Source organism: Pseudoliparis swirei, chromosome 5 (genome assembly GCF_029220125.1).
Source record: "Pseudoliparis swirei isolate HS2019 ecotype Mariana Trench chromosome 5, NWPU_hadal_v1, whole genome shotgun sequence".
Classification (NCBI taxonomy): domain Eukaryota; kingdom Metazoa; phylum Chordata; class Actinopteri; order Perciformes; family Liparidae; genus Pseudoliparis; species Pseudoliparis swirei.
Genome location: NC_079392.1, coordinates 5,041,889 through 5,186,067, shown reverse-complemented (window position 1 = coordinate 5,186,067; position 144,179 = coordinate 5,041,889). Strand labels below are relative to the sequence as shown.

General features: G+C 40.5%; 5 protein-coding genes and 1 pseudogene across 11 annotated transcripts in view; 5 read left to right on the top strand and 1 right to left on the bottom strand.

Moving 5' to 3' along the window:
• The window catches only part of LOC130193872 (ephrin type-B receptor 1-like), a 103,501-nt gene extending 87,007 nt beyond the window's left edge, over positions 1-16,494 (top strand). Inside the window, exons 15-20 of the mRNA XM_056414673.1 lie at positions 4,287-4,354; positions 5,697-5,844; positions 6,507-6,656; positions 12,756-12,955; positions 13,722-13,880; positions 16,374-16,494. Of these exons, the coding sequence (XP_056270648.1) occupies positions 4,287-4,354; positions 5,697-5,844; positions 6,507-6,656; positions 12,756-12,955; positions 13,722-13,880; positions 16,374-16,494 (846 nt within the window). The remainder of the gene's footprint in view (positions 1-4,286; positions 4,355-5,696; positions 5,845-6,506; positions 6,657-12,755; positions 12,956-13,721; positions 13,881-16,373) is intronic.
• A 49,713-nt stretch (positions 16,495-66,207) lies between these two features.
• Positions 66,208-76,421, top strand: si:ch211-262h13.5 (uncharacterized protein LOC571127 homolog). Its single transcript, XM_056414681.1, has 7 exons — positions 66,208-66,547; positions 70,877-70,987; positions 71,446-71,533; positions 71,755-71,921; positions 72,421-72,528; positions 73,637-73,723; positions 75,524-76,421. The coding sequence occupies exons 1-7, from the start codon at positions 66,323-66,325 to the stop codon at positions 76,067-76,069; spliced, it is 1,332 nt and encodes a 443-aa protein (XP_056270656.1). The 5' UTR covers positions 66,208-66,322; the 3' UTR covers positions 76,070-76,421.
• A 2,215-nt stretch (positions 76,422-78,636) lies between these two features.
• LOC130193874 (G-protein-signaling modulator 2-like) lies at positions 78,637-95,443 on the top strand (annotated as a pseudogene).
• On the bottom strand, positions 95,327-104,485 carry mcoln3b (mucolipin TRP cation channel 3b). Of its 4 annotated transcripts, XM_056414676.1 has the most exons (14): positions 104,253-104,481; positions 102,760-103,004; positions 102,499-102,669; positions 101,804-101,945; positions 101,610-101,685; positions 101,415-101,511; positions 100,438-100,537; positions 99,635-99,747; positions 98,477-98,626; positions 98,244-98,345; positions 97,494-97,616; positions 96,728-96,934; positions 96,468-96,598; positions 95,327-95,793 (listed from the first exon to the last, which is right to left on the bottom strand). In XM_056414676.1, the coding sequence occupies exons 2-14, from the start codon at positions 103,000-103,002 to the stop codon at positions 95,754-95,756; spliced, it is 1,695 nt and encodes a 564-aa protein (XP_056270651.1). In that variant the 5' UTR covers positions 103,003-103,004; positions 104,253-104,481; the 3' UTR covers positions 95,327-95,753. The 4 variants fall into 4 exon arrangements, with proteins under 4 accessions (XP_056270651.1, XP_056270653.1, XP_056270654.1 ...); XM_056414678.1 differs by lacking the exon at positions 102,760-103,004 and having other exon boundaries at positions 104,253-104,475; XM_056414679.1 differs by lacking the exon at positions 102,760-103,004 and having other exon boundaries at positions 104,292-104,475.
• An 82-nt stretch (positions 104,486-104,567) lies between these two features.
• LOC130193879 (uncharacterized) lies at positions 104,568-109,627 on the top strand. Of its 4 annotated transcripts, none has more exons than XM_056414684.1 (9): positions 104,568-105,332; positions 106,525-106,625; positions 106,931-107,071; positions 107,207-107,361; positions 107,484-107,620; positions 108,033-108,125; positions 108,248-108,421; positions 108,561-108,685; positions 108,815-109,627. In XM_056414684.1, exons 2-7 carry the CDS (start codon positions 106,568-106,570, stop codon positions 108,297-108,299), a joined length of 636 nt encoding a protein of 211 aa, XP_056270659.1. In that variant the 5' UTR covers positions 104,568-105,332; positions 106,525-106,567; the 3' UTR covers positions 108,300-108,421; positions 108,561-108,685; positions 108,815-109,627. The 4 variants fall into 4 exon arrangements, with proteins under 4 accessions (XP_056270659.1, XP_056270657.1, XP_056270660.1 ...); XM_056414683.1 differs by having other exon boundaries at positions 104,584-104,667; positions 105,195-106,625; XM_056414682.1 differs by having other exon boundaries at positions 104,568-106,625.
• Positions 109,628-111,132: 1,505 nt separating this feature from the next.
• On the top strand, positions 111,133-136,874 carry dnai3 (dynein axonemal intermediate chain 3). The gene is made up of 22 exons (XM_056414675.1): positions 111,133-111,193; positions 111,834-111,860; positions 114,582-114,766; positions 115,315-115,419; positions 116,118-116,237; positions 116,332-116,531; positions 117,229-117,345; positions 118,410-118,600; positions 119,112-119,230; positions 120,414-120,503; positions 121,349-121,435; positions 124,143-124,262; positions 125,796-125,869; positions 126,731-126,872; positions 127,830-127,911; positions 130,308-130,432; positions 130,543-130,603; positions 131,898-132,028; positions 133,285-133,492; positions 134,585-134,676; positions 134,906-135,022; positions 136,270-136,874. The coding sequence occupies exons 1-22, from the start codon at positions 111,133-111,135 to the stop codon at positions 136,393-136,395; spliced, it is 2,580 nt and encodes an 859-aa protein (XP_056270650.1). The 3' UTR covers positions 136,396-136,874.
• Positions 136,875-144,179: the final 7,305 nt, after the last annotated feature.

Sequence of the window (144,179 nt, the reverse complement as noted above, 5' to 3'; positions counted from 1 at the left end):
AATGAGTGAACCGAGAAAAAAACATAATTTTTTCTTTAAAATTATTTTGAAAATCCGCATTTCAAGGCTGAAAGTGTCTCGAATCTTAATGAGGCCGTTTCTCTGTGATGGAGTCGACCGTCGGGGACGAGTCATGACATCATCAGACCCCCCCCCCCTCACCTCACCCCATGGCGTCTGCCTCACCGTGCGCATGCAGCACGAGCCTGTTCACTCAGCTTTAAATCCGAATGTCACAACGTATGAGGAATCAGTTTTAATAATTCATTCAGAATCAGAATCAGAATCAGAAACAGGTTTATTGCCAAAGAATGAATGTTTTCACAAACAAATGAGGAATTTTTTTTGGTGGAAGGTGCAACATTTGGACATGACAAACAACAATCAACGCAAGGAGGGAGGAGGAGTGGGAGGAAGAGGGAGGAGGAGGAAGAGGAAGGAGCGGGAAGAAGGAGGAGAGAGGAAGGTGGAAGAAGAGGTGGTAGTCCTGGGGGTGACAGTCAGTCAGTCCCGGGTCCATTGATGAGCCCGACCGCCGCCGGAAAAAGCTATTGGTGTGGCGGAGGTCGTGGTCATGATGGATCGCAGCCTCCCGAGGGGAGGGACTCGAACAGGAGTGTCCAGGGTGGGAGGGTCGGCGACAATCTTTCTGGCCCGCTTCAGTGACCTGGAAGTGAACAGGACCTGGAGGAAGGCAGATTGCAGCCGATAACCCTCTCGGCCGAGCGGATGATGCTCTGCAGCCTGCGCTTGTCTTTGGCTGTGGCTGCAGGGTGCCAGACGGTGATGGAGGAGCAGATGATGGACTCAACGATGGCCGTAGAACTGTACCATCATCTTCCTGGCAGGTTGAATTTCCTCAGCTGCCTCAGGAAGAACATCCTCTGCTGGGCCTTCTTGGAGATGGAGCCGATGTTCAGCTCCCACTTGAGGTCCTGGGAGATGATGGAGCATAGGAAGCGGTAGGACTCCACAGCCGACGGGGAGTCACACAGGATGAGGGCGGGTGGGGCTGCATTCCTCCTGAAATCCACAACCATCTCCACTGTCTTCAGAGCGTTGAGCTCCAGGTTGTTCTGGCTGCACCAGGTCACCAGGTGGTCAGTCTCCCACCTGTAGGCGGTCTCGCCCCGCCAGAGATGAGTCCAATGAGGGTGGTGTCATCCGCGAACTTTAGGAGCTTGACGGACTGGTGACTGGAGGTGCAGCTGTTGGTGTACAGGGAGAACAGCAGAGGGAGAGAACACAGCCTTGGGGAACCCGTGCTGGTGGTCCGGAGCCTGAGACGTGTTTCCCCAGCCTCACGTGCTGCTTCCTGTCGGTCAGGAAGTCTGTGATCCACCTGCAGGTGGAGTCGGGCACGTGCAGCTGGGAGAGCTTGTCCTGCAACAGGGACGGGATGATGGAATTGAAGGCAGAGCTGAAGTCCACAAACAGGATCCTGGCGAGGTTCCTCGGGAGTCCAGATGCTGGAGGATGTAGTGAAGGGCTATGTTGACTGCATCGTCTGCAGACCTGTTGGCTCTGTAGGCGAACTGCAGGGGGTCCAGGAGTGGGTCGGTGATGGTCTTGAGGTGTGACAGGACCAGCGTTCAAAGGACTTCATGACCACAGAGGTCAGGGCGACGGGCCTGTAGTCATTGAGTCCTGTGATCTTGGGTTTTTGGGGACGGGATGATGGTGGAGGCCTTGAAGCAGGCTGGAACGTGGCATGTCTCCAGGGAGGTGTTGAAGATGTCGGTGAACACGGAGACAGCTGGTCAGCACAGTGCTTCAGGGTGGAGGGGAGACGGAGTCCGGGCCCGCTGCTTTGCGGGGGTTCTGCTTTTTAAACAGCCTGTTGACAGCTCTCTCCAGGATGACGAGGGGCGTCGCTGAGTTGATGGAGGGTGCTCCAAAGGTGTGAGCCCCTGATGGGCTGGGGGAGGGTGGGCTGATGGTCTGTGGCTTGTTGGTGGGGCTGTGGGGGATGGTCTCAGGACTGCTCCATTGTCTTTCAAAGCGGCAGTAGAACTCATTCATCATCTTTCTGGCGATTATTAATCGATTTTGACGAGTTCAAGTTGCCGCGGTTACGACGGCTTGTCCTTCCTCTCCTAAGAGGGAGGAAGAAAGGAGAGAAGGAAGGGAGGGAGGGAGGAAGGAGGAGAGAAAGAAAGGAAGGGAGGGAGAGAGAGAGAGAGAGAGAGAAAGAAAGAAAGAAAGGAAGGGAGGGAGAGAGAAAGAAAGGAAGGGAGGGTGGAAGACAGAAAGGAAGGAAGAATGAAAGAAAGGAAGGAAGAAAGGGAGGGAGGGAGAAAGGAAGGAAGGTAGGAAGGGAGGGGGAGGAATAGAGTGAGCGTGAATAGGCATGAATAGGTGTGCATAGGCATGAGTAGGCGTGAATAGGCATCAGTAGATGCAAGAATAGGAATGAGTAGGCGCGAGTAGGCGTTAGTAGGTGTGAGTAGTTAGCTTTAATGTCAAGCCACATAATGGTTTCTTCTTCTTCTCCTTCTCCTTCTTCTTCAGGTGAGTACAGAGGTCGCCTGAAGCCGCCGCCAAGAAAGAAATTCCCGTGGCCATCAAGACCTACACACACACACAAGTTCATGTGGAGATATGTCAACATGCTGCACTTTATTAAATAGTATCTTCAGTTTGAATGTTGCCAGATGCAGTAGGAAGTCAAGCCAGGAACACTGTACTGCCCCTAGTGGCTGCACACGAGCTTCTTCCGGAGCTTTCCTTTTTCCCACTTTTTCTTTTTTCTTCAGACAAAATAGAACTAAACTAAAAATTGTAAATGACACAAAGAAAAAGTGAAATAAATACTTCTGGAGCTTTCTACTGCGTCACTTGATCCTCATCGGCAGGTTGAAATGTTCCACCTTCGACATTTTACAGTTGGAAACTGTTGTTTGTGTGTATTCAAGCAATACAATACAATATTATTCGATATAATATACAAAACAAAGACTGTAAAGGTATAGGTAGAAGCTAAAATGCTTATATATTCCTATCCTAAATTATTATTATCAAATAAATCAGGTAATTAACGATGTATAACACTGTATGTGTTGATGCCTCCAGCATCTATAGCGGGAGGGAGAGACAGGTGGAGAGGAGAGGAGAGGGAGAACTGACTTCCTGCTCTTCTTCTTCCTCCTCCTCCTCCTCTCTTCCCTCCTCATCCTGCGAGGACGTCTGTCGGTCAGTCTGTTCGTCTCTTTTGATCCCGCCCTCCCGAAGACAGAGAGAGAAACTCTTTGATGTTTGGTTCTCACAGCGTGACCCCTTTTGACTCATCCGCTGACTCATGCACACACACACACACACACACACACACACACACACACACACACACACAAACGTCCATGATCAATCTCACTGGTGTTGCTGTCCTGGCGAGACCATCTTGCAGGCACAAGACCCAGAGGATCAATGTGTGTGTGTGTGTGTGTGTGTGTGTGTGTGTGTGTTTGTGTGCGTGTGTGTGTGTGTGCCTCCAAGAAGGTTTTGCCTGCGGAGGATTAGGCTAGAAGAGCCTCAAAGGCACGGTTTGATGCACAAAGTGAATTAAATGGCGCGCGCACACACACACACACACACACACCGTTGACTACTTTGTCAGCAGGTTTCTAAGAGTCAAGACTTTCTGGCTCAAATGTGAAAAGGGTAAAATAGCAACAAATATGTCTCATAACGACAACAAGCCTCCAGCTGCTTTAAAATGTGAGTTTCTTTTCTGATGATTTGTAGTATTCAGCTCAGGAACGTCTGTTTTTGCTTGTGTACATTATTTACAAAGATTGATCAAATTGTTTCTCTGAATATGTCCTCTTAATTATCTGATTTTAATTGATAAAATTATAGTATTTTTCAGATATGTCTTGAGGACAATGAAAGCCAAAGTCCCTGTTTCATGTTAGGTGTATAGCTGGTGTGTAGCTGGTGTGTACATTAGACAAACAAAACAACAATCAACAGTCAACAATTTAAATATTACATTTACAGTGGTATGAAATAAAAGTGCACAGACAGATAACAGTGCCGTGGACAAGGTGCTGTAAGTGTGTTAAAGTAGATATTAAATATTAAGTATAAAGCGGTGTGCAGGGGAGTTACTCAAAGACCTTTCTATGCTCGTCTTCCACACGACAGCCTCATTTTGTAACTTGTAGGTTTCAGGAACAGGTAAAGTTTTCATCCCTCGCTTGTTCTCATTCCCGTGTGGAATACTGACATGTATAACAATAAAAGTGCGATAATGGAAAAGTCTAAATAATCCTGTCACGGTTTTGCAGCAAAATGATGGGCAGTTTCCAGTGATTCAGCTGGTTGGTATGCTGAGGGGCATCGCGTCTGGAATGAGGTACACACACACACACACACACACACACACACACACACACACACTCTCCTGCTGTGGGAATCAATTTTTTATTAAAAAGAAGAAACTTTTTCAAACATTTCAATGATTGTTGTGTGAAATGAGATTTTTTTTTTACCAATACCAAATATATATATATATATACAGGACTGTCTCAGAAAATTAGAATATTGTGATGAAGTTCTTTATTTTCTGTAATGCAATTAAAAACAAAATGTCATGCATTCTGGATTCATTACAAATCAACTGAAATATTGCAAGCCTTTTATTCTTTTAATATTGCTGATTATGGCTTACAGCTTAAGAAAACTCAAATATCCTATCTCTAAATATTAGAATATCATGAAAAAGTATACTAGTAGGGTATTAAACAAATCACTTGAATTGTCTAATTAACTCGAAACACCTGCAAGGGTTTCCTGAGCCTTGACAAACACTCAGCTGTTATAAATCTTTTTTTACTTGGTCTGAGGAAATATTAAAATTTTATGAGATAGGATTTTAGAGTTTTCTTAAGCTGTAAGCCATAATCAGCAATATTAAAAGGATAAAAGGCTTGCAATATTTCAGTTGATTTGTAATGAATCCAGAATGCATGACATTTTTGTTTTTTTAATTGCATTACAGAAAATAAAGAACTTTATCACAATATTCTAATTTTCTGAGACAGTCCTGTATATATGTATATGTATATATGTATATATATATGTAGATATATATATATGTATATATATATGTATGTATGTATATGTATATATATATATATATATGTATGTATGTATATATATATATGTATGTATATATATATATATATGTATATATATATATATGTATATATATATGTATGTATATATATATATGTATATATATATGTATGTATATATATATATATATACTATATTGAATACTCTCCGGTTAATCGGCAGATATCCCCACACACACACAGACAGACACACACACACACACACACACTCAAACACACATGAACGAACACAAGTCTATTTATTTAAATAAGTGTGTGACGGATGATTGCCTTGGCAACTTTAAACACTGCTCACACACACACACACACACACACACACACACTCACTTGATCCTATCTGTGTTTTATTGCCGGCTGCGATGGCACACAAACGTGTACAAGTACACAGACATTACATCCCATTCCATATTTCATCAAAGGTGGCTTGCAGTGATAACACACACACGCGTACACTGACACACACACACACACTGAATCCCATTAGTTTTTTTTTTGTAGCCCAGCTAGCTGGCGATGAATAACCCACACGCACACACACACACACACTTGTTTATGTCGCAGGTACCTCGCGGAGATGAGTTACGTTCACCGGGACCTCGCTGCCCGGAACATCCTGGTGAACAGCAACTTGGTGTGTAAAGTGTCTGATTTTGGATTATCACGATATCTGGAGGAGGACACCTCTGACCCCACCTACACCAGCTCACTGGTGAGGACACACACACACACTCACACACACACTCACAGGGAGCATGCTTTAAACGTACCCTCAAGAGGATTCGCCGCATCTCTATCTGGTCAAAACCTCTCTCTCTCGTTCCCATGGATACCTGTAGAGAGGCTAGATTAGATTATACAACTTTATTAATTAAACTCATTGCCACGACAAATTCATACAGACAACAATAGACACAACAGACAAGAAACACACACACACTACAAGGAACACACAAAACCAGAAGATGCCCCATAAAACATCAGAAAGACGCTAACTCTAAATATAAATATAAATTTAAAAAAACCTGAAGGTGTTCCGAGGACTGGTGTGTGTGTGTGTGTGTGTGTGTGTGTGTGTGTGTGTGTGTGTGTGTGTGTGTGTGTGTGTGTGTGTGTGTGTGTGTGTGTGTGTGTGATCTGGATATTTCTGTTTTTACAGTGTAAACCTTTTGTGCAATACATCTGCAGAATATCTCTTTATTAAAAGATACTTTAAAAAAAGAGAACTGACAATCAATGCAGAGAATTGACCTTTTCGTATATTTGCTATTAAGACTAATTCCCATGTGAAGCGTGTCCAAGATGTTGACTTCAAAGGAGCTATCATCTTCTCTCTCTGCCTCTCTTCTTCTCTCTCTCTCTCTCTTCTCCCAGGGGGGTAAGATCCCGGTGCGCTGGACGGCTCCGGAGGCCATCGCCTACAGGAAGTTCACGTCGGCGGCGGACGTCTGGAGTTACGGCATCGTCACCTGGGAGGTGATGTCCTACGGAGAGAGGCCCTACTGGGACATGAGCAACCAAGACGTGAGGCCGCTGTGTGTGTGTGTGTGCGTGTGTGTTGATGTGTGTGTACGTGTGTGTGTGTGTGTGTTGGATGTTCTTTCAAGGCTCCTTGGCCTTTTTAATATGGTTGATTGAAACATGAATTGAAACCTTCTCCATCACAGCAACGGATGGGCTGTGTGTGTGTGTGTGTGTGTCTGTGTGTGTGTGTGTGCGTGTGTGTGTGTCTGTATGCGTGTGTGTGTGTGTGTGTGTGTGTGTGTCTGTGTGTGTGTGTGTGTGTGTGTGTGTGTGTGTGTGTCTGTGTGTGTGTGTGTGTGTGTGTCTGTGTGCATGTGTCTGTGTGTGTGTGTGTGTGTGTGTGTGTGTCTGTGTGCGTCTGTGTGCGTGTGTGTGTGTCTGTGTGTGTGTGTGCGTCTGTATGCGTGTGTGTCTGTGTGTGTGTGTCTGTGTGCGTGTGCGTGTGTATGCGTGTGTGTCTGTGTGTGTGTGTGTCTGTGTGTGTGCGTGTGTGTGCGTGTGTGTCTGTGTGCGTGTGTGTCTGTGTGTCTGTGTGTGTGTGTGTCTGTGTGCATCTGTGTGCGTGTGTGTCTGTGTGCGTGTGTGTGTGTCTGTGTGTGTGTGTTGAGAAAGGGCAGTGTGCAGTAAGATGTCAGATAAACTCATATTCCGTGTGTATTGCAGGGTATGAGTTGGTGTGTGTGTATGAAGGTGTGTGTTGAAGTGCATTGCTGTGCGTTTGTGTGTGTGTGTGTGTGTGTGTGTGAGAGAGAGACTTCGTCCTGTTTTCTTTTGTTCTCAAAACTGTATAGGATTGTTTATATTTACCCTTATTTGTCACACACTGCCTTTCCAGAGTGTGTGTGTGTGTTTGTTTGGAGGGGGGGGGGCGTTTGCAGTTCTTGGGGGGAAAACGAGGCCATCAATTCAAAGTGCCACAGACGTGTTTGTTTCCCGGACCGTCAGACGTCAGGATTTTGTCTTCCACCTTTCCTTCGGGGAATAATCTCATCGCCGTGACAACTTTATTCCAATTACCTTCACAGTGGCGTCAACCTGCCGCAGCATCTCGACGCCTGTTCGTTCTCCTCGTTTCTCTGGCGTCTCCGAGTGGTTTGAGGCTTCTTGTCATTTCTAGCTGAGCTGTTCCAGGCGAGACGTGATTGGCATTTATTTTCTTTTTAAAGTTCTCATCCTCCGTTGTTCTCGCGTTTAAATGTGTTTAAAATACTTTAGAGTCTGAGATCACGGACGGTACATGAAGAGAAAGGAGGTTCCAGAAGATCGGATCGCTGACGTTTTTATTTTTAGGTTCCTATTCCGAGAAGAAATGTGATCCTCAGATTATAGTTCGCTTTGGCGCTGAAACGACTTCAGAGCGCCGAGGATCGGATTATTAATCCTTCCCTTCTGGAACGTTCTGTCTGAGAACTTTGAATAAAAAGAGATAAACTTTATTTATGGTATTACGTATAGTTTTACTTATGGTATTACTTCTAGTATTACTTCTAGTATTACTCATGGTATTACTTATAGTATCACTTATGGTATTATATGTGGTGTTACTTATAGTACTACTTATTGTATTACTTATGGTATTACTTATAGTTTTACTCATGGTATTACTCATGGTATTACTCATAGTAGTACTTATAGTAGTACTTATAGTTTTACTCATGGTATTACTTATAGTATTACTCATGGTATTACTCATGGTATTACTCATGGTATTACTTATGGTATTACTTATAGTATTACTCATGGTATTATTCATGGTATTACTCATAGTAGTACTTATAGTATTACTTATAGTATTACTCATGGTATTACTCATGGTATTACTCATAGTAGTACTTGACCCTCCTGTCGCCTTCGGGTCAATTTGACCCGATTCAATGTTTATTGTCGGTGTTCTTTCGGGAGTCAACAAACAAACATAAAGTGCCTCACACTTAAACTTGGAAAACAATATTAATTCTAATAATTTTCTGGAGATGTAAATAGCTGGGGTCATATTGACCTCAAGGGTAAAATATGTTAGTAAATATAAAGGTAACAGGAGGGTTAAACATTGAATCGGGTCAAATTGACCCGAAGGCAACAAGGGTTATAGTTTTACTCATGGTATTACTCATGGTATTACTCATGGTATTACTTATAGTTTTACTCATGGTATTACTCATGGTATTACTTATGGTATTTTTGTATTGGCTTTCTTGAAGAAAAGTTATTTCCTTGATTCTCGTTCTGAGTTTGTACTTGTGGTTAAATTCACTTATTTTAAGTCTCTTAGGATAAAAGCGTTCGCTAGATGACATGTGATGTAACTATATGAGACGTTTTCTTCGTCATCTGTCCGATTGATGAGGAGATGATCAGTTGTGGCGAAATGCATTTCTAACTTTTAGACGGACACGTTTTCAACGAATAGAAAGAAATCATTTCCCACATTTCTGTCAGTTAGCATCGACATCTTCTTCTTACCGCCTCTCACCCCGACATTTCACACTTTCAACTCCCCCCCCCCCGCCCCCCCCTGCTGTGTCCTCACCTCCTCACCTCCTCCCCTCCTCCTCTCCTCCTCCCTTGCAGCCTCACCCCTCGTTCTCTTTCGACAGCCTACGCGGCGGTAATGGCAGACAGTCGGTCTAATGACAGAGATGTTTTTTTAATGGCACACACACACACACGCACACAGACACACACACAGTGTGTATAATGATGGGGGGGAAAGTGCGCGCTACCTCTGTGTAGCTAACGAGGGTCTGCCGGCTGTATTAACTATGCATGAACCTCACACCCTGAGCTCACACATACAGCTGAACCACACACACACACACACACACACACAGACATGCAGGATTTCAAAGAACGGTGAAATTGTCAGCGGAAGCCACCACAGGTGCCGTGTTTCCACATGAATTAATCATGAAAGAGACCTGTGATGTTTTACTACACTCGCTATTTTTTTTGGGATTGACAGCGGGCGCTTAGAGCGAATGTACGCGCCGCACAAAGCCTGAGAAGTGTGTGTGTGCGTGTGTGTGTGTGTGTGTGTGCGTGCGTGCGTGCGTGCGTGTGTGTGTGTGTGTGTGTGTGTGTGTGTGTGAGTCAAGTAGAGTTCAGGCAGCCAAATCCCCCGAGAACACCGACACTCGTAACTTTACATTTACACGTGCGGGGGAAGTATTATTTTAAGGATTTTTTTAATGGCACATCTGCTTTTGTTAAAGGCAGAATCTGTGGTTTTTTTTTTTACTTTATAATAAAGAGAATGTGTGTACAGGTGATGGAGGAACACACTCGGAGGACAAGTGAGGGAATGGCAGGCGGACATTTTTTTAAAAAGAAGAAGAAAAGCCAGAATGCGTTGACCTTAAATTGAACTTTCCCGTAACTCCCGACTGTAATATAACCAAAATAATTCAAGGAAATAGTTTGACACTTTGGGAAATATGCTTATTTTTGCCGTGTACAAAGACTTCAAAGGTGTCTACCAGCACCTCTAAAGATAAAATAAATAAATAATGAACACGTTATATATCTCCTTGGTTCATAGGGTAAATATTTAATGGAGGTTTTATGGGGATTTATGAGCGTGGCAATCTTTAGTCGGGGCGCAGTGATTTCCTGGAGTCCACTAAATGGCTGCTGGTGTTTGCTCCGTATATAAATAAGCTAATTTTTCCAAATATGTCAAATATTTCCCTTGAGCCTAAATGGTTGAAATAGTACTTTAGGAACGTGGCGGTTACTGGTGGTCGCTACACAAGGTGTGCACACTTCCTGTTTCCTGATGCTACTCAGGGTTTAGTGACGTGAACACGGAGGTGAGGAAAAGATGGAAGATTGATATAAGCAGAACACGTCATAAGCGGGTTACAAACAATGTGAGTTTAATGCAACTATTATGCAAGTATTACTTATGGTATTACTCATGGTGTTACTCATGGTATTACTTATGGTATTACTCATGGTATTACTTATTTTATTACTTAAGCGATTACTAATAGTATCACTCATAGTATTACTTATGGTGTTACTCATGGTATTACTCATGCTATTACTCATAATATTACTTATGGCGTTACTCATGGTATTACTCATGGTATTACTCATGGTATTACTTATTTTATTACTTAAGGTATTACGAATAGTATCACTCATAGTATTACTTATAGAATTACTCATGGTATTACTTATAATATTACTTATAGTATTACTCATGGTATCACTCATAGTATTACTTATAGTATTACTCATGGTATTACTCATAGTATTACTTATAGTATTACTCATGGTATTACTCATAGTATTACTTATGCAACTATCATAATGTTATTTTGACATTCACACATTCCTGACTCAAGTGGTGGATTAATTTCAGATAAAGATAAATAACTTTTTTCCTTTTCTTGATTTTCTTTTCTTTTTTTGGTTGTCATGGCGACTTCTTCAGCCTCCGTCAGTCAAACAATGTTTTTCTACTCTCTGCGATTGTTCCTGATAGCTCCATCCTTCATTCCAAGGTGTGCTAGCACAGCGTCTCCGCAACGCGACGTGTTTGCCTCCAAAGTTTTCCCGGAGAAGCCTCGACAGGTAAAAACCTGAGTCGGCATAAAGGGATCAGAAGCCGCTCCGTGTGAAACCAGCTGCCTCCGTCAGAGCGATGAGATCCGGACGCACGCCGCGACGGGAGGAAGTTCTCCGATGGAAAATGAATCCTCTCGGATTTTCTTTTTTTCTTTTGTACGTTTAATTAAAGCTGAACGAGGATTGTACTGTAAAAATACACCTTGCACAATCCCAAAGGAGACAACAGAAGACTTCATGAACTCCTCTCCGCCGACAGGAAGTCACAAATCAAAATGTGAGAGTGAAATATTCTGAAGTCTCCCCCGACACTTCTTCATACCGCCTCTTTCCTTCTTCTGATATGCTCACAGACCGGCGGCACCACGCCGAGTGCGATTCACGAGTGTCGGCTCGAAACATTTCTTCCCTTCCCAGCCCTCCTTCTCTTTCCGATACGTGTCAATATAATGTCAATCCTTGTATTTTTTTCTTTCAGCAAATCTATTTTTGGGATAATACATCCAATTGTTGATGAATGTGTTAAAATACAGTTTCCTCTGTGTTAATATACAGTTTCCTATGTGTTACTATACAGTTTCCTATTCACACATTCGAAAGCTACGTAGAAACACGTTATTTATTTTGAGTCAAACATCTGACGAGCGATGAGAGCCGTGAGACTCAACCAAAAATAAACCAAAATAATAAACCAAAAATAAATAAGTTGAGAGTCAGATATTCATCCTTTATGGGTTTATCTCTTGTTTCTCATTCCTTCCTTCCTTTCTTTCTTCCTTCCTTCCTTTCTCCCTTCCTTCCTTTCTTTCTTTCTTTTTTTCTTCCTTCTTTTCTTTCTTCCTTCCTTCATTCATTTCTTCCTTCATTTCTTCCTTCCTTTCCTCCTTCCTTCCTTTCTTCCTTTCATCCTTCCTTTTGTTCTTTCTTCCTTCCTTCCATCATTGCTTTCTTCATTTCTTCCTTTCTTCCTTCTTTTCCTTCCTCCTATTCTTTCTTCCTTCCTTTCTTTCTTTTTTTCTTCCTTTTCTTCCTTCCTTCCTTCATTTCTTCCTTCCTTTCCTCCTTCCTTTCTTCCCTTCCTTCCTTTCTTCCTTTCGTCCCTTCTTTCATCCTTCCTTTTGTTCTTTCTTCCTTCCTTCATTCCTTCCTTCCATCATTTCTTTCTTAATTTCTTCCTTTCTTCCTTCTTTTCCTTCCTCCTATTCTTTCTTCCTTTCTTTCTTTTTTTCCTTCCTTTCCTCCTTCCTTCCGTCATTTCTTCCTTCCTGTCATCCTTCCTTGCTTTTTTCCTTTTTTCTTTTCTGTCTTGCTTCCTTTCCTCCTTCCTTTCGTTCTTTCTTCCTTCCTTCCTTCCTTCCATCATTTCTTTTTTCATTTCTTCGTTTCTTCCTCCTTTCTTTCTTCCTTCCTTTCCTTATTTCCTTCTTTCTTTATTCCTTATTTCCTTTCTACCTTTCTTCTTTCCTTTCTTTCTTCCTTTCCTCCTTCCTTCCCTCCTTCCTCCCCTCTCTCTTCCCTCTCTCCCAGGTGATCAATGCCATCGAGCAGGACTTCCGGCTGCCGGCCCCGATGGACTGTCCTCTCGTCCTCCACCAGCTGATGCTGGACTGCTGGCAGAAGGACCGCAACGCGCGCCCCAAGTTCCCGGACATCGTCAGCATGTTGGACAAAATGATCCGCAACCCGGCGTCGCTCAAAGCCGGCACCAACAACGTGGCCCCCGCATGGTGGGGAGAGATACAGACACACACACACACACACACACACACACACAGAATAGTGTGTTAAGGTGCGTTCACACCAAAAGCGAAGCGATTTTTTTCGCGCGACCGAATCCCATGAAAAGTCAACGTACAGACGCGTGTGGCTGTGATAGACGCGATATTTTTCCGGGCGACGCGTTTGCAGCGGCGCAATTTTCGCCCCTAGTTGAAATATCTCAACTTTGAGGTGTAATCTCGCAACTCGTGCCAATCAGCTCTCGAGTTGCTCCGCGCGTCATCGCTGTCCCGCCGCTGTTGAACCAGAACAAGACGGACAATAATGTGTGACATATATTATATATTATAATGTTATGAAGACAATAACAGCGTTTAGATGTTCCGCTCTCGTAGCGCTGGAGGCGGAAGTCTTTCAGACGTAACAGTAACTTCATCGGCGAAAGTGACCGAGCTGAGTGAGCCTACGGGTGACGTCATGTATAAATAAATAAATATATATATATATATATTAATGTCATGAACCCAAACACGAGGGCGTTAGTGTGTGGGAGGTCCACAACAAGTATAAAGCAGAACTAGTGGTTAGTTATTCCGTGGTGGATGAAGGAGATGATAACGGTCTTTACGGAGACGAGACACGGAGATAAGCCCCGCCCCTCTCGGAGCGTCTCGACGCTTATGGCGTGATCACAGCAAATGGTCGAGCGAGTAAACTCACGCCTTTTGGTGTGAACGCACCTTAACACCTGCTCCTCCTTCCTGTTTCCTGTAGTCCTTCCCATCATCCCCTGTTGGACCGCGGAGCTCCAGACCTGAGCCGGCTGAGCTCGGTGGAGGACTGGCTGGCGGCGCTGAAGATGACCCAGTACCGAGACTCCTTCCTGGGCTCGGGCTTCACTTCTCTGACGCTCGTCACGCAAATCACAGCCGAGTGAGTCCGCTCATTCACTCCGTTCGTCGTCTACCTGCCGACTTCTCACCTGCCAAGTCGGTGTCTCGTTAGTCGGACGGCCGGCAATGGCGGCCGGTCGGCCGACTTCTGATTGGCCGAACTATACGTCCACGCCCCGTCCGTCTCTCTGAATTACTTGCTTCCATCCTCTCTTCTTCTTCTTTTTTATCATTTTACTTGACGATTACAAAACAAGTCTGTCGAATAAGCCGTAATTGCTGGAAAAGGATTTGAACCAGTCAAAAATAATAAGAATGTATGTTTATTTAAAGCGTTTATGTTTCTTTAAAGCCAGACGTGCTATACCTGGTGTTTTTTTGTTTGTCTTTAACTCACCTTTTTTAAATTTAGTTTATCTAACATAACATTATGTATTTACATACAGTCACTTTCTTTGTCCATTTTTCAGTTGTATATCTTGGTACACGGTGTACACAACACACAAAGAACAACAAACAACGAATAGTGCTCACTCCAAGAAAAAAAATAAGAGGGGGAAAATAGGATAATAATGAATAAATTGCGTACAAAAAAATTATATCATACAAATTATACAAATACAATAAATAATTTAAATAATAATTGTTCACTCCTGAGTGAAGTATTTGTTGTGCTATATATGCTTTTCAGAGAGGAGTGTGTACATACCTGTTGTTTTGATCAGCATTTCACTCCTTTCACCGTCTGACAATAATAATTGTATCTTAATGTACTTAATATAATGCACAGTGGAATTAATTTGGTTGTTGGCTATTTAAAGAATGATGGATTATTGCTTTTCCTGTATAGGAGGCACATGAGCACCACTCCTGTCTGACAGCGACATTATATATATATAACCTCGGGCCTGGAGCTGCTCTCCATGTTCACTGTGGCTCAAACGTTTGGATGGTTTTCCCCACAGGGATCAATGAATTAGATTTAAGCATAAAGCCTTAGTGGAAACAGCAGAGAGAGCCACACAGAACTGGCTGTGTGACTCTAAATGGTATTTAAAAGGCTTTTAATGGATGAGGCACAGATTGTTTCCTTCTGGAAATGAACTAAACATTGAAACACAAATGTGTGTTGAGTGAATTATATAATATTTATAAATCCATGCTCCATTTTCCATCCCATAAAAATGCATCAACAGCCCATAGAAAGTAATGGCGGGCGGCTTTAGCTCAGTGGGGTAAAAGGGCCGTCCTGCAACCGCAGGGTTGTGGGTTCGATCCCCGCTCTCCCCATTAGTTGCAAGTCGAAGTGTCCTTGAGCAAGGCACTGAACCCCAGTTGCTTCCCGGGCGCTTCACCGCAGCCCACTGCTCCTTAATAACTAAGGATGGGTTAAATGCAGAGAACTAATTTCCCCTTGGGGATAAATAAAAGTGTATATTCTTATTCTTATTCTTATTCTTATATTGGCTAAATAGGTACATATTCATAGTGGTTAAAAACTAATTACCCAGATAAAATAATATAATTAATTTTTCACCCGCACTGTTTTAGGGTGCATGCAGAAAATACAGTTTATAACATTTAAATACGAACACAAATATGTGTTTTATTCCTTAAAGCACTTCATCCACACAAAAGATGTATACTTTAAAAAGATAAGAGAGAATTATGCACAATATTTCTTAATTTTCTGTGTTTCTCTCCAGAAATGATTGGTTAAACCTCCCATGTTACTACCTAGTCATTATTGTTTGTTTGTGTATTTTATTCAGTCAATCAAATCAAATACAATACAATATTATCCTATATAATATACATTAGAGAAAGACTGAAAAGGTATAGGGAGAAGCAAAAAATGCTTATAAATTCCTATCCTAAATTGAAATCAAAATAAATCAGAAAATTAATATAAAATAAAGAAGAAAATAAAACAACAACAATAAACAAAATAAAAAACAAAATATATTTATATATACTACCACATATATCTTCCATATTAATACGTTTTTAATTACTTTTATAACTCTCAAGAATTGTTTTATAAATAATTCCCTTAAAAACCAAAAAGGAGTTCACCAGTCTTACATCCATTTCAACATTATTCCATAATTGGACTCCTACAACAGAAATACGTCTTCTTTTAATCCCTTTTTTAGCCTTTTGTACCGTGAACTTACAAACATCTCTCAAATCATATTTACACTCATGTATTGAAAATAAACTTTGTACACAGTGTAGCAGTGACTTTGCTTTAGCTCTGTACATTATCTGCATTATTTAATAATAAACCAAATCATTAAATTTCATAACACGTGATCTGTAAAAGAGGGTTTGTGTGCTCATAGTAGCCGATTATGTAATCAAACCAGCCATGTCACTGCTCTGGTCACTTAAAACACACATACAGTACCTTTATTTATTTATTATTCCATTTCAAGGCCCACTTGTGATGAAATACCACTTTTTTTTAATGAAAGCAGCCGTGTTTGTGACGACGCAGCGACCTCATGACCTCCTCTCTGTGTTCTTCCAGAGACCTCCAGAGGATCGGCGTGTCTCTGGCTGGACACCAGAAGAAGATCCTGACCAGCGTTCAGTCCATGAGCCACGGCGGCGGCGACGACGACGACCGCTCTCCCACCGAATCCGTGTAGCCCCGCCGCGGAGCGCCCCCCCCACCCCCGTACGACACACGCGTGTGTCTTTTTTTTTACACGCCGGACGGACTTTCTTTCACGGCCGTCAGCAAATCGATGTGAACTGAAAAAAAAGAAGAAAAGAAAAAAGCCTCTCGGAGGGAATTCGATGCCGAGTTTTTGTGCATTAAAAATAACAACACGGCAGATCTGATCCGCGACCGCAAGACGACATGAAAAAAAGCAAAAAGCGTCCGGTCTCACGAAGCCGACGATTTGATTCGACGGTTTCTTTAAGGATGAATCGCACAAGAGGAAACGTGACTGAACGGACATTTTTTTTAATGAAGGGAAACCAAACTGGACGACAAGCCTGACGGAAGGTGATTAAAAAAAAAAAAACTGTTTCTGGAGAGACCCGTCGCAGACTTTGTCGTTGTCTTCCGATATGTTTTTGTTCATCTGAATCCAGACGAGAGCGGACGACGGCTAACGGGACTTTCTGTGAATCCATCTTCATATTGAAGAGTCTGTACATATTACGATATGGGATGTTTATTTCCTATATGCTTTCACTTTTGCCAACCAGTTAATTGCCACTGGAGTGTGTTGTTGACTTCTCTATGATTATCTTCCTCTGACTCCATCGCTTGAAGGTGCTGTGGACTGCAAACACACACACACACACACAAAAGAAAAAAGTGTGTTACTTCTATTGTTTGTACTGTTCATGCAACAAAAAGAAAAAAAAGATGAACTCTTCCACACAGAGAGCGAGAACAAGCCTGATCTACTTAGAATACTTCGCTCAGAAGTTAAGTCGTAATTGATGAAGTTTAACGATCAGAATAAAAGGCAATTAAGGATGCTGCCCGTCAGGCGTCAGCACGACGCACGAACACGCCAGAAACACGCAAACAAATCTCATCTCTGTCAAAGCTGTCCAGATGGTAATCGCTCCCCAGCAGGCAGGCGTATCGGGGCCTCTGTATCAATTCTGATTTATTTTTTTGTGGGGGTTTCAACGACGTCTGAATATGTCAGCGTTCTCAGAGGCTTTTATTTTGACAGCCGCACGTCGGCGGTGATTAATACCGCCGCGTCTTCGGCGTGCAGATGACTTGACGACGTGACGCATGACGTGTTGATCACATCTGTGTGAGAGGCGACCTTTTCAATGGGGGGGGGTGGCGGGGCTTACGCAACAACCATTCTACAAGCAACAAAGATTGATTTGCTGTCAGATATGTCGGCGGAAAATTATCTAACGAGCAAAGATAGCGACGTGTACATGGAAATCTCTGGCGTAGTTATCATGTTTTGGTGCAGTCATGTGACGTATGACATCATCGAGGAGGCCCGATCGCACTCCGGGGGGGGGGGGCGTATTCTCTTTGATCTCGGCGCTGAGCGGATTACTCCGCTCTGCCTTTAGCCCAAAACGCCCGGTCACGCGTGTGCGTCCGACATCCCGAGGATTAGCGGCCTGCAGCCCCGTCTTGTTTTTTGTTGGTGATTTTTTTTAAATTCATCATCATCCCCCTAGTGACTGAATACGGTCACAATGACACAAGTGACCGTATTTAGTCGCTTAATGCTGATATGTTGTGTTTTGTGTTTTGTGTTTGCTGCTGGGATCGGCCCCCAAAACACTTTCATTTATCAAAGTTGTGGCATTGAGAGAAAAAAAATAACCTCCAAACATTTAATTTTCCGTTGCATTTGAGACGATGACTCGTTGACGCGGTTATCGGTGAGCTTTGAGATCGACTCGCGCCGTGTCGAGTGGTTCAGAGGCGGAATTCGTTGTAAATAAATGTTTCGGTGCCGACGCGGGGGGAAGGGGGGGGGGGAACGAAGAGTGAGCTTGTGTTCGAATACCACCTAATGAACGTCATGCAGGTAAAACAAAAGCTGTCAACCCAGAGATCTTCTTCTTCTTCGTCTTCTTCTTTCTTCCTTACAAGATTAGACGTGTTTTTTTTTTACATGTTCCCATGTCTCGGTGTTTGTGAGAAGACGTTGACGGACGTTCTTTTCTTCTTCTTCTTTTTCTTCTTCTTTTCTTCTTACTTTTCTTCTTCTTTTTCTTCATTTTCTTCTTCTTTGTCTTCTCTTCTTCATTTCTTCTTCATGTTCTTGTCCTTGTTCTTCTTTTTCTTCTTCTTGTTTTTGTTTTTATCTTTTATCTTCTTTTTTTCTTTTTCTTTTACTTTTTCTTCTCTTCTTCTTTTTCTTGTTCTTCTTGTTCTTCTTTTTTTACTTCTTCTTCTTCTTCTTCTTCCTTACAAGATTAGACGTGTTTTTTTTTTTACATGTTCCCGTGTCTCAGTATTTGTGAAACACAATGACGGACGTCTGGTATTTAAACGATGACTCGTCGGTTTTGATCAGAACTCAAACGCCACGGAGAGGAGAGAACATCTCAGGAACAACAACAGGAGTGAGTTGTGTTTGTGCTCCATAACAATGGGATTGTTTATTGTTCTAATCATGCACTCTACATAAAGAGACCAACGCAAGACGAGGCGCTTCACGGGTTCATGGAGGAAACTCTGTTTGATGTTTTTCTGAAGAGCTTATTAAAAGTAAAATCCACCCTGAATCGAGCCCCCGAGAAGAGAGCAACATTTCCTAAATCCTGTGAGAGTTTTCTATTTGTTTATGTGAACGAGACTCTTATGCAAAGAGATTCACGTCACACACTCTCACGCTGGATCTCTGGGCTCGTTTTATACTTCAAGGCTAAATTAGATTTTTTTTTTTACCCTTTTTAATGAAAGTAGGACATTGTGACGCGATGCTTTAAAAAAAATTCTCATTTGTTCTCATGGTAAACAACAAAATCACCAATCTTCCAATGAAAGGCAAATTTTTGGCTATTTATTTAAAAAATATATTTATATATTTTACATATCTTGCGCTAATTCGCTGCAGATTTTTTCAAGATCAAATATGTCCCTTGTACATTAGCTGTGTCCTATTCCATACCACAGTATATAGAAATTGTGTCCGTATATTAATAACAGCATAAATATTAGTTCTCCTGGCACGCCATTGGTGCATCTATTCAGTGTTACCCACCTATTGTTTAAATCCTTTATTTCTAACCAGCTTGTTGATGTGATTATTTCCTTATAAAACTTAGTAGGCCTACATTTGTTTCTTTACTTGCTACCAGTCTTCTTCTTCTTCTTCTTCTTCTTCACCTTTTTGCTGGTGTCGTAACGTGACACCATTAATCACATGGTTCATAAAAACATTAATCCATAGTGCTACTCTTTTTTTGTTTTTTTTAGACCACCAATGTGATTGGAGACCCTTTAAAATCCACTTCTGCTTTAGTTTTCTTGAGCGTCTTGCAGATTAAGCTCCGCCCCCACCCGATTAAGCTCCGCCCCTTCCAGATTAAGCTCCGCCTCCTCCAGTCGAAAAAAGGTGTTGAAGCCGAAGCTGTTTAGTAACTACCAACAGCCGGAAGAAGAAAAACTTCTGCACGTCAGCAGTTTCGTCGCAACACTCATCGTGAAGCCGTCGTTGGCTAACAACCATCCATCCCATAATAGGTGAGACAACCACCATCTCCAGTCTGACTCATTATCACTGGGACAGGGTGGTGTAACTGGGGGTCATTGTCTTTTGGGAAAAAATAATGGGACTTTTAACTTGCAAACCAGAGGCTCCTCCCACTTCACATCTCTATACAGTATTGGTTATGGGACACAGCTTCTGCATTGTTTTACGGTGGAATTCTCTTTTCTTTTTTTTATATCCACCTAGAATATTCCTTCAGGTTTCTCTATGTACGTGATACTTTAGTGTCGTGTGGGAACTGGCCCATATATCCGTGACCACGGTCTCAAAACTCATGCATTCTGGTCCGCTGGGATTACGGTCCACGGGGACTATACGGTGATACTATGATGAATTCCTCTTTTGTTGAACGACAGGTGCAGATTTTTTTTTTTAAAGCGCCCTCGCTTTGGGACCGCCGACACCAAAGAAGCTGACATTTACTGCAGATGTTTTAGATAGAGAACTCTATTCAGACTTCATGTAACCGATATAAAAAATATAAAAATAGACATCGACACGATGGCTTACCAACCGCTCTTAATAAATATAGCCAATATACAAGAAAATAGGCCCAGACATTTTAAAAATGTGTGTCACCAGAAGGACCTGTACGCGCTTTTAGGGTGGATTCATCTTTTAATTGCTGTTTTTATTCTGAAGAACTGGACGGACTCAGCTGCTTCTCTCCTCTCCTGTGTAATAGATACTGGAGGTGAGAGGGGGAGGGGGGGGGGGAGTGAAAGGGAATAGGTAATGGAGGGAGCCAGAGGAGAAGGAAAGTGTAAAAAAAATGAGAAGAACAGGAGGGGTGGATGGGGCGAGCGGCAACGCTTGACACTGGTGTATGAATAAAAATGAGCCATGGGTGTGGAGAGATTACTCTCTCTCTCTTTTCTCTCTCTCTCTCTCTTCCCGTCTGTCCTCTTTCTTCTCCTCTGAAAGTCCACGACCTCTCCGCACAACTCAAATCTGCTTCCAGTCAGCATCTCCACAAAGTTTTTGTTAAAGTTCATCACTGATAAATAAATATCCACATCTTTTCTTTTTTTTAAACTTTTTAAAAGATGTATTATTGACAAGTTACACTTTTTTACTCACGCAACAAACAAACAAATGCAATGTTTTCAGAAATAATCCTGAAACTATAAAAGGTCTTCATCTCATTTTAGCTTTTTAATCAAACTACCGCAAACACGAAAACTGTAAATGCAAAAAAAAAAACATGGTTTAAAAAAAACAAATTTGAATTATTTATTTGATTTTTCTTTTGCTCGCCATACTTTTATGTATGTGATGTATATTTGTTTTCTCTTGATAAAAAAAACAACAACAGCTCAGTGATGAGCTGTGTCTGCCTCTGTTTACCTTCACTACTGTTGCCGGTGTCACTGCTCATATAAACAGGACGCCCCTCTGTCGTGAACTATAATGCTGTAATATAATGCGAGTACGTGTGCGTGTGTATGTGTGTGTGTAATATACTGTGTGTATGCGTGCTGTTCAGTGTGCAGTTAAATGTGTGTACATTGTGCGTGTGTGAATTTGTAGCTGTTAAACTTTCCGAGTCTTGAATTTACAATGCACTGTTTGTCAAATAAAGAAGACGAATCAATCACATCGATCAGCTTTTGGTAATCACTATAGATATAGATATATATATTTATATAGATTTATATAGATTTATAGATTTATGCTATAATAAGGTGAGTTAACCGGCTGCTTTTTGCTTCATATTTTGCATATTTCCTGAAGGGTCAAACTGTTTCTTTGATAACTTCTGAGACATAATTAACATTGTTTCATCACAGATTGTGGGCGGAGTCTCAGTATTGCGTGTAAAACTTCAAATCAGCGGATATTTTGTTCTTATCGGGGCGCATAGACGACACATAGTTATTAACTGGGTAGGTCAGATTGTTAATAATGCTAATAAAAAATGAATAACTGGGCAATTTAATATTATTTGCTTCCTGAGGCAACATTCACTCTCTACCTCACACACAATATATTCCTTAGTAGATTACAGAGGACGACTGCCTTCTGAAAGGCAATAAAAAAGGTAATAAAACTCTGTAATGACTTCCACTCGTATGCCAGAAGACTAAATTAATCATTGATGGAAGTGAGTCCGTTTTTCCTTCTTCTTTTTAAAAAAAAGTGCGAGTCTCATGTGTTTGACTGTATAAACTCTTTGTTTATAAAAGGTAAAGTTGACCAGGACGACTCTGAATGATCCACTTTCGGCGTTTTGCACACCGGAGCCGACGAGAGATTTACAGAAGCTCAACAAACCGCACACGGCGGGCTAAATTGAATCACATTTAAAGTTAAATTCACTTATAAAAGAAAGCTATTACCTGACAGCCTGTGGAGTCGGCTGCCGTGGATTATTCAGAGCAGCGAGAGCCTCATCAATTCATACGGGGGGATGAGAAAAAAAATGATTAACGGCACAGGAACTATTGAAAATGGCTAATGAGTACCATAAATACACATTAGGACGTGTAATTGACATAAAGCCGTTAACTGTGGCTAAGTGACGGGAAATTAAATTTGATTACGATAAAATGTGGCCTATGCGTTTAAAAGTATTAAATACATTCTCCATTTGTTTCAATGAAGCAGTAAAGTGAAAATGCTTCATCCTATGCAATCTAAAATAACCACATAGCGTGAGGCGTTTTGCTCTCCCGGCCTTGTACATCCGAGATGAGACGACGTGATTCTTCCTCTTCCTCTTCGTCACTCGCTCCGTTTCTCTCTCTTTTCATTCGCCTCTCTCTTTCCCTCACACAGCTCTCTCCTGCAGGAAGATGATGAAGAGCGAGCGGGTTTCTCCTTTTTTTCTCCTTTTTTCTAACGGTTATCTATTATTGAGCAGCAGTCAGCAGCAGCTCCGTCTCTATAGGCTGAGAACGTAAACATGACGAGAGACGAGCCCGGATCTGAAGAGATGAAGAGAGGAAGAGATGAAGAGAGGAAGAGATGAAGAGATCCCTCTCTCTCTTTGAGTCACACGTTCACCAAAGATCAAAGCAACTCAGAAATATAATGCTATTGTGTGTCTGTGTGTGTGTTTGTGTGTGTCTGTGTGTGATTGTGTCTGTGTGAGCGTGTGTGTGTGGCAACATTACGCATGGAGAAAGTAAAGACATGCTCTGCTGTCTCGACTCTCTTGCTGAGTGAATGTGAATCAGGAGCTTTAGCTTCACCTGCTGATGGAGGGGTTCACTCTGGTGCTGATGGAGGAGTTCACTCTGGTGCTGATGGAGCAGTTCACTCTGGTGCTGATGGAGGGGTTCACTCTGGTGCTGATGGAGCAGTTCACTCTGGTGCTGATGGAGGGGTTCACTCTGGTGCTGATGGAGGGGTTCACTCTGGTGCTGATGGAGGGGTTCACTCTGGTGCTGATGGAGGAGTTCACTCTGGTGCTGATGGAGGGGTTCACTCTGGTGCTGATGGAGGAGTTCACTCTGGTGCTGATGGAGGAGTTCACTCTGGTGCTGATGGAGCAGTTCACTCTGGTGCTGATGGAGGGGTTCACTCTGGTGCTGATGGAGGAGTTCACTCTGGTGCTGATGGAGGGGTTCACTCTGATGCTGATGGAGGGGTTCACTCTGGTGCTGATGGAGGAGTTCACTCTGGTGCTGATGGAGGAGTTCACTCTGGTGCTGATGGAGGAGTTCACTCTGGTGCTGATGGAGGGGTTCACTCTGGTGCTGATGGAGCAGTTCACTCTGGTGCTGATGGAGGGGTTCACTCTGGTCTGATGGAGCAGTTCACTCTGATGCTGATGGAGGGGTTCACTCTGGTGCTGATGGAGGGGTTCACTCTGGTGCTGATGGAGGAGTTCACTCTGGTGCTGATGGAGGGGTTCACTCTGGTGCTGATGGAGGAGTTCACTCTGGTGCTGATGGAGCAGTTCACTCTGGTGCTGATGGAGCAGTTCACTCTGGTGCTGATGGAGGAGTTCACTCTGGTGCTGATGGAGGAGTTCACTCTGGTGCTGATGGAGCAGTTCACTCTGGTGCTGATGGAGGAGTTCACTCTGCTGCTGATGGAGGAGTTCACTCTGCTGCTGATGGAGGGGTTCACTCTGGTGCTGATGGAGGAGTTCACTCTGGTGCTGATGGAGCAGTTCACTCTGGTCTGATGGAGGGGTTCACTCTGGTGCTGATGGAGCAGTTCACTCTGGTGCTGATGGAGCAGTTCACTCTGGTGCTGATGGAGGAGTTCACTCTGGTGCTGATGGAGGAGTTCACTCTGGTGCTGATGGAGCAGTTCACTCTGGTGCTGATGGAGGAGTTCACTCTGGTCTGATGGAGCAGTTCACTCTGGTGCTGATGGAGCAGTTCACTCTGCTGCTGATGGAGGAGTTCACTCTGGTCTGATGGAGGAGTTCACTCTGGTGCTGATGGAGCAGTTCACTCTGCTGCTGATGGAGGAGTTCACTCTGGTGCTGATGGAGGGGTTCACTCTGGTGCTGATGGAGGAGTTCACTCTGGTGCTGATGGAGCAGTTCACTCTGCTGCTGATGGAGGAGTTCACTCTGGTGCTGATGGAGGGGTTCACTCTGGTGCTGATGGAGCAGTTCACTCTGGTGCTGATGGAGGGGTTCACTCTGGTGCTGATGGAGGGGTTCACTCTGGTGCTGATGGAGGGGTTCACTCTGGTGCTGATGGAGGAGTTCACTCTGGTGCTGATGGAGGAGTTCACTCTGGTGCTGATGGAGGAGTTCACTCTGGTGCTGATGGAGGGGTTCACTCTGTTGCTGATGGAGGAGTTCACTCTGGTGCTGATGGAGGAGTTCACTCTGGTGCTGATGGAGCAGTTCACTCTGGTGCTGATGGAGGAGTTCACTCTGGTGCTGATGGAGGGGTTCACTCTGGTGCTGATGGAGGGGTTCACTCTGTTTCTATGTTACCGAACTCTTCCAGTCAATTGGTCTAAATGAGCTTCCTGCATTCCTCTGATTGGTTCCCAGAATGCACTGCAGGCCCCTTGTTATCAACTCCTGCAGTAGAAGCAGGCACGTGCACAGGTAGAGCCCTAGTGGTGCTCAAGCACCAGCCCTTTTGCCCTGGATGAGTAAAGTGCCCTTTTTGCTGGAGCCACTTTTTTCATTCATCCGTATTTAAGAATAAAAGTTTCTCTCTCTGTCGTCAACTCCCCCCAAATGTGTTTTAATATCCGACGGGGCATTTATTTGAGTTCTTGAGAGAATCTTGTGAGCGGCACTCACGAGCCCCCCCCCCCTCCCTCCTTCTCCTCCACTTCCTCCTCCGCGCAGTGCTCCTCGCGACACCAAAAGGCTGCACCTCCTTCTCCTCTGACCCGCAGCACCAGACCAACAGGTCGTGACGGTGTTTGTCCCCTGACGTTGTTTTGTGATAAATCAACCACAACATTAGCGCTGCTGAAAACATGACGTCACAACTGGTCCGACGTTTCCTAAAAAACAAAACAAATAAAAACTCACGAAATCAGTGATTTCAAAGCGTTGCAGCTGTTTACTGACGTTAGTTATGTTTAGAGAATAGAGAGGGAGAGAGAGAGAGAGAGAGAGAGAGAGAGAGAGAGAGAGAGAAAGAGAAGAGAGAGAGATATATATAATTCTTATTTCGTTCTATTTAACGGGCTAGTCTAGGATTTGTGTGGCCAGACTGGAAAAAAAAATCATACGGCCTCTCTTGTTCAGAGGGCCGGGCCAAATGTGGTGGCGGGCTGTATCTGGCCCACGGGCCTTAGTTTGAGGACCACTGCTCTTGGCTGTTGATGTCTATCAATATCGCTCATTTTGAAAATGAGGTCAGAGGGCAATACGGATCCGTATCAGACCAGCGAGGAGGGCAATACGTGGCTGGCATGACGCCTATTAGCCAATCAGAACGCTTGTACTGTTGTTGCCATATAATAATTCATCTTTATTCATAAAGAAAATGTAAACTAGCGGTCTAATCCTGCCCAAAGGAAACGCAGGTCGAGGAGAGCATCATCAGTGTAATGCTGCTTATGCTTCAATTCTGTCAGAGTTTTTTTTTGGCAATAGGTGCCCTTTTTTTTTGTTTGAGCACCTGCCCCCCAAAATGTCTGTGCACGTGCCTGAGTAGAACCACACTCAAAAAAACGATTCAAGCCCTTCTTAGAGGTGACACATTTTAATATTGTTTGATACATTTAAATAAATCAATTACAAAAATAGATATTTATATTTAATGGGTGTAACACAAAATGTATGAATACTTTCATTTATTACATTTATTTAGGTTAGATGGTGTGCATATCAACTCAAAATAAATGTGTTTCATTGAGGACTACCCTTTGCGCATGCGCCAGCTGAAAATCAGTTGTTTACATGAGGTGAAGACACGTTTAGGGCTGTACGGTGGTGTAGTGGCTAGCACTGTCGCCTCACAGCCAGAGGTCCCTGGGTTCAATTCCCAGTCGGGGCATTCCTTCTGTATGGATTTTGCATATTTTGTTAGTTAGTTAGTTTATATTTTGAGTTGGACATATTCATTTAATTTAATGAATATCGTAATTTTATTTGAGATGTATTTGATACAAATGAGTTGGACTAACTTAATTACATTTTATTGCACTGATGTGCTAAATTTGAGTTGGAGTTGCATATAATTATTGGATGGAAAACCTGCCAACAATTTAATTGAGTTCATCCAATGAGTCATTTCTTTGAGTGCAGCCTTCTCCCTGTGTTGCCTGTTTTTAGGGTTTTTTACCACTTTCTTGCTGCTTTTACCTCTTTTTCGGATCCGCTGACGACTGGGAATGTCTGGCTACCCTCAATTGAGACCGTTCAATTAAATAAAAGATGTTCTTTTTGTTAAATACACCTCTGACTGGTTGATGAGACAACCTCGTTACTGCAGTATAACCAGCATTCTCTCCAGTGGAGACTCCAGCCTTCTTCCCTGTGTTGCCTGTTTGTTTTTTACCACTTTCTTGCTGCTTTTCCCCCTTTTTTCCATGTGTTTATTCATCCTGTAACATGTCTGCTGACGACTGGGAACGTCTGTGTGCCAGGAGGCGTTTGTAGGATTCAAAGAAAGGGGAGCGGTATGTTCGGTTATGTTTGCGCCCGCAGCATTCGGAAAATATCACTGAGATAAAGATGAACTACTGCAGTGTCAAATATACCATTGAATGGGAAAAATATATACGAATAATATATATATATATATATGCAAAGAATAAGAGATGTCGATAGTTAATTGTTGTATTTTGAATTTGCTCGTTCACGCTCACTTGAGACAGCTATTCTCTTTCATTTGCCTCAAGTAAAACTAAATGTAAGCAGCTAATGCTCGTTAATAACTACCGATATATTATATTATATATATATATATATATATATATATATATAGCCACATTCTGTAACTACCTGGACGTACAGGTCACTCCGTGCATCATTTACTTTGAGCTCACCTCATTGGCTGTCTTCCTGGCTGTCTTGAGAGACGTTACTTGGCAGAGTGAGAAAGCCGGCGCAGCAGCCTCCCCAAGGTCCTAGTGCCCCGGGATTCTATCGTTAAGTATGATGATGGGCTATTAGATTGTAATTTGAAGGGGGAGAAAACATACAAACCAGAACGCACGCACATATGTAGCATGTTAGAGTCATAAATAACGTGTCCATGTGAGAAACAATAATTTAATTTCATAACACCTTTAAAAGAAAAAGAAAAATAATGTTTAAAGCGAATAATGACAAATCCTTTGTGGGGGCTGAAGCCCCCCTATAGGCCTAACAACACAGGCTACCTTCAATTAAGAATAAATGTATTTTTTCTTTATAAATACCCCTCTGACTGGTTGATGAGACAACCTTGTTCCGGATAGAAACACAAATGCACAAGAGCCCAAGAGTCCTCCTACTTGCAGGTGAAAAGGCTGCAGGCGTAATCACCACCTTGTGGAGTCGCCATCTGCGAGGTGCAGAGTCGGGGATCAGGAACAGATTCAAGCGTTGTGGGAATTGGCAGCAGGAAAAGGCAAGAACGTGTAATGTCACCTCTCTGGGCATCGGAGGCTCGAGCCGGTGTGTGTGTGTGTGTGTGTGTGTGTGTGTGAGGCTGAGTTTAACATGAATGTGCAGTGGTTGGATTAGCACGATGCCGTGTTGGCTTCAAGGACAATCTCAGTGGGGGAATTCAAATATACACGCGTACTCCTCTGCACTTGCAGAGCTGTTGAGTTAAAGTAAGTCTGTGAGTCTGTGAGCACTTTTGCAGATGGATAATACAATTGTAGAAAGTCTTTTCGTGGCTCCACAGAGAGAGAGAGAGAGAGAGAGAGAGAGAGAGCTGATCTAATTCTGATGAATGTCACCGAGTGTCACTTAGCCCTGACCGGCCAACTGCAGATGATCACACACCTGTCATTCCCTAAAAACACTAAAGCTGTTTCGAGTATAGAGGGAATCAAGTGATAGTAATTAAGAGAGAGGAAACGTGATAAATAGGCTATCTTCGAAAAGTTCCCATTATTTGAAAAAAATACCGCACACACACACTCACACTTTGATGAATATGATATGTAGCCCCCTGGCACTTTCTACTGCCGCTATTTCACACGGATCTTAAATATTGCATGTTTTTAATGAGTTGACCTGCCTGGTTGTAGTAAATTAAATTAAATAAAGACAATTCATCTTTGATGTTTTCTGAGGTAGCCCGTCTTATGAGGATGTCCCCCGTTAATGTAATCAATTGAATTCTTAATAAGTGTTTTATCGATTATTTGTCCGCTAATAACGTCCTGCCAAGCTACGGCATCGCTCCTCCACATGTTAGCTCCGTCATTATTGTTGTTTATTATAATCTGCATTGTTTGACAGTTTTTACTTTACTAAGATTGACAATCAGATATAAGCCATATAAAAATATGGTATGATGTTATGGAGGACTTAAAATGTCTTAAGTATAAATAAATACATAAATAAATGCATGAATAAACACAAGAATAAATAAATAAATGTTTTAATAAATGTATAAATGAATAAATAAGTACAAGAATAAATAAATAAATGCTTAAATAATTGTATAAATAAATACAGGAATAAATAAATAAATGATTAAATACATGTTTAAATAAATGATCAAATACATGTTTAAATAAATGTATAAATGAATAAATAAATACAAGAATAAATAAATAAATGATTAAATAAATGTATAAATAAATGTACAAGAATAAATAAATAAATGCTTAAATAAATACATGAATGAATAAATTTAAGTTATACCTAAACATTCATTAAATAAATTTCTACATTACATTACATGTCATTTAGCTGATGCTTTTAACCAAAGCGACTTACAATCCTTTTAAATGTATACACTGTAGATGCAACTACAGGGAGCATTTCAGGGTAAAGTGTCTTGCTCAAGGACACATCGACTAGGGCGGGGATTGAACCTCTAACTCCCTAATTGAAAGACGGACCTGCTACCCACTGACCCATAGTCTCCCACTTATTTCTTCATTTATTTATGTCTCTATTTATTTGTCCACGTGTATTTCTTCATTTATTTATGTGTGACATTTATGTGTCCTTGTATGCAAATGAGCTGGGGTCTCCATATGATGCAGCACTTGTCTATATCCTGCATAAATGACCAACGCGGCACCTCTAGCAACCTGTAAAAAATAAAAAATAAAGCATTAAATGAGTTGGGTTTGAAGGTCTCAGAGAGCGTTTTATCCGCCCGGCAGCCTCGTTGAATTGCTCTGACATGATGACACTGAGCACGTCACTGGACTCATAACCACATTTTGATTGCACTGTAACTTTTTTAACTTCCTGAACTGTGTGCCAAGATGCATCACCCCTGCCAAAGTCAGACCCGCAGTGTCTCGCGTGATCACGTCTGAGGTAAAGATGTTGACCTTTAATTATTGCACCCCATTAAGCTAATCACTTTAATTGTGTAATGAATACAAAATGTGTGCAGCAAGCTCAATGTCAACCGCATTCACAGTGTTGGGAGTTTGGGAGCTTCAAAGTTGAACAATTTGCTCTTTAAATATAGCCTTGCGAGTCGGGACATAATTACAGGGTGTGATTTTTACAGCAACTATACATCTGGAGAAATAATCTATTGATAACTAGGCTGAGCAGACGTCCTCTTTCCCCCGGACATGTCCTCTTTTTGAGACCTAAAAAATGCGTCCGGCAGGGATTCCAAAAACGTCCGGGATTTTGCTTCGTCGGATATTTGTGTTTCTCTGGGTCTTTCACAAACTAGTATTTACCCCTTACACGTTTTGGAAATGGTATCTCCCTTACGTTCCACCTTCTTGCGCGAGCTCTGACGGTATAGAGAACAGTCGTTGGTCGACCGATCTCAAGGTTGCCAGATACATGATAATTATCCTCCAAATACGACCATTTTGAGCCTTTGGTGTAACACCCTGTCTTGTTTCTCCTGTGTTCCGTGTCTCCTGTGTTCCGTGTCTCCTATGTCTCCTCTGTGTCTTCTCTGTCTTAATTGTTTCATTCCCTGCACCTGCCCTCAGCCACTCTTGTCTCGTTAGTGTCTGATGTCGTACACCTGTGTTTCCCCCCCTATATATTGTGTCAGTCTTTCCCTTGTCTGCTGTCGTATTGTCGTCTCTGGTTCCGTGTCCTTTTCCCGTCGTCCTGTCTGTCGTATCTGATCCTGCCTGCTTCGACCCTGCCTGCCTGCCTGCCTGGCCTGACCGACGATCCTCTGCCTGCCCCTTTTGGACCTTGTTTTTTTGTAAACTGTTTTGCCTCATTAAAGAGTGCTTTTTTTTCGTATAAGAGTAACTGAAACTGGGCACTTGGCAGATGATGGACATCAGGATTAAGTTTAACAACATTTAATGGCAAGAAGTGTAAATATCAGGCAAACCAGACGGGGTCATTTTTGACCCCAGAGGACAACAGGTGTGATTGTGTGCTGCCATTAGAAAAATGTAAATGATTCAAGAACAGTATCCTCACTAAACGTTGACGTGTACCGCTCTGTAATAATTCAAATAGTCAAAATAATCTAAAGTTTTTTTTTTAATTGTTTCATTTCCGTTCAGAGGGAATACTTTTTTATAAACAAGGTCTATTGGCCCTAAATTCCCCAAAACAAAGAGAAAAAGGTGTGATAATGGGTTGGACTGAAGTAAGACTAAAGGTGTAAAACAGAATTAATTGACAATTTATACTATATGCCTTAAATAACGGTCATAACCAGTCGGGGTCATTTTTGACCCCAGAGGACAAAGGTGTATGGCCAACGGGAGGACATTACGAGGGGTAAACAAACAATCAAGGCTCACGATGGTGGGTTTCGTGGTGACCCGGGCTCAACAGGAACAAGCTCGAAGGACCCGGGTCAAGACGAAAGAGGACGATATTTTCCCAGTACAGAGTATTAGTCACAACATCAGCCAATCACCTCCTCTCAAAGGTAGTTCAGCCTGTAACACCTTTCAGTTTGGCTCAAAGTCCCGCTATCAAAATGGAGAGGTCAAATGTCACGAACCCCGGGTCAAAATGTCACTTCCGGTCAAAATGCTAGACAAGTATTTTCACAATAAAAGTCCCATCTGTTATTGTCTGCATTAACGTCACTTCACGGGCTTCGACAATCTGAAATACTAAACATACATTCACTCTGATGCAAGATACATTAATTCTTGCCATTTACATTTCCATAGAGTAAACATTACCCCTATGCTTCATAACACATTAATAACAATATCAATATTCTCCATAATATGTCCTATTATAATATCTTTCTATATGTATTAATTTAAAGCTCACGACTACAGAACACCAGCGCTAATATATATTAAACGTGATGACCAACCTGGTAAGACGAGGGAGCGATTGTTCAACAGTTCAGGAAATCCCAGAAACAGCATCGGCAACATTTCTGTTCAGTCGACCTCGAAGCAGGAAGTAAACACCTTGACTTCCTGTGGTTTATGGCATTCCTGCCTCTTTGAACCTGCCTCGTGACATAAATCACTTGTGATGACCTCATCGCGTCAGAAAGGGCTTCCAGTGATGCACAGCCGGGTCGGACGACATCACTCAGGGTGTGTATAGCGTGAGTAGAGTTTGGTTTTGGTTTACAACGTCTTCAAATCTTCAAATCAAACCTCATCTTGAATTACCTATGGAGTGCGTATAGTGGCCATTTGTCCAAATAAATCAAATAGAACTATAAATCAAATTGCCACTGACGCACCGTGTTTTTTTGTTGTTTAGTTGACTCAGCCAAAAGAAAGTAATGTCCATTTCCGTATGTCATTATTCTTATAATTTATTTACTAAACAAACAAACAAAAAGAACAAACAAAATGCTGACACATAGGCCACCCAGGTGCATGCTGGTCCTGAAGCTACCCACACCTACATACAACCACAGGTGCCCAGTGTTACCCAATCAGTGACCCAATGCTAAAATTAATATATTTAAACAACAATCACAATGTATTAAACTAAACTAAACTATCATAAGAAAAAACTCTTCTAATATATCAAAAATATAACCTAAATAAGCAATGATTAATTAATAATACTTTACAATAAAACTAAATACAAATGTCAAAATAAATAGCTCCTGTGTGGCGATGTATTTGAAAGAAGGCAAAATAAATCATTTTTGGACCGTCATGGTATTTAAATTTGTTCCACAGACATCCGGAAAAAGTCCAAAGTTTTTGGAAAGTCTCAAAGTTGCTTTATGCCAGAGGATAAAATATTTATATTCAGTGTACGACTCAGCAATTCATTACTAAATTGTCCTTGCTTCGCAGTATGCTATTTATGAATGAACCCCATAAGTATTGTCCTGCATTCTAGATTCGCCTCTTCATCCAGATGAAGTTATAAACCTTTTCAGGGACTCGCTCTCAGCACCTTTTGAGAAATGTGGTTCAAATGTAACATTGATGCTCAACTCTGTCAACTCCATCTAAACTCCGTTTCCTCCAAGGTTTTCCCTGAAGTTGACGCCGAGGTGAGACGAATGACTTCCTCCTCAACGTGGTTCAATGCCGAGAGAGATTAAGATTGTATTCATATTAACCCTCCTATTACCTTTGGGGTCAATTTGACCCCATTCAATATTTAACGTCTAAAAAAAAAATATTGACATCATTTTTTTGCTTCATATTTCATGACTTTTCCACATTTTTTGGGGACAACTGGGAAAACATATTCTTCTTTGGGGTCAATTTGACCCCAGGCTGTTTGTCACTGTGTCAAACATATAGGAAATATCAACTTTTTTCTTTATTTAATAGGCTATTTAGGTAGTCAACATAACGTACCTGACACTTAAACTTGGAAAACAATATTAATTCTAATAGTTTTCCTGAGGTTTTAATTGCTGGGGTCAAATTGACCCCAAGGGTAAAAGATGTTAGTACATTTGAAGGTAACAGGAGGGTTAAATGTACTTACCCACAGGTGTCAAACACAAGGCCCGCGGGTCGGATCCGGCCCACCACGTCATTTTGTGTGGCCTGAAAGACACACGATCACCTCTTCTTAAAGAAAATAAATAAGGAAAAATCCTGTGCTTTTATTTTGAAGGTTTCAAATAAAAATGGATTTATGTTATAATATTAGAGACATTTTCTCATGTGCAATATTTCTACACTCAAATCAACAATAATCAAATGCAAAGAGAGTTATTTAACACTATGTTTGAGTAGTTTATACGTTTATATGTTTCAGTTACACCCTTTGAGGGAGACGTTGAAGGTACTTACCTGTTTATAACGCCGACTCAATAGCACTAGGAAGGCCTCAAGTAAAACCTAGAGTTTAAATCAGGGTCAAAGGTCAAAATATCACCGTGCTATCTACGACCCGTCTGCACATTCACACTTCTCACTTCCTCGTCGATCCTCTCCATCTCTTCCTTCCTCCCACCATCCCCTCCCCCTTACCTTCCTCTCCCGTCTCTCTTTCCTGCGTCCCCCCATTGTTCATTTCCACCCTGAAGCCTCTGAAGTTTAAATGTAGCCAATGATTCCTCTGTACTTAGACTGAACTACTCTGTTTACAGGAAGTAGTTTACTCTCATCTTATTTTTATGGTGTGAATCTTCTGCAGAGGAATATTTGAAGGTATGAATACGACCAATCGGAATGCAGCTTTAAAACTAACACAGTCCACGTACTGCACTCACTCACTAAAGGTTTGAGTTTAACTTTGTTATTGTATTTAATTTCTTAGTTAGATTATATCTTATTATTTCTCTGGGTATAAATTGACCTGGAGCCTCATTCATAAAACTGTGTCTATAAATCACAACATACGGTTGTTTCCCGGCCAAACAAAGAGTGCTTACAACCGTAAATATTCATATTTTCTGGAAATAATTGTCAATGCAAATTCAGAAGTTCATTCTGGAGATACGAGGAGGTCCCCGAACATCAGATCACACGGGTCCGATTCATTCAGGCTCCCTCATTGTCACCAGATAACAATAATAACAATAACACCACACACACACTCACACAAACACACACACACACACACACACACACTTACAACCTGCAGTTTGCCCGCCTCTCTCTTCAGTCCAGACCGCACTCACATGTTGATTTGATGATCCGACCAGAAGAAGGAGAGAGCAAGAGAGAGAGAGAGCAAGAGAGAGAGAGAGAGAATAAAATGTGTATCGCCATAGCAACAAGGTCGGTAGAGAAATCTGGTTCTCGCTTTTAATCTTTCTAAATCATCTTTGAAGAGATGGCTCAGTCACAGTGTGTGTGTGTGTGTGTGTGTGTGTGTGTGTGAGGGAGAGAGAGAGAAAGAAATACTGTGAGTATGAGAATGAATCTCCACAGTAATTGTGGCCTCTCTCCACACCTTCTCACCCCCCCCCCCCCTCCCCTCCCCTCTCCCCCTTCACTTCCTCCTCTTTTGTCAGGGTACACATTTTCTCTCTCTCTCTCTCTCTCTTCCCCGCACAACGCCACGTTTCCGAGCAGCAATCAGCCGGCCTCGTTTGGCCTCCGTCTCGCCGTGCGGCGGGTCGGCAGGCGGCCCCCCGGCGGGCCGGGCGTCCCTTCACAGGCTGAATTAAATATGTGGCGGGATGCTTTGTTGCAACGCGGCGGCAAAAAGTCGAATTGATTGAAATCCAGTGTGTGAATCCTCTTGTTGCGTTTCATATCCTCTTCTGTTGTGTACTCGCCCTTATCTGCCATCTTTGTTTTCCCCTCGTTTACCATTCTCCGTTCCCCGGTAAACAAATGTCAAGTCGGCGATTGAAAAAAAAAAGAAGAAGAAAGCCTCCATCTTTCCTGATATGAGCGTCATTGTAACTCCTCGAGCGCCTTTTGTGCTGCTTTGAGAATGAGTCGGCGCTTTCTGGTTTGCTAATACGATCGACGTGTGGATTAAAAAACGGAAAAAATATTTAAAAAATGGAAGATGTGCATATATTAGCGGGGCGTAAGTCATTTTAGGGCTGTATCACGAAGCAGCCGGGCTCAGAAAGCTGCTTAAATGATAATCTGTTTGCAGTCAGTCATTGATTACCTGCTCAAGACTTCAGGAACCTATCAGATCACTCCGTTCAACCACCACTCGTCACCGGGAGGAATTCACAGATTTTCTTTTCTTTTGAATAAAAAAAAAATCACTTTTAGCTTCTGGAGCTTTTTAGAAAAGCATCGTATCGCCCTTAAATTATTTATATTCTTCCTCTTTCTTATGCCGTGTCTGTAGGGGCCCCCGGCCTTGTTTAATATTTCACGTGTTGAAAATCAGACGGCGGCTTTCCTCCCAAAGGGAAAAGTCTTCTCATCATTTAACCTCCAGGCAACACATCTCCATACGAGCCAGCCACTAACCAGCCACCAACCAGCCACTAACCAGCCACTAACCAGCCACCAACCAGCCACTAACCAGCCACTAACCAGCCACTAACCAGCCACCAACCAGCCACTAACCAGCCACCAACCAGCCACTAACCAGCCACTAACCAGCCACTAACCAGCCACTAACCAGCCACCAACCAGCCACTAACCAGCCACTAACCAGCCACCAACCAGCCACTAACCAGCCACCAACCAGCCACTAACCAGCCCAGACAAGGTCCAGGATCACTACAGACACACTGATTGTTGCAGTGTGTCTCCCCTTGTTTCCTTCAGCACTGTGACCTTGTCTCACTCTAGACCCCAACATCTCATTCTAGACCCCAACGTCTCATTCTAGATTCCAACGTCTCATTCTAGATCCCAACGTCTCACTCTAGATCCCAACGTCTCATTCTAGATCCCAACATCTCATTCTAGACCCCAACATCTCGTTCGAGACCCCAACGTCTCATTCTAGACCCCAACGTCTCATTCTAGACCCCACCGTCTTTCTCTAGACCCCAACGTCTCACACAAGACCCCAACGTCTCACTCTAGACCCCAACGTCTCATTCTAGATCCCAACGTCTCATTCTAGATCCCAACATCTCATTCTAGACCCCAACGTCTCACACAAGACCCCAACGTCTCACTCTAGACCCCAACGTCTCATTCTAGATTCCAACGTCTCATTCTAGATCCCAACGTCTCTCTCTAGACCCCAACGTCTCATTCTAGATCCCAACGTCTCATTCTAGATTCCAACGTCTCATTCTAGATCCCAACGTCTCACTCTAGATCCCAACGTCTCATTCTAGATCCCAACGTCTCATTCTAGATCCCAACATCTCATTCTAGACCCCAACGTCTCACACAAGACCCCAACGTCTCACTCTAGACCCCAACGTCTCATTCTAGATCCCAACGTCTCATTCTAGATCCCAACGTCTCATTCTAGACCCCAACATCTCATTCGAGACCCCAACGTCTCATTCTAGACCCCAACGTCTCACACAAGACCCCAACGTCTCATTCTAGATCCCAACGTCTCATTCTAGATCCCAACATCTCATTCTAGACCCCAACATCTCACACAAGACCCCAACGTCTCACTCTAGACCCCAACGTCTCATTCTAGATTCCAACATCTCATTCTAGATCCCAACGTATCTCTCTAGACCCCAACGTCTCATTCTAGATCCCAACGTCTCATTCTAGATTCCAATGTCTCATTCTAGATCCCAACGTCTCACTCTAGATCCCAACGTCTCATTCTAGATCCCAACGTCTCATTCTAGATCCCAACATCTCATTCTAGACCCCAACGTCTCACACAAGACCCCAACGTCTCACTCTAGACCCCAATGTCTCATTCTAGATCCCAACGTCTCATTCTAGATCCCAACGTCTCATTCTAGATCCCAACATCTCATTCGAGACCCCAACGTCTCATTCTAGACCCCAACGTCTCATTCTAGACCCCACCGTCTTTCTCTAGACCCCAACGTCTCACACAAGACCCCAACGTCTCATTCTAGATCCCAACGTCTCATTCTAGATCCCAACATCTCATTCTAGACCCCAACGTCTCATTCTAGATCCCAACGTCTCATTCTAGATCCCAACGTCTCATTCTAGATCCCAACATCTCATTCTAGACCCCAACATCTCATTCTAGACCCCAACGTCTCATTCTAGACCCCAACGTCTCATTCTAGATCCCAACGTCTCATTCTAGATCCCAACATCTCATTCTAGACCCCAACATCTCATTCTAGATCCCAACGTCTCATTCTAGATCCCAACGTCTCATTCTAGATCCCAACATCTCATTCTAGACCCCAACATCTCATTCTAGACCCCAACATCTCATTCTAGACCCCAACGTCTCATTCTAGACCCCACCGTCTTTCTCTAGACCCCAACGTCTCACTCTAGACCCCAACGTCTCACTCTAGACCCCACCGTCTTTCTCTAGACCCCACCATCTCTCTCTAGACCCCACCATCTTTCTCTAGACCCCACCGTCTCTCTCAGATAACTACAGCATTGCGGTCCGGATGATTTTTAAATGCATTGTTAAGACTTTTTTCTCTTATTAAAAGCTCTCCTGCTGAACCAAACACACTGCGTACGTTTGATTGACAGCCGAGGGGAGGGGCCGACTCCCAGCAGGGGAGCAGGAGACAAATACATTTACAAAGAATGTACTTTACAATGAAAACAAGTTTTTAGAGCTGGCAGCTTTCCGACTGCTTAATGCAAAACCACATATAAATATAAACGTCTTTATTCTTCTTTCTGATCTTTTCTCAAAGGCCAACACAGAATATGTGATGTACAGATCAGAAGTCTTCACTTTAAAGTCTTTATGCAGCTGAAGTTGCATTAGTATACACCCTGCAGGCATCCAGAAAGGCCCAAAAACAGCGATTAAAACCATGCATGCCTGGTGTCTTCACAGGTGTGTTGGTCCTATTCCAGATGTTGATAGCCCAACTCCACATCCTCATATCTGGCAGCCATAAATGAACCGGACGTGGCTAATATTTGGCCGTTTCGATGCCAGAACACCGACGCTGAGCCGATAACGGTTTGGAGTGAGGCCGGCAGCCTCCATCGGATGCGAGCCTTGCCCGGGTTCATTTGCGTTATGACACAAACCAGGAAGAGATTAATGTTCCTCATGCACAAACAGAACCAACGCCTCGCTTTCTCACCAAGGCAGATGGTAAGAGGAGCGGAAGACAGATGGGAAAATTCCCTTTCTAGCGGTTTAATCCTCTTCAGTGAAGTAAGAAAGACAAATATTTGCCTGAAAAGACAACATTGTCTTTATTTGTTAGGAGGTGTTAAAAATGTAGTTTTTTTGGTAAATATGATTGATAGACTCAGATTACCAATTATCTGGTACAAAGGTGACCTTCGTTAACAATAGTTATTCATATATATCACAGATCGGTCCAGTATCATGACGGGTTGAGAAATACTAGCATAATGCATACCATTGGTTTTGAGTACGTGGAGACATTTTTTTTCCATTGTTTTAATGTCGCTTGACACGATTGTTCCAGAATATGACGGTTTTATGTTTCTGAGTTATTTTGAGCCCAATCGTGATGATTTAGATTTTTTTATTTTTGTTTTTATATTTTAATATTTCTTGTTTTTAGATTTTTTTTTTTTTTTAAATACCAAGACGAAAACCAATAAATTGCATTTCGTGATTTATTTGACAAACTTACATGAGAGTGATTTTCACAGCTAGTTTAATGAATGACTGATGTTTTTAGTTTTTTATAGCACCCGTATTTTCAAGTGTATTACGAGGGCGATACCTTTTATTAAAACCATTTAATGTTCACGCTCGCCACTTCTCAGAGAAGAGAGCGGGGGATATGGGATGAAACACGGCAATTCACTTTATTAGTTATTCTTAATGCTGCTCTTCCGGCAGTATAATGACGACTCCGGGGAAATATCATGGCCTCTGAGGTAGAACAAGGGTCAAAGGTCATATGAAACAGCTTATCGTGATAATAATCTTGGATATGTGAAAGTGAAAAACACATTTTCCTCCTCAATGGATCATGAACTGAGCATGTTGAGCTTTTTTAAATAACTTTTTTTTAAAGATAATTTTTATATGTTTTTACAGGTTTCTAAAAGGTAAAAATAAATATCTGCTGATTATTGTTTTCTCTGTCAACTACATATATGCAATAACTACACTAGCTACTATGAATGGAGCAATATAGCCGGACCCTCATAATCATTACCTTTTAAATATGTTCATTTATAAATCAAGAGGGACTTCTTGAATTAATGATTATGTTTGTTTTTTCAGGTCAAACTTATTTTCAATTTATAAATGAGCCTTTTGTTCTTTATTATTCAATTATTATTGAATCAACACACACACACAACCACAACAACATCTTCATGGATCTGATTATGTTACTGAGATTAATACGCCGGTCGTCGTGGACACACACATTAACCTCCGCAGAAATAATTATCTGTCACCGGAAATATGGCACAAATATATGTGGATTCTTGGAGGATTTATGGCGTTCGTTTACGGGGAGTTTCACTGCTGCAGGAGCCGGGAGGAAAAACACGGCGGTGAAAAATCGTCTGTCAATCTGTCGGCGCGAGAAGAACCTCGAACCGACAGATCTGATCTGAGAATGAAATATCAAGGGAAGTATAAGTGTTTAGATAGTCTGTGTGTCTGTCCTCATTATCTCTGTTAGCCTGTCTGTCTGCCTGTCTGTCTGTCTGTCTGTCTGTCTGTCTGCCTCTCTCTCTCTCTCTCTCTGTCTCTCTGTCTGTCTGTCTCTCTGTCTGTCTCTCTGTCTGTCTCTCTGTCTCTCTTCCTCTCTGCCTCTCTTTTGTCTCACTCTCTACTCTTCTCTGACTGCTGTCTTCATCTCTTCACCCCTCCCCGTCTCTCTTTCTCTCCGTCTCACCCTTTTTCTCCGTCTCACCTGATGCTGATGAGTTACTCATCATCAGATTAATCCCACTCTTAACCACCAAAGAGGAACAGAGGAACGACGGTGAAATGTCGTTTAACCATCTGCATTGTTTCTCTTTCCTTCACGTTTAAATTTACATTTTCTAATTATTGATGTCGATAAAAAGTAGAATCACAGCTTAATTGAGAAAAGGGATGTGTGAGTCTCCTGGGAAATACTGTGCAGGTGATGTGGACCTCCATGTATCACATCTTTAACAACTCATTGAATTATTGAGGCGCTTTAACAGAACACGGTCAGAACCAACACTGGCATGGACATTATAAGGATGTGAATAGCAGGGAATCTAATTAATTTGATTTGACTTTAACTGGAGCGTTTAATTTTGTTTAATTAGTATGGGTTGATTTCCAGTTATTTCAAATTATTACGCAATTAAATCTGAGATACAAAAAACTCAAATTAAAGTTGACAGAAAAGAACAGACTTTTAGTCTGCTATGAATTACACCTAATTTGATTTGCTAAAGTTCGATAACTAGTTAAAGAAATTGGAAACAAACAGTGTTTTTATTTGACAGAGAAACCGTAGTTCTTATAAAGCATTACGTTCCTCAATAAAAAACATCACATAACTCATAAAGTCAACTGGAATAAAGGGTTACATCTATTCTCTACGCTGCAGCCACTGTATATATGTGTGTGTGTGTGTATATATACATACAGGACTGTCTCAGAAAATTAGAATATTGTGATGAAGTTCTTTATTTTCTGTAATGCAATTAAAAAAACAAAAATGTCATGCATTCCGGATTCATTACAAATCAACTGAAATATTGCAAGCCTTTTATTCTTTTAATATTGCTGATTATGGCTTACAGTTTAAGAAAACTCAAATATCCTATCTCTAAATATTAGAATATCATGAAAAAGTATACTAGTAGGGTATTAAACAAATCACTTGAATTGTCTAATTAACTCGAAACACCTGCAAGGGTTTCCTGAGCCTTGACAAACACTCAGCTGTTATAAATCTTTTTACTTGGTCTGAGGAAATATTAAAATTTTATGAGATAGGATTTTAGAGTTTTCTTAAGTAATCAGCAATATTAAAAAAATAAAAGGCTTGCAATATTTCAGTTGATTTGTAATGAATCCAGAATGCATGACATTTTTGTTTTTTAAATTGCATTACAGAAAATAAAGAACTTTATCACAATATTCTAATTTTCTGAGACAGTCCTGTATATATACTGTATATATAATCTATATATAATATATATATATAATATATATATATATATTCTTATATATATTATATTTATATATATATATATTATATATATATTATATTATATAAATTGAACATATACTTCCATTACTTGCATATATATAATATATATATATATATATATATATATATATATATTATATAAATTGAACATACTTCTATTTATTGCATATATATGTATATATATACATATATATATATAAATATATATATATAATTTATGTAACCCCGTTTTAAAGAGAGTTGTAGTGGAAAGCTCATTGCAGCGTATAATAATAATGATAAAATGACCCACACATATCTTCACCCGTTTTGTTTTGCAAAGGTTGCACTTTATTGTTGTTTTGAAAACATATATGCAGCGTAAAACTCAGTAAAACTCTTTATTGCCAAATATTTTTACTTTTTTTGTCTTTTTTTCACATGTTGCACTTTATTGTTATTGTCCTGAAAACATATTCAGTGCAAAACTAAGCTATTTCTTTTTTATTGAAAACTCTTTTTTTTATTTTTATTGAGCAATCTGGTTTAATTAAAAGTGATTGCAAAGTAATTATATGAGTTGAAACAGCACAGATGTGGGAGTCACAAAATGTTGTTATTTCAGAGAAAATTCAGCATGGACCATTTTGTTAACATTTTCTTTTTTTAAATATCTTTGGGGCTTGACAGAAAGTGTTCTGAGAGTGGCTCGTCTACCCGCTGACCCGCCGCGGCTCCGTCACGGTGCGGCGAGCGAGAGGCTGACAGCATCTTGGCAGACGCCTGACTGCCTCCCTCCAGGTGCAGCACTCACAGAAGCACTTTTTAACTGCTGATGTAATTGATTGTGTCATCTCCTAGGGGGGAGACCCCCCCCCCCATCCATCCATCCCACTCTCCAAGACACGAGGCCCCCGTGATAAGACAGTCACGCCACATCACGGAGTCGATTCACAAAAAGCTCCGGGGCGAGATAAGAATATGGCGTTTGTGACTCGAACGGATTCCCTTGACGCGCCATCGCCTCGTCTTCTTTGTCGCGGGAACTTTAGTTGGAAATTTAGATGTTCAGCTCACCGGAAAGTGGAACTTTTTTGGGAGACACGCGAACACACGGGAACAAAATCATGCATCTTTCCCTCCCTCCCTCCCTCCCACACAAAATAACAGACGGAATAATGAAAACACCTCCGCCCTCATGGTGAGACGAGAAAAGTGGAACCCACACACACACATACACACACACTCAATAATGTACACGTGCACACAGAAGTTGATCACACTCAATCTTTTATGTGTTTTATGCATATTGGATTGAAACCGTTCTACCAGTCTTTTTAGTCCAAGTGGATTCAGTGTGAGTTTGGCCGGCATCTCATTTTTTTATAATTTTTTTAATTAAATTACCGCGACGTCTCGGTGTCACCTGTGGTACCCGAGGTGCTGCCGTGCCAGAAGCTTTTCTTGGCTCCGGAGTCCAGTGCTGCTCGTGTTAGTGCCAGTGTTTCCTGCCAACAAAATAAAAGCACCCGCTGAATGTCATTGTAGCGAACTGGAGAGTCATTCAGGTAATATAAAGCTCCAATAGGTTATTTCCCCCCTATCTATTTTTAATTAGATTTTTTTCTTTTCTTCTTTTATTACATGACCAAGTCTCTTTTCTTACTGGAGCTTTTCACAACAACGGGGGGAACATAATCCTGACTGCAACGCAGAGATAAGGATTCCCTGTACGCCGGGGGATAATCTCCTGATACTGAGTACAGGTAGCATGTGGGATGTTCCCAATGATGACACCAGAGAGAGAGGCGGGGGGGTTATTTTATATAGCCCCATATCACAAATAACGAATTCTCCTCAGAGGGCTTTACAATCTGTACACATACGACATCCCTGACCTTTGACCTCACATCGGATCAGGAAAAAACTCCCAAAGAAATAGAAGAAAAAAAATCTTTAACGGGTAAAAAAAGGTGAAGAAATCTTCAGGAGAGCAACAGAGGAGGATCCCTCTCCAGGATGGAGAGAACAATAGATGTCATGTGACCAGAATGAAGCGTTACAGAGTTACATAAACACATTCATGAGTATGACAGAAATGATGATTAGTTTGGAGAAGGCGTGGACCATAATCCTAACCTCCACAATCCATGAAACAGAAGGAGGTAGAGAGGAGGGGCCTCAACAGGGCCATGACAGGGGGCGGGGCTACCAGGCAGGAGGCATCAGACAGCCAGTTCCAATGGACCCTATGAGACGTGAAGTCACAACGACTCAATAGAGTTAGTAGAGTTAGTAGAGTTGGTAGAGTTAATAGAGTTGGTAGAGTTAGTAGACTTGGTAGAGTTAGTAAAGTTGGGAGAGTTAGTAAAGTTGGTAGAGTTAGTAGAGTTAGTAAAGTTGGTAGAGTTAGTAGAGTTGGTAGAGTTAGTAGAGTTAGTAGAGTTGGTAGAGTTAGTAGAGTTGGTAGAGTTAGTAGAGTTAGTAAAGTTGGTAGAGTTAGTAGAGTTAGAAGAGTTGGTAGAGTTAGTAGAGTTGGTTGAGTTAGTAGAGTTAGTACAGTTAGTAGAGTTAGTAGAGTTAGTAAAGTTGGTAGAGTTGGTAGAGTTCGTAGACTTTGTAGAGTTAGTAGAGTTGGTAGAGTTAGTAGAGTTGGTAGAGTTAGTAGAGTTGGTAGAGTTAGTAGAGTTAGTAAAGTTGGTAGAGTTAGTAGAGTTGGTAGAGTTAGTAGAGTTGGTAGAGTTCGTAGACTTTGTAGAGTTAGTAGAGTTAGTAAAGTTGGTAGAGTTAGTAGAGTTGGTAGAGTTGGTAGAGTTAGTAGAGTTGGTAGAGTTAGTAAAGTTGGTAGAGTTAGTAGAGTTGGTAGAGTTAGTAGAGTTGGTAGAGTTAGTAGAGTTGGTAGAGTTAGTAGAGTTCGTAGAGTTGGTAGAGTTAGTAGACTTGGTAGAGTTAGTAAAGTTGGTAGAGTTAGTAGACTTGGTAGAGTTAGTAGAGTTAGTAAAGTTGGTAGAGTTAGTAGAGTTAGTAGAGTTGGTAGAGTTAGTAGAGTTGGTAGAGTTAGTAGAGTTAGTAGAGTTAGTAAAGTTGGTAGAGTTGGTAGTTAGTAGAGTTGGTAGAGTTAGTAGAGTTGGTAGAGTTCGTAGACTTTGTAGAGTTAGTAGAGTTAGTAAAGTTGGTAGAGTTAGTAGACTTGGTAGAGTTAGTAGAGTTGGTAGAGTTAGTAGAGTTGGTAGAGTTAGGAGAGTTAGTAGAGTTGGGAGAATTAGTAGAGCATATTTATACGTGCAGACGTCTACATATTTTTTACCTCATTCTCTTCACGCCAAAAGGAACTTACAGCTGTCCCGTGTTGTGTTATTCTGTCTTTCAGTATCATGTCTCATAGGCCTTTAAACTCACAGATCTTGTTTCCGGTTACTCATAACTTCCTGGACTGTATCCCACCAGGGTTTAAGATATCCCCGAATGTGATACATAGAAACAAATCTGCAGGACAAAGCAGGAAATGAGCAAAATGTCCAATCACGCTCGAGCGATGCTTCGACGTCGACCTCAACGACGGACGCAGACGTCCTCCGAGCATCTTTTTTTTATTTTTATGTCTGTCGCCTTTTCAAATCAAAGCAGTCGAGAAGTGGGAAGCTCTGAATGGTCGTAATCAGCCTCTCATCCACTCCTCGCCCTACCTTTGTTCACGGAACACAATTATAGCGATGGGGTCACAGCGAAGTGCGAGGATGTGATTGGCTGTGGACGGACCGTTGATTCAGAGAAGTTCGATTGCGGACAACTTTTTTTTTAAACTCTTTTGGAGGAGTTTGTGTGGCATCCACACCAACGGCCACGGTCTGGGTTCTCAGCTTCAAAAGGACATTTAGAGTTTTCCGGTGACTTGCTGATTATGGTACTTGCAGTGTGAATGCAGGGTCTCTACCTCCTTCTGTCTCATGGATCGTGGAGGTCTAGATCGTGGTCGTCTGGATCCTGGAGGTCTGGATCGTGGTCGTCTGGATCCTGGAGGTCTGGATCGTGGAGGTCTGGATCGTGGTCGTCTGGATCCTGGAGGTCTGGATCGTGGTCGTCTGGATCGTGGAGGTCTGGATCGTGGTCACGCCTACTACAAACTATTCATACACTCTGTCATATTCATTGATTGTGTTTATGCAACTCTGTAATACTTCATTCTGGTCACATGACGTCTATTGTTCTCTCCATCCTGGAGAGGGATCCTCCTCTGTTGCTCTCCTGAAGGGTTCTTCACTTTTTTCCATGTGAAAGTTTTTTTCTTCTATTTTATTTGGAGAGTTTTTCCTGAACCGAGTTGAGGTCAAAGGTCAGGGATGTCATATGTGTACAGATTGTAAAGCCCTCTGAGGAGAATTCGTAATTTGTGATATTGGGCTGCACAAAATAAATTTAATTGAATTAAATGGGAGTTTTTTTCACAGCAGTAAAAGGAAGCAAGTGCATAAATTAAATAAAGTTGCATAATGTCTTCTGTGGCTCTGGATTTTATTGAATTCTTCTTCTCTGGTTTTATTTATATAATCTTTGTTGTTGTTCCAGAGCCATTCGTACCATTTTGTTTCAACACAGCATTCACACATCAACATTTTGTTTAGATATATTTCTTTTGTCTATTATTATTTGATGATTTTACTTTTTCTTTTTGGACAATTTAGACAATAAAAACAAAATAAAAAATCACAAGAGAGATCAAATGAATATCACAGTGCAGGAATAGACAAAACGCAAACTCGGCTTATTTGAAGCCTTTGTATAATATTTAACATTTTACTAAAATACAAACATGAAATGAAAAATACATAAGATAGACAACAAAAGAAAAGCTGATGTGTGACAGTTTTTAAAGGACAGACAAATGATGCTGACCTGCTGCATCAGATCAATAAACAAAGTAATTGTATTCCGTTTTCATTGTATTTTATAATATATATATATATATACAATTTTACTGGATTAAGTTTGTTTATATTGCTTCGTCTATCATTTGGCTTCAACCAGCAATTCAGTCCACATAAAACCTGAGCTCATTCTACTCGTTGGTCATTTAGTTTATTTATTGTTGTTGTTGTTGTTGTTGTATTTTATTCAGTCAATCATTGCAATACAATTCAATATTATTCTATATAATATACAAAACAGAAAGACTGAAATGTTATAGGTAGAAGCAAAAAATGCTTATATATTCCTATCCTTAATTATTATAATCAAATAAATCTGAGAATTCATACAAAATAACGAAAAATAATAAAGAAAATAATAAATGATATATATTTATTTATTTATATATATATATATATGTATATATATATCCACATACATCTTCCATATACATACGTATAATTGATGTTCCTTCACACCAGAACACGTCATCGGTTCATCACTGGTAGATTCTGCCACCCGGGTCGGCGTCGGCCTCTCTTATCAAAGCCGGTGAAGCTCTTTGATTCATCAGAGTCGGTAACGATGTCCTCGGTGGAGCCGCCCCCCCTCCCCCCCCCCCCCCTCTGGAGAGTGATGTGCAGACGATGTTTGTTGGTGTTGTTCAGATGCATCAATCTCACTGCTGGATGGGAGTGAACTCCTGCTGCCGCTGCTCAGCATTCAAATTATCTTACTGTCAATTATTTTTTACAAAGTTGGAAAGAAAAAATCATTTTGGGATTTTTAATTCAAGATCTGTTACTCCAACGACGTGACACGTAATCTGTAAACAAAAAGAAGAACGTCAAAGATTAAACTTCCCTGCTATTATATGCGCAGAAATGGAGTTTACTTTTAATTTAAAATTAGGATATTTTTAGGGGACTTTTACTTTTTTTAAATTTCTAAACAACCACGCACGCCCTCTTATGCATATATATATGTATATAAATATATCTATATATATATACATATATATACATATACTGTATATACATATATATACATAGATATATTGTATATATATATATTAATACATATATATGTATATATATTTAAACAAATATTTATATATACATACACCCCTCACACAGTGACAAGTATAGAAAACCCTCATTAAGATCAAAGACTTTCTGTTAATTACTCTGTTGCTTGTGTCTTATCCTTCCCTTCATTCACACACACACACACGCACACGCACACACATGCAGACACACATACACACACGCACAGGAAAGCAGCAAAAATAATTACGCTGTAGTTATTTTTAGAGTGCTTTCTGTGCATGAACCATCATTATTTCTTGCTACATAAATGCATTTCTAAGGTCGTCATTTGACCTAAAGGTCGATCATGACGGTAGATAATTTAACTAGGTTATAACTTCAGAGTTTTCTGTTTCATGTAACTTTATTTGATGTACTGTAACTTACAGCTCAGTAATTAGGTGCAAAAAAAATGAGCAGGAGGATCCCAACAAAAGAAAGAACAATGGTATGAAAAAACCCAGTATGGAGCTGTAAACCATAACTCACTGTTTGCTGTGCTTTATGACTCAATAATCTCTCTCTCTCTCTCTCTCTCTATACATATATATATATATATACATATAATATACTAACCCTAACCCATTATACATATATAATATATATATATTATATCATATTGTACATATATAATATATATATACAATATATAAACATATATAATATATATATATTATATCATATTGTATATATTTTATATATATTATATTATATTATATATATTATATGATATAATATATTATTATATATATAATATTTATATTTAATATATTTATAATATATAATGTATATATAATATACATATATATTTATATATATAAATAGGGCTATGTCTTACACTCCTTCAGCAACACGGTGTGCGTGTGGTGTTTGTGTAGGCGGTGTGTGTATGTGTGTGTGTGTGTGTGTGTGTGTGTGTGTGTGTGTGTGTGTGTGTGTGTGTGGCATGTCACCTGCCACTTCAACACTTCAAAGCTCTATCCAGATGTGAAAGCAAAGGGACCGGCTCCACGGGGACCCCCAGTGGGAGGTAACCAAACGGTTCACCGTAATTATACCTGCAGGAACACAATGGCCTGAGCCCATTAAAATGCTTTAAATCATGAACCAGCCCCTCGTCTTCACCCTGTGGTCACACTGTGATGGTACAACCTGCGGGAGCCATTCTTCTCCAGAGGTGTCATTTAGAACATGAGTGTCAGGTTTGAACACTTGTTAGACATGGACATGTATGAAGATATGAAGACATTAAAGTCATATTTCATTTTGCCATAATATGTTTTATAGGAGGTCCATATCAAGCTGCTTGTACCTCCTGTCAAAGTCAACACCAACATGTTTATTACCTTCGCATTTAAAATGCGGAAGGTAATGTTTTGATCGCCGTGTATTTGTATGCGTGTGTGTTATTCGCATAAGTCAAAATGTATTAAACCGAATCGCATTAAATTTGGTGGGATGATTGGTTATTATCCGGGGACCATTTGATTCGATTTTGGGATTGATCGGGTCAAAGGTCAAGGTCTAGGTCATGTAAAGGTCAAAATCGTCTTTGAATCGCATGAAATTTAGTGGGATGATTGGTTATTATCCGGGGACCATTTGATTAGATTTTGGGATCGATCGGGTCAAAGGTCAAGGTCATGAAAAGGTCAAAATATTATGCTAATAACAATAATAATGCAAACTAATGCCAAAATGTTCATAATTCAATGCCCAATCTTGTGATATGCGAAGGTATGCGCTCTACCGAGTGCCCATTCTAGTTATTTTTGTTTTTCTCAAATTCTATTTTTCATATTTCATCCTGTTGTTTTTCATATATTAATAAAAGTGACATGTTTTTTTCCGATAGTCAACTGTACGAGATTCACACATCTGCAGCATACACTCGCAGATGAATCATCGACAAAAAAACGATGGACAGATGCTTCAGAAAATATCTGCTTCTTTGGAGAAACGTCAAAGACACAAACTTATGAACAAGAAAATGTTCCGAACGTTTAACTATTCCTTATCTATATCTCGCAGGCGCTTAAATGCTCGCCGCGCGTCTACGTTGACGCACATTGGTTTTTATCTGAGATTATATGGAGACATTTCAGCCACTATTATGCACTCACATGCTTTCTAATTGCAAAAATAAATAGTGTTCTGAATCTGCAGCTCCGCTTAGCGCTTAACATCTTATCTCCATGGCAACAGCAGCTGGAACTCAAGTGTCCGAAATTAATCTCTCTTAACTTTATAATGCAATAATTACAATTTAATAAACTATACTATACTAAGATATACTATATGGATGTATTTATGAATATAATTAATATTATTATGATCATTTTTTACACTTTGGGGGGTGGGGCTCAAGGTGGCCCTCTATGCGCCAGCCGCCAATGCATATTAAGTATAATAAAAAGTTACATATGTGTTACACTCATGTTGCACATCATTATAATCCTGTTTGGATGCATAGAAATGTTTATTCATATATATATATATATATACATATATATATGTACATATATGTTTCCTCTTGCAGTGATTGTCAACTCACTACTTTCTCCATGTTTGGCCTCAGCCGCAGTGGAGGCTCATCTCTGAACCAGAATCATGTGACATGGTGGAGTGGGTTAGGATCACAGGGCCCGGTTCCTCTGAGTTCCTCTGGATTCCTCTTGGTTCCTCTGGGTTCCTCTGGGCTCCTCTTGGTTCCTCTAGGTTCCTCTGGGTTCCTCTGAGCTCCTCTGAGCTCCTCTTGGTTCATCTAGGTACCTCTTGGTTCCTCTAGGTTCCTCTGGGTTCCTCTGGGTTACTCTGGGCTCCTCTGAGCTCCTCTGGGCTCCTCTGGGTTCCTCTGAGCTCCTCTGGGCTCCTCTGGGTTCCTCTGGGTTCCTCTGAGCTCCTCTGGGTTCCTCTGGATTCCTCTTGGTTCCTGTGGGCTCCTCTGGGTTCTCCTCCTCCTGAACCAACACCCTCTCTGCCTCCACTTGCTCGGCACCGCCACATATTCCTTTTTAATACCACAAACCGCTTCCCATTTCAAGGTTGATAAAACTGCAGAACTGTTCCTCCACGAAGCCACTGAAGTGTGTGTGTGTGTGTGTGTGTGTGTGTGTGTGTGTGTGTGTGTGTGTGTGTGTGTGTGTGTGTGTGTGTGAGTTTATATTATCCATTAATGCTTAATATGCATTTCCTCTCCGACAGCATTTAAGTGTTGAAATGATTACCATCACGTCTCCTGCATGCGGCTTCATGTGCATCCTGACTTGGGACGACCACTTCAGCGATATCGTGGCAGCAGTGCACACACACACACACACACACACACACACACGCCTTCAAATGGACTTCATGTTTGTCTCTGAAATGCCTCGTGCAAATGTCACACTTAAATTTAAGTGTGTGTGTGTGTGTGATTGTTTGTGTGCGTGTGTGTGTGTGTGTGTATGGGAGGGGAGGGGGGGGGTCTGCTATATTTATAGCCGCCCCATTTAAAATAAAACAATAAGGTTCAAACTGTTGGTGCCGTGAGTTCTAACGCTGTCAGGCTGATGGTTTTATCCATTCAAGTGAAGATAATCAGACATCATAAGGATGACATGTAACACACACACACCCAGAGAGAGAGAGAGAGAGAGAGAGACTTACTGGGAGTGGTGCCACGATCTGCATTTGTATACCCAAACCGGTCCTCTTTATTGAAACATTAATCCAGGATCAATGAAGCTGGACTTCAGGTGAAGTGAGCTGTGTTCTGAAACGCTGGTGTACATGTAGGTTAAGGAGAAGGGGAAAAAAACGCGAAGTGATTTTCAGAAGACTGGACTGGGAGTGAGGTGGGTAGCGTTGAGATGAAAAGATTACTCCAAAAGAGAAAAAAGTGAAAGCGAAAGATAATTGAAATGGCGATATGCCAAGAATCCGAGTGTGAGAAATACAGCGTGGGCTCCGGATGAGAGGCGGGGCCACGGAGGAGACACAAGTACAGGGTGTGTCCTCAACAGTCCGACGCGTTGCAGTTCTTGAAGATAAATATATATTATTATTTTTCAAACTGAGATGCAAAAATGTCGTGACGGAATTTAAATGTGTGATTAAAACATCACCCCCCCCCCCCCAAAAATAACACAAAGACTGCAGACGTTCAGACTTCGGAGCAGATGGACATAAAAAAGAAGGAAAGTGTAAAGTCTAGAAATATCAAAGTAAAAAAAAAAATGGTTAGTCATCAAGAAGGCTAAACACGGACTTGTATTTTTACACCACACACACACACACACACACACACACACTTCAGAGCCTCCTCTTGTGTGCCGGGCTCTTCCTCCAGGGGGAGTTGGAGCTTTTTTTAAGTGCCGACATCAAAGAGGCTGCATGGTGTGTCGGGCTGGAAAAAGTTTGAGTTTAACAGTCGGTTAGACAAGGTCGTGCATTGACTCGGTGACCTCTCCTCAACCCCTCTCTCTCTTTCTCACACACACACACACACACAGGAAAGAGTACATGCGTTCAAACACATGCACTCGAACACATGTCGGTAGATACACACCTGAAACATGTAGCCGGTGTATCGGTGAAGACCTCAAATAAAACTGCCAAATAATGATTTCCTTTGCCAGCGTAAATGGTGTTTTTATAAACATAGGCCACGCCCCCCCAAACTCATCCAATCACCAGAGCCCGATAAGTACTCAAGCACCTCAAACCCGTTCACTCCCTCACCGACTCAGCTCCGACGTCCCTCCCTTCCCAACCCCATTCTCGTCTTCCCGATTCTCTCTCTCTCTCTCTCTCTCTCTCTCTCTCTCTCCTCCCTCCCTCCCTCCCTCCTCTCTCCCTCTCTCCCTCCCTCTCTCTCTCTCTCCCTCCCTCTCTCTCTCTCTCTCTCTCCCTCCCTCTCTCTCTCTCTCTCTCTCTCTCTCTCTCTCTCTCCTCTCCCTCTCTCTCTCTCTCTCTCTCCCTCTCTCTCTCTCTCTCTCCTCCCTCTCTCCTCCTCTCCTCCCTCCTCCCTCCTCCTCTCTTCTCTCTCCCCTCTCCTCCTCTCCTCTCTTCTCTCTCCCCTCTCCTCCTCTCCTCTCTCTCCTCCCTCCCTCTCTCTCTCTCTCTCTCTCTCTCCCTCCCTCCCTCCCTCCCTCTCTCTCTCTCTCTCTCTCTCTCCCTCTCTCTCCTACAGGACCACAGGAACAAGGGATGACTTCAGAAGAGACGAGCCCCACCCACGAGTCTCCTTCCCTCTAACCAGCGGATGCCCAATCTCCCATTGCACCCCTTCAACCCTCTTTTCACGACCCCCCACACACACACACACACACACACACACACACCTCTACCCTTCTCGTTCCATCCGATAATCATCCCTCCATCCCTTTCCATTCCTTTCATCTCGCAATAAACCAACTGTGAACTCATATCGTCTATTGCCGAGGTCTTTGTCAGTGAACTGGTTCTTAAGAGATGGACGAGGAGGTAAAATGAAGAGTGGGGGGGGGGGTGTTGCATCACGTGGTTCCAGACTCTGGAGTGGCACACGGGGCACTTCAATCACATCCAGTGATTGGGCCGGTCTCTCACACTGTGCGTCCTCACCCCGGCTCTGGGTCTCGGGAACAACACCCGGACATGACGGCGGTCCCCTGGATTTTCTCTCCTCCGTGCATCTGTGCTCCGCGTTGAGTTTTTTCCCCCAAGTCTATTGTTCTCTCTCTAAATTAATGATTGGAGTCCCCAAATAATCCAACCTGCGTCACTTTTGTGGTCAGGCCTTTGGAGGATTTAGAGATGAATTCTCTTATTTGAATCATTTTGATAGGCACTGAGAAATATTCTCAGTATCGGGGTCGTCAAGGTCAGTTGTATATTTACGGTTACGTTCAAAATGGTTGCGTAATTGGAGGTATCTGAAAAAATAAGATTTTTTTAAGAGAATATCTTTCCCGTACATGTCGAAAGTCCTTTAGTTGCCCGTTTTCTGTCAGGGAATATAATGTTGTTATCCCTTTTTGGGATGCAGGATTTAAATCTTTTCCACGATCTAATCCAGGATTAAATTTCATTTGCTTTGAACCCTGGATCATTTCTTGTGTTTAATCGAAAAAGCAGTTCTTACATCATCAGATTGTTTTTATGCTGGATGCTTGTCACTCTAAAGGCCTGCAGGTCCAGAGTGGTGGGCGGTCGAGTGTCGTGCCTTCGTTGCGTGCGACTGATGTCACACATGAAATAACCACGATGATATTGCATGAGCAATATTTCTATATTTAGTTCAGGTTTAAAGTGTTGGCACTCGTTCTAATCCAGGGTTTTTACAGAATTTATTTTTTACAAAATATAATATAATAACGTAAGTGGAGGAAAAAGACTGAACTAATGTCTTCAAACAGACAGGGATTTATTATTATTATGGAAAGTAATATAAGGAAATGTATGAAAATAGCTGCAGGTCCTTAACAAGCTGCTGTTTTTAACAAGCAAACCCCCCAAAAATATGTTATACTCTTTGAATAGAATAGTTACAATTAGAATCATAACTATAATCTTAGAGTTCATCCATAAGAAATTTGATTTGTATTTGATTTGAGATCAGAAGTTGAGTTTGCAACACAATATAAGTCAAATAACCATAATAAATTAAGAAATATCCTTATTAAATATTAATAATCATAAAAATGCATTTAATTTACATAGCGCTACTCAAAGACACTTTACATCACATAATGAAACATACTAAAATCTATACAATAAAAGTAACTAAAATGACCATAAATCACATATTATTCCACATTAAAAGCAGTTCTGAACAGGTGGGTTTTGATTTTTTTTTTGAAAATGGAAAGGTCGGTGCAGTACAAATAAAATAAAACCACGACATAAAGCTACATTTTATATTAAGGTGCGAAAGGTTTATTGTTCGGTTTGTCCTCTCACAGCGTGAAGCTCCTTGTTCTACAACTCTCGTCTCCTTCCTGTGGCTTCAGAGAGAGAGAAGCTGAAGACGTGACGGGGACGTCAAGAGTCAGAAGCTGACTGTACTTCACTCCTGATGAAGTGGCAGGGATGTGTGACCCCCCCCCCCCCCCTCCTGCAGGGAATGCCAATCAACCGACAGCTTCGTTAACGGGAGCTCACAGCCGTGACCAATTTCAGTGAAGTGTAACCGGGTTGAGCGCCAGCGGCCATGTTGTTGGGCCGCAGCGGTGGAGGAAGCAGCTTCTCCAGGTGGTGGGGAAAAGTTTTAAAGGGAATTATCCCCCTTCCTGTCTCTCTCTCTCTCTCTCCATCCAAATGTCTTCCCTTCCCTGTGCAGACTGTGACCAATAAGATAAGGAGAAAGAGAGCGACGGGAAGACAAAGAACAATATGGTGTGTGTGTGTGTGTGTGATTGTGTGCGCGTGCGTGTGTAATCTATGATATTATATATATATATATATATATATATATATATACATATTTATATATATATATATATTACAGTTTTTGCCTATTGCTTACACATGTTTTGCTAAATGTGGCTCATTGTGTCAAAACTCTACACACAAGCAAAGAAGACACCACACTGGGAAATAAACCATTCACATCTATGTCAAATTGAAACTCTGCTATCAAAACCTAACAATCCTTTGTCAAAATGTCACTCTGATGACAAAATGATGCCCACTTGCATCATATGAATACACTTTCAGATCAGCAGCAACACACTAGTCTACTTTATATAAAAAACTGCAGTCTTTTGTTTTCAATGTTTTTATTCAGTTCCATAGAGGGCATATTTTCACAACAACCAAAAAAATGAAATACTGAATTCAAAATCATTACATTAGTATATTTTACAGTACAGTACATTTAGTTAAATCAAAAATAAAACAAACAATACACTACTGTAAACACAGGAAAAAGTGGGCTTATGGATCCTGCCGTCTGTTGGGGTCTGGCCACAGGATCTCATCAACATCACAAGCAATGTCTTCTCTCGCTAAGCATCGGGGGAAATATCCCCTTGTGTGGCGAATCCATCCCTGGATTGACCTCACCTCCATGTCTCCATGAGCCTGTTCCATTGCCTGCAGAAGAGGCATACGGGCATGTGGTTGGTGGTCATATACGCGCCATCTCCAAACGGAAAATAATTCCTCTATAGGATTTAGAAATGGCGAGTAAGGGGGCAAGTACAGAACTTCAAATTGATCATGGTTGGTGAACCAGTTCTGGACCAGAGCAGCCCGATGGAAACTAACATTATCCCAGACAACAACAAACCTGGGCTGCTCTGGTCCATCCTGTACAACTGCATCATGAAGTGCATCTATAAATGTGATTATGTGTTGCGCATTGTAGGGACCCAGTTTGGCATGATGGTGCAGTAGCCCTCGAAGACTCATGGCAGCACACAATGTGATGTTTCCCCCACGCTGCCCCGGGACGTGCAAAATTGCCCTTTGGCCAATTATATTACGTCCCCGTTGTCTGTTTTTGCTAAAGTTGAATCCAGCCTCGTCAATGTAAATACATTCATGCGGCTGGGCAGCTCCATCCATGTCCAAGATTCTCTGAAACAAAATGTTTTGTAGCTGGCTGATTGGTGTTCAGTTTTGTCAGTAAGTGTTTTCAGGTGTGTGTCTATGTCTTTTCAATTAACCAATGTGTGTTGTATTTTGAATAGAGGTGTTTTCCCAATGGTACCCTGAGATTTCATTTTTGAACTAAGTGTCTTATGTATGAAATAGTGTGTAGTGTCTAGGAGCAAGTGTGTTGCAGAAAGGAGCAAGTGTGTTACAGAATTGCAACTAAAGTGCAAAGCAGCACTTTTGTTTAAGGTATGGTTACACTTTGTTTAAGGTATAGTAACAACAACTTCAAGTTATGTTACTTTGGTTTAAGCATGTGTCTATAGTGTTCAAGCAATGGACAAAAACTGTATACATATATATATTTATATAATATGTATTATATATATATTATATATATAAACATATATATCTAGATATATACATATATTATATATATCTCTATATATTATGTATATATATATATACATATTTATATATATATATATTATACATATACATATATATATATATATAATATGTATTATATATATATTATATATATATATATAACATATATATCTAGATATATACATATATTATATATATCTCTATATATTATGTATATATGTAAATATATATATTTACATATATACATATAGGTGAGTAAGACATAGCCCTATATATACACATATATACACATATATATATATGTATATAGGGCTATGTCTCTCTATTATTGTGTGTGTGTGTGTGTGTGTGTGTGTGTGTGTGTGTGTGTGTGTGTGTGTGTGTGTGTGTGTGTGTGTGTGTGTGTGTGTGTGTGTGTGTGTGTGTGTGTTAATAAAAGTATGCATGTTAATAAAAGTATGCAAGATGGAGATATAAGGAGGATGATTTGCAGGATAAAGGCCGACTCCCATCTTGTAATGCTGGTCCATTCTTTGACGCATATCTGTGAGAGGTGGAGGGCTCAGTAACGATAAAAGCCAACATGTAAACACTCCGACTGATACGCCCAGGGAGTATATGAATAGAAAGAGAAAAGTGGATGAAAAAGAGGTCTTATTTCTGTTCTTAAATATGCAGTGCGGTAAAGAGCCAATTACTTCCCTCCTCTACTGGCAGGTGATGTCACACAGGAGGTGATTTCCACCAGTATTTCTATCTGAAATGTCATCCTCGTTGGCGAGGTGTGGATGTCTGTGAAACCTCATTTAAACCTGCCTCCTCCACTGAAAACAACACTAATGAACTTGCCTGAAACAGCATTAATACATTTACTCTGAGTGAAACTGACACTGCTAATACCGCCAATTGAAAGCTTTGAACAAATAAAAAATAAAGGCTATTTGGACCACATCAAACAGAAGAGTCGGACACCCTCTGGGACCATCCACCCCCTGCACCATGTTGAACAGCATGGAACCCCCCCACCCCACCTCTCTCTCTCTCTCTCTGCAGCGAGCAGAAGGGGAGATTATACTCTGCGTAGCATCAAAGGAGGTCTTGTCTAACTTGGGCCTGGCGTTGTGCTGCGATGGAGCGAGTCCTCGGAGCAGCCTCGCGCTTCTTATCTCTCCCCCACAGACTCTGTCTGCTCTCGGCTGCGACGACACACGACTCGCTGCCGGTGACGTTGGCTCTGGACGAACGCCGGTGCCGGCGGTGCACATTCTCTCGCGCAACAACATTGCGGCCGCTCTTCTTTTCTTTTTTCTCTCCTATGAGCAGAATTCGTTCTGCTGAGTGAGTCTCTAACTCCTCCAGCATTTGTTGAGAGCTGATCCTGGTTCAGTGGATATTTGAAATGGGCGAAATGGTTATCCCTGGACTTTTTCTTTTTTCTTGTTAAAAAAACCACTTTGATTTGATGTTAAATATTACTTAAATACTTGAATGTATCATTATATGCTTCTCCAGCATGTATGAATGACTACCGACCGGTGGCCCTCACCTCGGTGGTCATGAAATGCTTTGAGAGGCTGATAAAGGACTACATCTGCGCCTTCCTCCCTTCCTCCATGGACCCGCTGCAGTTTGCTTATCGCCCAAACAGATCCACGGATGATGCTGTCTCCCAGGTACTGCACACCACACTCTCTCATCTGGACAGCCAGAGGGGGGGCTATGTGAGACTGCTGTTCATTGATTATAGTTCAGCTTTCAACACCATAGTCCCCTCCAGACTGGCCGGCAAGCTGATTGAGCTGGGACTGAACACCCCTGTGTGCTTGGATCCTGGACTTCCTGACCGCCAGGCCACAGGTGGTCAGGGTGGGCAGACACACCTCCAAATCCCTCACCCTGAACACAGGATCCCCCCAGGGTTGCGTCCTCAGCCCCCTACTGTACTCCTGTACACACATGACTGTGTGGCCAGGTTCAGCTCAACACCATCATCAAGTTTGCGGATGACACAGTGGTGGTGGGCCTGATCTCCGACAACGGCGAGAAGGCCTACCTGGAGGAAGTTGCTGATCTGTCACTCTGGTGCCAGGACAACAGCCTCCTCATGAATGTCACCAAAACTAAGGAGCTGATTGTGGACTTTAGGAGGGTACAACAACAGAGGCGTACTCACCACTGGGGATTAACGGACTACTGTGGAGAGGGTGGCGGGTATAAATACCTGGGAGTCCACATCACCGAGGATCTGACATGGTCAACAAACACAGACACTCTGGTGAGAAAGGCAAGGCAGCGCCTCTACCACCTCAGGCAGCTGAGGAAATTTAAAGTTTCCCAGAGGATCCTTCAGTCCTTCTACTCTGGAGCTGTAGAGTGCGTCCTGACAGGAAGCATCACAGCCTGGTTTGGCAACTGCTCCGCTCAGGACAGGAAGGCTCTGCAGAGAGTAGTGCGTTCGGCTGAGCGCACTATTGGAACACACTCCCACCCTGCAGGACTTGTACACCAGGAGGTGCAGAACCAGAGCCGGCAGGATCATGAAGGATCCTCACCACCCCAACAACAGACTGTTTCAGCTGCTGCGGTCAGGCAGGCGCCTCCGTAGTCACGCTGCAAGAACAGAGAGACTGAGACGGGTTTCTTTCCTCAGGCCATCAGGATTGTGAACTCCGACCTCACCAGTACCCCCACATAGACCCACACAACTGCCCCTCTTAGGCACACACACACACACACACACACACTTACTGTAAATATTGTGTTGTTTTTTATTTGTAAATAGTGTGTACTTGTTGCCCTTGCACATTCCTGCTGAGCATTGCCACTTTCATTTCACTGCACACCCTGTGTGTGTATGTGACAAATAAAACATCTTGAATCTTGAATCTTGAATCTTGAAGCTGATAATCCAAAGTATTGGGTATACTGAAATGACCTGATATGTTGACCTATATGGTGCTTTAGAAAAGGTCAGGGCATCATCCAGATGTGTACAAAGTCATCCTTATGAGGACATGAATGTATGCATCATATTGCAATCAATCTGATAGTTTTCCAGATATTTTACTCCGGGCTAAAAATGTCAACCTGGAGCTAACAGTCATTACATCCTTACATCTCCTGGAAACTATGAATAAATAAGATAAGCTGAGATAAGATATTCCTGTATTAGTCCCACGGTGGGGACATTTCAGGATCACATGCAGCGGGTGCACATTCGAGCATTAATAATAATAAAAGATACAAATAAAAACACAATAACAATACTAAAAACTAAAATACTTACAGAGAAAACTAAATATATACACAAGGCAGTAACCAAAGTGAATATATGTCAACATTGATGGTGCCAATCCATCCAGATGTTGAGATGTGTGACTGAATAAGTGAAAACTTTGTAAAAAAATCTAAATCAAATATGAAGTGTGTGTGTGTGTGTGTGTGTGTGTGTGTGTGTGTGTGTGTGTGTGTGTGTGTGTGTGTGTGTGTGTGTGTGTGTGTCACAGACAATGGAACCAATCTCACTGCTCCAGGAGTGCGGACATGACGGCGGTCCCTGGATTTTCTCTCCTCCGTGCATCTGTGCTCCGCGTTGAGTTTTTTCCCCCAAGTCTATTGTTCTCTCTCTAAATTAATGATTGGAGTCCCCAAATAATCCAACCTGCGTCACTTTTGTGGTCAGGCCTTTGGAGGATTTAGAGATGAATTCTCTTATTTGAATCATTTTGATAGGCACTGAGAAATATTCTCAGTATCGGGGTCGTCAAGGTCAGTTGTATATTTACGGTTACGTTCAAAATGGTTGCGTAATTGGAGGTATCTGAAAAAATAAGATTTTTTTAAGAGAATATCTTTCCCGTACATGTCGAAAGTCCTTTAGTTGCCCGTTTTCTGTCAGGGAATATAATGTTGTTATCCCTTTTTGGGATGCAGGATTTAAATCTTTTCCACGATCTAATCCAGGATTAAATTTCATTTGCTTTGAACCCTGGATCATTTCTTGTGTTTAATCGAAAAAGCAGTTCTTACATCATCAGATTGTTTTTATGCTGGATGCTTGTCACTCTAAAGGCCTGCAGGTCCAGAGTGGTGGGCGGTCGAGTGTCGTGTTTTCGTTGCGTGCGACTGATGTCACACATGGAATAACCACGATGATATTGCATGAGCAATATTTCTATATTTAGTTCATGTTCACAGTGTTGTCACTCGTTCTAATCCAGGGTTTTACAGAATTTATTTTTTACAAAATATAATATAATAACGTAAGTGGAGGAAAAAGACTGAACTAATGTCTTCAAACAGACAGGGATTTATTATTATTATGGAAAGTAATATAAGGAAATGTATGAAAATAGCTGCAGGTCCTTAACAAGCTGCTGTTTTTAACAAGCAAACCCCCCAAAAATATGTTATACTCTTTGAATAGAATAGTTACAATTAGAATCATAACTATAATCTTAGAGTTCATCCAAAAGAAATTTGATTTGTATTTGATTTGAGATCAGAAGTTGAGTTTGCAACACAATATAAGTCAAATAACCATAATAAATTAAGAAATATCCTTATTAAATATTAATAATCATAAAAATGCATTTAATTTACATAGCGCTACTCAAAGACACTTTACATCACATAATGAAACATACTAAAATCTATACAATAAAAGTAACTAAAATGACCATAAATCACATATTATTCCACATTAAAAGCAGTTCTGAACAGGTGGGTTTTGATTTTTTTTTTGAAAATGGAAAGGTCGGTGCAGTACAAATAAAATAAAACCACGACATAAAGCTACATTTTATATTAAGGTGCGAAAGGTTTATTGTTCGGTTTGTCCTCTCACAGCGTGAAGCTCCTTGTTCTACAACTCTCGTCTCCTTCCTGTGGCTTCAGAGAGAGAGAAGCTGAAGACGTGACGGGGACGTCAAGAGTCAGAAGCTGACTGTACTTCACTCCTGATGAAGTGGCAGGGATGTGTGACCCCCCCCCCCCCCCTCCTGCAGGGAATGCCAATCAACCGACAGCTTCGTTAACGGGAGCTCACAGCCGTGACCAATTACAGTGAAGTGTAACCGGGTTGAGCGCCAGCGGCCATGTTGTTGGGCCGCAGCGGTGGAGGAAGCAGCTTCTCCAGGTGGGGGGGGGGGGGGGGGAATTATCCCCCTTCCTGTCTCTCTCTCTCTCTCCATCCAAATGTCTTCCCTTCCCTGTGCAGACTGTGACCAATAAGATAAGGAATAAATCCCATGCAGCATCTTGTGAAAAAAACCAACAACAAAAACAACAACAGTGAAGAGAGAAAGAGAGCGACGGGAAGACAAAGAACAATATGGTGTGTGTGTGTGTGTGTGTGTGATTGTGTGCGCGTGCGTGTGTAATCTATGATATTATATATATATATATATTTATATATATATATATTATACATATACATATATATATATTGATATAATATGTATTATATGTATATATTATATATATATATAACATATATATCTAGATATATACATATATTATATATATCTCTATATATTATGTATATATGTAAATATATATATTTACATATACAGGACTGTCTCAGAAAATTAGAATATTGTGATGAAGTTCTTTATTTTCTGTAATGCAATTAAAAAAACAAAAATGTCATGCATTCTGGATTCATTACAAATCAACTGAAATATTGCAAGCCTTTTATTCTTTTAATATTGCTGATTATGGCTTACAGCTTAAGAAAACTCAAATATCCTATCTCTAAATATTAGAATATCATGAAAAAGTATACTAGTAGGGTATTAAACAAATCACTTGAATTGTCTAATTAACTCGAAACACCTGCAAGGGTTTCCTGAGCCTTGACAAACACTCAGCTGTTATAAATCTTTTTTTTACTTGGTCTGAGGAAATATTAAAATTTTATGAGATAGGATTTTAGAGTTTTCTTAAGCTGTAAACCATAATCAGCAATATTAAAAGAATGAAAGGCTTGCAATATTTCAGTTGATTTGTAATGAATCCAGAATGCATGACATTTTTGTTTTTTTAATTGCATTACAGAAAATAAAGAACTTTATCACAATATTCTAAATTTCTGAGACAGTCCTGTATACATATAGGTGAGTAAGACATAGCCCTATATATACATATATATACACATATATATATATGTATATATAGGGCTATGTCTTACTCACCTTCACCAACACGGTGTGTGTGTGTGTGTGTGTGTGTGTGTGTGTGTGTGTGTGTGTGTGTGTGTGTGTGTGTGTGTGTGTGTGTGTTAATAAAAGTATGCAAGATGGAGATATAAGGAGGATGATTTGCAGGATAAAGGCCGACTCCCATCTTGTAATGCTGGTCCATTCTTTGACGCATATCTGTGAGAGGTGGAGGGCTCAGTAACGATAAAAGCCAACATGTAAACACTCCGACTGATACGCCCAGGTAGTATATGAATAGAAAGAGAAAAGTGGATGAAAAAGAGGTCTTATTTCTGTTCTTAAATATGAAGTGCGGTAAAGAGCCAATTACTTCCCTCCTCTACTGGCAGGTGATGTCACACAGGAGGTGATTTCCACCAGTATTTCTATCTGAAATGTCATCCTCGTTGGCGAGGTGTGGATGTCTGTGAAACCTCATTTAAACCTGCCTCCTCCACTGAAAACAACATTAATGAACTTGCCTGAAACAGCATTAATACATTTACTCTGAGTGAAACTGACACTGCTAATACCGCCAATGAAAGCTTTGAACAAATAAAAAATAAAGGCTATTTGGACCACATCAAACAGAAGAGTCGGACACCCTCTGGGACCATCCACCCCCTGCACCATGTTGAACAGCATGGAACCCCCCCCCCCACCCCACCTCTCTCTCTCTCTCTCTGCAGCGAGCAGAAGGGGGGAGATTATACTCTGCGTAGCATCAAAGGAGGTCTTGTCTAACTTGGGCCTGGCGTTGTGCTGCGATGGAGCGAGTCCTCGGAGCAGCCTCGCGCTTCTTATCTCTCCCCCACAGACTCCGTCTGCTCTCGGCTGCGACGACACACGACTCGCTGCCGGTGACGTTGGCTCTGGACGAACGCCGGTGGCGGCGGTGCACATTCTCTCGCGCAACAACATTGCGGCCGCTCTTCTTTTCTTTTTTTCTCCTATGAGCATAATTCGTTCTGCTGAGTGAGTCTCTAACTCCTCCAGCATCTGTTGAGAGCTGATCCTGGTTCAGTGGATATTTGAAATGGGCGAAATGGTTATCCCTGGACTTTTAATTTTTTCTTTTAAAAAACCCACTTTGATTTGATGTTAAATATTACTTAAATACTTGAATGTATCATATGTTCAGCTGATAATCCAAAGTATTGGGTAAACTGAAATGACCTGATATGTTGACCTATATGGTGCTTTAGAAAAGGTCAGGGCATCATCCAGATGTGTACAAAGTCATCCTTATGAGGACATGAATGTATGCATCATATTGCAATCAATCTGATAGTTTTCCAGATATTTTACTCCGGGCTAAAAATGTCAACCTGGAGCTAACAGTCATTACATCCTTACATCTCCTGGAAACTATGAATAAATAAGATAAGCTGAGATAAGATATTCCTGTATTAGTCCCACGGTGGGGACATTTCAGGATCACATGCAGCGGGTGCACATTCGAGCATTAATAATAATGAAAGATACAAATAAAAACACAATAACAATACTAAAAACTAAAATACTTACAGAGAAAACTAAATATATACACAAGGCAGTAACCAAAGTGAATATATGTCAACATTGATGGTGCCAATCCATCCAGATGTTGAGATGTGTGACTGAATAAGTGAAAACTTTGTAAAAAAATCTAAATCAAATATGAAGTGTGTGTGTGTGTGTGTGTGTGTGTGTGTGTGTGTGTGTGTGTGTGTGTGTGTGTGTGTGTGTGTGTGTGTGTGTGTGTGTGTGTGTGTGTGTGTCACAGACAATGGAACCAATCTCACTGCTCCAGGAGTGTGAACCACACCCATGACACACACAGCGGAGCGCGGTTAAACTGCATTGGAATTAAAAACAATATTTACTGAACATCCAATTTATAAGAAATTCGTCTGTATTAGTTTTTGTATAAAACGAAATGATCTGGAACAGCAGAAATAAAATATATCCCATCGCTTATTTACCATAGTGAAGTAAATTCAGTCGGATAAATGGTGAATATGAATCTTTTATTTTGAAAGTAAAATCAAGACGCAAAACATAAACATCAGAGTTATGAGTTTATAATAAGGCTGAAAGTCTAAGTAAGTAATTAAGAAGGTAAAAGTGAATCTTTAGCCCAGTTCTGACCAACAGTTTGACCAGACTTCCCTCCAGTGCAGTACACCAGACTAACAGTGACCCCTGGTGGTGAGATGCTCACATTGCAGCAACTAAATATGGCTCAATGTAATTAGTTCATAAGTTATAATGTAAATGGGGACTATTGATTTAAACTAGGGCTTTTAAAATGCCCGAAGTGCATATTCACATCCGGATTAAATAGAACACCCCCCTGCATTGAGAATAAAATCGCATTTAATGATGTTTTTGTATGCAGATAAACTTAAGTATACTATCAAGATTCAAGGTTTTATTTGCCATGTGTGCCTAGAGCAACACATAAGAGAGAAAAGATACAAAATATAAAAGAATACGCTAGACAGAAGGTGGTAATATGTACAAGAACAATAAAGGTGCTAGTATGTACAGTTTTGAATACAGATTTAAGTTACAGATAGTAATTAATTGAATGTTTTCTCCACTAATTTAAGTCCTTAATCCCCAAAAGGAGATAACAACATTATATTATCCCACAGAAAAGGAAAAACTAAAGGACTTTCAACATCTGAGGGAAAAATATACTCCGATTGTTTTACAGATACCTCCAGTTATGCAACCATTTTGAACGTAACATTAGAAATACAACTGACCTTGATGACCCCAAATACTGACAATATATCTCAGTGTCAATCAAAATGATTAAAATAAGGGAATTTATCTCTTAAGCCTACAAAGGTCTTATTACCTTCGTATTGAAAATGCGGAAGGTTATGTTTTGATCGCCGTGTATTTATTTATTTATTTATTTATTTGTATGCGTGTTATTCGCATAACAAAAAAAGTTTTAAAACGAATCGCATGAAATTTGGTGGGATGATTGGTTATTATCCGGGGACCATTTGATTAGACTTTGGGATCGATCAGGTCAAAGGTCAAGGTCAAGGTCATGGAAAGGTCAAAATCTTCTTTTTACCATAGCACGGTCAATTTCTATCCAATTGGCATGCAACTAATGCCAAAATGTTCATAATTCAATGCCCAATCTTGTGATATGCGAAGGTATGCGCTCTACCGAGTGCCCGTTCTAGTTATAAAAGTGATGCAGATTGTATTGTATGAGCCCCAATCATCCACATAATACAATTTAAGAGGGAGAACAATGGACTTGGAAAAACACCACGGATAGTAAAGAGTAGAGCGGTCCCCCCCTCGAGGTTAAACAAATCACTGGAACATTCATTCACAAGCCGCCGCAGGCCCCGTGACATCAAATAAACTTTGTCCTCCGGCAGCATTTCAACATCTCCAATCTGTTTTGATTCCAAAAGTCACCGAACGCAAACACCAGAGAACAAACGTACCTTTACACCAGCTGCTGTCCCGAGCCTCCGTCACCATGGACGAGTCTCTCTGCGCATTATTACTGCTATTCTCATTGTCTCTGCTGTCTCGTGGCGCTCGGGGTTTCGCCCTGTCGCCCATCGAGCTGGCTCCCATGCCCTGCACCGACAAGGCGGTGGAGAAGCTGTCTCGTCTGGCCGTCACGTACGTCAACGAGGATCGAACCGACGGCTACAAGTTTGCCCTCAACCGCATTGCAAATGTCCACCTGCACGCTCAGGTCAGTACACACACACACACACACACACACACAAATGCCCTGTTGGGAAAAAAACATCTTGTCAGTGGGGGTTATTTGTTGAAGTTATCTAATGTTTTAATACGTGTGTTTGTGTTTGTGAAAGTTAACATTGTTACCGCGTACGTGAAAGTTTGAGTACATATACATTGTTTGAATAATAAATATATATAAATATAATAAATAATCATATTAATATAATATAATACAATAATAATAATCTAATATAATAATAATAGTATTAATAATATAATAATAAATATATATAAATATATATTGGGGGGAAATATATACTACCGTTCAAAAGTTTGGGGTCACTTAGAAATGTCTTTATTTTTCAAAGAAAAGCACTGTTTTTTCAATAAAGATAACATTAATCAAAAATACACACTATACATTGTTAATGTGGTAAATGACTATTCTAGGTGGAAACGTCTGGTTTCTAATGAAATATCTCCATAGGTGTATAGAGGCCCATTTCCATCAACTATCACTCCAGTGTTCTAATGGTACATTGTGTTTGCTAATCGCCTTAGAAGACTAATATCTGATTAGAAAACCCTTGTGCAATTATGTTAGCACAGCTGAAAACAGCTATGCTGGTGATATAAGCTATACAACTGGCCTTCCTTTGAGCTTGAAGTTTGAAGAACAAAATTAATACTTCAAATATTAATCATTATTTCTAACCTTGTCAATGTCTTGACTATATGTTCTATGAAATGTTCAATTCATTTGATAAATAAAAGTGAGTTTTCATGGAAGACACGAAATTGTCTGGATGACCCCAAACTTTTGAACGGTAGTGTATATATATATGTATATATATATATATATACATATATATATATTTATATGTATATACAGTGCATCCGGAAAGTATTCACAGCGCTTCACTTTTTCCACATTTTGTTATGTTACAGCCTTATTCCAAAATGGATTAAATTCATTATTTTCTTCAACATTCTACACACAACAACCCATAATGACAAAGTGAAAACTGTTTTTTGCTAATTTTTGCAAATCTGTTTAAAATAAAGAACGAAAACATAACTTGTACATAAGTATTCACAGCCTTTGCCATGACACTCAAAATGTAGCTCTGGTGCATCCTGTTTCCACTGATCATCCTTGAGATGTCTGATTGGAGTCCACCTGTGCTAAATTCTGTTGATTGGACATGATTGAGAAAGGCACACACCTGTCTATATAAGGTATCACAGTTGACTGCATATCAGAGCATAAAGCAAGCCATGAAGTTCAAGGAATTATCTATAGACCTCCGAGACAGAATTGTATCGAGGCACAGATCTGGCAAAGGGTACAGAAAGATTTCTGCAGCATTGAAAGTCCCAATGAGCACAGTGGCCTCCATCATCCGGAAATGGGAGAAGTTTGGAACCACCAGGACTCTTCCTAGAGTTGGCCGCCCAGCCAGACTGAGCGATCGGGGGAGAAGGGCCTTCGTCAGGGAGGTGACCAGGAACCCGATGGTCCCTCTGACAGAGCTCCAGCGTTGTTCTATGAAGAGAGGAGAACCTTCCAGAAGGACAACCATCTCTGCAGCACTCCACAAATCAGGCCTGTTTGGTAGAGTGGCCAGACGGAAGCCACTCCTCAGTAAAAAGCACATGACAGCCCGCCTAGACTTTGCAAAAAAGCACCCGAAGGACTCTCAGACCATGAGAAACCAAATTCTCTGGTCTGATGAAACAAAGATTGAACTCTTTGGCCTGAATGCCAGCGTCATGTCTGGAGGAAACCAGGCACTGCTCCTCACCTGGCCAACACCATCCCCACAGTGAAGCATGGTGGTGGCAGCATCATGCTGTGGGGATGTTTTTCAGCGGGAGGAACTGGGAGATGAGTCAGGATTGAGGGAAAGATGAATGCAGCAATGTACAGAGACATCCTGGATGAAAACATGCTCCAAAGCGCTCTGGACCTCAGACTGGGGCGACGGGTCATATTCTAACAGGACAACGACCCGAAGCACACAGCCAATATAACAAAGGAGTGGCTTCGGGACAACTCTGTGAAGGTCCTGGAGCGGCCCAGCCAGAGCCCTGACTTGAACCCCATTGAACATCTCTGGAGAGATCTGAAAATGGCTGTGCACCGACGCTCCCCATCCAACCTGATGGAACTTGAGAGGTTCTGCAAAGAAGAATGGGAGAAACTGCCCAGAAACAGGTGTGCCACGCTTGTGGAATCAGACCCAAGAAGACTTGAGGCTGTAATTGCTGCCAAAGGTGCTTCAACAAAGTATTGAGCAAAGGCTGTGAATACTTATGTACATGTTATGTTTTCGTTCTTTATTTTTAATAAATGTGCAAAAAACAGTTTTCACTTTGTCATTATGGGTTTTTGTGTGTAGAATGTTGAGGAAAATAATGAATTTAATCCATTTTGGAATAAGGCTGTAACATAACAAAATGTGGAAAAAATCAAGCGCTGTGAATACTTTCCGGATGCACTGTATATACAGTATATATATATATTGTATTGTTATGTTGTTTATGCTGTATTGAACTCCATTAGTAATATAGAAGTGAAATAGATATAATCTGGTACATGAGAAAACTCAATGTGCCCAAATGCCCATTTTGGAGACTTTGCCTAAACTGTCTTCACTAACGAGGCTCTAATTTAATTCTGCTGCATTTTTTCAAAGTCAAACTTTGCAGAGATACTCTTCAGATATTGTGCTATGATGCTGAGGAATTGTAAACCTTTCAGCTGCATCATTCCAAAGATATCATCATAATAATAAGTGCTTTTTACAAAAAGAGGAACCTGTCATTTCGTTTATTTGGGCTGTGTACCATCTTCATTTAATCTTAACCAGTAACATAAAGGGTGATATTTACACACCTGGAGTATTCTCACAAGTGTTTACTTTTATTCCAACACTTATTTAAATAGCCCTTGTGGTTGAGGAGATACACCCTTTTTTTTAGTTGGGTATGTTTTTTTGAGCAGAGGCCTAACAAATAAGCTGGGGATAAAAAAGTTAAATGTCACACCTGTACCAAAATATGGACTTCAGTTAAAAAAAAAAAGTCTGACACTTTAGTATTTTAGTTACTTCAAAACTTTTGGGAAATCATGGACTTTTTATCAAATTAAATTGATATCCACTCCATGAAACTTGCTCTCGGAAATCCTAAACGGAGAGAATTGGGCTGAATCACAGAGGGATGGAAACAAAAGTGGAGTAAAAATAAAAATAAAATGAGGCAAAAGTTGTGCTGGCAGACGTTTTATCATCTCGTATTCACCATGAAGTCGTTCAGTTTTGAATTAGACCTTTTTCTAGCATTGCGTACTGTTATAACAGCTTTATTACAAACATCCCAATCCCTGCATCGTCTCTTTGTGTTGTTGTATAGCCTCACACAAAGGGAGTGAGTTGGAAAGGTTGTTTTTCCCCCTCCTGTTGTGGCTGATAGATCAAAACATCCCTATGGAGAAAAAAAGGAAGTCCCACTCTGATAGATTTAACCAACCCCGGCCAATCTTGATGTCAGTGGGATCCCATTTAAGAAGATTTGTGTTTTGTTGTTACAAACTTTTAATCAAAAACCTCTCTCTCTGCTGATTCTCACTCCGGGGAAAGTGATAATGAAATAAAATTGTCTTTTTTCTCTCAAGGACTTTATAGTGTGGTCCCCGGACCCTAGTTTGGGGAACCGCTGAACTACATTCAAAGACGTGTGTGTGTAAAAAATGGCGAGCAATTACATTAACGTGCCAAACACCGAAGAACGAAAACAACGATAAATAATTTGATGTTTGCACTTTGCGGCGAATGACTCGTCAGCACATGTCGCTCATAAATGAAATGTAACAATCAAACTTGATGTGCGGGATGTTAAGTCGTAAAAAAAAAAGGAGAAGCCGCCGTCTTTCACGCCTCGTAAAAAAAAAAAAAAAAGAAGGCCTTGAGTGACTGAAGTGTAATAAAAACCCAGGTCACTTCGGTCCAGCACCTTACATAACACCAGGCTTCATGAACTTGATGGATCAGGTTTTAAGAGTTTAACTCCGTGACCTGAAAAGACTGTTATTGCACCTGCTCCAATCCTTCATGTTTGTTTTCAGTGCTACTGCTAAAATCAATATAGTCTTAATTATTCTGAGCGCCTCCTAGAATACTGTTCCTTAAATATAGAACTGACCAAATGAATGTACTCGATAGAAGACTTCTATAGATTTGATGCTTCTATTTAAATATCGGAGCGTGGTACTGTCGGACATTCTTGTTCCTCCACTCTCTCGTGACGTTGTGTTTGCATTGTGCGTCGTCAGGGCCCAGCGGGCAATGTGTATTACCTGGACCTGGACGTCCTGGAGACAAAGTGTCCCATTGGCAGCCCGAAACCATGGAAACGCTGTGACGTCAGACCATTCATGGAAACGGTAGGACACACACACACACACATGCACAGAAATATACAGCGTTTGAACTTATACTGTCCTTATAAGGACTCTTGCTGACCCTTCACCATGCAAAAAAAGGGCAGTTTAAGATAGTCACAATATCTTAAAAACACTCTTTATTTTGAATTAATGGTTTAAAATTTGATACAAGAGCATTTCTTTTTATCCTGCCTAATATTTAGCCCCTTAATATTACATTTTAACCTTTTTGCGCGGTTGATTCTAACATTAAACCTCAAGGTCTTACCCCACAAACAGCCCAGAGAACTCCCAAAAAACATTCCCTCTCCCAAGGTCCATCATTTGGGTTATTGCAAATGAATACACACATTTGAGGTCACTTTGTCTTGGACTGCTCTCGGTATGTCAACTGTCGCTAAATCTATTGTAAAATGGCGTTTATTGGTATAACTTTCTTTATATTGTATTCTTTTCAGCAAATCTCTGGCATCTGTAACACCACCATGCTCCTCACACCCGAGGGATACTCCTACCTGTACAGCTACGACTGCACTCTGGTCCCAGGTAACACTGAGAGTATCAACGGATCTACAATACGATACTAAAAGGAGTAAAAATGGGTTATCATACTTTGATGCACCACATGGTTTTGTATCTGAACTGATCTTCCAACAGCTGGTGCTTGTTTTAAGTCATAATCCTGGTGGTAACATTGCTCAGTGTGCAAGGCTTATCATAAAGATAAGGAACATCTACATTATATCCTCTGCATCTGATCCCTGTAGACCTCCCAGAGAAGCTCCAGCAGACGTGTCCCACCTGCCCCACCCTGCTCCCAGTGGACAGCCCACAGGCCGTGGCCGCCGCTCAGGTCACCCTGGCGTCCTACAAGAGGCGGTCGGCGGTGGGCGCCGGGCTCGGAGTGAAGAAGATCACCAGAGCTGCATCGCGGGTATATATATATATATATATATTTATTTATTTATTTATTTATATATATATATATAAATATATATATATAAATATATATGTATATATATATACATATATATGACTGGAGACCCAGTTATTAACTCTGATTGGCTTTTATTACACGACAATGTGTGTGGAATATTACGTTTATTAGATAATCTGTGTGTGTACATGAGCAGATGGAACAGTGCACCGTTGGGCCTCTGTGTGCCGGATGAGTATTTTTACTGCACAAATACCATAATCATAATCCTCATACAAGGTCGCAAAATATTACCGAAGGCACTTTAGGCCATTTTTGAAGGGAAAATGAGAAACTGAAAGCTCAGATTATTGCTATTTAATTCCCCTAAGGTAACATTTTGTGGTGCTCTAAAACCGAGATGATAGCCTTTTTACATACAGCAATATCAAGTATCCGTCATTGTTTTATTTGTTGTTTCCCCTCTTCTTACCATGTTCATTTTTTTACGTCTCAGGTTGCACCTGTGAAAGCCAGTTTTGTGGAGTACATCGTTCAGGAGTGTCCAGAGGGAGTGACGGAAAGAGGCACCTGCCAGCGGCTGACGCCGGAGTCCGACACGGAGGTACGAGGCACCGAGAGGGAAGATAAGACTCAAAATACATCCCATATTATCAGTGGCGGCTGGTGGAAGATTTTTTTGGTATAGGTCATCTAATCATTTTTAGCAAACATCCCATATGATTCAAGGCAAAAAAAGTTAAATTTTTTATTTCTAATAATAAACAATAATAAGGACATCTTATTCAGTATATTAATATATATATATATAATAGTCAGTATAATATGGTATACATAAATATATAAATATATAAATATAAATATTGTGTAATATAAATCAAATATTTATATATATGTATATATATATCAATAATAAATAATATAATATAATATATCTAATAATATATATATATATATATATATATATATATATATATATATATATGTATATATATATATAATAATAATAGTCAATATAATATGGTACATAAATATATAAATATATATATATTTATGTATTAAAATATATTATATTTTGTATTTATATTATTTTACGAATGAGTATATTCATATCTCCAAAATAATAAATATATATATTGACATTATAATATATATATAATATATATAATTTATATTATTTTTATACTTGTGGGGGTGGGGCTCAAGTGGCTCAAGTTGGCCCCAGTCGCCGCCACATATATGCATAATAATATAATAATTTACATTTGTGTTGTTGTTACACTTGCACATCATTATAATCCTGTTTGGACACATAAGGATGTTTATTTAAAAGTACAACAACATCATCTGAAATTGCTCCATTAATAATAATAAAAAGTGAATTTCATCATTTACAATCTGACACTATTATGACGCTAATTAATGTTGTTTAATAAACTTAAATCCACATCAGTCAGCCAGCATATGGTTTACTATCACTGAAGTATTACTTGATGGAATGACGGATTTATTTCTAATTTTACCCTCTAAAAAGGCTGCAAGTTATTAATTATATTTATCAAACAAGCCTGACAGGTCCTCTCCTCCTTTTAAAAAAGAATTTATTATGTTATTATATCGATTTGTTTTTTCCCCCTGCTCTATCCTTTTGTTTATTTGTGTTAGCGTGACCCAGTATCTTCAAATAAATTAATAAAATGTCTCTCGTTCAGACTGCAGGGTTTTGTGCAGGATCAGTGCACGGGGACTTGGACGTCCATCCTGAAGTCCAGGTGTCCTGTGAGATGTTCAAAGCTCAGGTACAGGGAAGCCGTTGAAAATATGTGCCCTCAATAATCAGAAATATTCGGAGCATTCAAGGTACAAGGTATTGCATAACAGTCAGAAGTATGTCTTCATATCTCTGAGGGAATTAAGCCAAAGCGGCAGCTGAAGTTTTAAAGTTGTGTTCCAACAAATAGGTGTGTATGATCAATATGTCCAAAATGGGAAAACAATTCAAACTCCATCCTCTACACACAGAAACATGGAGGTGCCATCTGGAACCAAAAATGTTTCTTCAGAGTTCCACAAAGAACCTCTAAAACCAGGGTTCTTTAAAGAACCATTTCCTTAAATAGTTCTTCAAATAATCTATAAGGGTGTCTCAAAGAATCTTAAAAAAGTGGTTCTTTAAGGCACCAATTCTGGTTCCACAAAGAACCTCGAAAACCAGGGTTCTTTAAAGAACCATTTCCTGAAATAGTTCTTTAAAGAACCTCTAAAGGTGCCTCAAACGAAAAATGGTTCTTCAGTCGGCGATGGTTCTTCGTAGAACCACAAAGCCTTTTAAAGAACCATTATTTTCTGTGTGTACTTGCTGCTCACATATTTCTACAGTTTCCCGAGCTTTCATCTCCTTTCTGAACAAAGTAAATCAAATTCTCTGGGACACTTTGACCTATAATGTGAAATCTGACTCAAAGACCATCAAATACAATTACTTTTAATCCTCTCTGGCAGTATTTTGAAAATACAGAAAAAAACAGCAGCAGAGGTTTATCACTCAGAGCAGGAACAACACAGCCCCAAAAAAAGAACAGAACATTCAGGTGCAATAAACCATGTTTGTTTGTTTGTGTATTTTATTCAGTCAATCAAATCAAATGCAATACAATATTATTCAAAAGAGAAAGACTGAAAAGGTAAAGGTAGAAGCAAAAAATGCTTATAAATTCCTATCCTAAATTGAAATCAAAATAAATCCGAAAATGTATATAAAATAAAGAAAAAAACAACAAACAAAATATATTTATATATACTACCACATACATCTTCCATATAAATACGTTTTTAATCACATATATAACTCCCAAGAATTGTAAATCAGTGTTCTGTGTTTTGAAGTGGCAGCCCCTTAATCCCTCCGTGGGAACATAATCACCGACTGGATGAGCACGACTTGATGAACGTGTTCTGCTGTTTTGTTTCAGGTTCTCCTAAAAACAACCTTTACCATCACAACGCAACTTTCTGAATGATTGCCACGTGGCCCTATAATTATTCCGTCACGTCTCGCGTCCCTAAATGTACGTTGTGCGTCGCGTGTGTTCAAACCGACGCGTGACATTTAAAACGGGACGCTCCTGTGCTGTAATTACGTCGCGTTCTCGCTCCTTTCTGAGAGTGCGTTGTGTGTCACATATTCCACGACTGCAGACTTGTTTTTTCCGCAGCCGACACGAGCGCGTTTGTCAAATATCCCTGGAGTGTGATCTCCGACTATATCTGGATTAAAACACAGATTAGCACTTCAGTGGCACTAAAACGGCTCTTATTGTGGTACTTTTGTAGTTCGACTATGCTGAGGAAATGTTACTTCCTGTATTCTTGTTGTTCTTAGTTTGTACTCTAGCTTGATGCACTTATTGTAAGTCGCTTTGGATAAAAGCGTCTGCTAAATGACACGTGATGTGATAGATAGATAGAAAGATAGATATATACTTTATTAATCCCCAAGGGGAAATTTGTCGTCACAGTAGCAGCACCAATAAACTAAACACACAAGAATAAAAAATAAAATATTAAATGTGATGTGATCTCGTCTCTGCTGTCCACAGAACGTGGAGTTCCTGCGACCCGTGCGGCCTCAGGGTCACGACCTCCCCCGGGACCCCGCGACGACCCCAACCTTCCCGACTCCGACCTTCCCGATAACAATCGACGACCTGGAGAAGGACCCTCTGCCTCTTCCCTCCGACCCTGGACCACCCGCTACTGTTCAACCAGAGATTTTCGACCCCACGCCAATTCTCGACCCCACGCCGATTCTCGACCCCACGACCATTCTCCCCGTGCCCTTTGACCCCCCCGCGGCGCCTCGCCCCTGCAACCCCCTCGCCTCGTCTTCCAGCGAGTCGGCCGAACAGCGACGGCGGGCGCCGCCGGGCGCCGACCCTCTCGCCTCGTCCTCCGAAGAGATCGGAGGCCCCGCGGCGATGCGACCGCCGTTTAACTTCCGCTACCAGAGGCGCGACCGCCGCAGGAAGCGGCAGGCCTTGGTGGAGAGCTCCCCGTCTCACACCCCCAGCTTCCTGTCTGATTTCCCCAGCGGGCGCTCTCCTTTCCGCTCCTGCCCCGGTCCGGCTCGATACACCACAGTTTAACTAGCGCCGCGGCCGCCGGTGAGGGGGAGGGCCGTTAAACCGCTCCGGCTCCCTCTGCCGCTGGAGGCTTGTAATAAGTTGTGCTAATGAGAGGAATACCATCTCTTTTTTTTATTTTTTATTGTACCTGAAATTACTTTCTGTGCTGCCGCTGTGATATTGCTCCCAAAGCAGCCAAGGCTTAAACCATATGTATTTGAGAATGGCTATTTTTAATAACTACTTGAATAAATCTTGGTTTGAATCTGAAACTGCTCGATGAACTGACGTACTTCAGCTAACAGTCTGATCATACTTATATTACTTCTACTTGTGTTTTGGTGATAAAATGTCCATAAAACGTAAAAAAATATGAGTCGATTCTTGGATTGAAAGAAAAGATAATGTGTCTCACAAGTCGTGACAGTGATGTGTTGCAGCACTAACATATTTAGGTGCAATTTATTCTTACAACCCATGCGTTGAATTCACATTACTTTACGGCATGATCATAAGTGCACTTCTTAAATCTTCATCTTGCACTAAAATATTTGACGGGGACATCAAGACTGCTCTTGCAAAAGAAAAGAAAAGGATAATAATGATAATAAAGAAGGAAAAAAGTTTCTGTGAAGGGATACAAAAGTATTGTGAGGGAGCTCAAACATAGACATTTTTTTACCAAAAAAATACAACAATATTATTGCTGTTTTTCTTCTTCTATGATGTGTGATAGCTTAATATAAAGGTGCTTTAAAGGTAAGACATTTTCAGATGTACTGCTGACTTCAATCGCATAGAGTTTAATTCATGCATGTGACAATTCACTTCATTTGCAAAGAATCTGAATAAAATATGTAATTTCTACAAATATCTTTCATGAAATGTTTCGCAATCTGTCTCACCATCATCGTTTTAGTAAAAGCTTATCGGTGTAACATCGTACACGCAGACGACAGAGGGAAAAGTCTGGGTTATTTAGGATTCTTTGCCAAAGGTCGGACGCTTCGAATGAGGCAAAAGAAAAAAGAGCAAACATAAGGAAAGTTTCGAGAGAGAAAAAAGCCCGCAGCCACCTGAATAATGTCTTTATTTGCACAGAAACAAGAGTTATTGGAACGAGCCGACGGACACAGACAAGAAGAAGTTGAAGATGCAATAAGTCATCCTGTATGTGGCCGGAGCGTCACTCAGTCTCGTCTCCAATAAACAAAGCATCCCTGTGTTTCTCAGAAACTTGGCCTCTATAAAAATAAAAATAAACACTCACCAAATATAAGCAGAGAAAGCAATGACGAATACACAGATGAGAGATATTCTTTAGGACATTAAACTCACAGGTCAAGAAGCAGTCTGTCTTTATTTAAAGGACACGGGAAACTCTTTGGGGGATTTACAGCAGAGTACAACATTTTAGAAGAGAGGACGAGGCGGTTTGAAAGATGAGTGAAAAAAAAGGCTAAAATATCTTGGGAAAAAAGGATGTGACACTGTTGTTGTGCTATGGACCTCCATTCACAGACCACACTTTCATGGCAAACCCCTGATGAGAATAATCTCATAAACCCAGACTGGCAGATTAACAATGAGTAAATTAACAATTAACATTGGTCAAGTCAGCAGAGCGAATGTGGCTTGTGGGTAAATAACTGTGTGACAGTTGTGGGATGTGGCATCTTGAAATAAGATTCCCTGGGGTGAATTGAGCAGTGTAAACAATTTATAATGGAAAAACAAACATGAATGTGAGGATTTATAGTTCATTATTGCTCTTGGAAACATCAATTGACACAATCAATATCACCACGTGGTCAACGCAGACGCTGTTATCGAGCTTTTGATGTCATAACATCTTCTTCAACAGATGCCTCCTAAAATATATATGTATAACTTGCCTCAGTTGAGTGCTTTTGGAAATGCGATTTTTTGAGTTTGGCAGAGGGGCTTTTATTTTGAAATTGTATCAATTTCATTATTGATTTTGGAAACGTCAATTGACACAATTAATATCACCACATGGTCAACGAAATAGCTGTTATCAAGCTTTGTATTCTTCAACAGATATCTCCTAAATTATATGTATAACTTGTCTCTGTTTAGTGCTTTTGGAGATGAGTGTTTTAGAGTTTTCACATAGAGGCTTTTATTTTGAAATGATAGAAATGTGAACGTCTTGTGGCAGCAAGCGTTTCACTTGTCAACGACGTTTAGAATATATAAACATAGGTGTAAATATACTTTATATGGCAAGGTCAGTTGGAAACACACAATGCCACTGTGTGCGACAGAGGGCGGGAGAGACATTCACATCTAAATATCGTGTCTTGCAACTTCCGGGTACTTGCTGCATGTTGCTCTATAAGCAATTTTAAATTAATATAATTTGAAGTCATCACTAAGAGCCTTAGACCCCCCCCCCCCCACACACACACACACACACTCCAAACGTCACATGTAAAGTATATTTGTTTCAGATCTGATCGGGTCGTATGTCTCAACGAGCAACGGTACCAACATTTCCGAAGGAACCTGAAGGCAGCACGTCGTCGACTCCTAATTGGAGTCAGATTTTCAGCGCGAGGAGTGGCTTGTTCAACTTCTGCTTGGCGAGACACGCAGTCATCTTCCTCCTAGATGGTGGAGCGACGAGTTTAATAACTAAACAACCGAGCGAAAAGATTAACTAAAACGGGTTTACATGCTGGGGGACATATCTACGGAAGCCGGCGCCATGTTTGTGAAGTATTCGCGTGCTTCAGTTTGAGGTAGGTGAAAAGTTGTTGTTTTGGGGTGTCAGTCATGTTGTCGCGCTGCTCTTTTTTTCTCTGTTTTCCCCCTTGTTAAAGCTTAAAACGTCAACGTGAGCTCACGTTCCTCGATGCGTCGCCTTTTTATTCGTTTAACTTCTTCCTCGGTTGTGTCTTTTTAGCGTCAACGGACCAAAACGTCACACACACACACACACACACACACTCCACTTAAGTTTTCTGCCGTTAAACGGGTCGCGCGCGCGAGCGTGTGCTGGCATGCTCGCGCGAAACGAGACTCATTTTCAGCTAGTTTGTCATTTCCCCCCAACCGTAAAGCATGCGTCACCATGGGATACAACGCTAACTGGAAATAAGTTGAGTAACTTGCAGCTCAATTATTTTACGACATAATAATAAAGAAAAATAAGAGTTAATTAAAAAATTGTTTTTTTTTTTTAAATGTCATTTTTTTCTCTCGCATAGTTATTCCAGAAAGGCAATTAATCCAGAGCACATGCCTTCAGTGATGGGGTTGCAGCTGAGTTTTTTTATAATTGTATTTAACTTTACGTGTGACCTCTTTTCAACGCAGGGTAATGGGGTTGAGTCTCTAATGATGGTTCTTTCAAATTAAGCTTTCTTCAAAGGGGAATTATGGTTTGCACTTTAGAGAGCATCCCTTAATTGGACAAGGATCTGTTTGGTGTATTCATGTTGAAATGCTTATGGTTTTATGTCTTGCATATGTGACTAAATGACGACACCAAGCTTCCAAAGAGCTGTTTTTATTGTAGCTAACAAGTGACATTTAAAATGTAAAAAAATCAACTTTCTGCATTTCTGATGTGATCTCGACTTTTTTCTTTTTAACTTGTGACCTGCAATAATGGCTCTCACTTTATTTGCAAAATTCCCACAGATCATTCCTCTCAGCAATTCAGAGATCTACACTAGAAATAGTCAAACTTGATAGATTTTACCACACAATTGACATAAAGATAAATTCATATGGATACAATTAAAATTGAAAGGGAAAGCATTTTATACTTTCTCTTGCTGTTTTGTTTTTACAACATGGGCGATCTCGGTTCCTGTTAAATTCGTCCTTCAGTGTTTCTTGATGTCTTTTTTTTTGTTGAGACGTTATTGTACAATGCTTTGTGGTTAGAGGCCCTGCAAATTTAACTGTGGAAATGTAACGGCATTTTGGCCCAGCGTTGTTGATATTCCTTTTGTTTCATCATTATTTTGCAGCTCTAATGTGCATTTACTCGGGGATTGTCAAAGACGGCTGCCATATGATACCTTTTAAAACATTTTTTTATTATGATAGCTAGTAACTACCCACATTGCTATCGCCACAGAATTAAAACTAGAACGGGTACTCGGTAGAGCGCATACCTTCGCATATCACAAGATTGGGCATTGAATTATGAACATGTTGGCATTAGTTGCATGCCAATTGGATACAAATTGACTGCTATAGTAAAAAGAAGATTTTGACCTTTTCATGACATTGACCTTGACCTTTGACCCGATCGATCCCAAAATCTAATCAAATGGTCCCCGGATAATAACCAATCATCCCACCAAATTTCATGCGATTCGGTTTAATACTTTTTGAGTTATGCGAGGAACACGCATACAAATAAATAAATACCCGGTGATCAAAACATTACCTTCCGCATTTTCAATGCGAATGTAAAAATATATAAAACATGCAGCCTGATCAAAAAGTTAAGTTGTCATTTTTGTCAAAATGACTATTGTGTTCCAACTCATGAAATCAGATGTTTCTGGTGGGAAGATATGACGGTGTGAGTGTCAGGGAGGGTTTCCTCTCGCTTCCCAGATCCAATTTCAACACGAGGCGGGACAAAGACGGTATTGTGTGACAGTTGAAGTCGTTGTCTTCTGGAAACCATGCGCGACGGTATTCGGCTTTTCTCCCAGAGACGAGTCGTTGTCAGTCTCCAGATTTTTTGGGGACCCGTCATGTGGTTCGGTCTGGCTTTTGTCGAGACCTCCGGACTGACCGTCGCGTACGGCGGCGTTTCTCTGAGCCGTGTGCAGGACCGGGAGCATTTACTTCATGTCCGCCAGAGGTACGCTGCATATTCAAGGGTCACGATAACCGTGTATTTGTCATCTCTGATTATGAGATGGTCGCAAAAATTATATGTTTTTATTGCCTCGTATCTTAAAGAAAGTTGCTTGTGCTTCATATTCTGTGATAAGAGCCTTAATGCTTGAACCTTGATAATAGATTATCCTCATAATATTGCATATGGATTACAGCTGAAACATTTAGTTAAATCATCGATTAGTCCAAAAAATATATATATCTAAAAAAAAATTATAAGCAATTACAAGTCTAACTAGAACGGGCACTCGGTAGAGCGCATACCTTCGCATATCACAAGATCGGGCATTGAATTATGAACATGTTGGCATTAGTTGCATGCCAATTGGATAGAAATAGACCGCTCTATGGTAAAAAGAAGATGTTGACCTTTGCATGACCTTGACCTTTGACCCGATCGATCCCAAAATCTAATCAAATGGTCCCCGGATAATAACCAATCATCCCACCAAATTTCATGCGATTCGGTTTAATACTTTTTTAGTTATGTGAGTAAAACGCATACAAATAAATAAATACACGGCGATCAAAACATTACCTTCCGCATTTTCAATGCGAAGGTAAATATTGTTTCATGCAAACACTGGTTACAGCTGGTTAGAAACACATTGTCAGTTAAATTATGAAAATAATTGTAAGTTGCAAATCGATTAAAAAATATAATTTTTTTTTCTAGAGAAATGTGTAATTCGTTCATCATAAAAAAGGGATATTAAGTATAATCAGTCACATGTTCAAACAGAAGTCAACGTTTTTATTTATTTATCCGCTCGTGCTTGATTTATTTACGAGAATATTTACAGATGTGCGTGTCCACATCGATGTGAGGGGATAGTTTTCCGGTGGCGGTAACGTGACGCCTTATTGGCAAACCGACAAAGGATGCTGAGCGGACCACGGGAGGTCTTTACGGACCCGAATGTAAATATTTCATGGCATGCCAATTGTGAGAATTTGCACCCGATTGCAGGCTACGTTGTCATTGTTGGGTAGAATCAACACATTTTAAATGTACGTAAGTCTATTCACCAATCTGATATCAAGTATTCATATTTATATATAGTTATATATATATATATATTTATATATTTATTATATATATATATATATATACTTTTTTTATTATATATTTATATATATATCGGCTCTTTAAAGCTTCACAGGAACAACATCAAAACCTTTTCACTCGGTACCCGATCCGTACATCCCACCCGATCGGCACTGCACATGCAAAATAGTTCTAGACACCTGTGGTTAACCACTCTTGTGTACCCTACATCTTCACTTATTGTGAACAACACATTTATGTTAACAGAGATTCCATTGAGTAACAATATAATGCGCGTACGCTTAATTTGTACTCGGCCGAGGTAAATTATACCCAGGGTTCGAAAACCTGGAAAAGTCATGGAATATGAAAATGGTCATTTCCAGGCCTGGAGAAGTCATGGAAAAAACGTAAATCATAAAAGTTTTTGGAAAAGTCATGGAAATTTGAGCGATCCCTGGTAGCTCTAGGTTTCACCGGAGCCACTTAAAGTTGCTCTAATTACCACTGAGATCTGGTCAAATGGGAAGTGACACGCGCCATCAGGTGGCTCAGAGCTGCAGGTTACAAAGGACGACATCGTAGAGAAGTCCCACTATCGGCTAAACCGTTCTCTCTTTGTTTCCCCCCCCTTGCGAACAGTGTCGGTAATCTGCGTTTGGAGCTTCATCTCGGGACCATTACACTCGGTGTGAACGCCGAGCGGATTAAGACCCTTTGTCATGCCGTTGCCGCGGGATACCGGCGCGCTTTGACGGACAGCAGCACATCCACGAGAGCCACGTGTTCACCTTTTTGTTGTTGTTGTGATATCGGTACGCCGTGTGCGTTATGCGTGTGCGTGCGGAGGAAGAGAAGATCAACGGCGTCGCTTAATCCCATAGGAAATCTGCGGAGGGAGCGGAAGCTTTGCGTTGCCGTGGCAACCGCCTTGAAACCTCAAGGATTTGGAGAGGATCTGCAAAGAGGAGGGGACCGAAATCCCTCCTGAGATGTCCAATTACAAGAAGTGCCTGACCTCCGCTTGTCTCGACAAATATTTCACACGATCAAAAGCAAATCCTAATTTTTATATGATGGGATTTTCTGGATGAAATAAATAAGTAGTTTCTCGCTGTTAAAGCAAACCTGCTATTACAATTATCAGGGTTCTTACGGTCATGGAAAACCTGGAAAAGTCATGACATTTTAAAATGGTCATTTCCAGGCCTGGAAAAAACTTAAATAAAAGTTTTGGAAAAGTCATGGAGATTTGTTATAATCACGTGTTCATTTACGCCAAATTTGAAATAATTAATATACAGGACTGTCTCAGAAAATTAGAATATTGTGATGAAGTTCTTTATTTTCTGTAATGCAATTCAAAAAACAAAAATGTCATGCATTCTGGATTCATTACAAATCAACTGAAATATTGCAAGCCTTTTATTCTTTTAATATTGCTGATTATGGCTTACAGCTTAAGAAAACTCAAATATCCTATCTCTAAATATTAGAATATCATGAAAAAGTATACTAGTAGGGTATTAAACAAATCACTTGAATTGTCTAATTAACTCGAAACACCTGCAAGGGTTTCCTGAGCCTTGACAAACACTCAGCTGTTATAAATCTTTTTTTTTACTTGGTCTGAGGAAATATTAAAATTTTATGAGATAGGATTTTAGAGTTTTCTTAAGCTGTAAAAAATAATCAGCAATATTAAAAGAATAAAAGGCTTGCAATATTTCAGTTGATTTGTAATGAATCCAGAATGCATGACATTTTGTTTTTTTAATTGCATTACAGAAAATAAAGAACTTTATCACAATATTCTAATTTTCTGAGACAGTCCTGTATATTTTAAAGAAAGACGCTCAAAATATAAGCCGGCGTATGCTCTCAATACGCAACATTTTCTAAATTTTTCATGTTTATACCGAGATTTCAGTTTGGTCATGGAAATTTGGTTTAAAGTCCTGGAAATCCACTGGTCAAAATGTGTCAGAACCCTGAATTATAGAGCGGCAAACTTAAAATCGGATAACAGTTATTTCCTTCACCATGTCCACAGTAATGCACAGTCAGCCCTCTTCTGGGTAGACTCATGTAAAGTAGGGGTATCATTGACTTCTTGATCCTTATGAAGTATTTCAGAAATGTCTCGAGTTCTGGACCCTGAGTTCACGTTGGTGTCTCACGCGTCTCCCACTTCCTGCAGGATGGAGTCGTCGTGTCTGGACCTGGCTCTGGAAGGCGAGCGGCTCTGTAAGGCCGGCGACTACCGCGTCGGCGTGTCCTTCTTCGAGTCCGCGATCCAGGTTGGAACGGAGGACCTTCAGATCCTCAGCGCCATCTACAGCCAGCTGGGCAACGCCTACTTCCACCTTCAAGAGTACAACAAAGCCCTGGAGTACCATCGCCACGACCTCACGCTCACTCGGTAAACAGTCTCACTTCCTTTTTTAATCGCTGTTTTAAAACCATACCCGCCTTTTGCACACTTTTTCGTCTGGATTGGACAACCTTGAGAAATTCCTGCTAAAAAAAAAAAAATGTTTAACCGTCGTTGGCGTGCTAGTTTTATTGAGGTACACCGTGAGTATTTTTCGGATTACACTCTTAACAATATATTCTGAACCACAACACAACATTTAAAATCCCCATCTCCCCCTCCTATGATTCACATTTCTCCGCTGCATCGCTGTAAATTGCTTTCTTGCCAGTTGTGTTTCTGAACTCGTCCATTTTTTTCCCCCCTCCTTTCTTTTTGAAACCCCAGAACAATCGGCGATGATCTCGGCGAGGCGAAAGCCAGCGGCAACCTCGGGAACACATTAAAGCTTTTAGGACGGTATGACGAAGCCGTGGTTTGCTGCCACAGACATTTGGACATCACCAGAGCCATGTATGACAAGGTGGGCCATGTCTTCGTGGTATTTCAGAACAACAAGGACCTTATTTAGTTGCGGCTGAAACATTTCTTTTGTTTTTATCTTAATAGCCTGACAATGGTTGGCTTTTTTTCTACCGTTCTGCAATTTGAAAGGTTCAATTCGATGACCAAAGGCCCCCCCCGTTTGCTTCGATTAGAACGAATGGATCCAATTTAGTTCTCGATCGATACCGCATGTCTTGCTCAGCAAGCCACAGAAAAGTTTTGGCGTGCTGGATGGTGGCAAAAAAGCGTCTTCGCTGCAGCATCGAGAATAGTTTTCCCGCCCGCACGCACGCACACGCAGGTCTGGTGTCAGTGTATTTTTACTGATATAATTGCAGCACTGGTCACTCGTGTGTGTGTGTGTGTGTGTGTGTGTGCGCACGCTGTAGGTTGGGCAGGCTCGGGCGCTGTATAATTTCGGGAACGTTTACCACGCCAAGGGGAAGAGCATCTGCTGGACTGGAGCCGAGCCAGGAGAGTTCCCGGAGGAGGCCAGGATAGCCCTCAGGAAAGCTGCACAGTACTACGAGTGAGTTGGCATCATCAAAACATATTATATTTGTTGTTTTGCTTTTGTTTTGAAAGTCCTGAGGAATGACTTAGTTCCTCAGACCAAGACCTCAACAGCAGAGTCACGGGTTTGTTCCCATCTGGCCCAACCCATACAGGAAAAGGGCTTTTTTTACACATGTATCTTCGGGTAACACTGATACAAAAACAAGACTGGAAAAGTTACATCATAAATATTTCTAAATATCTTGGAAATATTTCACATTTTTCCAAGTTTTTTGTCAAATTGAAATGTTTCATATGTGAACAGTGAACATTATCCAATTACCAGCTTTCAGCATTTAATGCATTTTGCATTTTAAATAAATAATGTACATCGTTCTCAGTACCATATTCAGATTCTATCATCAGCTGCTCTACTTTTTGTAAATGTGCACGCCAAATTCCTCACACATAAAATGCAACCGACTCAAAGCAGGTTGGTTTAGTAACGACAAAAGTTGTCCGACTCTCACATTGGATGCATCAATCAACTTTTTTTGTAAAGTTTAGTCTCGACCATGAAAATAATGTCAAAATAATTTCAAGTTCAGGTTAAGCTTACTTTTGAACCCCAAGTTTGAAATCAAGTGCAACCTGGAGCTGGGATCCCAAAGGCACTCAAATGTCCGAGCGCGACTCCGTCCCGGGTCCAGACTCCACCGAGCATCGTGGATTCATTCAACGGTTGTTTCTGTTGTGATGATCAAAAAGGATTCATTTGATGTTTTCTTCTTTTCACAAAGAGCAAACCTGAGCCTGGTGAAGGACTTAAGCGACCGGGCTGCCCAAGGTCGTACCCATGGTAACCTCGGAAATTGTTATTATCTTCTGGGTGACTTTGAAAAAGCAGCAGAGGCACACGAAAAGGTAGGCGGCCAACGCGTGTGTGTGTGTGTGTGTGTGTGTGTGTGTGTGTGTGTGTCTTCAGTGTCTCCATCGCAGCCTCTGCTCTATGCTCACTTCGTTTTGTTTGTGTGTTTGTGAGTGTGTGTTTGTGTGTGTGTGTGTGTGTGTGTGTGTGTGTGTGTGTGTGTGTGTGTGTGTGTGTGTGTGTGTGTGTGTGTGTGTGTGCTTGTGTTTGTTTGTGTGTGCGTGTATATTTGTGTGTGTGTGTGTGCTTGTGTTTGTTTGTGTGTGCTTGTGTTTGTTTGTGTGCTTGTTTGTGTGTGTGTTTGTGTTTTGTGTGTGTGTGTTTGTTTGTGTGTGTGTGTTTATTTGTGTGTGTGTGCTTGTGTTTGTGTGTGTGTGTGTGTGTGTGGAGTAGCTCACCACTGACAGAGCAGAGGACGTGCTCACACTGCAGCGTGATAATATATGACACCACAAACATTAAAACGCAGTGTGTGTGTTATATGTTTGCGGTTCCTATCCCCACCTTCCCGTCCCGTAAACATGCCAAAGCTTCTCACTGGAGCCGGTGGGAACATGGTGGACTCTAAGGAACACAAAGTTATGCACATTATATTATATTTCCTTTTCCCGTGTTTTCCCGTCTCCCCTGAGTAACGTGCGCCCTCCTCCCGTTTGTCCCGTCGGCAGCGGCTGCTCATCGCCAAAGAGTTTGGGGATAAGTCCGCTGAGAGACGGGCCCACTGTAACCTTGGCAACGCTCACATATTCCTCAGCCAGTTCGAGGTGGCGGCTGGTCATTACAAGTGAGTAAACGGGGATTGTTGTTGACGGATATTTCTGGATGTCTTCAGAATGCACGGACAAAACATTCACTCATCACATTTTTCATTTTCAGTCCTGATCCTGAAATACTTTTTTCTTTTGTTCTTTAAATGCTTCAGCGACAAAAAGCAAGATGATGTAATAGTTTGTTTCCTTTGACACCGTACTTTATATTTACGTTGTATGTCTGAAACTTTGTTTAACGTGCTGCTGCTGTCTTGGCCAGGACACTCTTGTAAACGATTTTTTATCTCAATAAAGCTTTTCCTGGTTAAATAAATTTAAATACAAAAAATTAAATAAAAATGTTCTTCTATTAAGCATTTTTAAATAGTATATGGCCGTTTTATAAATTGTTTTTTAACACATGTATGATGCAGTTCACCAGTTCACCAGCAGGTGTAACTACTCCTCTGGGCATTCGTAAGTAAAGGCTGTAAACAGAAAATGAACGATAAAAGTGGAAGTTAGAATATAAAATACGTTTTCACAGTAGAAGTTAACAAATGCAGTGAATGAATAAGCACTTTTATGTTTATTTAAATGGTCAGTGCACATTAATTAACATTTTTATCTGCACAAACCCACAAGAGCACAGACGCATAAATATGTAAGGACAATTAAATGCACAAAACCATGAGGACGATTATAAGCACATAAGGAAATAAGAATGTCCTTAAATCTGTTTGCAACTACATGAAGAAAAGTGTTTCGTGGTTTTGTGTAAAGCAGATGTTTTGAAGACAACAAGTCATCCATAATCACCACAAACATGTACAGACACGCCGTGGCTCAGACGCCATGAGGGAAGACGAGTGTCGATCCAGTATTGTCTTGACATAGAGGAACCGTGGAAGATTGCAACAAAGAAAGCCGTAGATAGCGATCATCCTCCTGCTCCCCGCCCTCGACATTCTTTAACCGTCTTCCTCCTCTTCCTCCTCCTCTGTTTTCGCCCCCCAGGAGGACTCTGCAGCTGGCCAGGCTTCTGAAGGACAAGGCCGTGGAGGCCCAGGCCTGCTACAGCCTGGGCAACACCTACACACTCCTGCAAGACTATGAGAGGGCCATTGATTACCACCTCAAGCATCTGGTCATTGCTCAGGACCTCGATGACAGGTATCGGCCAATCAAATCTGATTTAGAAACATTTATTTGCCACGTGTGACACGTAAGGAATTTGACTTGACGGCCGTTGTGTACATTAGACAGACAAACAAACAACAATCGACATAGTGCAAGAATTCAAACATTATTTGTGCCGTTTGTAGTCGGCGTTGTGACAAACTGTCTTTTGAAGTATAATGAGAACGTCAAAGTTTGACAGTGGGTGGCCTCTGGACTAATTACCTGCCGCAATTTGGTGGCGTTGCTGCAAACACCCATAAAGCTGCAATTAAACGCCGACACACTCGGGGTCTCATGGGATGTAATGTCTTCAACACGTAACAGCTTTGAGATGCCAGGAAAGATGCAAATGGATCTTTTATAAAGCCCTCTTTACTCTTTTATAGGTGCTTTCTAAATGTGCAGATAGTCTGTGTGTGTGTGTGTGTGTGTGTGTAGGCTTTTCCTCTTATTACATCTCTGAGAACAAAGCAATGCTGTTCTTCTTCTCGTGGGAGGCCCCCGCCTATTTTTACAGTCTGAAGGAAAGCAACCGCGATGTCTCCTAACAGCCACATTGTCATTTAAGCCGTATATAACTAGGGTTCATACGGTCATGGGAAAACCTGGAAAAGTCATGGAATTTTTACATTGTTATTTCCATGCCTGGAAAATTCCTGGGGGGAAAAAATCTCAAGTTTTGGAAAAAGTCATGGACATTTTTTATATTCATATGTGCATTTACGTTGAGTTTTAAATATTTATAGATATTAATTTAATAGGATTACGCTCAAAATATAAGCCGGCATACTCGCAATTTTGTCGCGCTGCAAGTGAACGCGCCTTAACAGAAAAGACAAATGTTAATTATTTTAATCAAACTATTGTCTCCCATTCATTCGTGTCATTTAAGGTGATAAACTTTATGCTTTGGAATTCTCATTGTTAGTTTAAATACAAAATGTTCTCACTTTTTCATGTATACACTGAAATTTCACAAAATGTTTGGTCATGGAAATTTGGTTTAAAGTCCTGGAAGCCCATTCTGTGATTATTGTTTTTTGAAAGTGTCTCTTTACTCATACAAATATTATTTCCATTAATAGAAACTTATTCGTGAATAATAGTAAGTACGTGTGCACACACGTGAGATTGAATTTACTCCAAAAAATGGACTTGTTGACTTCCAGCCGTACCGGCTCATGTTGGGATCGCCTTGTCTTTTTGGGGATTGTATGGCATGACAGTTTGACGAATGCCCCGCCCACTCTTGCGTAAGCTCAGCTAAAGTTGATCATCCTGTTTCCCCCCCCCCCCCCCCTCGTCTCGTCGCAGAGTCGGTGAAGGACGAGCGTACTGGAGTCTGGGAAATGCCCACACCGCCCTGGGGAACCACCAGGAAGCCATGTACTTTGCAGAGAAACATCTGGAAATTGCCAAAGAGGTGACTTGCTTACTGTTTACCTCCTCCCTCAGGGTGCAATCAGGCCAAACCCCCCCTAGTGGTTGCATGGGGAACAACAAAGAATAAGGATAAGGATGTTTATTGTCATTGTAAAAACATACAATGAAATTAATTTGGAGACTCGTCAGTCAGTACAGCAGCAACAGGTAAAAACATGTATAAAAACATAAAGATGGGACATTTCTAATTTAAAACAAGACATTTAAAAATAAATAAGAATAAATAAAACATAAAACACAGACATCAATGGTTTAAAAGTGGGGGTGATGGAGGAAACCGCTCTGGGGAAGAAGCTGCTCCTCAGCCTGTTAGTCCGGAATTTAATATTCCTGAATAGTGTATTTTTCATTAAACAGCATTTTGTACGTCTAAAATTCATGAAGGTTTTTTACAGACAAACAAACTGCAAAGCCAGTCTAAAAAACAACAACTTAACAGTAGTTTATTTTGTCTTTTTGTTGTGTCGTCGTATGCTTACGTTGGCTTTGATGTTGCAGACAGGAGACAAAAGTGGCGAGGTGACGGCGAGGATGAACTTGTCGGACCTGCGGCTGGTCGTAGGTCTGAAGTCCAACTCCAGCATTCCCCCAACGTCTTCCGCAACACCAACACTAATAGCTCCGCACTGCCAGTGAGCTTCCAGGGTTACTCCAGCCCCCAAGGTAAATGTGCACCCCCCCCCCCCAAAAAAAGCAGGTCATTTTCAGGAGATTGACAAATGCATTTTTTTTTTTTGCAGCATTCCATTAAATTACATTTAATTTAGCTGAAAGCGATTTACAATCATGTAACATTCATACATCATGGACTCGGCTACAGGGAGTGATTCATGGTAAAGTGCCTTGCTCAAGGACACATGAACTAGGCCAGGGATTGAACCACAGACCTGCTAACCACTGAGCCACAGTCGCCCTCTGTGTACTTGTATTTTTAGATGCATTGTTTCCAGCATCTGTTAAATTATCTTTATGCACACATTTCGAGATGTCAAATTCAAACATTCCCGAATTAATTTTTTTCACGATCTCCACCAGGAGAGGCCATCTTTCATTGTCACTCTTTTTGTTTAAAGTACTGTGTGTTTTTTTGACAGTGCTATGGATGCACTGACATGAGCCCAGTCCTACATGAACGTAAACAATGCAGTAAACAACACGGGGCACCTTTTTAAAAAACACACTTTTCCTGTCGTTGGGAAAGTTATGAATCAGAATCGGCTTTATTGTCCATGTTTGTGTGACATGAAATTTGACTACTTTACAAACAGCAGAATAAATATAAAAGACATTGAAGACAACAGAATAGCAACATGTACGTACACGATAAACAACAGTGACAATGAATTGGGGATGTTAGTGCAGAAAGATGTCTGATTAAGTGGTTCATATAAGTTCTCGTGTATATATATATTAAATTGCCACACGATTGCATTTTAAATCCTTTCTTTTCAGGGGTCAGGTCTTCAGCCAGGATACTCGGCAGTGCAGAGAACCTGGGCCTGAGTCCAAGTCCTGACAAGAATCAAACTAGAGATCCATCTGCTCATCCAGTAAGTCTGAAATGACTTAAACATGTCTGACCTTGAAAATACAGAACATTGTCCAACTGCAAGCACCACTCTGCTTGTCATGGAAGTTCTTATTTTATTTTATTTTTTGATAATCTACGTGGCACATATTCTGTTTATTTTTTTCCACTCAGCAGAGGATGCAGTTCTCCTGAATTTGGTGCTTCGCAGCTGATTATTATTGCGACACAAATTAAGTCTTAAGTCTAAGCCTTGTGCTTCAGCAACATGTGGGCCAACACGAGAAGAAACCTTTTGTCCTGGAAGATATAATAAATTATTTTCTTTTTCCCGGAGACCCTGTTCACCCATCGCGTCGTATCAACGCGGTTAAAACGTTAAACCTCTGACGTAAATCTGTCGAGTGATGTTCAATAAAATGCTCGATGCACTTTGAATGTACAGGACTGGGAAGAGGAGACATTCCCGGGATCTTCGAAAAACAACACGCTCAAGTCTTCCACGAAGCTCTTCCTCTTCCACCGGCTGAAGAGCAAGAAGCAGAAGACCCCCAAGTCGTCTCCCAAAGACCAGGATGAGAACCGCGCCGAGCACTCGGCTCCTGAGCTGGACGCAGCGGAGTCTCCAAAGGTGTTTCTATATATACATATATATACTGTATATACACACGTTCAAAATGTTGGTCACCTAGACAATTTGGTGTTTTCCATGAAAACTCTCACTTTTATTTATCAATGAATTGCAAAATTAATAGAAATTAGTCACGACATTGAAAAGGTTAGAAATAATGCTTTTTATTTGAAATATTAATTTTGTTCTTCAAACTTGTGGCTCAAAGGAAGGCCCGTTTTATAGCTTCTCTCACCAGCATAACTGTTTTCAGCTGCGCTCACATAAAAAGGGTTTTCAAGGGTTTTCTACCCCTCCGTTGGTCTTCTAAGGCGATAACACAATGTACCATTAGAACACTGGAGATGGGCCTCTACACACCTGTGAAGAGACTTCATTAAACACCTGAGAATAGTCATTTAGAGTGTATTTATGATTAATTTAATGTTATCTTCATTGAAAAAAACCCAGCTTTACTTTGAAAAATAAGGAAACGTCTAAGTGAGCCCAAACTTGTGAACGGTAGTGTGTAAACATACCGTCCCGCTCACTCATAACATCCATGGAACTCACAAGATGAGCGATGACGATGATTCACACTCGAGACTTAAAGTTAAAAGTGAAACCGTGTGTCATGTGACACGGGCGCACTCCCAGTCTGAAGACTGCGGGAGGAAATGTGTCTGTTGCAATGTGGCGTCGTGTTTGGCTCATACGTTACACAACAATATCGGACTTTAAAAAACCGTCAAATTTTCAAATTGATGGTTGATGAAAATGCCTTTTATTTAAAAACTCTACAGTGGTGTCAGAAATTACACACAGGAATAATCACCTTCCACCATAACTAATTGGTTCTGTTTTTTTTCTCGTATGGCAAAGAGATTACGACTTGCATTTTGTTGCGCAACCCTTCTTTTGCAGAATGATAAACTATGAAAGTCATGCTTTGACTTTTTTGTTTTTATTTTAATTTAAAATCTTCCTTTTAAAAGTATACCAACACTGAGTGTAGTACATGTGTGCAGATGAAAGCAGGACATCTGTTTATCAATAATAATAATTAGAAAAGGGCATTTTCTATAGAAATAGTGTAAAAGTGTCCATCAAAATTTATCAACTATTTTGAAGAATTCCAATACGTGTTTTTGATGTTTTCGCCCCAGATGAAAAGTGGCTTCTGTAACACGAGTTCAGAAGTAGGAAGTGACTCTGTGTGGTCACTGTTAACCCTTTCTTTCCTGTATTCTGACGCCTGCCTGCTGACCCGATCTTTTTCCTTTTTTTTACACCCCAGTCTGGATCGCGGGACACTATCGGCGAGGATGGCTTTTTCGACCTCCTCTCTCGTTTCCAGGGCAACCGAATGGACGACCAAAGGTGCTCCCTGCTGGATGACCTTCCCGCCGCTCCTCCCTCCCCCTCCTCCACCCCACCTGTAGCCGAAAGGAAACGTGAGTCCGCCCCTTTGTGTTTACGCGATAGTATAAAAGTGGACATTGTGTTTGTGTCAAAGATGACGAAAAGTAATAAGCCACCCGACGTCTCGGATTTGAGTATCGAACACTGTGGACCTTTTTACTTTTCGCCCATCTTTTAAAATAGCTATTCTTGAACTCCTTTTGTAATGGTCATGAATCTGAGCTCATCACGGCACATGTTTTTATAGCCAACCGTAAACTATTTTGCGGTGGATGCTTAAAAGATGGACTTTCGGTTTGAAGTGTTTCTTTAAATTGCCTTTAAATAACATCTCATCTTTTTTTTCTACAACTCAGAATGAAATTAACCTCACAGTTACCAATTGTAATGCATCGTACACCAAAAAAAATTCCACCCAGATGATAATTCCCTCCCGTTTGTAGCTGCGTTGGACTCCGAAGCGCCGTCACCGGATCCCGCTCATTTCCTGGAGCTGCTGGCCAGCTCCCAGGCCCGTCGGCTGGACGACCAGAGGGTCAGCCTGAGCCATTTTCCCGGCTTACGTCTCAGCTCCTCCAGCGCCGACCAGCCCCCCCCTCAAGGTAGCGCGACGGCTGCAGATTGTCGTCGTCTCCGTCGGCAACGCTCCTAACGCTCACGTTTTCTCCTCCCAGCCCCGATGTCCTGCGCAGAGTCGCCTCGCATCCCCTCCCCGTACCGTCGCCTGGAGGCCGGCGCCGAGCAGCCCGAAGGGGACGACGTCTTCTTCGATATGCTCGCCAAGTGCCAGGTGAGGAAGAATAAATCCAGTCCGTTGCCTCCTGCCCGACCAGACAACAGATGCACCACGGTAATGTCAAGAGATGTTTGGTCATTTCAGGGAGAAAGACAGATGCAAATTAATAATAACTTTATTATCTATGCATGTTTAATGTATTCTTCTCCGTGGACCAGTTTAACATGCATGTGCTGACTAAAATCATATATTTAGTATCACATTATATGGTTCTTTACTGGCTTGACACTTTTATTTTGAAAGTTGTAATTTTCTTTTGGAGAGTTCAGTTATTGTAATTATTTCTGGGAAGGTGAATACAAAGTTAATTTAAACATTTCAACACTGGTAAAAACCCATCTTGGTGACTTAGTATTTAGTGCTCACACCCAATTAAACATATTTATTTAACTCCCAAACATGTCTTTACATAGTACACGTGTCTGAGATCATAAACTAATGTAGGAGAGACGTAGGCGGGGCTCCCCGTGCTCTCGACACGCCTCGACTCACGTGATTGGCCGTCCCTCTCGTCGGCGCTTTAGGGCTCCCGGCTGAACGACCAGAGGTGCGCCGCGCCGCCGTCTCAAACCAAGGGCCCGACCGTTCCAGATGAAGATTTTGTGAGTCTCATCCAGCGTTCCCAGTCCAGCCGGATGGAGGAGCAGCGAGTCCTGCCGCCTCCTGGCGTCAGCCAATCCAAACCGGACTGACTTCGAGAGACGAGATCGCGTCACAAAAACTCCCTTTGTTCTTCTTCTTTTATCGCGTTTTTTGTTTTGTTTTTTGGAAACGCAAAACTCGCGCACGGCTGCAAGAGACACTCAGGAACCAAGATCTCAAACGTTACAAAGCGGGTCGCTGGATATCGGAGTGTCGGTGTTCCTAAGGCGTACAGACTTGTTTTAAGACGTTGGTGCGTGGTGCCGTCACACCAACTGGGTTGTGTTTGGACTAAATGGACACGCGCCACACTGGAGGGATGTTCTGCTTCACGATGACGGACAAGAAGAAGGTCATATGGACCCATCTCAAGCCGTTAAGCACATTGGAATTCATATTCTGCTTATTTCAGATTCCATTGCGGCTTTCAGAGCAACGCGAGTTGATCTCTCCAACGACGACTCTTCAAAACAATCATTTCCTCTGGGAAAATAAAGTCCACATCCACCGCGACTCCTGCAGTCGTGACTGTTTGAGCCGTTCATGGTTTCTATTGGCCTCCCCAGATCGCTTCTCAAGACTTGTCTGGGTGGAGCTATTATCGCCACGACCAGGAACGGGATTTTATTTTTATTGCAACATTACAAGGAATTAATGTGAGGAGAACGAAATTATATTTTAGTTTTTTGTATTGTAACCTTCTCTCGACAACGGAGGAATAAAATCTTGCGATTTTTCATTTCACTCATTTATTATTCGACCTCGATTCATCCTCGGTGTACAGCATTGCCAGATGACACGTCACAATCGTGTTTTACCATCTACGTTATAAATAAGTGCGTTTTTAAAAGTGCTCTGTGCGTCAAAGATCAGACTTCATTCATCTCTCAAGCTCTGTCAAGTCAGCACTGAAAAACTGCTGCTTCACATGAAATCACTCAGCTGAAGAATCCAGTGGCATGTACAACAAAACCCACTGGCATCATGTGAAAAGTGTTGGGACCCTCTGAATATATTAAACTTTGTAATACATCCACATTGAATGCCTGCTATGCCTCTGAAGACAGCGTCTCCTCATGCTTCCTGCACCTGGAAGGGGGAAATAGATCAGCTTAGATTCAGTTATGTCCACCAATTATATAAGAGTATTTTAAAAAGGTGCTTTGGCAACCCCCAGTTAAGTTAGTGCTGATAAAGGACATTCAGAACAGTAGATATTGCAATACAGGGTTCATATGGTCATGGAAAACCTGGAAAAGTCATGGAATTTTTTTAATGGTTATTTCCAGGCCTGGAAAAGGCTTTAAAAAAAAAGTAATTCCTAAAAAAATTCTGGAAAATTCATGGAAATGTGTTATATTCATGTTAATTTAGTTTGAATAAAAGAAAAAAATATGTATATAAATATTTATTCTTTTAATCAAACTATTGTCTCGTTTATTTTTGTCATTTAAGGTATATATAGAATAGAATATACCCCAAGGAAATTCTGCATCTGCATTTTTCTGCATTAGTAAGTTACAGTGGAGCAGTGGTGGTGATGTGAAGCAAGCAACTGGGGGTTCCTTGCTCAAGGACAAGGACACTTGATTTGCAACTAATGGGGAGAGCGGAACCCACCCACAACCTTGGGTTGCAGGACGGCCCCCCCTTACCTGAGCTAAAAAGTCACCTACTCGTGTATACACCGAGATTTCACCAAATGTTTGTTCCTGGAACTCCATTGGTCAACACGCGTATGACCTCTGTACAATATGACCGACCTGGTAATGCAGCCGTTCAGGAAGAAGCCTTTGCTCTCGTCAAATCTGTACATCCCAGAATTCGGCAGATCTTTGCAGACAGACAGGAAGTTGTGCAGCTCTGATGTCAGGTTCCCACTCAGCTGCTGCTTCTGAATGAGGAGCAAAAAAGGGGAGTTAATACCCTTTATTAGCAAATTAAATATTACTCTTCTCCAAGCGACCGGCGTACAAATCCGGAAATAATAAGGGGTTACAAATATTTAACGAGTAAACGTCACCTTTATCCTGTAATAGGTGTCGGTGATGATTGTGATGAAGAGGTTGAGGATCATGTAGATGAAGAGCGAGATGAAGGTGTAGAGGTAGACCCGGCTGAAGAGCCACACCAGGGTGCTCTTCCGCTTCATTTCCTGGAAGGTGGCGAACATGTCGTCTCCGTTGATGAGGGAGAACAGACACTCGGACACCGTGTTCAACGTCCGGAACTAAACACCCAAAAGGTCCAAGAGGAGAAAGAGGTTTTAATTTGAATCTGTCCAGATGACAATAGGTAACCGTATCTTCCACCTGGGTAAAGGTTACAGTACAACAGTGTTGGAATACTTGTTGCGAATAACTAAAGCCAAGTGTGAAGTGGACAGTACCAAAAATAATGATTTTGTGGACTAGTTCATTTCATATTTATTATATCATTGGATTATAATCAATGATGCACTCATATCTGAATTACTGTAATGTTGCAGCTGATGTACAGTGCTAATTAATACAAGTATGTACTGCTGTGTAGCTTGCAATATATCAGTTATATATTTAATTATATATTAATATATATATTTATTTATAATTTAATTGTATATATATAATTTATTGTATGTATAATCATATATATTTAATTGTATATATATAATTTATTGTAGGTATAATCATATATATTTAATTTTATATATATAATTTAATTGTATATATAATTAATTATATTTATATTTAATTATATATATTTATATTTATTTAATTATATATATTTATTATGTAAACCACGCTCGCCTTCTCGTGATACGGGCCCAGGACGATCCAGCCGCAGAAGCAGTAACTCATGTAGATTATCCCAGCGCAGCAGATGAACCGGATCACATTCGGGAACGCCGCCCTCATCGTCAGGATGAGGATCTGAAAATGGCCACAGACAACGGATATTGGTAAAAGATCAGGTAAAAAGTCTCGTCTTTTAACGGCTTCCTGTGATTTGGTGCAAACACCAGGAATATGGGCCTGAGATAAAAACTCAAATAAAGAGCGTATTCATATACGTATACATGTGATGTCAAGATACGATGTTGCACTGCTATAGATACATACATAGTTAAAGTGGTAAAATACTATTCTCTGGTGCTTAATGAAGTCTACATGGGTGTGTAGAGGCCCATCTCCAGTGTTCTAGTGGTACATTGTGTTATTGCCTTAGAAGACTAACGGAGGGGTAGAAAACCCTTGAAAACCATTTTTATGTGAGCGCAGCTGAAAACAGTTATGCTGGTGAGAGAAGCTTTAAAACTGGCCTTCCTTTGAGCCACACGTTTGAAGAACAACATAATATTTCAAATAAAAATCATTATTTCTAACCTCGTCAATGTCTTGACTCTATTTTCTATAAATTTTGCAATAAATTTGATAAATAAAAGTGAGTTTTCATGGAAAACACCAAATTGTCTGTGACCCCAAAGTGTTGAACGGTCGTGTATACGACATAACATATTTCAGGGTGCTCCACATGCGTTATGAATGATCTGGTCTTACATTATACTTCCTGAAGTAGCCCATGTAGCGGATGACCCCAATCCAGACAAACATGGTGCCGGTCCCAAGGAAGATGCTGCAGACGTCATAACTAGTGAGCACCTAAAAAGAAAGAGGAGATCTCTTAAATTGTGACAAAGGAACATCAAAGTGTGCATGCACAGTGGAGACGGCTTCTAATAGTCTCATCATGTAATATATCAAACCACGTCATACTAGAGGATGCACATTACCTTAGTCTGGATCTCGATCTTGAGAATGGAGCCGATGATGGTCAAGACGTCGCTGACTATGATGAGGATGTACCAGCCGTTCAGAAACTCCAGCTTGTCGGACCACGGGACTCGATTACCACATTCTTTCTTGCAGTAGACCGTGTACTCCTGTTCACAACACAGTTAAGGACGGGCACGGTTTATATCTGGAAAGAGGTTCACTATAGTATATCCTCCAGTGGTGGAGAAAGTACTTTATTTATATATTATATATATATTTAATATATAATATTTATATATATATATTTAATATATATATATTTTATATTATATAATATATATATTTAATATATTATATTTGTATATTTAATATATTAGAATTATAAATTATATATATATTAGAATTGTATATATAATATAATATGTGTGTATATATATTATAAGACAAAAATAATATATATATATACATATATATATTATATATATTTAATATATTATATTTATATATTATATAATATTTATATATATAATATATACTTAATATTATATATATATTTAATATATTATATTTATATATTATATATATATATATTTAATATATTATATTTATATATTAGAATTATAAATTATATATATTATAAATTGTATATATAATATAATTATATATAATATGTGTGTATATATATTATAAGACAAAAATAATATATATATATACATAATATATAATATATATATTACATATATTATATATAACATATTCACACACACAATAAGCAAGAAGAAACCAACAATAAATATAACAATACAGGACCAGAAATGATCATAGTTCCAATCGTGGAGATCAAACTACAGTAGAACAAATGATGGGCAGCATATTACATCACTAGCATCAAGGTAACGACTCAAGCCGACACTATTTATACCATTAGAGTATCTGGGAATTACAAAATCATAATAATTCATAAAATCAACATTGACAAACCAACTAAAACTTCACTGAGCGTAAAACGTTGCAACTGCTCCCCTTCAGTATTGATTTAGCGGGTGTGACATTATTTATTTTTGCCATTGGCTTACCCTCCACTTCATAAATACAGTACAATAATTGAAGACATCCGCATCATATATTTCATATGAGCGAATAAAAAGTACAGATGTCGGCTGGAGGGAACTTACAAACTGCAGCTGGATCCCGTTGATCACTGAGCGAGTGCAGAGGGCGAAGGAGGCGATGCAGGTCACCATGATGAGGCAGTCGAACAGCACGGTCAGGTGGATGTTTCTGGCAGCTGACGGAACAAAGAGATCACAATTAAACTTCTTCAAATTCATATTTTATGAGCGGCAAAGCCTCGGGCTGAGAGAGGACACGAGCAATTTAACCCCCAAAATAATTAAATCGGAAGAAAAATGATATACTCGGTAATAAAGTACGGATCACAAAACGTAAGGTCAATAACAACGGATATTATTCTCCATCCAGGGTAGGAAAATTTACATAAAATAAATTGGGGTCATTTAAAAAAAATCTGTGAAACATTATTTAACCTTTATTCAAAAATACAAAATATAGTTCTTCAGACTTACAGTATATGAGCAATTGTCATAAACAATGGCAATAATAAGACTATTAGGCAGTAGTTATGGACCGGGTCATATAGGCGATGATGTTTTTGACAAGTCCATGAACTTATCTTAATTATTAGAGGAAATTATGGGGGCATTTTTTTGTCCCTCCGAGTGATATCAGGGGCACAATTATATTTCTTAAGAGCAGTTTTGCCCTTTGCCCTCGTGTATTTCCGACTCCATCCCTGAGCCTCAGTCTGGAACTAAAGTCCAAATTGGCTCCCGTTTTACCGTGTGCATTTAGTCAATATGTCCATAGTTTTAAGCAACTGAGATAATGATAAGGTAAATAAATGTGTCAAGAAAGAGCAGATGACACACTTCTAAAACTTCAGCTCGGGCAAACGTACGCGCTCCGGTTACTTTCCACTCTCGGCATTCGTTGACGTTGACGTCGTTTTCCAGGTTGACCTTTATCCTGCCGCTGTGCACCTGGTTGTCGAAAGTTATCTGTTCGTGTTTGAGAGGAGTAGAGGAAGTCATTTTTAGAATAAATGGACGACGTCCTTTAAGTCAAACCACCGCTAAGTCTTCACTTCCCATGTCATTGAGATAATATTGCACTGTATACAAAGCAGGCATGTTAAAGAGTTAAAAAGGTAGGAAATGCCTTAATTTGGGGAGAGAATTGCATATAATTCAGCCCTCAGTTTCATTGCATAACACAAGTTACCCTTTTTTCTTAACTTTTTTCATCTGAACTTTTTTTCATTTTAACTTTCATCTCAATTTTTTTCATTTTAACTTTCATCTCAATTTTTTTCATTTTAACTTTTTCCATCAACTTTTTTTTCCATCTGAACTTTTTTTCATTTTAACTTTTTTCATCTGAACTTTTTTTCATTTTAACTTTCATCTCAATTTTTTTCATTTTCACTTTTTCCATCAACTTTTTTTCATCTGAACTTTTTTCATTTAAACTTTGTTTTCATTTAACTTTTTTTCAACTGAATTTTTTCCATCTGAACTTTTTTCCGTCTCAACTCTGAACAGCTGCATCGTCACTCGGACTCATCGCCACGCTGATGGCAGCAATGAAGCGATCAGATATTTTAAAGTCTGATTGTTTATTGAACCGTAAAGACAAAGCAGGCATGTTAAAAAAAAAATAATGTAAAAGGTGAAAAATGCCTTTAATTTAGATTTAGAACTGCTCAGAATTGGTCCCTCGGGTAGTTTCATCACATAAACACAAGTTCCACGCTGACCTGTCGTCATCCTGACCCCGTCTGTGCCGTGCATCGTCACGCTTATTGCAGCAATGAAGCGATCCGATGTTTGATAAATCCGATGTTTATTGAGCAGTGAAGACAATTAAATGACTTACAATGACATGGAAGTCGTAGCAGTCTGGCAGCTCCCGATACCTCACCGTCTGTAAATTTATTGACTTCAGGACAAATGTGATCTTGACAGAGAGCATCCTGGAGAGACACAGAGCCGACGTATTAACTGAGGCGTTGCACATCCCGTATTCAAACCACCGGGAGACGCTTTTCATTGAAATGCCGTGCTTGCAAACCTTTTGAAATGCAATATGAAACGTGGACTTGACTCCTGCGATGTCGGATGATCCATCGGATAAACATTAAAGCACTCTTAGATGCCACAGCAAAAAAGAAAAAAAGACAATTAAAAAAACTAAAATCCGTAAACACGGTTTCAGCATTCATTTTTTTCTTCTCATGCATAACTCCAATAATCCGGCCCACGTACCAGTTATCACTTCGATGTCGATGTCAAAGGTCTCGCTGGCCGGGAAGATGCTGGCGTTCCTGTAGAACTCCTGACACACCATCATGGGGTGGTTTTTCTCATATTCGTGATTGCCCACCGTGATGTTGTGCAGATGATCATACTAGAAATTAATAATTGACATGTCTTCACAACAGTTCAGCGTCAAAATCGACTCAACTAAATGACAGATATAAAAATATGACATGAACAAAGTTCAATCCCATGATGCTTGTTAGGTAAGCTCTATGGCCTCACACATGCAGGCGGTTATATAATAGTAATAACACATTTACAACTAGAATGGGCACTCGGTAGAGCGCATACCTTCGCATATCACAACATTGGGCATTGAATTATGAACATGTTGGCATTAGTTGCATGCCAATTGGATACAAATTGACCGTGCTATGGTAAAAATAAGATTTTGACCTTTTCATGACCTTGACATTGACCTTTGACCCGATCGATCCCAAAATCTAATCAAATGGTCCCCGGATAATAATCAATCATCCCACCAAATTTCATAAGATTCGGTTTAATACTTTTTGAGTTATGCGAGTAACACGCATACAAATAAATAAATACACGCCGATCAAAACATTACCTTCCGCATTTTCAATGCGAAGGTAATAAAAGGAAAATGCCAAAATGCAAAAAACAATAACTGTCGTTGCCTGTTTCAGGATGTAGTCGATGTGGTCGTAGACGTCCGGCTGGCTGTAGACGGCGTAGTTCTCCATGCCTCCGTCGTCATCGTAATCTTTCAAGAAGAGGTGCTTGAACGTGATCAGATTTTCCTCCTTGAACGTGACGACCATCTGGTTGCTCAGCCCGAAAGACACCAACTAAAATGAAGGGGGCGGGGCTAGTGTTATCAGGGTGGATGAAGCCACACGGCACACAATTCACATTGTATTCATGGTCATCCATTTTACCTGGATGGTAATGATGGCAATTTTGAGGATCTGCAAGACGAGTTTCCACGGTTTCCGTCCGCGAGCGTGGTACTTCTCACACGGGTTCATGAAGTAATATTTGATCTTCCTCCTGAGATGCTCCATGCCTTCCTGGTCCTCCGAGCACCGGTGTTCGTGGTGGGGGGGGGAGCCGTTTATGTCGTGCACGTCGTACAAGTCGTGCACGTCGTACAAGTCGCTCAAGTCACTGGAGTGATCCATATCTACGATAAAGTCACGGAGCATTTACGTTCAATACAAACCTGTGTGATATGTCAATATGAAGATTAATTTAATGCTAAACTAGAACGGGCACTCGGTAGAGCGCATACCTTCGCATATCACAAGATTGGGCATTGAATTATGAACATGTTGGCATTAGTTGCATGCCAATTGGATACAAATTGACCGCGCTATGGTAAAAAGAAGATGTTGACCTTTCCATGACCTTGACCTTTGACCCGATCGATCCCAAAATCTAGTCAAATGGTCCCCGGATAATAACCAATCATTCCACCAAATTTAATGCGATTCGGTGTTATACTTTTTGAGTTATGCGAGTAACACAAATACAAATAAATACATAAAATAAATATATAAATAAATACACGGCGATCAAAACATAACCTTTCGCAGTTTCAATGCGAAGGTTATGATGGATCCTTTTGGTTTTTCCATTGACATGTTTTGGACTTGAACACAACGGTGTAGCCTCGGTGGCACTAATAATAATAATAAAACAACAGCAGTCGACTTCACAACAAACAACAACGCAAAGAAGGTTTAGTCTATGTTTACGTCCCTCAAATGTAATGCAACCGAAGCCTATTACCATGCAATAAATCCCTTATTTGTTGACGATTATAATGTTCATTTGTTTATTTACACCGTGTTTCGTGGAGTTTGTGATTCAACTCATATTTCTTAAGACCGTATAGTGATGTAGCGTTAGTTTCAGTCTATTTACAGACTTACAGGAAACAACACTATAGAATAGAAACACTTCCTGTAATTATAAAATGCAAAACCATTGCCCTCCAAACTTTGGCCTTAAAAAAAAAAAAGTTGAACACTTGAGAGTGATCAAAACTGAAAATTGAGCATGACTACATTTTCGGAATATATTTAGGTTATTATTCTTCCTCGTTTTAATTCCTATGAGGAAAACATCAACAACAACATCAAATCAACAACAATAGATGGTACGGGATTAATATGAAGCTCTTTGCTAGTTGTCTTTTCCCACATTGCAAATGGATGATCAAACTGTGAGGAATAAGGAAATGAAGTAAGGTGTACCTGCATATTGTTGAATAAAACACAACAGCTGACATGCACCTGATCAGCTTCCAGCTCAATCGATTACATATGGATTACTACATATGGATTACTTGTCGTGTAGCTGTTCAGCTCATAGCCCGTCGATCATATGCAACAGTAAACAGGAAATACATACAACAGAATATACGAACCAATGTCGAGCAGCAGCTTATTCAACGTGTTGCGTTCACCTGTCAACTGTGTTGAGTCCGAACTGTTTCGGTCCAATACAGAGTCATAGAGTAGGAAATTACATTTCTACTTTTACTGAGAGAACCATGACTGAAGTCAAGTTATTCAAATGAAAGATCGCGTGTTGCCTTGTGGTCAAATTCCTCACGCAACGTGTGTCTCAGGTAACTTCTTACGGCGCTGCGACGTCATTTTTGCTGCCGGGCCCTGATTGGCTGCTGGATATGTCAGTCAATATGACCCCGCCCCCCTGCTCACACACAAACACACACACGCGCGCATACACCTGTAACCACTGGCAACCAAACATCGCTACGGATGAACGGAGAAGAAAACGTGTGGAGAGGATTTCAAGCTTCAGTGTTTTAATAATCGGTAAAACGACATGTTTATTTTATTCGTCATTTAGCTGATAAACGGTCGATGTGACGTTCGGGAGCTGCTTCTCCTGTGGGATTTACTAAAACAGCCAAGAGTTGAAACTTAATCCCGAGAGCTCTCTGACCACAGTGGCCTATGCTAAGCTAAGTGGTTAGCAGGCAAGTACATAATGCTCCACTAACTTTAAAGTTAAGTTATTCTGACGTGTTGTAGCTGTATTATGATACTGTCACGTGATAATGTCACACCTGTGGAGTTATACTAGCTAGCAGTGATGAAAAGTACTTCCTCATACCTCGAAGGGAAATATTTACTATATATTTTTTCACAACTACACAGCAAAATCGAAAGTGTTGGATGTTCAGTGTTAGGGTTGAGTGTTAAAATATAGAGTTATTTCAACTCAGGTTTAGTGTTAATCAACTCTAAGAGAGTTATTGTTCAAAATGAGTTGGTGTTAATACAGGGAGTCAAATGGCATAATCTGCAAACAACTCTACAGTGTTGATTTTACACTCCAGCTCGTGTTACCCATCCCCCAGAAGGCCGCATGATTGAAAGAGGCGGGAGATTGTTTGACGCAGCCAGACAAACACCTTAAGACTCTTTTCTGTGGACTGGACATGTTCAGACATCATTCCAACTAGGATGATACGTGTGTAAGTATGTCTCCGCATATGTCTCTTCATTAAATGTTCTACCCTAGTGTGTATTTCTACAGGTAACATTAACGTTGGAAAAGGTATATCCAGCTCAGCATGTTTAGCTAACCGAATAGCATAAAAAAGAATGTTTATCTAGCCAAAGACTGTGATGTTAGCCAAGTAGGATGAATAGTGATATTATTTCTCATTAAGAAATTAGAATAATCAACACACGTTGCAATCACGTTATATTATGAACCGTAATTGTAATTTTTTTAAAGAATTCTGTAATGGTAGAGCACAGACATTTATTTTGAAGGCAGGTTAACAATTATCCTATGTTGTCCACTATTTTCTTTTCTTTTCGTTTATTACTGCCATTTCGCCCACATGTGTTTATTAAATTATTTAAACAAGTCTATTGGGCTTCATATTAAGGTTAGACACTTTTAAATAAAGATAAATGTGTGGGGGTTGTCGTGAAATGTCAAGAGCATTTTATTTTGACTGCATTTATCTCACTGTTCCGTTAGCTTTACTTCCTCTTAGTGTCGGGACTTTTCGGGGTAAGCCACGTTTCCACTCTGCTCTTTGCACTTTCTTAGTTTTGGTTCAAATTTAAACTGAAGTTATTTGAAATACATGGAAAGTCAATGTATTATCATGTGGACATTATCTACTTGCAATTTAAGTTATTTTGTATGTCCGTGTGTCGATGTCTGTGGGTAGGGCTGCCATGTGGCTAATGTGACCGGAAAAACGCAAATGTCAGAAGGAGTAAAGTAATTAAAACATGCTTTGGACAAACATGTCTGCACAATGGAGACGTAAAGAGATGTGCAAGCTTGCTGTTCTGGCCGACACATAGTTAGCTAAACAGAAGGTCAGGCTCAGGCTCTTTTAAGCCCCTTTCATACTCCAAAAATGTCCTGACCTGGAGAATGCGCGACCCGCTTTCGTCGGGTTAAGCGATTTATGGACCCGCTTAAGGAAAACGTCCTCCAGTCGAATTAAAGATTATCCGTGGCTCCATGATTCGGCGTGGTTTGCCCAAGTCTGGGGTCCGAATTTCGATCACTTTGGGCGGGTTGAAAATCTAAAAAATGTCCTCCATAACGGGCGGGTAACCTGTGGCATAGAAAAGGCAAGGGGAAAACAAAACATGAGTTTTAGACTTTTCATGAATGTTTTTTTCTTTTCTTTGTAGGACAATATGCTGGTCAAGGTGATATTTGGTTCAAGTCAGAAGTATGTTCAGGTGGCAGAAACCGAAGCAGGCTATGAAGACTACAATACATTTATTGAGAGGTTGGTATAACTTGTTTATTACACAGTTGTATCTGTTTGGAGTAAACTAATTATTTGCTTGAATGTCAGTTCATGTTATAGTGTCTTTTTATATTAATTTAAGTAATGTTTGGTTGCCTCGCCTATCAATTGTTTTTTTATTATGTTGACCAATTGTTATGTCTTGTGAGCAAGTCAAAATGGACAATTGGTGTATGATGGGGAATTTATATCGCATATTCTGCACACTGCTCAGACATTATAATAATAAAAGTGTCAATAGAAGTTTACAAAGGACCATTTTTCTAAATCTGATATTCTCTCAGTAATAGGAAAGTTAGGTCTTCCTCTACAGACAGACTTGCACTTGACGGATCAATCAGGGACAGAGGTGGATGCAGATGTGTTTGAGGAACTTTTACAAGCAGGGGACCTTACCGTCAATGTGTCCACAGAAAAGTCTGGAGGTAAGATTTAGCTTTGTTAGGGGAAAATGAGGATCATGAACTGTAATGTACTGTGAGCTGTTTTTCTGACTAGTATTGTAGAGTTGTGACGGTATAACCAATTTTTTTTGTGTATTTCTTTGAACTGTCTTGCAGTTGTGCTTCAACCAGAGCTAGCAGAAATTTCCTTTGAGTCGAATGTGTCAGACACCGTATCCTCTGTGCCTTCTGATTCATCTGATGCAACAATAACTCTTGAGAACGATGGTGGGAGGAAAAGGACCCACGACGATCGGGAATCAGCTGAAGCGGTATATCGCACATTACATTTGTTAATAAAACTGAAACCCAAAGACATTGTCCAAACGAGCAGTGCTCTTGTTGCCGTAAAGGTTAACATGATAACTTATTGTCTGATTCTTTTTATTTTTAGATGGTGAGAGATGTTCTTCAGTCCAAGCCAGGGGGAGTAAAAGTGTTGCATGAATATGACAAAACGAAGACATTGACGGATGGTACCCGGCGACATATGATAAACCTACTGGTGGCTGACATGATTGAAGTTCATGGGTAAGCATTTTATGTTCACTGGTGCCCACCTTAAATCTATTTTTTCTTCATAGCATAAGATGCAGTTGTCTCACACATTATTAAGATGCAGAACCCTGTCACATTATTAAATGATATATATAAAATATAATCTCATTTCTGGAGCAAAAATATTAAAGCAATTAAGTTATACAAATTAATTAGCCAATGGGAAAACCGGGCGAATGTATGATCAGTGCAAAAGAAGCCACGGGAATTGTAAACAAAAAGACGAATAGTTATCATGATAACACAAATCATTTGTTTGCATTAATATAGTTTACTTTAGAGATGTCTGTCTTTTTTGCTTTCTTCTTGATAATAATACTTATTTTAGTTTGACATTTTACAATTTTAAAGTTTGAAAAATAATATGTTTTTCTACTTTTTAAAGGAGGATCCCACCAACCTATGTGCGAACAAAATACGCTCTTGGCACTACCACTCTATTTCCTTACCTGGGGATCCTTAATCAACAAATGGATATGTAAGTTTGTAAATGAATGGCTTATACTACAATGTATGCAGGGAGGTTATTCTGAATTTGCCTTGTTTGGCTGTGACCCATCAGTTATGTTTAGTTTTGTTCTTTCTTCTCGAATTTTATAGGAGCACTTCTATGATGCTGACAGTGGATCTGGTTATTTGGCCTGAAGGATAAAGACAGTCCAGCGCGACACTGCAGTTCTATCTCGGAGATGCTCAACCACCTGTACCTATCAAGCTGGACCAAAGAGCAAGAGACATTTTTGTTGTCTGGGCAGCTCTCCTCAGATACGTCTGGTAAGCATCGCTCATTATCTTTTTAAAACATTAATTTACTTGCCTGATTCAGAAATCTTGTCTGAGCATAATGTGGATATATTTATTTTCACATGTAAGTCTTTGTTAAATCTTCTACTTTCTTCTGGTTTCCCCCTAGGCTGGGACAGTGACCTGTCAAGCATCCTACTGCTGGTTCACCTACTTCCCCCTACTGCAAAAGGACCCAAGAAGAGTCCTAAAATTAGCTCGCATCAAGCAATCAAACTTGTGAGATATTTGAGGGTATGCAATGTTTTAATATGCTTCTTTATTTAGTTGTATTCGCAATGCCTCTTTTTGTGAAGAGGCACATATGTTTTTAGTAATGTAGTGGGCCATTAAAATTGTTCCTCGTGCTTCTGTTTTTTCCAGATTGGCGCCAGTGTTGAGACCTTCCTTGAGAGTTTGGAACCAGGACAACCCATCCTCCTGTGTGTCGGTGAAGAGAAGAACAACATCCAAAGATTCTATGTCATCGTTGACCACAAGGCCATCCCTTGCAAGGCTCAGACGTCCCTGGCAGCTTTCGATGAACTCTTTAAGGCCCACTTCATCTTCAGTGTTCACTACCACGAATCCCTTAACAGCTTCTACACATTCATCCAAACAACTGTGTTCAACATTGATGTGGGAAGTACCAAGGAAAGTCCTCGTGTGAAGGAGCTCAGAGCAAGACTGCTGAACACAAGTATCTGAGGTGACGCACATCCTTGGATGCAAATATGTTGATTTGTTTTATCTGCAAGTTACACCACAGAAGTTCTATGTTGCTTTGTAAGCATTTGAGATTTTACCATGGTTTATATCCAGGAAAGACATTACGTTTGAAATGTGGACAGCCAGAATGTTCTATATTATTTTTCACTTATTCAGGGTTCAAGAAACAACTTATTCGTTTGCACCGGGACACTGTTTCAACAAATACTGTCACTGTCACTTCAGTGCTTATTGTATCAAGGAGAGGGATGATTCATTTTATGTTGTTTCTATTGATGAGTTGATTTATTATAGACCCTATGATAAACAGTTATCTAATGAGATGGATGAAAAAATATACATTGTGCCATGTTGTGTGACCCATGCTATTGTTTTGTGTGACCTGTACTATTGAGGCTGCCATTTAAGAAATGTTATTTTAATGCTATGTTTGTGGTGGGCTTGAAAATACAATTTTATTTGAACAAACTTTTGTATTGATTTTCTTCTTTGTAATTAAATACTAGGAGTATACTGAATTCCAAAGTAAAATTGTACCATATATAGCATTGAGGATTATAACTCCCGACAGTGTTATATAAATCAACTCTACAAGAGTAAAATACAGAGTTTAATTTTAAATCCCCTATAGTGTTACATAGCTCAGCAACTAGTCGGTGTTAAAACAATATACAGATAGTGTTAAATTCTGACACTGCACACTAGTGTTGTGTAAATTCAACACTGGCCTGTGTTGACTGGTGTTAAATGTCAACTATTGAGAGAGTTGCTTCAACTCTATCACAGTGTTGATCTTTTAACACTTTTAAAAGTGTAGTTTTAACTCAAAATGGGGTGGACCAATATAGACACTTTCAAAGTGTTGAATTTAACTCTATTGGTGTTGAATTGACACTGCGGATTTTGCTATATGTTTTTTTATGTACAGATCAATTTAACCTAAAGTTTATCAGAGAACACGATGCACACCCAGAAACCATCCACATGAAGGAATAATACTAGCTCCAGCTAATTGAACATAACATTGCTGCTCACACGTCAATACATCAGTAAATATAAGTAAAGTTATTTATCATAACAGTGACTGGGGCCATTCCATAATTAAAATGTGTATACTTTAGGCGAGGAAAGTTAATTTGTGTAGCAACGTTCAAAAAAGTGTTGACATTTTCTTTTTAGTGTCATCGTGTCAACTAATATATAATATATTATATTATACTGCTTTAATTATGTATGTACTGCTGAACTTTGTTGAAACATTGCTTCTTTTATTTGAAACCTGATGACGTGCCATATTCCCCACTCATATTATCAGTTATGACCTAAGCTAGTGTAAACAGATGTACACAATAACATGTACAGTATGGCATCATTTTTATTATGGCAGATAAAGTACATTTTAGAGAGGCTCCTCATATTCTAGGATCCTTCTTGTCACTCAGTAACAATAACAATTCTCTTTTCCTCCAGCAGATGTCGCTACAGGCTTTGATAATTTGTTTGTTTGATTGTGTATTTTATTCAGTCAATCAAATCAAATAGAATACAATATTATTCTATATAATATACAAAAGAGAAAGACTGAAAAGCTATAGGTTGAAGCAAAAAATACTTATAAATTCCTATCCTAAATTGAAATAAAAATAAATCAGAAAATTAATATAAAATAAAGAAAAAAACAACAAACAAAATAGAAAACAAAATATATTTATATATACTACCACATACATCTTCCATATAAATACGTTTTTAATCACATCTATAACTCTCAAGAATTGTTTTATAAATAACAATAATGATTGTGCGTGTGTAGCCTGTGTGTGAATTGAAACGTTCACTCTCACAGTTGGGCAATCAAATAGCAATATGTATCGATAACAACTAAAGAGTTTGGTGTTTTTGAGGAGAACAGTAACATCTGTGTTGTATGAAACTTTCTCCCTCTCCGTAGAGAAGCTATTCTAAGAGCAAGGATGCCACCCAAGAAACCAAAAAGTGCAGCAAGCCGTGCAGGCAAGAAGGGGAAAGCTAAAGGCGAGTGTCTGAATATTAAAACGCTATTAATGTGTTTGAAGGTACACTACCGTTCAAAAGTTTGGGGTCATCCAGACAATTTTGTGTCTTCCATGAAAACTCACTTTTATTTATCAAATGAATTGAAAATTGAATATAAAATATAGTCAAGACATTGACAAGGTTAGAAATAATGATTAATATTTGAAGTATTAATTTTGTTCTTCAAACTTCAAGCTCAAAGGAAGGCCAGTTGTATAGCTTATATAACCAGCATAACTGTTTTCAGCTGTGCTAACATAATTGCACAAGGGTTTTCTAATCAGACATTAGTCTTCTAAGGCGATTAGCAAACACAATGTACCATTAGAACACTGGAGTGATCGTTGATGGAAATGGGCCTCTATACACCTCTGGAGGTATTTCATTAGAAACCAGACGTTTCCACCTAGAATAGTCATTTACCACATTAACAATGTATAGTGTGGATTTTTGATTAATGTTATCTTTATTGAAAAAACAGTGCTTTAAAAATAAAGACATTTCTCAGTGACCCCAAACTTCTGAACGGTAGTGTATATGCATGCTTGTCTCAGAACGATGAAATGAAGACACACGGTGAACTGACTGTTACTTATTCCCATTTTAGGCAAAAAGATTCCGACACCTGCGCCAGCGGAAGATCCTGGTGAGGGAAATTTATTTTAAAAAATGTCACTTGTGTATTTACCCACCACTCCTGAAATGTAAAAAAAAAAAAAAAATACCTTTCATTACTTGCATTCAAATTATCCACTTGAAAAAAAAAGGTGAACAATTTCATTAAAAACTGAGCATATAGTTTATATCTCAAATTTAAAACAATGGGTTAGTGTGAGTTTGCAGATCCTGAAGGTCATTTTAATTATCCTAGATTATATACCGGTACTAACTAAAAATCCCGTAAATCTCACACGGCCTTTGAATACAGAAATACTAAAGCCCACAAATTCAGTTTAGACATTTAAAATTGATCAATTTGTATTTGATTATCTTCATTTATCTTCTTTTAATGAACGCTATATATATATATACCATTTATTCCGATTCTTCTCGGATAATGTATGTCACCTGAGTCTGACTTTGAAGTAGAGATGTAACAAACATGGCTGCAACCAAACAGCCTTTGGACACGCTCTCTATCGGCTGCACTGGTCGACTTTACCGGCAGCATACCGGCCCTGGAGACATGCTTCTGGTTAAATGCATCCCCGAAATCTATCTCTTTACTACAGATTACATCACTGCCGGCTCTCGTGGGAGTTAAAGTCGACGGCGTTGAGATCGTTTCTGTTTTATTTATTCATTAATTCATGTCAACCATTTCCATCTTATACAGCATGCAATATAAATAGAAGTCTGTTAGATCTCCTTATTGAACACATCATAAATAGTTTTAGTCTAACCATAAACCGGACCCTTAACTTAACCTTATCAACCACGTCTTATCGTTAATTTCCCACGGACGTTAAATGACATAAGCGATATGTAATCTCATCAGTTGATAAATCCTTATTGTTCAGACTTAAATTAGTAAAATAGTTTCACCAGAGATTAAAAACCAGACTGCTATATGTACAGAGGCACATTACACGTATCTTAAAGTATGTCATAAATGCTCAAGCTGTGCGTGTATTATGCAATGGTTAAAAAGAAGCCAGACAAATTTCCAATATCTCGTCAGCACTGCCAACAAATGCGGTTTAATTTAATTATTTAGGGTTTATGGGAGCATTGAAGGTAACAGTCTCTTTGTCTCTTAAGCAAATATTTGCCGTGAACACGAGCGTGCCACGGTTGCCACTTAACCGCGTGTGAACTGAAGGGTGTTAGTTTCCACGACAGTGATTTGGCGTGAGGCCGATAACCACTGTGGGGAAAAGGTGCACACGCCCAGTTGTGAAGTGGTTTTCTCAAGCTGAACTTTAAAAAGAAAAAAGCATCCCCCTCAGGAACCTCGTGGAAAGACTTTGAAACTTATCATTATGTCGGGGAAAAAAAATCCAGGTTTCACTGTAGTATGTACAGTATGTATGAGGCCTGAGGCGGGGAGAAGTCTGCGCCACTTGTTTTAAGAAGACTAAGTGTAGTTGCAAAAATCCTGCTGAGATGTCTGTTATCAGAATCAGAAACTTTTATTGCCATTTTTTTTTTTTTTTACATTCAAGGAATTTGTCATAACGGTGCAGATTGTGTCCCGATTTTTAGTTGCTGCTGCGGTATTGATCTGCATCTCACTGTCACGGGTCGAGGGGCAAGAGCTCATGTGCAGAGGAACAGGACAGGACTTAAAAAACACTCTTTACTGAGGGAAAAGGTTCCAAAAAACAACACGGTCCAAAAAGGGGCAGGCAGGCAGGGTGAGGAACCCAAACTACTCACGCTAGAGAGCAACACAAGGCACAGGGAGAACAGGGAAGACAGAATTAAAGACGACAATCCAGCGAGAGACGAGGGAAAGACTGGTACAATATATAGGGGAGAACACAGGTGTACGGCATTAGACACTAACGAGACAAGAGTGGCTGAGGGCAGGTGAAGGGAATGAAACAATCAAGGAGACAGATGTGGTTGAGGGCAGGTGAAGGGAATGAAACAATCAAGGAGACATGTGGTTGAGCGCAGGTGATGGGAATGAAACAATCAAGGAGACATGTGGTTGAGCGCAGGTGATGGGAATGAAACAATCAAGGAGACGTGTGGTTGAGCGCAGGTGAAGGGAATGAAACAATCAAGGAGACAGTTGTGGTTGAGGGCAGGTGAAGGGAATGAAACAATCAAGGAGACAGGTGTGGTTGAGCGCAGGTGAAGGGAATGAAACAATCAAGGAGAAATATGTGGTTGAAGGCAGGTAAAAGGAATGAAACAATCAAGGAGACATGTGGTTGAGCGCAGGTCTTCACAATTTTAGATCAACATTGCTTAGCCCCAATCTACTTTAAAACATGTATAAATGTATTTATAAAAGTCTCAAAACATCAAAACGTGCACATACAATACTACACGTAGGAGTGGACAATTGTTATTTAAATTAATTGTATTATTTGTTTTTCCTTATTTTTTATGCAATCTATTCATTATCATCCTTATTTCCCCTCTTCTTTTTTTTCTTGGAGCAATCACCATCAATGTTTGCTGTTCTCTGTCTGTTGTATAGTGAACAAAGAAAGTGACTGTATGAAAATATTTATTGTTTATGTTGTTGAAAACTAAATTAAAGTAAAAAAAAAAATAAATAAAAACGTGCCGAGTGACCAACAAGTGATGTCACTATTGAGTCCCATAATCAGTCGTCAAAATGTCCTGTCTTCACTCGTCTGTTTTCCTCTCATCTCGTATGGATATTGACCGTGTCCTCGCTTCCCCCAAGGTCATCCCGATGACATCTTCCCCCTGGTCCTGACATCCGCCACCCAGGAGCTCTTTGGTTGCCGTGCCGACGACGACGTCACCGAGGAGAGCCCCCACAAGCTGCTGAGGAAAGACGACATCGTGCAGGACTTAAAGATGAGAGCCGCGGTGTCCGATTTCAGCCCCGTGAAGCAGATCGTGCTGGTGAGGCTGAGATCACTCGGACCCCCCCCCCCGCCCCCCACACACACACACACCCCTCCAAGACACCGTGGAGATAGACCAGACCCCTGAGTTAGACAGAGTAATCGGTTTAACCTCAAAATTAATTATATGGGGAAAAAAGGAAACTTAATGTGACCTGTCGGCTTTCTCATTTGGGACACTTAGCCAAGGTCTTACCGGGTGACGTGTATGTGACTCTTTTTTTTGGGGTTCATAATAAAGTCCACCACACCAGTCCTCAAGTCTGAAATCCACATTCAATTAGCCTCCAAGGGCTTTACAATCTCTACACATACGACACCCCTGACCTTTGACCTCACATCGGATCAGGAAAAACTCACAAAAATAAAAAATATAACTTTCAGGGGGGGAAAAAGTGAAGGAACCTTGAGGAGAGCAACAGAGGAGGATCCCTCTCTAAAAGTTGGCAGAATCAATTTAAAATACACCGCAGTCATTATTTCTAAAGACACGCTGTCGTTCAAATTTGCTGAATGTTGTGAGTTCTACGTTCTTCTATCTCACAGGAATACCCGGATGCTGAGCTCTTGCTGGTTTTTGACAGGGACTTCGTCTACGGCCAGAGCTTCTACCTGGCTCTGACTCCAGAAGCTAAGGAGCGGATCTTAAACGTAGGTCGACGTTGTTTTGGGGTTTTTGGTAACGAGGCTCACGTCTTTTCTGTTGTTGTTTTTACTCATATTCTGTTTGCCACGTGGCGTATAGTAGGGTTTTCTACACTCACTACATACAGGGTTCGTACAGGCATGGAAAAGCTAGAAAAGTCCTGTAATAAAAAAATGGTTATTTCCAGGCCTTGAAAAAAAATAAACGGAATTTCCAAAGGTTTTGGAAAAGTCATGAAATATGTTCATTTACGCAGTATGATTAAAAGAATATACGTTTCTATCAATATTTATTATTTTAATCAAACTATTGTCTCTCATTCAGAGATTTCACAAGATGTTTGGTCATTTAAATTGGGTTTAAAGTCCTTAAAACCCATTGGTCAACATGTGTATGAACCCTGTAGGTATATGAATATGACTAATTATGAGAATTAATGTGCCATGTGTTATTTAGCATGCAGTGGGGCACCAATATTTCTATTTAAATGTTATTCTGGTTAAATCTCGTAGCCAGGAATGTTCACTCCTTTCATATCGGAAGTATTTAAATATTTTTTATCAGTAACGGGTGGTGTCAGAGTCCAATTTGTGTGACTGTGGGCAGATTCCATATTTCACAATACAACATGTGTGTGTGTGTGTGTGTGTTTCCTCTTCTTTCGACACTGTATAATCGTGTAACGCTCCCACAGGTTCCGCAGTCACCAGAGCCCGAGACACCGGAAGTGTTTGAGGATGAAGTCGTTAAAAGCCCAGAACCGAAGCCGTGGATATCTCTGGGCAGTGAGCAGGAAATAGTTGAAGAATATGTCAGCGAAAAGGTAAAAAAACAAAAACATCATATAAGACATCCGAGTCATCCCCCGTTATCACCCACGTTAAACCTCCTTCATTATGTCTCTGTTTTCTCATCAGCGGCGTTACAAGATCCTCAAAGTGAATAGGCAGTTTGGATTACCGATCAATTTTTCGGACCGCAACGCCGCGGATGCTAAGGACGGCAACCTCGGGTGGGCTCCCTACGAAGACAGCCGATCCAGCATCAGACTGACGCAGAGGGACTGCGGGACACAGGCTGTGTCCACGCTGCAGAGCAGCAGTACTCAAACACGGTGGTAATGCCAGCAAACCAGTATTTTAAAGAAAATACGATATTAACACAGAATATTAAAATACTTTGTGAGATACGTACGCTACCGTTCAAAAGTTTGGGGTCACCCAGACGATTTTGTGTTTTCCATGAAAACTCACACTTTAATTTATGAAATGAATTACAAAAAGAAATAGAAAATATAGTCAAGACATTGACAAGGTTAGAAATAATGATTATTATTTTAAATATTAATTTTGTTCTTCAAACTTGTTGAAAAGTTTATTAATGTTGTTCTTCTAACTTGTGGCTCAAAGGAAGGCCAGTTTTATAGCTTCTCTCAGCAGCATAACTGTTTTCAGCTGCGCTCACATAAAAAGGGTTCTCAATGGTTTTATACCCCTCCGTTAGTCTTCAAAGGCGATAACACAATGTACCATTAGAACACTGGAGATGGGCCTCTATACACCTATGTAGAGACTTCATTAAACACCAGAGAATAGTCATTTACCACATTAACTATGTAGAGAGAGTATTTATGATGAATCTAATGTTATCTTCATTGAAAAAAACAGTGCTTTACTTTTAAAAATAAGGATGTTTCTAAGTGACCTCAAACTTGTGTATGTTTCAGCAATTGATGCATGTACTCTCTATCCGACATATTCAAGAAACGTGCATTCGCCGCGTACAATTTTTCCTCTCTTTTATTATTTCAACAGTAACTCCACGAACGCTATCTCCACCCAGTGCACGCCGAGAGAGTTCAGTTGTGAAGAGAAAGAGAGCATCCTCCAGTCTGAGAGTGTGAAGAATATGTGCATCTCCGTGATGCCGATGTAAGATGACATACTCCTGACGTCTTAAAGGTGTCTCCTGTCTGCTGCCTCAGGGGGGATGTATCCACAGGAAGACTGAGAGCCAAACCAAACTCATACATTACTGTATCGGCCTCAGGGTCCTCAAACTCATCCATTATTACCACTGTGGGTAATAATGGATGAGTTTGAGGACTCTTTTGGGAGCATTATAATAGATATGTATAGGGAGAGAGGGAGGGAAGGAGGGAGAGAGAGAGGGAGAGAGAGAGGGAGAGAGAGGGAGGGAGAGAGAGGGAGGGAGGGAGGGAGGGAAGGAGGGAGAGAGAGGGAGGGAGAGAGAGGGAGGGAGAGGGAGAGAGATAGAGGTAGAGAGAGAGAGAGAGAGGGAGAGAAGGAGGGAGAGAGAGGGAGAGAGAGAGAGAGAGAGAGGGAGAGAGGGAGGGAGGGAGCGAGAGAGGGAGAGAGAGGGAGAGAGGGAGGGAAGGAGGGAGAGAGAGGAGGGAGAGAGAGGGAGAGAGAGAGGGAGAGAGAGGGAGAGATAGGGAGAGAGAGATAGAGAGAGAGGGAGAGAGGGAGGGAGAGAGAGAGAGAGAGGGAGAGAGAGAGGAGAGAGAGGGAGGGAGAGAGGTAGAGAGAGAGGGAGAGAGAGAGATAGAGAGAGAGAGAGATGATTTTGAGATATAGATATAGTTGCCTTCACAGACACTGTGGGAGCATTATAATATACAGATATATCTATATATTTATATGTATATATAAAGAGATAGAAAGGGAGAGAAGGAGAAAGTGGAGAGAGAGAGAGATGGAGAGAGAGAAAGTGGAGAGAGAGAAATGATTTTGAGATGTTAAAGTTGCCTTTACAGCCCAGACTTTGGGTTTCAAGCTAAAGTTAACATTTTAAGTTGTAAATCTGACACTTTACCCTTAGCCCTCCTTTGTGTCCAGTAAGCAACGAGACGACGTTTGGAGCAGAAGACAGCGTGACATACTGCAGCCAAGAAGAGATTTAATGGAGGAAAACAACACGTAATGCACAGGGTTTTTTGCCAGATTTGTCAGAACTCTCTTACATTTTTTTTCAGAATGTTGCAAGCCCTTCAGCAGGAAGAGATCATGAACGTGTTCCTGGATGACTGGACGGCTCTGGGCTCAGCAGCTGAAGACTGGTCTGGGAAGGTCACCGAAGGTCTGATGCTGTATCAGTCCTTCACCGACCAGAACTACAGCAAGGACAAGAAAATCAGCAGCGTCCATTGGCACCCGAACCTCTACGGTAAAGCGACGTCATCTCAGAGCATCTGAGAACATATTCATATTCAAAAGGGGGATCAGGAGTTAAGTCCTCAATCAGTTCCTCAATCAGTTAAACCCTGTTTTAAGTCAATTCCCCCCCCGTTGCTGTTATAGTAACCTTCGCATTGAAAATGCGGAAGGTTATGTTTTGATCGCCGTGTATTTGTGTGCGTGCGTGCGTGTTATTCGCATAAGTCAAAAAGTATTAAACCGAATCGCATGAAATTTGGTGGGATGATTGGTTATTATCCGGGGACCATTTGATTAGATTTTGGGACAAAGGTCAAGGTCAAGGTCATGAAAAGGTCAAAATCTTATTTTTACCATAGCGCGGTCAATTTGTATCCAATTGGCATGCAACTAATGCCAACATGTTCATAATTCAATGCCCAATTTTGTGATATGTGAAAGTATGCGCTCTACCGAGTGCCCGTTCTAGTTACTTTGTGTGATGCGGTTGTTGTTGTTATTGTTGTTGTTGTTTTTTATAGGTGTGATAGCCGTGGCTCTGACAGAAAAAAAGGAGGAGCGTCTGAACGAGTCCGCCACGCTCGTCTTGAAAGCTTCTCTGATTCTCTTCTATAACTTCTCCGACCCATCTAACCCCCAGGTGTGGAAGTATTACTGAGTGTACCACATGTCTTGTGTCTCTTTTTGACAGCGTACGAGCTCATTTGCACATCCCATCTCGTCGAGACGTAGTCGGCCTAAGGGATTCGCTTACCCCGAGCTACTTCATTTTTTTAAATTTGCTTTTGCAACATTTGAGAGGCTCTATTGATTTGACAGAGGCACTAAATCAATGAAACTGAGCTGCTAAATCACTCAAAAGTAATATGAGTTCTGCACGGCGTTCGCCTCGACGGTGCATGCGTCACATGCTCTGGTTTCATTGATCAAAGGGTCCTTTGTGGAGGAAACCAGACGTTACATCTTTTGAAATACGTACTCTACCGTTGAAAAGTTTGGGGTCACCGAGACAATTTTGGTGTTTTCCATGAAAACTCACGCTTTAATTTATCAAATTAATTACAAAATGAATAGAAAATATAGTCACGACATTGAAAAGGTTAGAAATAATGTTTTTTTATTTGAAACATTCATGTTGTTCTTCAAACTTGTGCCTCAAAGGAAGGCCAGTTTTATAGCTTCTCTCACCAGCATAACTGTTTTCAGCTGCGCTCACATAAAAAGGGTTTTCAAGGGTTTTCTACCCCTCCGTTGGTCTTCTTAGGCGATAACACAATGTACCACTAGAACACTGGAGATGGGCCTCTACACACCTCTGTAGAGACTTCATTAAACACCAGAGAATAGTCATTTACCAAACTAACTATGTAGAGAGTTTATTTTTGATTGATTTAATGTTATCTTCATTGAAAAATAATTTTCTTTGAAAAATAAGGAGATTTCTAAGTGACCAACATTTTTTGAACGGTAGTGTATTTATTTTTTTAGTGTGGGGGGAGTAGTTTGCTGCGGTTCAGTTTTCAATTTAATTTTAAAGTCCAGGAGATTTAAACATGATGCAGATAAATGACCTCTCTGTGTTACCATCCTGCCCCTCCTCTCCTGGGTCTCTCCCCCCCCTCCCCCTGTTTTATTCCCTCCCCCTGATCAAATGGAATCTACAGTATACGCACTTTGGGTTTCGTGGATTAAAACCTGAACTTTTTGCGAGACCAGAATAAATAAATATACTCCCCGATGGCAGGCGCCCAATACATGGAAATGTCAAACTTTGAAATATAATATTTCTGCCCCTGCGCATGTGGGTTTTTCTTGTTTTTCAGTTGCTGCTGGAGAGCCCCGCTGACATTTGTGCCTTTGAGTTTTGCCCCTCCGATCCAAATATTATCGTTGGCGGCTGCACGAACGGCCAGGTACTGACTTTGACTCTCATCTGCATCCCTGGGTTTGCTGCATCTGCCTCGTACATACGTTTATGTATCTCACCACTTTTTCCATGCCACTCTTTTTCCCTTTCACGGGAATATTCTTGAAATCAAAACCTCGGTCTTCCTAGAACACGTTTTATTCTCTGCCACAGTCAGCGGATGGCAAATCAAAAACTATTGAAACACGTGTAGTAACCCGATACTACCTCACGACACTTATCATGTGCAATATGTGGCATATTATTACTATCTGTAATTTAAAAATGGAATCCACAACTGTACATTTTAGCACCTTTGTTGTTCTTGTACACAGGGTTTTAAATGGTTATTTCCTGAAAAGTTCCATGAAAAAAATGTAAATTTCCAAAAGTTTGGAAAAGTCATGGACATTTTTTATATTCATATGTTAATTAACACAGTTTGATTCAAAGAATAAAGATTTATATCAATATTTATTCTTTTTCTTTCATTCATTTGTGTCATTTAAGCCTTAAATGTATATACCTTAAATTTTAAGGTATATACTCATGTATACACAGAGATTTAAAAAAAAATGTTGTCATGGAAATTTGGTTTAAAGTCATGGAAAGGTCATGAAAATCCATGTGTATGAACCCTATACATATAACCACCTTCTGTATAGTGTATTCTTTTATATTTTGTATTTGTATCTCTCTTTTTATAGTGTTATTTCTAAACAGTTGACTGAGAGCCCTGCACTAGATGTCCAATGGGTCTGGACTGTTGGTTTAATAATAAAATAAAATAAAAATGGCAAATACAAACTTGAATCTTGAACCTTCCTGCTGTTGTTTTTGTTGTGTTCTCAGGTCGTGCTGTGGGACATTTCTGCTCACGTCTCGCACTTACAGGAAACGCAGCCCGGTAAAACTATTCCTGTCGTCGCTGACCCATTCGTAAGTGAACCCGTATCCCTTTCCTCCTCACGCGCAGCGCGTTGACACACCGCCGCCCGCTGTTCTGTGTCGGCGACGGATTACACGTCGTATCGGTCACCTCGCATTCTTTCGGCTCACGCTGACGTCATCTTTGGGTTCTATTCACGTTCGGGTTTGTCGGCGCATCGAAGCCGCGCGTCACATTTGCCATCAAAGCCCGGCTGCGTGACGGAGTGGGACGATGATGGCGGGTGGACTCCCCCTCATCCTCACTCTTTCATTGGATGGGAACGAAGCGGCCGAACGGTCCTTCTCAAGCTCAGCCACAGCTGTCAAAACTAGTTGGACACAAGTTCATCTGAAAAGAAAGTTGTGGGATTAAATTACTCCAACAACAAAAAAGCCAAGAAGACCTCGAAAAATATCGAATGAAAAAAATAATATATATACTCTTCTGGCCTAACACCATCGTGATCATGGCACATGTACGGCGTTATGTCGAAGAATAAAGAGAGGGAAAGGAAGGAAGGAAGGAAGGGAGGAAGGAAGGAAGGAGAAAAGGAAAGAAGGAAAGAAGGAAGGAAAGAAGGAAAGGAAGGAAGGAAGGTTTAACTTCTGGCTTAACACCATATTGATCATGGCATTATGTAGAATAATAAAGAGAGGGAAAGGAAGGTAGGTAGGAAGGAAGGGAGGTAAGGAAGGAAAGGAAGGAAAAGAAGGAAGGAAGGAGAAAAGGAAAGAAGGAAGGAAAGGAAGGTTTAACTTCTGGCTTAACACCATATTGATCATGGCATATGTACGGCGTTTTGTAGAATAATAAAGAGAAGGAAAGGAAGGAATGAAGGAAGGAAGGATATAAGGAGGAAAAGAAGGAAGAAAGGAAGGCTTAACTTCTGGCTTAACACCATAGTGATCATGGTATGTATGTGATATGTATGGTGTTATGTAGAATAATAAAGAGAGGGAAAGGAAGGCAGGAAGGAAGGAATGAAAGGAAGGAGGATGGAAGGAAGGAAAGGAGGCAAGCAAAGTAGGAAAGGAAGGGAAGGAAAGAACGTAGGCGAGGAAGGAAGGAAGAAAGAAAGGTAGGAAGGAAGACAAACAAACGGCTTCAAATGTCTCCCGCAATATTGCAATTACATAAACTCCTTTATGTCTTAAACTTCTTCTCCTTCATAACCTGTTGAGAGATCAGAACAAATATTAGAGCATCTTCCACTCGCCAGCTGTATTTAAAGTCATATATGCACCCCCCCGTTTGCTTTGTGTGTGTGTGTGTGTGTGTGTGTGTTTATTGCCTCCACGGTGGAACAGCTGTCTCCATCCCTCTCCTCAGTGTGTCCTTCTCTTCCACCCTCCCTACCTTTTGTCTCTTCCCTTTGTCCTTGTTTGCTCTTCCCCCAGAGTCAACAGCACCAGATCACACACACTCCAGCTGTTACGCCGGCTTTCCATCCTCCGCCGTCGTTTGATAACACACACACAAGCAAATCAGATCCCCCCCCCCCCCTTGCGTTTGCAATCGGCAGTTGTGTATCTGCTACCAAAGGCTTTATTACGATTGTCGGGCGCTGTGCAGGCGGCAGCAGCACCTGTTGCTGAGCTTATCAGATCAAATAAGGGTCATAATCCACCCCGTGAGGATTTGAGTTGTGTTCACACCCTTTTTAAATCCGCACGTGCCATGAAATAAATCTTTTTTTGACACATTCTGTAAACATGTTTCAAGATTGAAGCCACAATATGTCTACATCTATTGCATCCGTCCATCCTGGAGAGGGATCCTCCTCTGTTGCTCTCCTGAAGGGTTCTTCCCTTTTTTCCCCTGTGAAAGTTTTTATTCCTCTATTTTTTGGGAGTCTTTTCCTGATCCGATGTGAGGTCAAAGGTCAGGGATGTCGAGGCAAATTTGTAATTTGTGATAATGGGCTATACAAAATAAACCGAATTGAATTGAATGTTTGACCGTCCGTGTCGCAACAATACAACATTTCAAAGTCATCTTTATTATAAATGTTCTATTTGTTGAACGTGCAGAAGATCGAAAGTATGTTCGTCTCTTGTCCGACATAAAGCGAGTAATAATAATACTAACTAGAATGGGCACTCGGTAGAGCGCATACCTTCGCATACCACAAGATTGGGCATTGAATTATTAACATGTTGGCATTAGTTGCATGTCAATTGGACAAAAATGTATCGTGCTATGGTAAAAAAAAGATGTTGACCTTTCCATGACCTTGACCTTTGACCCGATTTATCCCAAAATCTAATCAAATGGTCCCCGGATAATAACCAATCATCCCACCGAATTTCATGCGATTCGGTTCAATACTTTTTGAGTTCTGCGAATAACACAAATACAAATAAATAAATACACGGCGATCAAAACATAACCTTCCGCATTTTCAATGCGAAGGTAATAAAAGTGAAAAGGTAATAAAGTGCAAACAGTTAACGATGACAACAAAGAACATTTAGACAACATATAATCAATGCATTAGGAACTATAAAGAAAAAACGTTGCTTCTGTGTTGTAGCAGCAGTCAGACGTGGAGTCTAAAGGAGTGGGAGAGCGGGGCGAGAGTTCAGCTTCCTCACTTTTTTTAAACCGTTTTTCAGGATGTCTGTTTACCGCCGTACGAAGTGTTCAGATTGAGCCGTCGGAGCGCGCTGGACGCTCGCTGTACACGCTGTCTCTTTGTGTCCGACCTTCCGCCAGGAGCTGGACGACGACAAAGAGAATCAGACTCCCGTCGTGCGCTTCTGTGCCGTGTCCGCCTTGGAGAGCAGCCACAAAGCGCCAATTACCGATGTCCAGTGGCTGCCGCCGACATTTGAGGTACACGGAGGGCTGAGGGGGGGGGGGGGGGCAACAACTGCACCTCATGACGTTAAATAGTCCGTCGACGCATCAGGTAGCTGCTGGGACTTTCTTCTAATCGCGATTTAATTCGGGCCCTATCTTGATTTGTAGGAGGAAAACAACATTCTTTCATGATTTTTCTTTATCTCAACCCTCTTTTATCACATCTAAAGTCAACATTGGGGCAATTAGAGCGTCAAATCTAGCTCTCGAATTGATAATGAAACATTAATCCCGCTGCTGTCAGGCTGCACAACGAACTGCAGGAGATCGCCGGAGAGCCTTTATTTTCCTGGACACTTTAACCTGCTGGAAATTCACTTTGGTCACTGCCTTGTGTATATATTTTGTATATTTATTATTTTAGTATTAGTATTTAGTATTGTTATTTTGTTTTATTTTTATCTTTTATTTGTATTAATGCTCTAATGTCCACCCGCTGCTGTGATCCTGAAATCTCCCCACTGTGGGACTAATATAGGAATATCTTATCTTATCTTATCTTAAAAACATGTAAAATGTCAAGTATCTTATTGCTGTAATGATTCATATATCTAGTTCTTGAATATCAGCATATATTTGATCTGGTTAAAAGCCTCTTGAATGTAAATGTATCTAATAGGTGGTACGGGAACACAAAATATTGCTTATTTATATTAGGATTTGTCTCAAGAGTGTTTTTGTTCACATATTTCCTTTTTTTATTATTTTATTCTCCAGAACAGCTGCAAGCCTAATCGTGGCCCAGCATGTAAACATGTATTGACACTCTGGTGTTTGGTCTCTGAAGCCATCATTAAATATTGTAGTGATAACTGTGAAAGATAATAGTAGCAATAAAGCACACGGCAACAATGAACTATGGTCACACGCAGATTTGCTACATTATAATAGTCCGTAGAACGTGTGGCTTTGTGTTTCTAAAATCTTATTCCTCATTAAAAAGAATACATAAATGTAGCTTCAATCATCATTATCTCCAGTAGGTTTGGTATGAATCGGATCCACCGTTGAGGAGAACTTGCCAATTATGTGTTTTTCACAAAATTCAAAATGGTGGAAAATGTAAGAAGGCGGAGCTTAGGGCTCTGAGAGGCTTTTTTGTAGAACTGGTCCAAGTGGACTTGTATGACGAATTTCAAGTCAATCGAACATACTGGGTGAGGGGCGTCGCCGGTCAAACTTTGAGGTCCGTGTCATCCGTCTATTTTCACCAAGCCTGACGAGCTTGCCAAATTTGGTGAGTTTTGGGGTATGTACCCCCGATATGCCCCCAATGTTCAAAAATAAGAAGCGGAATAATAAGAATCCTAACAATTTCAATGGGGTCCTCTTGGACAGACTTCGTCTGTCGCTCGGACCCTAATAATAGTTCTGTTGTCCCTACAGCCAGTTGTAATGTATCACGGCTCTGGATACGTGTAATAAGGCAATCATCAAAGTGCACCGGCATACTTCTCATCAAGATCGTCTCTTTTCTGAGCCTGACGGACTTGTTTCTCTCACCAGGTGACCAGGACGGGCGTACCGGTGGAGAACAAGTACAACATCTCGACTCAGATCGTCACCTGCTCCCCGGACTGGTAGGCCGCACAGGGAAAGTCTCCATTTGATGATTATAATAATAATCTATTTAATTTATACAGCGCTTTTTAAGATACTCAAAGTCACTTTACATGTTACATTCATACACCGTAGACAGGGGAGCGATTCAGGGTTAAGTGTCTTGCTCAAGGACACAACGACTAGGGCGGGGATTGAACCCGCCCTCGAAGAAGAAGAAGAAGAAGAAGAAGAAGAAGAAGAAGCAGTAGAAGAAGAAAAAAAGAAGAAGAAAGAAAGAGGAAGGAAGAAGGAAAGAAGAAAAAGAAGGAAGACAGAAGAAGAAGAAAGAAAAGATGAAAATAAGAATGAAGAAGAAGAAGAAGAAATAAATAAATAAAAATGAAAAGAAGAAAAAGAAGAAATAAATAAAAATGAAAAGAAGAATAAATAAATAAAAATGAAAAGAAGAAGAATAAATAAATAAAAATGAAAAGAAGAAGAATAAATAAAAATGAAAAGAAGAAGTTGAAATAAAAATGAAAAGAAGAAGAAGAAGAAAAAAATTAAAAGAAGAAGAAATAAATAAAAGTGAAAAGAAGAAATAAATAAAAATTAGAAGAAGAATAAATAAATAGAAATGAAAAGAAGAAGAATAAATAAAAATGAAAAGAAGAAGAAGAAGTAAAAAAATGAAAAGAAGAATGAAGAAGAAGAAGAAGAAATAATGCAAATACAAATTATTGAATAATTGTCCACTCCTGATTTTAGCATTGTACGTGCTGTATATGCTTTTCAGAGGAGTGTGTATGATGTGTGTGTGTGTGTGTGTGCACAGAGAGCGTTAAACTGTTTTTAGTTATTTTTTAAAGACTGTTGATTGGTTTCCCTCGTCTCTGAAGTGCTGTGATGTTCTGGGACGTGCGAGCCTCCAGAGTGAGCCAGTCGGCGTCGGACAGGAAGCAGAATGTGGACCAGAAGGCGCCGTACAGTGTCCCCGACACCTTCCAGCACCTGGACCGCACCTGGAAGCCTCTGTTCAAGGTACAGCACGGGAAATATGACAAATAATGTGTTTACAAATGTAAACGATATACAGCAAACCAAATAGTCATTGTGTTCAGGAGACAAACATTACTACTGGCAGAAAATCATCCTACCAGCAAATAGAACATTAAATAAAGGGTAACATATTAATGCGTGATGATGAAGTTAAACGGATTTATGTAAAATGTAAATTGTTGTTAAATTGTACATTTTGAATGTGTGTTTTTGGAAGAAAAAATATTATATATTATTATTATTATTATTATTATATATATATATTATTTTTGAAAGAAAAAATATTGTACATATTGTAGAAAAGTGTACATTTTGAATGTGTATTTTTGGAAGAACAAATATTATATATATATATATAATTATTATTTTTATATTATTATATTTATATTATTTTTGGAATATAAAATAAATATATTGTACAAATTGTAAAAAAGTGTACATTTTTAATGTGTATTTTTGGAAGAAAAAATATGATTATATATAATTATTATTTTTTATACTATTATATTTATATTATTTTTGGAATATAAAATATATATATTGTACATATTTTTTTAAAGTGTACATTTTGAATGTGTATTTTTGGAAGAACATTTTGTATATTCACTATTCCCTTCTTGGTATTTTCAAGAAAGCCATTCACATTTCTTCTTATACAACCAAAGCAATTGTTTTTCCATGAAGGCTTTGAGTTTCACAGATTCCCCAAAGTACAACATTTAAAACCACTATGTGACATCATTTCCTAACGTCATTTTTAAAAGCTCTGTGTATATGTATTTATGAACAGATTTATTTTGTAAAACATGGGGCTCATTTAATGTTCTTCAGTGTGCGGGTGCTTCCTCGTCGTCCTTTTATACGTATTTAAAGTAATCCGTCGTCTCCGTCAGTATCTTCCGACGTCAACAGTTGCTCTTCTTCTCCGTCGTGTGTCAGGTTTCGCTGCCAAAGATTGACCTCAGTGGCGAATATGCTCCTCTGAAATTCAGCCTGGAACATTACACCTGTACGGCGAATAGTGCAGCCAGGACCCCAGGTGAGGGATGTTACCCTTCAGGCTGGTGTGTGTGTGTTTGTTTATGTCTGTTCACTGCCTCTCCCTTCTACAATCAGTCACACACATTCAATTCAGTTTATTTTATACAGCCCAATATCATAATGTGTGACGGAAAGATGGAAATATAGCAGCATCTCTAGGGGCGGGACCAGGTGAACCTGATTCAACCCGAACTATTAAAAATATGAAAAAGGAAAGTCAAACGTGCGTTGTGATAACTCCCTCACACACGCACTCCATCAAAGAAAAACAAATAAGAACAAAAGCAAAACTCAATAACAGAATTTTTTTTTAAAGTACACTTACTTACAGCAGCAAGAAAACAAACACAAATGACTGTTACTGTCAACATTGCAGAAGCTCTATGTTTTTGGCAGTTAGCTACATATTTTTCATTTTACTCTTTGAACCCTGCGATACTCCCCCCCCCCCCCCCCTCACTGACTGTCAGCTCTTTGCAATATGCTGCCGCTCCGGGCTCCTTCAGGGCCACAAGACCATCGTGTGTGTGTGTGTGTGTGTGTGTGTGTGTCACTGGCTGGTCAAGAAGAGACCTGTCTTTGTCTGGCTGAAGGTCTCTGCCTCCGTAAACACCGGCGGTGGTTATAGATATAATATGTTCACTAACCGAGGCAATAAATCTGCAGCAGCTGTCACGGGGCGGTCTGTTATTAAGCTTTTACATACTCTCGTGTGATTAATACTTTGACGTATTGTGTTGAGTCTACACACCGTTGTACATTCAGCCCGTTTGCTCTTTGCCTTGTTTTGTTATCTCTGGAGTCACTTATATTTAGAACGCTGCGACGGCAACACATGATTTATTTTTTGCGAGCAACCCCCTCGTGGGGATGAAGCAACAACAGTTGAGCAGCAATGCATTGTGGGGAAAGGGAAACAATGTCTACGTCTGTTGCCGTGCAGTATCTTTACACACATCTTAACTGGGGGAAAAGTGGATTTAGATTTAGATTAGATTAAATTAGATTTTACTTTTTTCATCTCCAGGTGGGAGGTTTCTTGAAGCAGCAGCAAAACATTTATTTTATTTGTATATATATACATATAAATATATATATGTATATAAATACAATAGAATGAAATAAAATAAAAATAAATATATATATATTATAATATATTATATATGTATATATATATATATCAATATTTATTGACGTTCAATATTGTATATATAAATATATATATATATATATATACAATAGAATGAAATAAAATAGCAGAGCATATTACGTTTAACAATTTAAATAATAAAGTTGATTAAAATGTAAAAAAATTAACTACACAAATTAAAGTGTATACAGTAAAGTAAAAAATATACAATAAAATAAAATAGCAGAGCATATTATATTCAAGAATTGAAATAATAAAGGAAATAAAATGTAAAAAAATTAAATATAAATGAAAGCGTATCCCGTAAAGTAACAGCAAATTTATTTTTACAAATATACAATACAATAACATTTAATTTAATTAAATAGCAGGGCATGTTACATTTAATAATTTCAATAATAAAGGAAATTTAAATGTGAACAAATTGAACACAAATGAAAGTTTATACAGTAAAGTAACAGCTAAGTTTGTTTTGTTTTACAAATATACAATAAAATAAAAAATAAAAAAGCAGGACATATTACATTTAAGAATTTGAATAATAAAAGAAACTAAAATGTGAACAAAATGAAATGAAAGTGTATCCAAAGTGTAAAGTGACTGCAATGCAAGGTTTATTGACGTTCAATTTGAGGATTAATTTTATTAAAACGTCCAACAGCAGGAATGTTCTCCTGTATCTGTCCTTGTGACGGCGGAGCTGAAGCTGTGTGTGTGTGTGTGTGTGTGTGTGCATGTGCGTGTGCGTGTGTGTGTTAGAAGACGTGTGATTGAGTAATCTGATCTGACCTTCGAGATCTAATCTCCCAGAGTGAAGTTGCGAGTGATAAGGGGGTGTGAGCGGACGGTCCCGCACTGTCCCTGACAGACAGTTGGGCTTCTTCCATCACTGGCAGCCCCGCCCCTTTTTTCAACCCCTCCCTCCTCCCACCTGTCTCTCTTACTCTCTCCCTTCTTTACCGCGATCCCCCACTCCCACCTCCACCTCCTTTTGTCTCCCCCCCCCCCACCCCCTTCTCCTTTGTCCTTCTGGCGTCTCGCTCAGATTACAGAGCAACGCCAGCGTTCAATCGCTTCTCGTTTCCTCGCTTTAAAATAGACGTCGTTACCGTCCCTTCGTCTTCCTCTCCCGATAAGTCGCTCGTGCTCCTTCCATTGTTGTTGTTGTGTTCTCCTTTGATTATTGACTTCCTTTTTTTACTTTTCCACGTACTCTTCGCCGATAGAAGCGGCGACTGGAAGCGACGATAGCCCAGAGGTCATCCCCGACTACAGCCGGCTCACGGTGCCCTCAGAGGAAACACACAGTGCTCTGGAACAAGTCAACACCAAACTCTTTATTGGAACAGAGGTGAACAGAACGGAAGAAAACGAAATATGAAAAGGGGTGCATTTTTTTCACATTTATTTTTCTTTTTTCTTCTTTTTAACATGTTTTGCGTGACGTTTATGTTTTTACAGGTCGGGGAGATTATTTACACCGACTGGAAACTGGTGAAGGATGACTCTGAACGGCTGCACAGTGAGTCAATCAATCAGTCAATCAATCAATCAAACTTCTATTTCAGACTCAAGGTCCAGATAGTACAACACATTCAAATAGAATAAAATACATACAAAATCAAAAGTAAAATACATAAAACTACGAATGCTTTCTAATTGGCCGCTGTATCAATGTCTCCACAGCTGGGACTAAACTTTATATTTGATAAAAACATGATTACTTTCATTTTCAGTCATAAATCAAGATAAATGTATCCATAAAATGTCTTAAAACAGCTTGGAAAGTTTACCTGGCTTATTCTGGTTTTACCATTTAAAAGATTTTACCAGTTTTTATCATTTTTTTTTACCATTTTTTTTAAACCATTTTTTTTAACCATTTTTTTTTTACCAGTTACCAATTTTACCACTTAAAAGAAATAATTGTTTCCTCGTCGTCTTGAGACGAATGAAGCATTTGGCAATAATAGATTTAATCCTTAAAAAAATGAAAATATTCTGCCCAATTACAGTATATAAAGTTCTAGAAATCGCCAAATCGCCTTCTCTTTGGTCTGAATGTACTCCATTGACGTAGAGGAGTTATTATTCCTTGCATTGCCCTGGTGCGTCAAATTACTGTCAAATATACATGTTCATTAGCCAGATGAATACATAAAAAGTAAACACAGAAAGGGACGTTCAGCAGGCGCGAGATCAAACAAGTCTGGAACATCACCAGCCACCACCCGCCCTCATAACGGACCCCCAAGATATATCAATCACGCTTTATTTGCATATCCTCTTTATTAAAAATGAGGGACATTGAAAATGCTTCAAGGCTGATAACTACAGCACAACTACTTGAGTCTGAAGTAATGCAATGATAAAAAACAGGATAATACATATTTACACACGAAAAAACTGTAGAATAAATACAGAATAAAATAGGGAGTGCAACTATTTATTTATTTATTTTACTTTTTATTTATTTATTTTATTTAGTTTCACTTAAAAATGCAACAACAAAAAAATGACAAAAAGAGGAGAACAAATTCATAAAACCATTTAAAATATGAATACATATATATAAATATATATATATCTTTTTTTTAAATGACAGACATAGTGACCATAAAATATTCTCCAATAGTCTCTGCATACGTGGAAACTCACCTTCTGTGAGCGCACAAGTAAAGACAAAAACATCTTGGTTATGCTCATAATTTTCCAACGAATGAATATTAAATCATTTATTTGTAGTCGTTCTGTGTAAATAATGTCCTCCGTAGACGTGAGCCTTTCTTTCTCCCCCCCTCCCCCCTCTCTCTCAGGTGCGAAGCCCCTCCACTGTTTCAGCATCCATCACTGGCAGGTGAACACGGTGCAGCGGTCGCCCTTCTTCAATGACATCATTTTGACGATAGGAAGCTGGAACTTTGCCATCTGGAAGGAGGGAGTCATGGTAACGACACGTCGCTTCAATTACACTTCAAATCCTATCCTCCGTACTACCATTGGATTATATGATAAGGTGTAGCTCAGTGGGGTAAGAGGGTCGTCCTGCAACCCCAAGGTCGTCGGTTCGATCCCCGCTCTCCCGATTAGTTGCAAGTCGACGTGTCCTTGAGCAAGGCACTGAACCCCCAGTTGCTCCCCGGGCGCTTCACTGCAGCCCACTGCTCCTTCATAACTAAGGATGGGTTAAATGCAGAGAACACATTTCGTTGCCTGTGTACCTGTACTCTGTGTAATGACAATAGATTGAATCCAAAAATAGAATCAAGTTATCCTTAGACTTTAAAGAGAGTCAATACCACACAATAGAAATAGAAATCCTTGTTATATAAAATGAAGGAGTTCTTATGGACATGGAAAACCTGGATAATTCATGGAGATTTAAAATGGTTATTTCAAGGCCTGGAAAAGTTAATGGAAAAAAAAGTCATGGAAAAGTCATAGAATTTTAATTTATGTGATATATATATATATATATATATATATATATATATATATATATATATATACTGTATGCTTTAGAATTCTCATTGTTAGTTTAAATATTAATATTTTTATGTACGCACTGAGATTTCCAAAAAATGTTGGTCGTGGAAATTTGTTTTAAAGTCCTGGAAACTCATTGGTCAACTTGTTTATGAACCCTGGACATACATGACCGTTCAAAAGTTTGGGGTCACTTCAAAGTAAAGCACTGTTTTTTTCATTGAAGATAACATTAAATTAATCATAAATACTCTCTCTACATAGTTAATGTGTTAAATGACTATTCTCTGGTGTTTAATGAAGTCTCTACAGAGGTGTGTAGAGGCCCATCTCCAGTGTTCTAGTGGTACATTGTGTTATCGCCTTAGAAGACTAACGGAGGGGTAGAAAACCCTTGCGAACCCTTTTTATGTGAGCGCAGCTGAAAATAGTTATTCTGCTGAGAGAAGCTATAAAACTGGCCTTCCTTTGAGCCACAAGTTTCAAGAACAACATTAATATTTCAAATAAAAATCATTATTTCTCACCGTGTCAATGTCTTGACTATTTTTTATATACATTTTGCAATTAATTAGAAAAATAAAAGTGTGAGTTTTCATGGGAAACACCAAATTCTCAGGGTGACCCCAAACTTTTAAACAGGTAGCCTACGTCTGACCAGAATTGTTGCATTTTAAATCCATTGACTCCATATGGCTCTCATCCTCTGACATCCAGGACGGCCCCATCATCCTGTCCCCGAACTCGGAGCAGGCGTGCACCGCGGGGTGCTGGTCCCCGTCCCGACCGGCCGTCGTCTTCATCGGGAAAGAGGACGGCAGCGTCGACGTGTGGAACCTGCTGGAGAAGAATTGGGAACCGGCGCAGGTCAACGCGCACGTCACCAACGCCAAGATCACCGCCATCGGACCCTGGATCGCCTCCCGTGAGTCGATTCAACGCATCGCCGAATTTATTGTGTTTGGATTCTATCTTTCGGGAAAGCTCAGCCAAAGGTTTTCCTGAATGAGAAATAAAGCGAAGTATAAGCCTGAGACCTGGTTTAGACATTGAGGGTCCAAAATCTAAAATTCTATCAATCAAAAGAAAAGATTCAGAAAACCTAAAAAATAAACATTTCATTAAATATATTTATTCGCAAATAAAAGAAGGTTATGACGGACTGTTCTCAAATAATTTAAATAAAGAGACATTGCATTAATTAATTACAACACCCTTATATCGAGTATTTCACACATACAGGAAATCCATAAGATAGAAATATACAAGCAAGTTTTAAATATAAAATTAAAGAAATGGAGGTTCTCAAATATGTCTGTTTCTTAAATTAACTCTGTTATGTAACTTGTCTCTTAACTTTTAGTTTCTTTTAACTCGTCTTGTTATGTGTTTCTTGTGTTGCTGCCTGTCTTGGTCACCCTCGAAAAAAAGAGATTTTTAATGTCAATGTGACTCACCTGGTTAAATAAACGTTTAAAAAAAAGCTCCCAAGATATATCAATCAAACTTTATTAAAGATGAGGGACATTCAAAATGCTGTGAGGCTGATAATAACAGCACAACTATTTGAGTCTGAAGTAATGTAATGATAAAAAACAAGATAATACATATTTACACACGAAAAAAAGTACAATAAATACAGAATAAAATAGGGAATAAAACTATTTATTTATTTTGTTAAACTTTATATTTATTAATTTTATCCAGTTTCACAAAACAAACAAAAATGCGACTAAACATTGAAAATGACCAAAACCAATTTTAAAACTATTTAAACATTAATATCTTTTTTTTTTAAACGAAAGAAATAGTGTCCATAAACAATTCTACAATACTCTGTACATACATGGAAACTCTCCTTCAGCTGCTGGTACTTCGATATGGACTGCCCCCCCCCCACCTCTCCGTCTCTCTCATTAATATTGTTTACAGCCTTGGTGATAAACTCCTTGTTGTAAGATTATTTTATAACCATGAAGCTCATTTTTTCTTCTGCACATCTTTTGTGTCCACACAGCCAAGCAGCACTTCCTGGCCGTGACCGACGACCTCGGCATACTCCGTGTTTTTGAAATCCCCAAGTTACTCTACGTTCCCTCCAAGAACGAGGTACGGCGCTCCGATGCGCTCACTTTTACAGAAGGTTATGCGTTATCTTTATTATTTGTTTTTGCAAAAATACATAATAACGTGGCGTCGATGGAGGTTAGCGCTTTGATAACTTATCCCACGCTGCGGTACGCGTGGTTAGGACAGAAACCTCCAGCGTTGTCACAATAATTGCGATTATGGGCTTTATTCTGCTGACGGTGCTCTTTTCTCTTTTCCTTGAATGCAGGGTTCGAATTTGAGGAAATACTTTGAGGGGGAGGAACAGAGGTTGAAGGATCTTTTGAGGTGTGAGGAGCTGTGGGCGAAGGAGAAGGAGGAAGCGGAGGAACTCTCCAAGAGGATGGTGAGTGGTGCAAAGAAACAACCGGCGGTGGGCTCTCCCGACTTTTAATATCGGGCCCTGAAGGGGCCTCGTGTCTTCTGCTCCACTCGAACCTCACTGAGGAATGTGCAGTGACACCAACACGTGTTTTTTATTGTCCCAGTTCAAAGTGTGTACCCCACAGGATTCGTACGGTCATGGAAAACCTGGAAAAGTCATGGAATCTTTTTTTAAAAAGTGTTATTTCCAGGCCTGGAAAAGTCCTTAAAAAAATTATTGGAAGGAAATGCATGAGAAATATGTTGCGATATTATAACAGGGTTCGTACGGTCATGGAAAACATGGAAAATTCCTGAAATGTGAAAAGTCGTTGTTTCAAGGCCTGAAAACGTCCTTTGAACCCATTCAATGTTTGACGTCTCTAAAAATGATTAACATTATTTTTTTTGCTTCATATTTCATGACTTTTCCTAATTTATTGGGGACAACTGGGAAAACATAAAATTCACATGATGACATGTTTCCAATGTCCTGAACACAACTTGTACGAATCCAGATCCTGCTTCCCATCTCGTTAGTCCAACTCCCTTCACCTGTTCTCTCACCTGCCTCTGATCACTCCCACCTCGTTAGTCCCTCATTCCCTTCACCTGGTCCTCATGCCCATCTCACCTGTTGCCCATTCCCTCGTTAGTCTCTGTCTACTGATGTCCCCTCACTTCACCTTCACTTGTCCTCTGCCAGATTGTCTTGTGTTTTCTCGCCCAAGCCCTCCTGCGTTAGCCCTCCTGTTACCTTTGGGGTCAATTTGACCCCAATCAATATTTAACATCTCTAAAAAAATATTGACAATTTTTTTGCTTCATATTTCATGACTTTTCCTAATTTATTGGGGACAACTGGGAAAACATAAAATTCACACGATGAGATGTTTCCACTGTCCTGAACACAACTTGTACCCATCGGTGTTCTTTGGGGTCAATTTGACCCCAGGCTGTTTTTCACTGTGTCAAACATATAAGAAATATCAACTTTATTATTTATTTAAAGGGCTGTTTAGGTCGGCAACAAACAAACATAAAGTACCTGACACTTAAACTTGGAAAACAATATTAATTCTAATAATTTTCTGGAGGTTTTAATTGCTGTGGTTAAAAAAAGGTAACAGATGTTAGTAAATTTGAAGGTAACAGGAGGGTTAAAAAAAATCGTGAAATTGTGAAATCGAGTATATCGTGTATCCACTGAGATTTCACATTCGCCTCCAGAAATCTGTCCAGCCGGTGAAATCCCCCGTGGAGGATGAAGATGAAGAGGAGTATAAAAGTTACCTCGTGCTGGAAGAAAGCATCCTGAAGGGCTTGGGCCTGTGGCCGAAGACACGAGATGCCTGACGCACACACACACACACACACACACACTGCATTGTTCACTTTTCTATTTATTTATATATTTGATAGCCTCCACTGTTTTTTGTTTTATTATAACTCTCCACGTTGGAATTATTCATTTGAAATGTGTTTTCTTCGAATCTTTCTTGCAGTATTTACAACATTTGTTCATTACTGCTTAATGTTTGAATGTATTTTTTTAAAATATTGAAATATGAACTCTTTGTGAAACACGAGGACATGCCAAATCGATTCTGCGATCGACATTTCAGACCATTTCCTTTTTTTTGGAGGGGGGGGGGGGGCGGAGCTTCAGAGTCAAACATGGATGGTTTTTATCAAACCTCAGATCTCGTTACCCCCCCCCAGAGGATACAGTCTGGGATATCTGACCTTGGCAGGAAGTCATTTAATGGCTCCATAACTTCATGATACTTATTTGTTTGCTGTTCATCAGATGTTGTATGACTCACCCCGTGTGTGTGTGTTGATAGAGATATGTGTTTATTAAAGTCACCCAGTCGTCCCTCTGGCTCTGAGAGTAACTACACACACACACACACACACACTGCTGATCAGGCTGCAGCGCGAGGCCGGACCCTCGGGGTCAGGTTTAATTTTTTTAAAACTTTTAACACACTCTAAAATAATTGTACTGTAGTAGTATAACTTTGAGGGAAAATATACTTTATATGTAAGTCCTGTGCAATTACTTAAATGTTCTTCTTTAAACTTTGTTTTGGTATATTTTAAAATGTATATAATCTAAATTTGCATTGAAACAAAGTATTTAAAGCACATTTGATAAATACTGAGTTTCAAAATACCAAATTTTTTGTAATTAGTAAGTAAACTTATTGATCCTATTATTTTCATATATTTATTATATACCAAATGTATACTTAAAAAAGATTACAGTATGAATTAATATTTGAAACATTGATAGACGATGCATTTTACATACATAGAGACAGCTTTATAAATAGTGCAGCTACGTTGTTCAGCATAAGATGTTTAGGTAATAATGCTATTGATGCTATAAATATATATATATTAATATATACAATAATATATACATATATATGTATATATATAAATATACATATATTAATATATATATATATATATATATTGGGTGATAGGAGAGCCGCTATAGTCCGCAGCTATTGGCAGGTGATGGACAGCAGCACAATGACTGGCCTTTAAACATTGTCAACAAGAACAAGTCAGCAAAAAAACTAAAAAATAGTGTGGCATTAATTTGAGTTTCAATTTCCACCACAAGAAGTGAGACTTTGAACTTTTGTCACATTGTCTCACAACATTTCTCAGAATGCTGTTTCTCTGAATCTCTCTGGGCTCTATTGCTTTGGCTCCTCCACGGGGGATAACATCAGCAACAAGGCCTCAGAGTGCCGGGTCCTCCTCGGGTCGAGAGCAGCCCGGAAAACCCGTCGTCACAATCTGCCAGGAAGAAGAAGAAGAAGAAGAAGAAGAAGAAGAATTGTAGGGACAGAGAGAGAAAGAGAGGGGGGGAGGGGGGGTCGCTGCATAATATAGGGCAGATGTCTTTTGCCAGGTTTTCTTCACACTGCGTTTGCGATGCCTCAAAGGGGGGAAAGGAGAGGCTGGAGAGAACACATGAACAACATTAAATACACACAGAGAGTGTGACCGACGGAAAGAAAATATAGAAGATGGCAAGAGATGGAGAAAAAAAAACAAGAGTCGTTCCCCCTCTCTCAAGAGGCGTGAGCTGTGGTCGACATCAACCTGGGCACGACTCATTCACGGGGACGGTCCTGTCACGGGGGAGAATAGGGGGGGGGGCTGATGCGAGGGGTGCACATATGGCACCCCGGGGTGACAAAAGAGGGGTTCTGCTCTCCGGTCGTCAAACCTCAAACCTCTCTGGGAATTCTGTTTTGCAGTCTCTCTCTCTCTCTCTCTCTCTCTCTCTCTCTCTCTCTCTCTCTCTCTCTCTCTCTGCGGAGCCTCTCACTTTCTCCCAGGCCAGCTCAGGAATGTGCTTTCTAAAAAACCAACACACACACACACACACACATAGAGGGAGTGTCCTCACCTTCTCCGGTTAGTTATTAGTGTAATGGCTGATGCATATAATGTTGCGCAATGTGCTGGCTTGTAACTTAACCCTGTGGGGTCTGGGCTCATCTTTACACAATTTCTTAAATTCACCTTTTAAAGACTCTTGGATTATGACACATATCCATATGTTTTACATTTTTTTTAAAAATTGCAGAACAAGCTCAGCTCTCAATTGTCCTTAAGGCACAAGTGTAAAGAGATAACATTGCCCTATAAATGAAAATGGTGACGCTCCACGTAGATTATGCAGAGACGCTGGTTGCGGATGAAGCTCTGCTGCGTTGCATTCACTCTCCTCTAATGTTTGGGACAATGGGAAACAGCAGCCATAAGCCCAGTTACCGCCCCGACCCCCCCCAGCAATGAAGGGTATTCACCACGATGTCAGATTTTCCGCACTTTGATTTCTTCATCTAAATCCGAGAGATTACCGAAAAACAAACGCAACAATATCAATCTGTATCTAAGGGCCGGCCGGGTCTCTATACGAGATGGATTTTCGTCAGTCCAATTTTTTAATTTTATTTTTTATTATCACCGGTTCTTTCAAGTTTTCAAGGCCAGATCCTGGGGAAACAATGTGAGCAGATGCCGGGCAGGAGGGGCTGTAAATCTGGCCTGGCGAATTAAGCCATTGCGGGGGGTCCGCTGTCTAAACCCTGCACATTTCACTCATGGTCATCCAGGTTGGGCCCCATACACAACAACGTCACAGGTGGGTGTCCTGCCTCTGAGAAAGAGATGACCTCAGAGCAGCCGCTCGAGCTGCTGAAATGATCACCACAGTTAAATCATCAGGCTGCGTTTCATTGCCGCGAAACTGTAAAAAAGCCATTTCTCTTTTTAAAACCTGCGAGAGGCTGTCGGTAGGTTTCATTTGTTGACCCTTGACCTCTTGAGAGATCAGGTGACCAGGGCACTGCTGTGGAATGTTCCCGCTTGACTCCTTTTTTTTCATTTTCTAATTTCTAAGCTCTCGACAGTTTGGATTCTTGTCATTTGACTGTGTGTGTGTGTGTGTGTGTGTGTGAGAGAGAGAGAGAGCATGTGGACATGTGTATGCTCTCTTTATAGTCAATAATTGATGATAGAAAACTCAAGGTTGCTATCTTTTTTTTTGAGCTGAAAGAGTTCATCAACTTAAATAAATAAATAATATCCAAAAATAAATGAAATATATATAGATGTACTTATGGATGTGTTCTTTCTCAAGAGATTGATTCTTTAAGACTGATGTGCAGTTGAGAGTGCTGATAAAAGTCAAGAATATTTCTTCAAACTTATTTCCCCCCCCCCCCCCCAAAAATGACTTTCATGCTCGTTACCGTTCCAACGTCTCTCACTATTTTTTAAAATACGATTTATTAATACCTTCTTTATACTCTTTTCAATCTTTCCACTCATCATCATTCATATACTGCCCTTGTTTACTCGTTCTTTTGTGGAGTACCCCCAGTTCTTCAGAGCTTTTCCTTCCTTGCTCGAGCATGCTGTGCCAAGCAGCGTGAAGGACTGATGTTCTGCCGCTTGGTCTACGACTTCAAAAGAAGGCCCTCCTGTGAGGAAACATTCACCATATTTTCTGCCAGAGGAATTCAGGTTTAAATGCACATTGAGAATTTTTTGCCATAAACCCCAAATCAGGATGGTCTCTTCAGAGTGGGATCTGTCATCTATCAGTCCCATCAGAGCAAACCTTCACGTCTTTCTGATGGAAAAGTGTTTATTCTATCATCAAGTGATGGCAACAGACACACAGACAGTACTTGAAAGATACTGTAACAAAGCTTAATCAAACTAGAACGGGCACTCGGTAGAGCGCATACCTTCACATATCACAATATTGGGCATTGAATTATGAACATTTTGGCATTAGTTGCATGCCAATTGTATAGAAATTGACCACGCTATGGTAAAAAGAAGATGTTGACCTTTTCATGACCTTGACCTTTGACCCGATCGATCCCAAAATCTAATCAAATAGTCCCCGGATAATAACCAATCATCCCACCAAATTTCATGCGATTCGGTTTAATACTTTTTGAGTTATGCGAGTAACACGCATACAAATAAATAAATAAATACACGGCGATCAAAACATAACCTTCCGCATTTTCCATGCGAAGGTAATTAAGTTAAAAGACAAAACACACCTCAGTCAAAGGAACAGTTTCACGTCTTGTGAAGTCTTCTTGGTTGCTTTCTTGTGAGAAGATCAACACCGCTCGTGTATCCGTGTGGAATATGAAGCTAGCTACCACCAGCAGCTCGTTAGCTTAGCTTAGCACAATGACTAGAAGTGGTTAGACAGAATCCCCGGTCATTTTATTAACGCTTTAGATGTTGCATAGTTTATATAAAGTGTAAATTATTGTGTCAGAAATACGAACGGTGAAGATTTCGCCAGCTTTGCACAGAGCTAGGCTAGGCTAACTGTTTCTGTTCTTTGTGCTAAGCTATGCTAACCGTCCGCTGGGCTGTCGCTTCAAATTCACCCGACAGACACGAGAAAAGTGTTGAATTTCTCATCTAGTTCTCAGCAAGAATCGAAATATCATACGGGTGGAACTATCGCGTTAAGAAAAGAGGCTACCCCAGCTAGTAGTTAGCGTCAAAGAGACAGCGGGCGAACGGAGTTCTCCTCCTGACAGCTGGAGAGCGCTCCGCTGACGGGAGGCAGGCGACAGCGTCGCTCCGTTTCCCCTTCAGGGAACAAAGTCACCGGCGTGCCTGGTTTCAGCGCGATGTTGCAGGCCGGGTCGGGAGGATGAATCGCCACACAAGGTGCGCCGCCTGCGAGTTCATCCAACCCGCGGAGGCCCGGACGCTCTCGTTGAGCCCGGAACCGCAGCTGCTGCCGAAAGATTCTTTTCAGTCTCACCTTTCACATTTTTTCTCTCCTATCAAGTGGAGCGAACCCTCAACCTCATCCTGTCCCCGACGGTGAAAGGAGATTGCTCTACGGTCTGGGAGGGGGGGGTGATGAGCAGCTTATACCTCTCGGAGGGATTAGCTTTATTAAAATGAAATATTCTAGTCCTGACTGACAGAGCAATGGAGGAGGACAGAGGAGAAGGCCGTACGTTGCGCGAGGGCCCCCGTCCCCCGAGGATCTGAAGCGCCGCTCCTCTGTGTTCTCCTTCACCTCTCGCTCTCTCCTCATCTTATCCCCCTTCTTCTTCTTTTTTTCTTTTTTTTTCTTCTTTTTTTCTTCTTCTTTGACCGGTCCGCTCTCTCATCATCACCGCGGTGCAGAACAGGCGGATTCTGTCAGCGGGCGCGACAAGAGATCTGCACCCAAAAAGCCCTCAGATGAGCTGCCAAGAACAGGGGCCGGACTGTAAGGGGAACAAAAGACCCCCCCCCCTCCTCCCCATCTAAAAAATACATAAAAAAACATCAGAAAAGCCTGAAACCTTGGTCCAATGTGTTTAATAGCCCGACTATTGAAGGGCACTGCCTGTATGGAATGTGGGCCCAGGAATCACATTTTCCCAGCAATTACCCAGACTTATCTCGCCCATGTTCACGAGCAGCGAACGGCTCGTGCAGGAGGACATTAAATGTGCCAGAAGGACTGAGCGGCGCTGAATATGACTTTATAATTTGTACCATAATGACTTGTAGACTGTGGCGGTAATCCTCTTCATGCATGTAAAGCCACGCTTGAATCAGAAGACCACGAACGCACCGCGGTTGCGTCGTGTGCCGAGACTCGTCGAGACGCACCGCGAGTCTCTTGTCGGCCGGGTTTGTTTCATCCCCCGAAACAACAAAGAAAGCGTTCAACTCGTTTTAAACTTTGATTATCTCCCTGCAACAATCTCCTCTTTTTCATCCTGTGGAGGTGGAGTGGACCACGTGTTTCTCATCTGAAGAGCGCTCTTTGTGTGGATGCTTTGAGGCTGGTCACCCCGGCTACACACGCGTACCACTTCTTGGTAAACGTGGCGCTGAGAGAGTAAACACTTCCATGTTTACCTTCGCATTGAAAATGCGGAAGGTTGTGTTTTGATCGCCGTGTATTTATTTATTTATTTGTTTATTTATTTATTTATTTGTATGCGTGTTCCTCGCATAACTCAAAAAGTATTAAACCGAATCGCATGAAATTTGGTGGGATGATTGGTTATTATCCGGGGACCATTTGATTAGATTTTGGGATCGACCGGGTCAAAGGTCAAGGTCAAGGTCATGAAAAGGTCAACATTTTCTTTTTATCATAGCACGGTCGATTTTTATCCAATTGACATGCAACTAATGCCAACATGTTCATAATTCAATGCCCAATCTTGTGATATGTGAAGGTATGCGCTCTACCGAGTGCCCGTTCTAGTTCGACCATGTTTTATATGATTATGAACACGTGGATTTTAAACGTCTGCCCCTGTCGTTTCATCTTGGATAACGCTCCTCTTTCCTGTAAATAAATAAATAAATGAATGAAACAAAGACGGTGTGTTTTTGTGGTTGGCTGGTTGACTCAAAGGTCAGCAGAGATTAAGGGCGCAGGGGAGCGAATGAGAAGAAGGGGAGAGAAAAAGCTCCGGTTCCACATGCAGGTGGCTGTCGAGGATGTTTACCTGAAGACGCTCGTATCTCGCGGAGCTCCCGGATTAGAAAACGAACAAAAGTTGAGTCGAGTTCACTTCAGTCAGACATCCTGATATCGAGTGGCTGCTCTGACTATCCAAACATGGCTGCGCTGTTATTATGTCTACCTCTGTCTCCATATGGGATTTCCACTCGTGCTTTTATTGGGCCTGGAAGAAACACTTTTAAAATTGGCTCCTTTCTTCCCCAGATATATAATAAAGAAGGAATAAAAAAAATGGAAGAAACAAGAATTCACTGTTTTTGTAATCTTTTTTTTTTTTTTTTCATCAAAAGACCCCAAATAGTTTTTTTACTCACAGGGACATTAATATTATTATTATTAACTCTGTGTTTCCAAATTATATACATTTAAAAACAGTCACTTAAATATTTGGCTCCATCGCCTGCAAAATTCCAGTCTGAGTGTTTTTGAGCGTTTAAATGGCGGTAGATGTTTTTTCTTCTTCTCTTCACTGGGGATACACAGCAGGGCTTTAAGGTGCAGACAGGTATGTGTACATGCCGTACCCTCCAGCTTTCTCCTACCTGTTCAAGGCAGTCATCAACATGTGATACGGAGCCACGGTGGGGGACATCAAACGAGGCTGAAAACCATTTAGTGCTGAAAGGCCCATGGCTGCTCTGACTTCTCATACGAGCTGCCAAAAGATATGCATCTCCTCAGGTGGAGGCGCTCGGGCGATGATTGTACGGTCCTGATTTTACGGTCCTGATTTGAGATCTCATTCTGGAGAGGAAAAATACACTTTAAATGACATGTAACTATTTCTGCACACTGCTTTTGAGCCGACGTGTTGTTCTACGTTTAGGTTCATTCTCTCACAAGTGCATCCGGTCATGTTTTTTTTTTTGGTTGGAGCCACAGTGAAAGTGCAACCTTCACTAACCCGGCTAAATGCAGCTGCATTCTGGGAATGTCCCTGAAGCTGGAAGTCGTTCTGGGAGATTCCCACAAGTCAACAAGGGCAATTCCCCAACTTATTTAGAGGCCGGGTTACCGCGCTCCCACAGCGAAGACACGCATCTACAAAAATAACAAGAGTCCAGTTTACAACTTCTGG

Bases quoted from the DNA above. Each gene is read 5' to 3' on its own strand.
- si:ch211-262h13.5 (XM_056414681.1), top strand. From the start codon at position 66,323: ATGGACGAGTCTCTCTGCGCATTATTACTGCTATTCTCATTGTCTCTG. The intron at 70,988-71,445 runs GTAGGACACACA...TATTCTTTTCAG, and splicing joins TCAGACCATTCATGGAAACG to CAAATCTCTGGCATCTGTAA. The intron at 73,724-75,523 runs GTACAGGGAAGC...TGCTGTCCACAG, and splicing joins GTGAGATGTTCAAAGCTCAG to AACGTGGAGTTCCTGCGACC.
- mcoln3b (XM_056414676.1), bottom strand. From the start codon at position 103,002: ATGGATCACTCCAGTGACTTGAGCGACTTGTACGACGTGCACGACTTG. The intron at 102,670-102,759 runs GTAAAATGGATG...CCTTCATTTTAG, and splicing joins TTGCCATCATTACCATCCAG to TTGGTGTCTTTCGGGCTGAG. The intron at 101,686-101,803 runs GTACGTGGGCCG...GTGGCATCTAAG, and splicing joins CGACATCGAAGTGATAACTG to AGTGCTTTAATGTTTATCCG.
- LOC130193879 (XM_056414684.1), top strand. From the start codon at position 106,568: ATGTTCAGGTGGCAGAAACCGAAGCAGGCTATGAAGACTACAATACAT. The intron at 107,072-107,206 runs GTAAGATTTAGC...ACTGTCTTGCAG, and splicing joins GTCCACAGAAAAGTCTGGAG to TTGTGCTTCAACCAGAGCTA. The intron at 107,621-108,032 runs GTAAGCATTTTA...TACTTTTTAAAG, and splicing joins GACATGATTGAAGTTCATGG to GAGGATCCCACCAACCTATG.
- dnai3 (XM_056414675.1), top strand. From the start codon at position 111,133: ATGCCACCCAAGAAACCAAAAAGTGCAGCAAGCCGTGCAGGCAAGAAG. The intron at 118,601-119,111 runs GTAAAGCGACGT...TGTTTTTTATAG, and splicing joins TTGGCACCCGAACCTCTACG to GTGTGATAGCCGTGGCTCTG. The intron at 119,231-120,413 runs GTGTGGAAGTAT...CTTGTTTTTCAG, and splicing joins CCGACCCATCTAACCCCCAG to TTGCTGCTGGAGAGCCCCGC.